We start from the raw sequence: 144179 nt of genomic DNA on the forward strand, positions 1-144179 counted from the left end.
AGTGGGCTGCAAGACTAAAAGCTCTCTCAGCATTTCCAAAACTTCCAGGATCAAAATATCCTCAGCCCTGCCAGCAGGTTCCAGTTTACTACAATCTTTTTTTTTTTTTTGGAAGGAGGAGGTTTATTAGGCCAGTCAGGGAGACACAAATGCAAAATCAATCCAGTCTATTTGCTGAATAAAGAAGATGTATCAAAGTTTTGTCTTCCTGTTCTTAATGAGATATTTCTTCTCTTTGCTGCTTGGAAGAACAAGAGGAGATCCTGTCTTACCAATAGCAGATCCTCTGAGGGCATGGCTCTTTGGGAGCTTACTGTGGGGCCGATGCAATCATCTTCGCGCGAAGCGCAGCACCTGCTTTCTTAACTCACGCATGGTGCCCACAAGGGGGGGTGCCATGCAATACCGTATGTAAATTAGAGGGGTCGCGCTAGGAAGGAGGCCATTTTCATTACTGGCAGATGGCCGGTTATGAAAACCGAGGTCGAGTTTACCGACGTCGGTCTTCATAACTCTGCGGTCTGCCGAGTTATGTTATTTTTTTTTTACTTTAAAAAAGAAGTACAGAAAAGCAGTTTTTTCTGCTTTTCTGTACTTCTTTTCAATGCACTCAGCTATTAACGCCTGCTCCAGGCAGGCGTTAATATCTGAGTGATAAATGTGCGTCTGAGATGCACATTTATCTTTTTGCATTTGGAGTGAATGAGTAATAGCAAGTTAAACAGTGCGCTCAGCTGAGCATACTGTATTGCATTGGCCCCAATCTGACTGAGTTTGGGGAATGCCATGGAACTGCTTTCACTGCCCTATCTCCTCCTTCATTCTCCGGGGCTGAACACCCTCGCTACTCTGGCTGCGGGAGCAGGCTTAAGGCTCATACCTTTCCAAGCACATAGCCACTGAGCCACCAGGCTCCCAGCCAGAACAATATTATACCAAAAACGACTCTAAATGTCAAGAAACAAATCAAATAAATGTGAGTGACTTCTGTAAATATTTACAATAGAAGACTCAGGGAGCAACTTGAAGCCATAACAAACAAAAAACAGGTAAAAGTTACAGACTCTTTGCTTTATTTTTAGCTCTTTTTTTTCCTGAGTCAAGCGCTTCCGGACTCACTCTGTCTCTCTGAATATATATTATATCCTGAACTAGTCTACCTAGAGCAACCACTATTTCAGGAGAGGTATATGGATATATAGCCTCCATCCCAGGCAGCTCTTGGGCACACAGGGAGGGCCACGGACCACACAAGACCCCATGACTTTCCAAGGTTCCCGCACAGGCTGGAAGAGACCGCCTTTTAAAGGCCCTTAATGTTTCTCTCTCTTTGGGGCTCTTTTGCACAACAGTCTAATCCAGGACTCCCTAAACTGTTAGCCAATGTGACCCCATTTTAGCACTTAAAAGTTCACATGATCCCAGAGTATGATGAAAACAAATGAGCAAGGGTGTGGTCTCTTCCTGCACTGCAGGTTATCTCCTCTCTCAACATCCACTCTCTCCCGTTGATCCTTTCTCTCTTGATCTCCTCTTCAAATGATCTCCTCTTACATCCTCCAGCTTCTCTCAACTCCCCAACCCTTTCACTCTCTCTCAACCCTTCAGCCCTGCTGTTTGCTGATCCTCTTACATTCAATCCCTTCTTATAACCCAAACTGATCCTCTGGCATGCCATCCCCCAATCTCTTGCTGTCATCCCCATCTCTTCTCTCACCTCTGTCTCCCCTCTTATCCTTCTCTCACTTCCCTCAGTCAATCTTCTCTCATTCCCTTTCTCTCACCTCTCTTCAGCTGATCTTACCCGCCAAGCTCTCCTGCATCTGACTCCTCCCTTAAAACAGCCCTTTCTCCAAATATCCCTTTGGCCAAGGTCAACAGCAACATTTTCCTTTGGACCCCAAGACAAAGGTAGATGGTAACTGGTGGGACTAGAGGGCAAGCTGATAACAGGGGTAACATTTCTTTTTTGGCTAGGTTCAGAGGTGGGTGAGGAGAAAGGAACAATGACAATCTCCAACAGGCTAGGCTCACAAATCCCTTCCCTTCCTTTCCCCTGTGGCTGACCCAAGCCTCCCTACATTATCTTCCACTACTAATGCTGGTGGCACTTGAAGAGTGCTGCCAATTGAGGATCTTGTGACCCTCTCCTGAAAGTTTTGTGACCACATTTGGGGGACCCGACCAACAGATTGGGAAGCCATGATCTAGTCCAGGGGCAGGCAGCTCCAGTCCTGGAGTGCCACACACAGGTCTCATTTTCAACATATCCACCACGGACATGCATGAGGTATATTTGCATGCAGATATATCTCATGCATATTCATTGTGGATGTCCTGAAAACTGGACCTGTTTGTGGTACTCCAGGATTGGAGCTGCCTGCCCCTGGTCTAATCACATACAAAATCATTCTTCACTCAAAGCAGCTGTTCACAATAAAATTTTTTTATTGAACTGATGGTGAAAATACTGTCCAAATAAACAATCAGGTACACTATGGACTAGTGCATCACAGCAACAAAGTCCAAAAACACTTCAAAGTAACACAGCTTCTTCTCACACAAGTCAGCTCTTTGGACAGGCCTTCCTCGTATCTTTTCGGTATTGCAGATCTTCTCAATTCTTTTCTTTAGGGAAGCATCTGGCTGATTTGTCTGGTCAATCAACACTCTGTGGTCTTTCCCAGCCAGATCATTCTCCCTTAGGACTCCCTGAGACCCTCATCCAGCAGACTCTGTGGAATTCTTTTCTTTAAGTGTCTCCTCACACTCTGAAAATGTCTTCCTCCTGCTTCTCTTCTCCTTCTCTGTGGAGGGATAAAGCCCAAATGTCATCCAGAAGGGCACCTGCTCCACTCAGCCCTGTGCAGTGTTGCCAACTCCTACGTGAAGAAAGTCACTAGATTCACTGTAAAAAAGTTTTCAGACTGGGTAAAAAGTAGCTATAAACATGTTGTTGCGCAGTGGCATCAGCCTAAGACCAGTGAAGAATGAGGGGTGGCTCACACTCACACTCTTGCTTTCTCAGAAACTGATACACACATATTCACATTCTCTCAGTTACACACACTTTCTGAGGCACACTCACACATACTCTCATACTCTCTCAAACACTCAGACATAAACACACACTTTCTCTCTTTTTCCACACAGACTCTCCCATACACGTTTCTATGCTGCACGTGTTCACTTAGCGAGGGTCTCCTCCTCTGACTAACTAACGAAGAACACTACAGCAAAATGATGTAGAGTGCTACACTTCCTGCCAGTCCTTACCATCCTACAGAGCCACCAAGACGCTTCCTCTCCCTTCTTCCGGACACTCTCCATTTGCTCTGTCCATGCCTGGCCCACCGCACTGCCTTTCTCCAAGATGAGCCTTGGCAGCTCATGCAAAGGCCTTGCTAAGAGCAGCACAGAAAAAAATAAATTACAGATGATAAAACATAGCTTTTTCCTAGTCTTCTGCTGCTGTCAGTCTGTCATAAGGTGATAATAAAGTTGTACCTCCTGCTTGTTTTTTTGCTGGCTGTGGTTTGCTACTTCTCCTTCAAGCAGATAGCGCTTGGATTCTCCAGGGGTGAGGGGAGAAACTGAACCAGCAAAGCCTGTTCTGAGGAATTAAAGGAGACAGAGCAGATCTCATTCTCTTGCACTTTCCTGCTCCTATCTAACCAGAAGAGGTCTCACTCTCTTGCATATTCCTAGGGCACTCTAGCCAGAGGAAGCCTCACTCTCTTGCACTTGTTTTGCTTCCAGGTATGTTTTATAAATTGGGCACCCAATGAAAATTTTAGAGATGTGAGAAAGTTGCTAGATTTGTAGTTAAATTGTCCATATATATATAACTAGATTAGCTCCCTATCTCATTCACAATTCTACAATTTTCATTTGGTTCAAAAAGTCACCAAATCTGGCCACAAAATTGCTAAATTGGCAACACTGGCCCTATGCCCAGGCTGGTTTATGACTTCTCTGTGCCCCATGGGCACAGGAGTTGTGTTAACACTCAAACCCCTCCCAGTGTGGAGTGGTACACCTACAATACACTGACCTCTCACATAGGTCAGGGTCTTGATAGAGACCTAAAACTCGCACTGCTAGCAAGCTGGCCTGATGAGACCACTGATGCCATAACACTTTTACTAATAATAGAAAGAAAAGGTCACATTCTATTCATGGTTTTAAAATGTGGCAAGTACCCTCATACCAGGGCTAGTGCACATTTCCGCCCACCGGCGTCTTTTACTTTTATGTACTACCGCCAATTTGGCTGCCCAATTAAATTGCAATCATGGGGTAACCACCTTTTTGTTTAAACCATGATACACTGCCGCATTTATTAGCAGTTTATTTCATTTCTCATTTTGTTTTCATTTCCCATTTTTGTCTTTACAAAAAAAAATTTTTTAAAAAAGGTTTTAAATATTTTCTTCTTTTTATATATTTTTTATAATAACTTATTTGCTTTTTCAACCACAATTTTGGTCTCAGAAACTCTTTTACTCTCTATCATTTCTCATTTTCAAATTGGAAAGTGCTAAGAAAAATTTTTATCTCGCACTTATCTTATTCATTTTCATGAGAGTCAGAGTTCCAGTGTTCCGCCTGCTCGTAAGAGCCGAAGTATAAAGTGCTCCACAAAAAGCCCGACACCGCTGGTGTTTCGAGATTTCTTCTTCGTCAGGGGCTTGACAACTGAATGGACAGGCGTTTCCTGAATTAGATTCACTTTTACTGTCAATAAGGGAGCACAACTGGATACCCCATCGTAGATATAAAAAGCCAGGCACCAGAATAATGCTGTCCCATAATGGATCTAACCAGAAATGGGGAAAAAAGTTTTTTTCCCCACGCCAAAACTGAAATACTCCTATGATTTTCTGTGCCACTTGATTCCTGTTTATTCCATTTTATTTTGTTCTTTGTAGGATTCCATGAAGCCTCGCTTACGGACGTGTGCCTGCCTCCTTCCACCACACAAGCTCAATTGAAGGGCTGCACGCCGTCTTCAGGCATTCCCTCGTGGTGCTTACACACAAATCACCTGCTCTTCCTCCTTTGAAACAATGCAGCTGTGAGTTGGTCCGTGCCGGTCCTGGGCAGGAAGAGATCCCCCCCAGCTCAGGCGCTGAAGGCGCGCGCTGGCTTCGTCGTTTGTCAGTTCGGCTGCTGCACCTGCAAGCTCCGCGGAGCCAGTCGGACTTGTTGTGGGGGAGCGAGCTGATTGGCCGAGCCCACGAGCTCCCTCGCCTCCTTGAAAGCTCGGCGTGCGGCGCCGGTATGAAGTCTGGAGTAGCAGCGGCCCGGAGGCCTGTCAGCAGCTCACAGCTCCGGCTGGGGGTGTGCAACTAAAGTTGGGCTCTAATATCGCTCTGAGATTTCCCTGCCTTCTCCAGCAGCTGCTACTGCGCCCGCAAGTCGGAGTGAGTAATTCTGGCTTTTTTTTTTTTTTTTTTGAAAACTTGGCAAATTGATGACATGAGGCTCGCGTAGGGAAACTGGTAATTAGAAAGGAACGTAGCAGCCGCTGATTAAAGCTGGGGATGGGGGGGAAGTCAACGACCAGCTGTCAAGATCTGCCCGGGAGTAGGCTGCTTCGTGTTCGTGCACTCTGTGTCAGAAGAAACGCTGTGTGTGGTGTATGAGGGCAGGGCGCGCTGCTGTGCTTTTCGCCGCTTTGTTGAACCTTCCTATTTCGAACCCCAAGAAAGCGTACGAATGGGCTTTGTCCGGGACAAAAGATTGCCACAGTAACTGCAGTGGAGAATGCCCTGTTTGAGAACGTATGAACCCTAGACTACTCTAAACTGTAGAGAGCTAGCTTAATGTTTATTTTCAGTCCCTGTCGCCGTAATATCACATTCTGTTCCTTGGTGACAAACGTGTGCATGCATAAAGTAGAGTTGGAGCATAGTTGATACATTTTTTTACAACCGATAGATAAGATATATCTTTATTTCATTAGGAAGTATGCTGGAGTTTGTTAAGAGTTGTGGCACGCTGGTGGCTTCTTTATTCCTGCTTTTTTTTTTTTTTTTTTTTTTTTTTTCAAGCAGGGGATTAAAAGCAAAGGAGAGAAAAAACGTGGCTTCAGTTTTCTTTGCTCTCTAATCAGAAGGTGTTGTTCAGTGGAGCCTTTGTGTTTCACATAGTTAAAGATGTAAAATGACATGATCGGAAATGTCCAAATAGTAAAACTACCTTTCTACCACTGCAAAGACAACCCTGGGTAAAGAGCCCACTCGCACACTTCTCCAGTCAGTTGTTTGTCAATAGAAACAAGTATGGGGGGGGGGGGGGGGGGTGTGGGTGTGTAGTGTACACGCACTCACACGCGCCATCCGAAAACAGGTATACGTCTATCCTATAAAGACATTCTGAGGATGTTACACTTATGGATTTTAATAACTTTTTTTGTGACCTGTGACCCTATTTAGCTGTATTATGGGTACAGGTATCATATATAGCCAATTACCTGTTCTGTTTTATTTTTTTTCATTTACCTGTACTCTTCTGGATCCTTTAAAAAGAGTTGGCACTCTCTGTCTTGCAGATGCAAAACTTGGGGTCTCTCATGTTATTTTTTTGCTGCAGGAATTATAGAAAGATTATTTGCACCACTTTAACTTCTGTTCCTTCCCCAAGAGGTTAATTCTAGCTCAGCCTGTAACCTTACACTATAACAGCACTTGCCATGCTTTTTTTGTAATGTAATATATGCTTCACAAATAAAGTGTGAGAGCAAGAACTATAGAAAGAGCTTATACCCACTAATTGGAGAGAAGGGAGCATTGTTCTCTATCCTGCATCGCAGCACATTCAGTAAACACAGGTAATGCTTTTAGTGGATTTATGGGTCAATAAGAGAAAACAAAAAAATCAAAAGGTGTTTTTTCAACCCTGCTAAGACTTTTATGTGATTCCTTTCTGTACAGTCACTTTATTTTTGGTGGCGCTTTGAAATACAACTACAAATAACAAATGAGGTTTTCTTTACAGATTTATGTTTGGCTTTGTCTAATTTGCAGTTAAGGACATTTTACTGTATAATATAGTTATAATCTTAAAATCTCCTCCTCCCCTTTATGAGGAAACCAAAACTCATTTTCCACTTGAAAGCAGAAAGAAAGTATTAATCCCTGTAGCTCTCCTGCACTATGTATGAGGTTTATGGGTACAGATGCATATTTCACCATCTCTTTCTAGACTACAGTCTGCTGCTATTCAGTACATTTGTGAGGCTATATGTGTTGCAGTGTTAATACATGCCGCATCAGGCATGACGTCCAGTTCAAGAGCATCCAGTTCTGTCTTAAGTTAATCATGATAAACTATCTTTGGTAATAAGCAGTAAGTTTGGTGTTTATATGACACAATACAATCATAGGTCACTTATACTTTAAGGGAGTAATTTTCAAAATAAATTGTATATAAAGTCTGGGGGATGTGATTGTAAAAAAAAAAAAAAAAGTGAGCATGGGTAACTTTTTTGTTTTGCACTGGTTCAGTGCACACCCTGTGAACATTTGGACACTGTTTATGTGCAAAAAACCACTTTGAAAGTTTGGGCAAAAATCTGCAGGTAAAGTCTATGCAAGCTTTTGGAAAAATACTGTCTACAAATTACAAAAAGATGAGAATACGCCAGATTCCCCCCCCCCCCCTTCGCCTGGTAAGGTCATCCAATATTATATTGTTGATCCTCATTTTCATCTCCACATAAAATATATAATTCCTTTCATTAGGGTAGCACACTCGTATATTAGCTCAAGTGTGGCCAATTCTGTTTTTTGAGTGCCACAAACTTGGTTTTTGGGAAATTCATCTTGAATATGCAAAAGAGATTTGCATGCACTGCCTCCATTGTATGCAAATATCTCACGCATGTTCATTGTGGATATCTTGAAAAGCAGATCTGTTTGTGGCTGAGGTCTGGAATTGGCCAGCTCTGCATAAAAGGATTATAACCTGTGATAACTCCCAGGAGAATTAATGAAACACAAAGCATTATGGTAAGTAATAAAAGTGCTGTTTTTTGTTTTTTTTTTTTTTTGTTACAAATGAAATATATAACAGCTTGAGATACAGTTGAGTGTAGTATTTCTCCCCCCCCCCCCCCCCCCATGTTGTATTACCACTCTGCATTCAGCTTGGGCTAAAGGATACTAGCAGGGCAAGTGTTCAGTTATATGGCACTCTTTTTAAGCTGTAGTTCTATAAATTATCCAGGTTGCACACAAATGAACACCCAGAATTGCTGTAGTTCTAGAATGATGTCTGTGTTTATAAGTTCTGCCTGTGCTTGTCTCTTGAATAGAGCTTGGGGCTTTATATATCACTGTCTTCATTATAAACTTGCCTTAGGTACAATACATCTGTTCCCATTAGATTGTGTAGAACTAGTTATCAAATTTAAGTTAGTAGGAGAGAGATTTTAATAAGCATTTGGGGGAATTTAAGAATACCACTGTTCAAGCAAGCTAAAGTCCATGGATTTTAGGGTTGAGATATGTTAAATCATTTGAGCAGCATTCAAAATTTTAAATTGGATGTGTCTTATTTTAGCAAATGAGTGAATTTGCAGTCTTGAGTCAATCATCATATTTGGGGGTTGGTAAGGACTTTTTCACTGTTGCAGAATTGGCTACAGATGGACAATGTCTTTTCCCCCTAGCCAGTCAGGATATCCTTCTGAATTTGTTTGAGAAATATTTGCATACACAGGAGGTAGAAATCTCATGTATATTTATTAGGGATATCCTGAAAACCGGAGTGGCCCATAGGACCTATCTGAGCACCTTTTCCCTAGATTCGCATGTGCAGAAAGCTGCAGTGTTCGGCAATCCAAGAGAAGGTTGGAGTGAAGCACTTCTGGTCTTCTTTCAGTTGTAACTAACTCGATGAATAGCATTTCTAGGAATGTAAAATTGAGGATGTTGTACTTATTTCCTTCATGGTTGTATTTTAAGAGGCATGAACCAGTTCAACTGTGCGAATCGTGATGGTTCCCCAGTCCACTTGCAGGGGGAGAAAGTTACAGAATAACTACTTCAACCAAGCGAACATAGTTTGCCAGAAAGAGCCCTGTGTGTGTATGGGAGGAAGGAATTATTGCTATTGTAAATTCAAATCTATTGTGTTAGGAGTTTTGGAATTCTAAAAAAAAAAAAAAAAAAAAAAGTCAACTGCCACCAATTTGAACAGTTAAGTTACTGAAACAAAACATTTTTGTCTTTCTGCTGTTTGCCATATTACTATCTGGCCCACACTGCTAAGGATATATCCCAGCTGCCAGCTACACTGGTCACCTGCGAGATTCCTCGTTATCTAAAATCATTTTTGTTTTATCTTCTTCTTTTGTGCTCCACCATCTTGGATTGAAGATGTTCTTTTAATATGACGTTGCTTGGCTGAGTGATGATCCCTCATCACACACACCTTTCACATCTCTAATCACAAGGCTCTCTAATAACCTAAAAAGCCAGCAATACTAACATGGCTGTTACCCATACATCCAGCCTTCATAGTTACCTACGAAGCCTGCAAGTCAGACTTGGCTATATAGTGATTAGTGCACTTGTTCCAGTCAGATTTTTTCGTGACTTGAGTTGAACATAGCTGGTTTTATTTTGCTTAGTAAAGCTGACATTTATTGTCAAGCAAATACCTTATTGTTTAATAGTATTATGTCACGCAAGATCGGTGAGGTAAGTGATTCTATCAGCTTGAAGTTGAGAAGGTAACACTTACAATAAAAGGCATATCGCACAAAACAACTCATGGAGCAACTAGAATGTTCACATTTGTGCGTATTTTATACAGTTTGCATATTTGCTTTTTAAATTGCTACAGATAAAAACTTGTACCAAGATATGATATAGGAAGCATATTAAGCCAATCAGTTTGATTGGATACTTTGAGATCCATATTCAAAAGCTTTTAACCAGATAACTTTGAAGATTTGGGTACATAGCCAGCTAAATTTTAGCTGGCTAAAAAGTTAGGACTGTAGAATTAAGCTGGCTAAGTTAGGAGCATTCGGGAGCATAACTTAGAATTGAATTAGCTGGCTATCAGGTCGATACAGTAACGTGCAGTTAAAGATTGCCCGTCTGTAACGTGCTGGGAGCGCACAATACAGACGAGTAAGGCGATTCAGCGATACAGTCTCCAGTTTCATGCGTCCCTAGCGCTTCCTAAAACAGACGCATAACCCTTTCCGCACCCAGCAAGTAAATGAACGAAAAAGCTGTATAATGAAGGAATTAGCTATTCCCCTCCGATACTGTAACGGGCGCTGATACTATCTCCTCAGTAACCCGCTGTTTTGCCGCGGCCTTAACGTGTTAGTTTACCGCCTCCCCCTAGTAGGAGTTAGTGTAGTGTAGTGTAAAAAACATTGCTTACCCGCCCTGGTCCCGTCCGGTCTCCGGTCCAGCCCGTCCGGTCTCCGGTGTAGCCCCAGTCCGGACCCCTCCTCCCGAAGCAACAAAAAACGAAAAAGTAGCAAGGCTCGGGCCTGCTACGGCAGACCCTTCTCCCTTCCTCCCGATTTCGCACGGCCATTCATCCAGGCAGAGGGAACCGGTGGCGAAAACGGCCCACGGTTCCCTCTGCCTGGATGAATGCACGGCCACCGGCAGTGAAGGAATGGCCGTGCGATTTCAGCGCTGAAGGCAGTCACATGCCGTGACGTCACGTCACGGCATGTGACTGCCTTCAGCGCTGAAATCGCACGGCCATTCATCCAGGCAGAGGGAACCGGTGGCGAAAACGGCCCACGGTTCCCTCTGCCTGGATGAATGCACGACCACCCGGCTCCCTCCGCCTGAATTAATGCGCGCCTGTGAGACCCGGCCGGTCTCACAGGCGCGCATTAATTAATTAATGTCATTTCAAATGTCATTTGAAATGACAGGTACCAGCGCACCCAGGTTACTGTATAGGCGCTGTATTAAGCGCCTATACAGTAAAATGGGTTACGCGGGCATAACCCTTCCCTAACGCTTTAAAGCCGCGGCATGCATTTGCATGCAATTAGAAGAGAGTATCGGGGACTAAGTGAAGAGAACTGTGCATGCGGGGAGGAAGGGTGCGCCTGACACTGCCGCACTGTTTCTACCGCGGCCTTACTGTATCAACCTGTATGTTATCTGGCTAACTCTGATATTCAAAGTTAATTGGACAACTTAGCCAACTAACAGGGTCATTCATCAAAATGCGTTATGCCGATAACGCCGTAATGCATGCAATAGTTGTGGTGGCACGAATGCAAATTTTTCAGAGGGGTTTGGGCAGGATTAGTGAAAATGAGGGGTATTATCACACTGTGCAATAGTGTAACCCCCGCTATCGCATGTTTTTAACGCTGGCAATAACTACACCTATTTTTCTGGCGTTACAGCAGTTTCAGGAATATTGCACAGCTTAACGCAATTAGCGATAAAAGATTGCAAATTGCATTTCAGCTATTTCTGAGCCGGGAGAGTGGAGTGGCGTATAGAGAGAGAGAGACCTCTGGGGAGGTCTTCACGGTAGTCAACTATTTATATCACTATAGGAGGTCCAGCTTAATACCTTGGTGAGGTGGTGGTTTAGAGTTTGGGGGCCAGTTTTGTGTGCAGTATGAGACATACACCTCAGTGAAGGTTTAACATCATTTGGAGTGAGGAAAGCCTCACAAAAATGAGATTTCTCCAATGTTCTCTTACCTTTCAAGCTAGGCCTTATAAAGAGTCTCTTTCTCTCGGCAGTGCGTGGTGCAGTAATTCTAAAATTATCACATGCCCCTTTTTCTTATCATGGGTGTTATCCATGCAAAATTATAGCATTTTGATGAATCTAGGGGTAAGTTTGGTCAGATGAAAGAGCTGTTGTAAAGTAAGCTGGATAAAGTTAGCTGGCTAGCTTTAATATAGCTGGAAATATTCACTAGTGCAGCTGCACTATTGAATACGCTTGTTAGCTGGATAAATTTCTTTGGTATCTGGACAATTCTCCCATGTGGAGTCAACTTAGTAGCAGTTTATGGAATTCTCCAGGAACTTATCTAAACCTTTTTTTAAACCCAGCTACACTAACTGCCCTAACATCCTCTGGCAATGAATTCCAGAAACTAATTGTGCATTGAGTGAGAGAATTTTCTCTTATTTGTTTTAAATGTGCTACTTACTAACTTCATGAAGTGCACCCTGGTTCTTCTATTATCTGAAAGAGTAAATAACTGATTCACACTTAACCGTTCTAGTCCTCTCATGATTTTATAGACCTTTATTTATTTATTTGAAGCTTTTTTTATACCGACTTTCATGATACAAATCAAATCGGTTTACAGGGAACAAAGGTCTTAACAATAACATTAACAATCCACAATAAACATTAACTGGAAGGAGAAGAAAAAGTTACAATAAAACAAGGGAATGCAACTGGGAACTAGGAAAGCAGGGGGAATTAGATAACTATACCACTTATATAATTGTATTTAATCTCGGGGAGGTCTACATTAAGTCTGAGTCATGGCTATGCTACAGCTGTGAAAGAATAGACTCAAGGGAAAGCTTGACTGAACAACCAAGTTTTGAGTTTTTTTTTTTTTTTTTTTTGAAAGTCAGAAGACAGGATTCCTGTCGTAGGTCCGGGGGGATAGAATTCCAGATAGAAGGACCAGCTGTTGAAAGTGCTCGTTCTCTGATAGATGATCGGTGCACAGCTTTAATTGGTGGGGCGTGTAAGGATCCCTTATAAGCTTCCCTAATAGGTCTGGCTGAGATGTGTAGTTTGAGTGGAAATTGCAGGTCAAGAGGGACCTGCTGGTGAATGCTTTTGTGAATAATAGTGAGTGATTTGTGACGGATTCTAAAATTCACTGGGAGCCAATGCAGGTCCTTGAGTATGGGCGTGATGTGATCTCTCCTTTTAGTGTTCGTCAGGATTCTTGCCGCCACATTTTGGAGCATCTGGAGGGGTTTTATGGTAGATGCTGGGAGACCTAGGAGAATCGAATTACAGTAATCTACCTTGGAAAACAAAATAGCCTGTAGGACAGTTCTGAAGTCGTGATGGTATAGCAGAGGCTTGAGTCTTTTGAGCACCTGTAGTTTGTAGAAGCAATCCTTGGTGGTAAGGTTTATGAATTTCTTGAAGCTCAGATGTCTATCGATTATGACTCCCAGGTCTCTAGCTTGGATGATGTATTAGGATGCGGCTGCTGTTGATGGTCACTGTCTTCTGGTGTGATGAGAAGGAGTTCTGTCTTGGCTGTGTTTAGTACCAAGTTAAGACTTGTGAGGTGAAGTTTGATCAAATGCAGATAGGAGTCCCATTGTTTAAGTGATTTTGCCAAAGAATCCACTATGGGGATCAAAATTTGTACATCATCTGCATATATATAAAATTTCAGTTTTAGCGTCGTGAGTAGTTGGCAAAGAAGGAGGAGGTAGATATTGAACAGGGTAGGGGATAGGGAGGAGCCTTGGGGGACTCCAAGTGGGGAATTGGTGCATGGTGATTCCTTGCTATTTATTTTAACTTTATATCCTCTGTTGCTGAGGAATGAGTCAAATCACTTGAGTACTGATCCTGTGATTCCTATGTCTGCTAGTCGGTTTACTAAAATGGTGTGGTTTATTGTATCGAATGCTGCAGAGATATCAAGGAGCGCTAACAGGAAGGAATGTCCTTTATCAAGGCCCATACTAATGTGGTCTGTCATATCACCCCTCAGCCATCTATCATATGGCTGAGGGGTGATATGATAGATATGACAAGATGGCTGTGATATGTACAAAGATTTTGAGTTCAAACGTTTCTCGTACTTATATTGTATTTATACTGTATCTATAATATATTTTAATATTACTATGTTAAATTGGCATTCTGTTCTATTGTTCCATCTAAAGCCCCTTTCTCTATTTTGGGCATTTCATCGTTTTATGTAAACCGGAGTGATTTGTAGTTCTTACAAGAACTTCGGTATATAAAAATTAAAAATAAATAAATCATATCACCCCTCAGCCATCTTGTCTTCAAGCTGAACCACCCTAACCTTTTTAGCCTTTCCTCATAGGGAAGCCATTCCATCGCCCTAATCACTTTGGTCACCCTTCTCTGTACCTTCTCCAGTGCACTATCTCTTTTTTTGAGATGCAGCAATCAGAATTGTACATAGTATTCAAAGTGTGATCTCACCATGGAGTGATACAGAAGTATTATGACATTCTCTTATTCACCATGCCCTGCCTAATTCCTAACGTTCTGTTTACTTTTTGGTCCGCCGCAGCACACTGTACCGATGTCAAAGTATTATCCACTATAACACCTAGTTCTTTTTCCTGGATGGTAACTCCTAATATCGAATTGAACATCATGGAAGTACAGCATGGGCTATTTTTCCCCATATGCACCACCTTTCACTTGTCCACGTTAAATTTCATCTGCCGTTTGGACACCCAATCATCCAGACTGGCAAGATCCTCCTGCAATTTATTACAATCTACATGTGATTTAACTGCTCTGAATAATTTTGTGCCATCTGCAAATTTGATCACCTTGTGCATCATATCCCTTTTGTAGATCATTTATAAATATTTTTGAAAAACACTGGTGCAAGTATAGATCCCTGAGCCACTCCACTGTTTACCTCTCTCCATTGAGAAAACTGATCATTTAATTTTTACTCTCTGTGTCCTGTCTTTTAACCAGTTTGTAATCCACAAAAGGACATCCCCCCCCCCCTCCTATCCCCTGCCTTTTTAGTTTTCTTAGAAGCCTCTCATGAAGGACTTTGCTAAATGCCTTCTGAAAATCCAAATACATTACATCTACCAGTTCAGCTCTATCTACATGTTTATTAACCTCTTCATAAAAATGTAGGATACTTGTGAGGCAAGACTTCCTTTGGGTAAATCCATGCTGGCTGTGTCCCATTAAACCAGGTCTGCCTATATTTTCTATGATTTACTACTTTAGAATAATTTCCACTATTTTTCCTGGCACTGAAGTCGGGCTCACCAGTCTATAGTTTTCTAGATCACCCCAGAGCCCTTTTTTGTTATATTAGTCACCTTCCAATCTTCAGCTACAATGGATGATTTTAACTAATAGAAAAAAATGAAATTTCAGATAATTCTGGAGTGTATACTATCCAGTCCATGTGACTTACTCCTCTTCAGTTTGTCAATGTGGCCTACTACATCTTCCAGGCTCATTGCAATTTGGTTCAGTTCATCCGAATCTCCACCCTTAAACTCTCTGGAACTGGTATCCTCCCAACATTCTCATTTGCAAACACAGAAGCAAATAATTCATTTAGTTTTTCCATGATGGCTTTCTCTTCCCTTAGTGCATCTTTAACCCTTCGATCACCTAATGGTCCAACTGACTCCTTCGCAGGTTTCCTGTTTTTGATATATTTAAAACATTTTTTTTTTTTTTTTTGCTTCTACAGCCATCTTTATTTCAAATTTTCTCTTAGCCTGTCTTATCAGTGTTTTTTGTTTAACTTGACAATCCTTATGTGTGGGGTCCCCCCCCCCCCCCTATTTTCTTCAGATGGATCCTTCTTCCAATTTTTTTGAAGGACCTTTTGGCTAAAATAGACTCTTCTTTACCTCTCCTTTTAACCATGCTGGTGATCATTTGGCCTTTCTTCCACCTTTTACCAGTCCAGATTATTCCACAATTTTGTTTAAACAATATTCATGCCTGCTATACACTCTTAAACTTTGCAGCTACTCCTTTCAGTACTTTTATTTCTAATAATCTTCCTCATTTTTTCAGTTTCCCTTTTGACAGTTAAGTGTTTAGAATTGTCTGTTTACATATTGTCCTATTCCACTCAGTTCAAATTTGATCATGTTATGATCACTATTGCCATGTGGCCCCACCTCCATTACCTTTCTCACCAAATCCTGCATTCTACTAAAACTTAGATCTAAAATAGTTCCCTGTCTCATCTATTCCTGAACAAATTACTCCATGAAGAAGTGATTTATTCCATCTAGGAATTTTACTTCTCTAGCATGTCCTCATGTTGCTTTTACCTAGTCTATATTGGGGTAATTGAAATTTAATGTAATTGTGTCAATTTGTCTACTGCTCAACGACTAAATATAACTTCTAATAATCATGTATCAAATAATTTATGATCTTTAGTAGCAATATTAATATTCTTATGCTTCTAATATTTTATCACAAACTTCATGACAATGTAGGAGGACCTATCCGATTCACATGCCTCTCCTGACAGCAGACATGCTATAATTGATGAATTTACATGAAGTGAATCCATTCAATTTCCTTGTTTAGTCCATGTGGAGTCACTGACTGAAGCTGACATATCCATTTTTGTTCACATTGTCTTAGACGCTTCACTCGGTCTCCCCCTCTCTAATGTGAACGTCAACTTCCAGCACTGTCCACCTGATGTCATTAAAATCATGATTAAGATCCTTGAAATGGGTAACAAGTGGTTTTTCTATCCTGCCGGTCTTCAGGCAACATTTGTGTTCCGTGAGTCTGACACGTATTTGACGTTTAGTCATGCCCATATATACTAATGGGCACGGGCAGAATGTTGTGCATACCACAAAGGAAGTGTGACAGGAGAATATTCGGCATCGTGATCAATTGGCCTGATGTCGTTTTAATAGTAGTTTGAGCTGATTTTAGTGGATAGCACATACATCTCATGCACAGCTTCATGATCTCTGATAAATCACTGGGGGATTATGACTGCTTGAATGAACAACATGACCTTTAATGTTCCGACCTCTGGTGAATGCAATTCTGATTGGCTCCTTGAATAAGGAGTGGATCTCCTGGAGAACTTCCCAATGTTTCCGTATAGCTCTGCTAAGGGGAGATACTAGACTGTGTCTAAGGTCTGGGGGTTTGATTCCTCAACCACTGATTTTTTTTTCAAAACCAAATAATCTCTATTTGCATATAACACTCTATGGTATGCTGTTTTTACACAATGAACAGGGTATCCCCGCTGTAGGAACCGATCGGCCATATGTCTGGCTTGGGTCTTAAAGTCAGTACGATCCGTACATAATCTCCTCAATAGAATTGTACGTGCACATTAGAGAAGGGGAGAACGAGTGAAGCATCTAAGACATTGTGAACAAAAATGGATATATCAGCTTCAGTCAGTGACTCCACATGGACTAAACAAGGAAATTGAGTGGATTCACTTCATGTAAATTCATCAATCATAGCATGTCAGCTGTCAGGTGAGGCATGTGAATCATATGTAAATTCAGACTCATTTTCAACTTGCCAAAAGACGCCGATAGAACAAAATGGTGGCGAGGTGTGGTAAGCATCACTGTCCCGTGTTTCTTCCATCATTTCCCAGGATGTGCATTTATCATTATGTGTAGCTATTGCATGAATAACTTAAACAGTTTTTGACTTTTAGTAATAAAGATGAGATGGATCTTTATTAAAATACAAAATTGATGCATTTTGGAAGACTTTCTGTTAAGGAGCATCTGGAGATTTACCACAACAGTGTGCTGGGAGTCATATCAAGAAGTTCCCGAGGCAGCGGCTCGGGAAACATGGACACGTCGGACTTTCAGACTCTAGACTCTGAAGCACGGTAGTGCAAGTTAAGGGAAGTACTCAATTCCATAATTTTACAAAATAGCTATAAAAAAAAGAAAAATTGAAAAACAAGCACAAGTTGTATACTTGTCAACTGATGGTGTGTATGAAGGTCCTACATTGTCATGAAGTTTATGGTAAAAAGTTATTAGACGCATAAGAATATTAATATTGCTACTAAAGATCATAAAATCTTTGATACAATGTGATTGTTAGAAAGTAATTGAAATCTCCCATTAATACTGCACTGCCAGATTGGTTAGCTTCCCAAATCTCTTAGCATTTCATCTGTCTGATCTTTTTGGTCAGGTAGATAGGCGTATACTGCCATCACTATATTGTGATCCAACACACATGGGATTTCTACCCATAAAGATTCTAGTGTGCATTGTGTCTCTTGCAGGATCTTTATCCTGTTGGACTTTGTGCCATCCTGAATATAAAGCACTCCCCACCAAGTTGATCCTCCCTATCATTGTGATATAATTTGTACCCTGGTATGGCACTATCCCATTCCGCAATGTCTGAGATGCCAATTAAGTCTGTCTCTCATCATTCACTGCTATACACTCTAACTTTCACATCTTACTTCTAAGACTTCTGGCATTAGCATACAGACTTTTTAAAGTGTCTGTTTGTATTAACAACCTGCTTTTCAGTTGATAGGGATAATTTGGAATTCTTTAGCTCAGCTGATTCTTTTCTTATAGGCACATGAACTACTTTTTGCTTGGAACCTCTCTGTTGGGATGCCTTAACTCTCCTGTTTCATTAGAATCCTTGGAAGATACTCCCTCCAAACCATGCACTGCTGAGTGACTGTTGGCTTTACCCCCCTTGATCTAGTTTTAACAGCTGCTCTGTCTTCCCCCAAAAGGTTGCCTAGATATTTTGAAAATGAAGGACTTGGTATTGGCTGTATGTCCCTGTAAAATTGTGAGGGAGGGATACCCTTTCGTTGTTATGGTTGAGGCAAGACCCATTGTAATAGCTACCTGGCGTGGAGCATCACTGAAACAATTCAGGGTTAGTATCTGCATTTCTTCTTGGTTTTATAAGCAGCAAGGACAAAAACTAAGGCAATGTGTATCCTGGGAATGCATGTCCCCAGCTGACACCAAAGGGACCTTTTCCACCAGAAAATGAAATATGAATGAATGTTTAGGCAGTGGTGCCCCGGCTGAAAAACACAGCTTGTAATATTTTACTGGGAAAAGGCTATTGAAAACTGTGAGGAGTACTAAAACCACTATTAAATAAATATATATAATAAAAATACGGGCTAAATGTATACAAAATAAAGTGCTTGAGAAACACACCAAAAAATCCCAACCAAAGGGGGGGAAGCACTAATGATAAATATATATATATATATATATATATTACAGCATACACTGAGAATTGCATAACTTACCCAAAAAGAAACTGACAGGTATGACCACCTTTAGGCACTGCCAAATCATTGCTTGGTAGTGTTAGTATACGAGTTCCTGTCAGTTTCTACTCATACGTTTTGGGTAACTTACGCAGTTCTCAGTGAATATAATACCTTAAAAATGTTTACAATCTTGATTATCATGTTGTGTATATGTGTTGTAATATGTGTTCATGTGCACTTGAGTTTAGTCGACTGAACACTTTGGTATGTATGTTTAATTAGCTTTGTGTTTTGTCTGGTCAAGGCACTTCCACACATTGCTGTCACATTTGTGCCATTCTTTGAATAGCAACAGTGTATTTCTTTGTATTCACGTGAGTTAATTGCTCTTACCAATACATTGTATTTATTGAATTGAGCAAGGACCATTACTGACATAAATATTAAGTGCATTTCAGTGAGTAGAAATTTTTGTGTTCAGTCAGACTGTTAATGTGTTTTTAATCTTATTTGCACAAGTTTTTCTCATAATAATTACAGTATGTTATCTAAACTTTGTTTTTTTCTAAATTATGTATTACTAAAATGTTTTCAATATCTTTTTGCATATTTTATCATTAGTGCTCCCCCCCCCCCCCTTGGTTGGGGTTTTTTGGTGTGTTTGTGTGTGGCTATACAAAAAAATACTAATTCCTCTTAACTTACACACATACTTATTAAATGCTCTAACAAATAATCATAAATATTCAGATAAAAAAAACACACACAAAGTGGTTGTAAAATGGTAAATTATAAGTCCATTTATAACCAAATAAAAGACGTGATGCATGATGTCAGCCAGGAGTGGAATATCCTCAGTTTCTCAATCTCAATAGGAAAATTGCATATTTAAATTATGCCCGAATGATGACTCATTCAAAGCACTGAGTTTTCACCATTTCTTCTGTCCCCCGACAAAATGGCCTTGATGTTTCGCCAGTGAGCAGCTTCATCAGGGGGAGAATGATAGTTTATATATAAAAAAATTTTTTTTAGCACATATTCTAATAATAATTATTACATAAACAAATCATGGAAAAATATACAAGAGTTATAGTGCATCACCACTCACTTCTAAAAAGATTAAACAGTCTTTGTGTAGCCTGTGCTTGAAAGAACTTTATCAAAGAACGTTTTACATATAAAACAAATACAAAACACTTAAACTACATGAAATCAAAATATAAAAAATGAGAAACATATTAGAATTAAATGTCCACGAAAACAGAGAATCCATGCAGAGCTTACCCAAGCCTTTCCTGTACCTGACAATTACAGGAGAAACAAAAATGGTGGCATGACACCTCCACTGCACAGTGAACATAAGAAATTGCCATGCTGGGTCAGACCAAGGGTCCATCAAGCCCAGCATCCTGTTTCCAAAAGAGGCCAAACCAGGCCACAAGACCCTGGCAATTACCCAAACACTAAGAAGATCCCATGCTACTGATGCAATTAATAGCAGTGGCTGGCTATTCCCTAAGTAAACTTGATAAATAACCGTTAATGGACTTCTCCTCCAAGAACTTATCCAAACCTTTTTTGAACCCAGCTACACTAACTGCACTAAGCACATCCCCTGGCAACAAATTCCAGAGCTTAACCATGCGTTGAGTGAAAAATAATTTTCTCTGATTAGTCTTAAATGTACTACTTACTAAATTCATGGAATGCCCCCTAGTCCTTCTATTATTCGAAAGTGTAAATAACCGATTCACATCTACTTGTTCAAGACCTCTCATGATCTTAAAGACCTCCATCATATCTCCCCTCAGCCGTCTCTTCTCCAAGCTGAACAGGCCTAACCTCTTCAGCCTTTCCTCATAGGGGAGCTGTTCCATCCCCTTTATCATTTTGGTTGCCCTTCTCTGTACCTTCTCCATCGCAACTATATCTTTTTTGAGATGCGGCGACCAGAATTGTACACAGTATTCAAGGTGCGGTCTCACCATGGAGCAATACAGAGGCATTATGACATTTTCCGTTCTATTAACCATTCCCTTCCTAATAATTCCTAACATTCTATTTGCTTTTTTGACTGCTGTAGCACACTGAGCCGACGATTTTAAAGTATTATCCACTATGATGCCTAGATCTTTTTCCTGGGTGGTAGCTCCTAATATGGAACCTAATATCATGTAACTACAGCAAGGGTTATTTTTCCCTATATGCAACACCTTGCACTTGTCCACAATAAATTTCATCTGCCATTTGGATGCCCAATCTTCCAGCCTTGCAAGGTCCTCCTGTAATGTATCACAATCTGCTTGTGATTTAACTACTCTGAATAATTTTGTATCATCCGCAAATTTGATAACCTCACTTGTCGTCCTTTCCAGATCATTTATATATATATATATATATATATATATATATATATATATATATATTGAAAAGCACCGGTCCAAGTACAGATCCCTGAGGCACTCCACTGTTTACCCTTTTCCACTGAGAAAATTGACCATTTAATCCTACTCTCTGTTTCCTGTCTTTTAACCAGTTTGTAATCCACGAAAGGACATCGCCTCCTATCCCATGACTTTTTAGTTTTCATAGAAGCCTCTCATGAGGGACTTCTGAAAATCCAAATACACTACATCTACCGGTTCACTTTTATCCACATGTTTATTAACCCCTTCAAAAAAATGAAGCAGATTTGTTAGGCAAGACTTCCCTTGGGTAAATCCATGTTGACTGTGTACCATTAATCATGTCTTTCTATATGTTACTACGATTTTGATCTTGAGAATAGTTTCCACTATTTTTCCCGGCACTGAAGTCAGGCTCACTGGTCTATAGTTACCCGGATCGCCCCTGGAGCCTTTGTTAAATATTGGGGTTACATTGGCCACCCTCCAGGTACAATGGATGATTTTAATGATAGGTTACAAATTTTAACTAATAGATCAGAAATTTAATTTCCTCTTGGGAAAATAGAATAAGCCAAGCTGCTATAGAGCCCCACACAGAAATATTTGTAAAGCTATACTAAAAATGTTACAAAACAGCTGCTGAACAGAATAATATCCAACAATTAAAAACTCATAAAAATTATTAAAACATGTCCAAATATCAATAAAATATTTCAAAACAGACATCACATAATACCCAATAATTAAAATGGCAGTCCATCAAGAAAAATAAATTAAAAAAGCTACCTTTACTTACCCTCTCCAGCAACTCTCCTACTCCTTTCTCTTCCAGGCCAGTATCACTCACCAGAAGCAGCAAGGGCTGCTGAAGCTCTGTCTTTACAGTCCTCTTCCTTAGCGCCCACAATCAATCAATCTCTCTCTCTCTCGCGCTTTCTCTCACACAATTAGACCTCCATGACCAGTCTCTGTTTCTCTTACCTCCCTGACCAGTCTCTCTCTCAATTACACTCATGCTCTCAATTACACACAAATGCTCTCGCACCCATGCGCATAAGCTCTCACCCAGGCTCTCTCTCACTCACTCACCAAAAACATCTTCTTCCTTCACTGCAGGGATGGGCTCCAGTTCCGCTGTGGCTTTACTCTGGCGGGCCTTCTTATTTCGCCACCACGGGGATGGGCTCCCGTGGTGGCCACGGTCGGGTTTCCTCTTAGCTGCCACAGGGATGGGCTCCTGTGGCAGCCTTGCTTCGTCAGGGTTCAACACTGCCATTCCTCCCACCCCACCCCTGGGCTATGCGATGCCTACCTCACCGGCCAATCAAAGGCTTCCTCCCATCTTCCTACTCCCACTGGCAGGGAGGAGGCTTCCGATTGGGCAGTGGGGGTAGGACAAAAGGAGGCGTCCAACTGGACCACGGGGCTGGTAAAAGGGAGAAGGAAAGTACAACGGGGCAGTGGGAGACCGGGAGACATGACACACCTTCCAGATGAAAAATACATTATCTATAAATCGAACCCACAGCAAAATGTTTGACCAAAAAAGATGAACAATATATAAAAGTTTCTTCAAAAAGAGACCTAAATATTAGAGATGTGAACCGGAATCGGTTCGGATTCCGGTTCCGATTCACAAGTGAGTTTTTTTTCAATCTGGCCTGATCACAGTTTTGTTTATCGGCTGCACCCCAGCCGATAAACAAAAAACCCACCTGACCCTTTAAAAGTAACACCCCCCCCCCAAAAAAAAAACAAAAAACTTTTTACAGGTACTTGGTGGTCCAGTGGGGGTCCCGGGAGCGATCTCCCTCTCCGGACCATCCTCCCGGGAGGATCTCCCTCTCCGGACCATCCTCCCGGGAGGATCTCCCTCTCCGGACCATCCTCCCATTTTAATTAGTGGCAGCCATCGGCTGCCACTAATTAAAATGGCGCCGATGGCCCTTTGCCCTTACCATGTGGCCGGATCCTGTCACATGGTAGGAGCACTGGATGGCCAGCGCCATCTTGTGCTCCTACCATGTGACAGGGGCTGACCAATGGCACCGATAGCCCCTGTGACATAGTAAGGGCAAAGGCTATGGGCGCCATTTTGAATACTGGCAGCAGATGGTCCAAGTGCAGGAGGTTGCTCCCGGACCCCCGCTGGACTTTTGGCAAGTCTTGTGGGGGTCAGGAGGGTCCCCCAAGACTTGCCAAAAGCCCTGGTGGTCCAGCAGGGGTCTGGGAGCGATCTCCTGCACTCGGGATAGCCTTTGCCCTTACTATGTCACAGGGGCTACCGGTGCCATTGGTCAGCCCCTGTCACATGGTAGGAGCACAAGATGGCGTCGGCCATCCAGTGCTCCTACCATGTGACAGGATCCGGCCAATGGCACGGATACCCTGTCACATGGTAAGGGCAAAGGGCCATCGGCGCCATTTTGATTAGTGGCAGCCGACGGCCTGGAAGCGGGAGGATGGCCCGGAGCGGGAGATCACGGAAGATCACTCCCGGGACTCCCAGTGGACCACCAGGTACCTTTAAAATGTTTTTGGGGAGGGTGGGGGGAAGCTAAGGGTTTACTTTTAAAGGGTCGGGGGTGGGTTTAGGGGTTATTTTTGTGTGCCGTTTTTCCCGCCCCCACGATCAATATCGTGGGGTTTTCCTATCATTTTGGGGGAGCTCCCTATTTCTGATTTTGAAAATATCGACGATATTTTCAATCGTCCGAAGCCCAATTCACATCCCTAATAAATATAGGCTAAAGAAGGTTCCATAGTGACACCCATCACAGTGCCTTTTATCTGCTGGTAGAATCGATTTGTCAAAACAGAAAAAATTCTCTTTCAAAGCAATAGATGCAAGATCAATAACAAAGTCCACAAACCCAGTTGAAAAATTATGTGAATTAAAGTACTTTAAGAATATTTTCCAATGATTGATCCTGTGGAATATTCATGTATAATGAAGCTATGTCAGCTGTAACTAGCAAACACGGGTTAGGTCCAAGGTATCAATGATTTGAATGAAATGAATGGAGTCTCTAATATAAGAATGAACTGATGAAACTGTGGGACATAAAAAGAAGTCAATATATTGTGATACAGGTTCCAGAAGCGAGCCTGTCCCAGAAAAAATCGGTTTGCCTGCTGGTGATATCAATGATTTGTGTATTTTAGGGTGCAAATAAAAAAAAAAAAAACCAGGTAGACGAGGAAAAGATTCAAAAAGAAAATTTGTATTCGAGGTAGTGGAACTTTTCGACAAAATCAGGTCAGAATGTGCACTATATTAGCATTTTTCATTTTGAGATCATTCTTGGTGAACGTACGTGCTTTGAAATACTAGCGACTTGAAAGGCAAGGTGAGAGCTGTTTTAATTCACTAGACAAGCACTTTCTTTCAGAATTCTGTAACTTTCTAGTGCTGCTGAGTAACATCAGGAAGTCTGAAAACATATTCAGGAGGCAATTTCAGTGCAGAATGGTGACGTACCTAAGGTGTGTGGGTGTGACAGTTGTAGTTTGGGCTTTCTGCATTCACTTTTTTTTTCTCTGCACAATCAAAGTGTTCAAATATAGCCCAGCAGTAAGAGTAAACTTTAAACAGGAAGTTCTGGGACACTAGATCCTGTTTTGTAATAGAACCCATTGATTTTGTTAGCTCACTTGAAACTTTAATGTGTCACACCTCGATTCTGAGCCAACTAAACCATATAATATGTTCATCAAGTGCTGAAAGTATAAAATATTCTGGAAACCTTTCCAGAGCTGCGTGGGGTGTGTGGTTTTTTTTTTTTTAAAAATCTTCGCCTGTGTGGCCTTTCTGCACATCTGTGCTTCCAGGCCAGTCAGAACACGCTTGCGAATGCAGCATTTGTATGATCTTTTTGGTTTTACCAGTTTTGGCATTCTAGATGTTTTACATGGCATTAAATATGTTTTCACTAATTTTTATGTCATTATTTTCCATAGGTATTTGTTTCTTGAAAGTTTCTGTGACAAGTGTCTTCTATCTCTGAGGGAACATTTTTGGGGTCAGTTTTCAATAAGGAGTCTAACTGGCCATGCACCCACAGTCTCTTCTGCCTAGTATAAACCAACCAGATATTCAAATATAAAGGAGCTGCACAGGGGTCAGTTTTTATCGTGTTAGGCTACATCCTGGACGCAGCTGGACAAACTCTGGAATTTAAAAATCTCACTGTTCTGATTTGCTTTTGATAAAGCTGGATAAGTTGTGGTTTGGGTTTTTTTTTTTTTTGTTTGATTTTGTTTTGTTTAGCCAGATTAAAATCTGGCTAAAAACCGTAACCAGGAATGTTAGGTGCAGATCTGGGGTGTTTCTAGGTGGAGTGCCATTATCCTGCTAATGCTGATTTTCACCATTATATGGATCAGTGGTTCTCAACAGGTGTGTTGGGGCACACTAGTGTGTTACGAGGTCCTGGCAGGTGTGTCGCAGAGCTAGCAGAAGGCTGCCCTTTCCTCACCAGTCTGGGCAGGAGTTGGCTGACTTCTCCCCTTTTGGGTATGACAGGAAGCTGCTCTTGCTTCCTTCTCTTCCTGGCCCAGTGGGAGGTTGTTCCCTCTTTCACCCAGATCAGAGCAAGTTATCACAACTCCTGTTCATATGGGCCCAGCAGGACATCAACTTTATCTTCCTCTGTCTGGCCTGGCAGTGAGACTGCTGATGCTGTCTTTACCCCATGGGACCTGGATATGAAAGCAGGAGCATGAGGGAGAGAGGTGCGTGCTGTATACATCCAAGGTGCTGCCTCCTCATCTTCTTTCTCTCTTCAATGCTTCTTGCTCTCTTCTGCTGCTGGTAAAGAGGGAGGGAGGCTTTTTATTGGAATGAAGGCTTTTGCTGGCTGGAAGCCAGAAGGAGGGGGAAATGTGCTGTGCAGGAAGGCCTTGGGAGATAGGGAGGAAGGAATGAGGGAAAGCAGTTTGGGGTTCCTGAGTAGGGAGAGGTGGAGGCAGGAGGGAATAGGGGCTGCTGGGCAGAGAGGAGAAATGGAAGTGGAGGTAGAGATGGAGGTATGGGGGCTGCTAGGTTGGAGGGGAGGTCAGGGGATACTGAGCAGGAAGGAGTGTTACGCTTGTCGGCTTCAGCAATGCACAGCCGGCTTTCCTTACCCACTGGGGGCCTGGAGCCCTCTCTCGCAGCGGCAGGAAGACGCCACCGTGATTCCTCAGGGGCGAACGGAACGCCACCAGCCCTCCAAGGCCGACTGTGGCATAGGTGTGCATGCGCGCGCCCCACATCGGGCCTTAAAGGAACCGTGGTGGGAAAGGATCCCACGGTTCCTTGCTGATGTCCTCCAGCAGGGACTATTTGAACTCAGTCCCTGCTCTCCAGCCTTGCCTCCGCAACAGGTCTCCTGAAGCTGCTGGCCACGTTGAGTCTGCTCCTCATTCCTCACCTCCTGGACTGTCTCTTGGCCTCGACCCTTGGACTGTTTGCTGGATTCCGCTGTTCGCCGCCTGTCTCAACCACGGACTGTTCCCTTGATTCACCTGTTTGCTGCCTGTTTCAACCCTTGGATTATTTGCTTGATTCTTCCGCTAGCTGCCTCCCTCGACCCTGGACTGATATCTGGATCCGTCTGTCTGCTGCTGACCGCTAACCTGGTCTGGTAATGAGATCCGCCTCCCAATGACGAGAGCCTGGGAAGTCTTCTCTCAGGTAGGACCTTACTCTTCTTGGCTCCAGGGTCCACTATCGTAATAAGGGATGGGAAGGAAGAAGTGTTCAGATGTAAGGTGGGTAGGGAAGGGCAAGGAGACTTGAGGAGGGGAGAGAGGGATCACGGGGAAGAGGATGTGTCAGGAAGTTAGACAGGGATATGAGCATGTGAAGGGATGATTGAGTAGTTGGGAGAAGTGAGGGCTGATGGCTGCATGGAGGGGAATGATTGGGTAAAAGGGCCATACTATGTCAGTTTTGAGGATATGCATTTTTGCTCTCTTTGAACTTTGCTTAGAGTAGGAGGAAAACTATTTTTTTCTAGTCTTGAGTTTTGCACTGAGTGCAGGAGGTCTTGGGGGGGGGGGGGGGGGTTCCATTCCATTCCAGGTTTTGTTTCCACATTTGTAATTTGCGATCTTTTATTCTATATTTGCTGAGCGCAGGTCTGTCTTCTGTGTGTATGTGACTGAGACGAGGTACTTTTACTAGAGGTTTCTATCAGCCTTATTTGTTGTACTTTCTCAAAATGATATTGCACTGGTGGTGAACTGCTGCTTTTGCATGGGTAGGGCTATTGCTGTTTCATTTCTTGGAGTTAGTGCTGCTGTGGTACGGGAGGTTTGATTAGATGTGCACAGAGCGGGGTTATTTTCCCCCTAGGTTTAGTATTATTTTACAGTGCACTTTGTAGCAGAGGGAGTTGGTGATGCTGTTACTGAGATGACACCATGATCAGAATATCTCTTTTTCGTGTGGTGAGTTGTACAGGGACATGTTTTTAGTTCTGCTGTGCACACATTGGGGCGGATTTTAAAACAATACGCGCGCCGGTATTTTTGTTCGCGCCGGTGGCACGAACAAAAGTACACCAGATTTTATAAGATACGCGCATAGCCGCGCGTATCTTATAAAATCTGGGGTCGGCGCGCGCAAGGGGGTGCACATTTGTGCAACCTGCGCGCGCTGAGCCCAGCGCGGCCTGCCTGTTCCTTCCGAGGCCGCTCCGATTTCGGAGCTGCCTTGGAGGGAACTTTTCTTTGCCCACCCCCCCTTACCTTTGTCTGCAAAGTTACGCCTGCTGAAAGCCCCGCTCCATCCTCCGGTCCCGGGGGCGTGGTCCGGAGGCCTCGACCATGCCCCCGGGCCTGCGCCATGCCCCCAGGCCCGCCCCCGAAATGCCGCGTCGTTTCGGGAACGCCCCCGGACACGCCCCCTCCCTCCATGTTTCAAAATCCCCGGGACTTACGCGCGCCGGCGGCCTATGCAAAATAGGCGTGCCGGCACATGAGGGCCCTGTGTAAATCCTGCCGGATTTACGCGCGCAAGGGTTTTAAAATCCGCCCCATTGTTAGGAAGCGGAGAATTCCTGTGGATGCAGAACATATGTTTATATTTACTCCTATAATGGTCATGTGTTCAGTGTATCACGCATGTAAGCAACATCTCTCAGGTGTGTCCTGTTGGAAATAAGGTTGAGAACCACTGATCTGGATAACATAGGTAGATAACTTTAGGACTGCTCTCCAGTTGTCCTAAAGTTAATCAGCTAAGTTTATGTGGTTAACTTTTGATATGGCTAGGTATACTCAGTGGTTTAGCTGCACAACTGAATATCCCAGCAAAGTTAACCAGTTCTATCTGGCTAACTTTGCTTACAAGCCAGCTGATGAAAATATAAGCCAAAATTTGTATTAGAAGTACAAGCTAACATGCAGATAAAATTTTGGGCATATTTTAGTCATATCAGATGAACGTGAAAGTCTATATATGTCTGGAATTTTTATTTATTTTTTAAATGTCCATACTTAGACTCAATGTATACACACTGTTTTCAAACATGCGTGCAAAATGCTGCCCTTCTCTTAATTTCAACTAAAACTGTATGCGTTCTTTTGGGAATCTCAAAATCCATTTGTAAGGAAATAGCCATTGTACACCACAACTTCCCCCCCCCCCCCCCCCCCCCATAAATCCTCACTCTAAGCTTTTTGACAATTTACCTTTTTGAGTACATCCAGGCAGAGAGTTATAAGCTTTCAATGCATCTGTTTTTTCTTTGCTTTAGGGAGTGGGGTTTCTTTTCCTTCTTATTGCTTTGTACTGTCTTCAGCTTCTTACATCCCACTTTCTTCTTTCTAGAACTCAGTGTTTTGTAGTGACAAACCTTAGTAGGAGAAACAGCTTCCTGTGCAATGTGCTTCAGATAAGACTTTCATGTCTGGCTTCGTTTCGGGGGCCTCCCCCCTCCCCCGCAGGAATTTCATTTTTCCCACGGTTCGGGGGTTTTTTTTTTTTTTCAGGGGGCCTGATTTTCGGCTTAGTGTGTGCTAACTCAAAAATGAATTTTTTCTGAAATTTCGGAAAAAATTAAATTGTTTTTTGGTTCTCCCAAACCATTCCGAACTAGGCAATTTCGTTGACATTGCCTAATTCGGGAAAAATGATTGCACAAGCCTTATCCCATGCATAGGTTTTATTATAATGGATTCCTCAGCCCATGCTGGACCCATGATCAGAAGCTACATCCAAGAATCAAACTTGTCTACCACAGGTCAGTGAATGGTATTGCCACTGGGACAGCCCCAGAGATGCTTTAAAAATATGTATTGCTCATAGTATCTTCAGTATAAAGCAGCTTTTTCATTACTCTGTGTGGAAAAATCTATATGAGGTTCACCATCTCACTTCATAAGACCGGCAAAAATCTATGCATATATATATAAACAGCACCCAGATAACTCTTGCTGGTTTTGTTCCTTCAGTTGTCTGTGATCGTTTCCCTATCATCTTCATGGCTCCTCTGGCACTGGATGATGAAATACACATTGCATTTGTGGGTTACACACAGCTTCAGAGTTAACAGATTTTTCAGTAATGCTTTAAGTTCCAGCTATAATTTGGCCCTCGCTGGCATGCAAAGAGGAGGCTCGCTTTGAGGGCCCTCTCCTGTCTCTGCTTCATCATCTCCAGCCTCTGTCTCTCTCTTTTTAGCCCAGTCTCATTAACTATTTGTCCCAGTTGTATCTGCTCCATGCGCTCTTCACTACCTGTGGACTCCTCCTCTACCCTCTGCTCTTTCCATGCCTGGACTGCTTCATCCTCTGACCTGTTCCCTCAGTTGCTCACCATGAACAGACCTCTCCAGCTCCCTCCCTATATAAGTGCACGACGAGGCGGATATCTACTCAGCATGGGCATCCGGTGTGATGAGTTGCCCTGGCTCCCCCACCAGAGGCTCAGGAGGGAGAAAAGAAGGAAGTGCTACTTGCAACCCATGTGCCGCACAAAGCAGGGCCCAGAACGCTCCTTATTGATGCTCATGTGGCTAGGAAGGAGAGGCATACGTGGTGACAAATGCTGGTTGTCTCTAGCTACTGCATGCAAGGTGCTGATAGCAGAGCCTGTGCACTGGTCTGGACTTGAGCAGCAGGTAGTGGTGGTGGACTGGACTGTCTTTTTTTTTTTTTTTTCTTTTCTGTAGCACACCTAAATATGGCTGTTGGCATGCTGGCTGGGGAAACTATTTACTTAATTTAATTTATATTCTGCCTTTCAGGAACTTTTGGTATTTTCCAGAGGGCTCACAATCTAGGAGCCCCATTTACTAAGGCTTTTCTCCCATTCCGGGGGAGGGGGGTGGAAGGGGAAGGCTTAGTAAAGTTCTGTACCTGGGCAAGTCACTTTACCCTCCATTGCCTCAAGGTCACAAAGAGCCAGCATTGGGATTTGGAACCCTGGCTTCTCTGGTTCACAGCCCATTGCTCTGATCACTAGATGGCTACTCCACCACTGATTTAGGTTAGTGAAAGTTTGATACAAGATAGTCTGAAAGTCATGGAGGGGAGGTTGAAAACTGCATCCTTTACAGATTTTGTACTTCCAGTTTGGAAATTGATCCTGTTGCAAAATGTCCAACAAACGATACTGCATAAGAGTATCCCACTATTTATTTTAAGTCTTTTTTTTTTTTTTTAATTTCATCCCTGCTTAAAGCACATTAGTTCTAATTCATGAGAACTAAACACATTTTTCTCTATGCAGCACATTCTGAAAGCAATTGGTGTTAGCTACAGTCCAGCAATCAATTCAGTCCAAGAAGCACTCCTCTTCTGGGAACAGAGAGATGGTAAAGACGAGATGCATATTCACCTTTTTTAATCTGTCACAAATTTAGAAACTCGGAAGAAAAGTATAGTATATTTCACTGTTTTACCATCCTGTCTCTGTGTCCAAGACTTATATATTGTCAAACTGAATATTTGGCATAAGCAAAAACTTTAAGCTGCTTAATTTACATAAATGAATTGTACCGCCTTCATTCTAAACTTGGCTTTTGCAGAAAAGCTTTTGCATTATTTGCTTTTACTTGATTTTTTAGTCAGAAAATTGCATGCAATGCAGCAAGTAAACATTAAATAAAAAAAAAAAAAGTACGGTATTATATATCTCTCCATGGATTAAAAACTGCTTGAAGCGATGTACAGTATTTATTACAGTGAGTCCATTATTTACTTTTATCTCAGTCACTTTGTTTTACTTCTCAGGATCATAAAACTTTCTTTATGTGACAACATTGCTTTCAGGCAGGATGGTGGCTATAGTTTGTGGCCTATTCACTGTCAGTTTTTCCAAACAGTTGTAGGTGATCTAACCAGCTAATAACTCAAGATGTGCAGATAGATATAGGTTTGCTGGAGAAAAGAAGTATTCTCAGTGCTGTGATGTTCGAGGATGGGAAGGCCAGGGAGATCAGAGATCACAGAGGTGTGGCATGTGAGGAGTATTGACGACTCCACAGAGAAAATTGGTAGCAATGTTTGTCCAGGGACTGAATATGAGAAGCAAATGAAGACAAATCCTTGACATATTTCTCAAAAGGGTGAATTGGGAGAGAAAGTGATTGATTTGGTAATCATTTTAAAACTTGCTGCCTAATAAATTTTTTTTGCTTTTTAAAAAAAAAAAATTATACATCTGTAATATTTGTTTTTCTCTGAAGTTTTTTAAATGATTTAACTGAAAACAATCTGCAATGCAATAATTTCAGCTCAAGTTAAGAAAAGGAGAGAGCAAATTCCCCCCCCTCCCCCAAATTGCAAGCTGTTACATCAGTTTGCTTCATGATATGGTCTTTGGGTTTTGTTTCTATTTTCTAGAAGGATTCTTGCTTTATACATCTAGTTTTGATGTGTTATAAAAATTGAATAATAATAACTATACAAAAAAAATTCTTTGTCGTTAGCATTTTTGATTCATTGTTTAATGGATAAATCCCATCCTGTTCAAAAAAAAAATTGCCTTTTCAGATTTGCCATAATGCTTATAACTAACCTGCACTGCCTTGCGGAGCACCGAAAAGTCGTCTTGGGTCAGAATATCAGGTGTAGCTTACAGTACACAAACTAGGCCTTGATTCAGATATCTAGTTTTACAAATGTGTGTACCTGCAAAACAGATGCTGTGCAATTCATTTGCTTTTCCATGCATACTGTATGCTGAAATAGCCTGTGAAGGGGACAGTAGATTTCTTTATAACTTTCCAATTTGATTTGAAGATGCTTGTTCAGATTGTATAGTACTTAATGGCAGTTGATCCCTAACTTTGAAATTCTCTTAATTTTTTATTTTGTTTTAAGTTTTTGTTTTGTTTTAAAGAGGCTGGCTTTATAGATAATTGAGCTACTCCAGAACATTTTTTTTAACACAATCAAAATGTAAGAAAATTTAAAAATGATGTATTATGAAAAGAGACCTTTTATCTCACAGCAATAGATGATGATAAAGTCCATGCTAGGGCTTTCTCTGGTAGTGCTTCTGTCATCTAGAATGCACTTTCACATGATTTTTCTTGGAGAAGGAAGCTTCTTACATGCCATAAAATATATATAAATAACCTGACAGCCCTGCTATTGGTTTTTGTGTGTCCTCTCTTTTTTTTTTTTTCCTGATTTAATACACTTTGGGGCGGATTTTAAGAGCCCTGCTCGCCGGTGCGCCTATTTTACATAGGCCTACCGGCGCGCGCAGAGCTCCGGGACTCGCGTAAGTCCGGGGGTTTTCCGAGGGGGGCGTGTCGGGGGGCGGGCCCCATCCGTGCGGCGTTTTCGGGGCGGGATGTAGCGTTTTGGGGGGCGGGTCCGGGGGGTGTGGTTACGGCCCGGGGTGGCCTGGGGGCGTGGCCGCGCCCTCCGGACCTGCCCCCAGGTTGCGTCCCGGCGCGCGGGGATTTACGTCTCCCTCCGGGAGGCGTAAATCCCCCGACAAAGGTAAGGGGGGGGGTTTAGACAGGGCCGGGGGGGTGGGATAGGTAGCGGAAGGTGAGGGGAGGGCAAAAGAAAGTTCCCTCCGAGGCCGCTCCGAAATCGAAGCTGCCTCGGAGGAACGGAGGTAGGCTGCGCGGCTCAGCGCGCGCCGGCTATACGGAATCGGTAGCCTTGCGCGCGCTGATCCAGGATTTTAGTGGATACGCGCGGCTACGCGCGTATCTACTAAAATCCAGCGTACTTTTGTTGGCGCTTGATGCGCCAACAAAAGTACGCCAAATCGCGCGTTTTGAAAATCTACCCGTTTTTCTTTAAGGTGAATTTTAAAAGCCTGATGGTGCATTAATTAGGGGATACCAAGCAGATTTTAAAAGCCACCAAGATAAGCGTGTATCTCCTGAAGCGCACGCATCTCTGAAGTTTTCAAAAAGGGGTGGGATGTGGGCATTTCAGGACGTGAACTAGAGATGTGTGCGTAAATACTTACATGATCTGGTGCATGCTGAGGCCCCCTGCTATGGATCAACCTTTTTTTTTTATTTATTTTTTTTTTTAAGGGAGATCTGAGGGGTTTTAAGGGTCGGGGCTAACTGGGACAAGTGAAAGCTATTAAACTAGGGGATTTGGGGGACCTATCTTAACTGGGTGAACTGGGGTTGAACTGGGAATAATGGCACATGCCCCTTTTAAAATCCTCTGATTTACATGGTGGAAGCGGCATTTGTGTGCACATGTATGCGCCCACTTAAAATTTGGTGCATGTGCGTGCGGCAAGGATATTTTAGAACTTGCATGCATGTTATTTTTTTATAAAATGGCCACATCCCTGGGCGTAGGTTGATGTATGTGTGCATATGCGCCGGTTTGAAAGTTGTCTCTCTGTATATTGAATTTTAATTGGGTATTTTCTATATGTGGATTTTTTTTTTTTTTTAATATCTGCTTAGATCTCTTGGATTGGTGAGATGTACTTTTTTATTTTTCAAAAAAATAAACAGGACGTGTTAGAATTACTAGGTGGCTGCAGGTTATTGGATAGACTACATCAGTCTTGATTTCCCACCCCCCCCCATCCCGAGTTTTCAAACCTTCCCCATCATCACAGTGACGGTCTTAATCTAGGGGCTATGGAGTGCAGTGCTCTCAGGACTCTGGCATGTGTGCACTCTGAGGCTGGCCACTAGTATCTCCTAGTGAGCCGGTTGATGAAGTGTATTTAGATTTTCAGAAGGTGTTTAACAAAGTACCCCATGAGAGACTCCTGAGAAAATTAAAAAGTTGCAGGATAGACAATGTCCTATTGTGAATTGGAAACTGGTTAAAGAAGCATAAATGGTCCGTTTTATCAGTGGAGTGCCTCAAGGATCTGTAATAGAACTGTTTGTTTTTTTTTGTTTTGCTTTTTAAAAAATATATTTATAAATGATTTGGAAGAGGGGACCAGTGAATGAAGTCATTAAAGGGCAGATTTTCAAATAGGTACGCAAGTAAGATACGCGGTACCCCCCCCCCCCCCCCCCGAAAACCTGCCCCAACCTCTCCCTGCGCGCGCCGAGCCTCGGGCAGGCGTAACTTTTCCAACAAAGGTAGGAGGGTTTTAGATAGGGCTGGCGGGGGTGGGTCAGGGAGGGGAAGGTACGGGGGGGGGGGGGGGTGGAGGGAACTGAGGCAGGCTGCGCGGCTCGGCACATGCAAGCTGCCGAATTTGCGCAGCCTTGCGCGCGCCGACCCCGGATTTTAAAAGATACGCACGTATCTATTAAAATCCGGCGTACTTTTGTTTGTGCCGGTTGTGCGAAGAAAAGTACGCGCGGGCGTAGTTTTTTTTTTAAAATTCTACCCCTAAATTTGCAGATATTACAAAACTATTCAGAGTTGTTAAATCATAAGTGGATTGTGAAAAACTGCAGAAGGATCTTTCCAGACTGGGCATTTAAATGGGAGATGAAATTTAATATGGACAAGTGGAAAGTGATATACATGGTGGGGGTGGGGGGGGAGAGAGGGAAAGTTACCCGCACTGTAGTTACACAATGTTAAGTTCTATATTAGGAGTTACTATGCAGGAATAGGACCTGGTCATCATAGTGGTCAATACTTTGAAATCCTCTGTTCAGTGTGGGGCGGTGATCAAAATTGTAAACAATTATTAGGAAAGGAATGAAGAATAAAAAAGCAATGTCATAATGCACCTGTACTTTTCCATGGTGAATCTGCACTTAGGAATACTGTGTGCCGTTCTGGTCGCCATATCTCATGAAAGATATGGTTGCATTGGAAAAGATATAGTGAAGGTTGACCAAAATAACGTGGATGTAACAGCTCTCCTACGAGGTTACAGCTGTTCAGCTTGGTGAAGAGACATCTGAGGGGGGGATATAATAGGAGTCTATCAAATGGAGAGGAGGAGGAGGAGTAGCATAGTGGTTAGGGAAACCAGGGTTCAAATCACACTACCGCTGCTTGTGACCTTTTTGGGTAAGTCACTTTACCCTCCGTTGCCTCAGATAAACTTAGATTGTAAGCCCTCTGGTATTACATACAGTACCTGAATGTAATTCGCTTTGAAGTACCAAAAAGCAGAAAATACATTTAAATTCATTTCTGAAAAAGAATGGATAAATGTAAATCAGTTATTTACTCTTTCAGAAATTAGAAAGAGTAGGACATTTCATAATTTTAATATGTAGCACATTCAAAACTAGAGAAAATTCTTTCATTCAACGTACAATTAAGCTCTGGAATTAATTACTGGAGGATGTGGTTAGGGCAGTTAGTGTAGCTGGGTTTAAAAAAGGTTTAGACAAATTCCTGGAGAAGTCAATAAACTGTTATTAACCAAGTAGACTTAAGAAATAGCCACTACTTATCTTTGTGTGATAGCAGCATGGGATCTATTTACTGTTTTTGATCTTGCTAGGTACTTGTGACTTAGATTGGCCACTGTTGGAAACAGGATATCAGGCTTGATGGACCCTCTGTCTTATGCAGTATGGCACATACTTATAGTGTGATGACTTTGGTGGAGTAAAGAGAGGGAAGATATGAAAGCTACCACCTGATATTTAAACTGCAAGTTCACCATTTATAAGTGTAGGCCCCCCAAATGGGGTGCACAAAGTGAGAGTGCTAGTCTCTTAAATGGGTTTAGTAAAAAATGAATCAAGCAGATTGTGTCAAGAATCTTGTCCCGTTCCCCCCCCCCACCCCCCTCCAACCACAAATTCTCATATCATTAGATAAAATGAGGACTCGCTTCTCTGCATATACAAACCAACAACTTTATTTTCTGGGGCTACCAGCAGTCAAAATTTACAAAACTATTTTAAAGACAATGGGGCCGATGCAATAATGCACAGAAAGCGGATGCTGAACAGTCAGCGCCCGCTTTCTTAATGCGCCTCCAGACGCCTTGCAATATTTAAATTAGGGGTCATGTTAACAAGGAGGCACTAGGGACGCTTGCGCACCCCTAGTGCCTCCTTGCTAACCAGAACCCGATCAGCCTCTGCCATCTACCGGTTAGGAAAACTGACGCCAAGTTTGTTGGCGTCTGTTTCCTAAACGCCGCACAGCCAGGAAGCAAAAGCTTGTTAGTTGAGCGTCTGTTTCCTGCACCTAACTGCCGGTGAGGTTTTTTTTTTTTTTTTGGGGTTATTTTAAAGTTTATTTAGTTTTGTTTTTCCTCCTACTTAATATCTGCTCCAGGCAGGCGTTAATTTCTGATCGCTAAATGTGTGTCCTAGATGCACTTTTTTTTTTTTTTTTTTGCTTCGGGAGGGAATACCTAATAGCCTCATTCACATGCATTTGCATGTGATGAGCGCTATTATATTCACTCCGCGTTGGACACAGGTTGTAGAGGCGCTAATCCCCTTATTGTATAAGGGGGTTAAATATGTGTATAAGTAGCATGTACTTGAGTATATGCTATTTTATATACATTGCAAGCAAACATGCATTTTCTGTTTAGTATATACATTTTACCAGTTGGGGGGGGGGAGGCAGACTAGGGACGATCCAGGGTAGGATTCAAAAGTATGCATGGTAAACGCTATTTTGTAAGAGAAAGAAGTATACTGTATACTTCTGGACATACCTGACAGATGGTTCTCACATGCGTGACACACTGAACACATGACCATCATAGGGCTAAATGTAAAAGCACAGTTTGCATCCACAGGAACCCCCCTGACCCACAATTATGGATGTAAAGTAGAATTATGACATTCTCCGTACAACTCACCTTACAAAAAGTATATTCTGGTTCTAGTGTCATCTCAGTAGCAGCAACACAAATTCCAACTACCAGGCTCAATAGCCCTACTTATGAAAAGACAGCAATTTATCACTAGTGCATGTCCTCTTGAGAAAATATAAATAAGACTGATACAGTAAAATACCTCACCTTGATCACATACACAGAACCGACCTAACATACTCCCAGGACCTGCAGTAATGCACATAAACTAATCCGCACACAGTTACACTTGTATTATGGAATGCACTCAAACAGTAACAACCCTACCTATGAAAAGGCAACACTACAAATATTAAATCGGGCCCTAAACATCAATACACCTCCTATTAGGAAAACAGTACTAGCCAAGCAGCTATAGATCCCAACACAGAAATAATTGTATAACTATACTAATAAGTGGAATAAATATTTCACAACTGTGAACAGAATAATATCCAACAGTTAAAAACTCATAAAAAAATTCTCCAAACACCAATAAAAGATTTCAAAACAGCAGACACATCACATAATATTCAGTAATTATTTTTCTTGATTGATTGCCATTTTAAACTTAAAAAGCCACCTTTACTAACCCTATCCAGCAGCTCTCCTACTCCTCTTCCATGCAGGCCAATAGCACACACCAGAAGCAGCAGTAGTGGCTGAAGCTCTGTATTCATGGTCCTCTTCCTTAGTATCCACAACCATTCTCTCTGTCTCTCACACACATACCAGTTTCTGGCTTTCTCACACTAATCATTTCCCGACCGGACAGACACACACACACACACACACACACACTCCAGTCATCTCCCTGACCAGTCACTTTCATTGACTCTCCTATATACACACATCACCTCCCTAACCAGTTTCTCTCAATCACAGACTTTACATAGCTGATCTCAATCAAATGCTCTCTCTCACACACAGGCTGGCTGTCGGTGTCTCTCTCATTTTCTGCCCCCCCCCCCCCCCCCCCCGAGCACAAATGGTAGCTGCAGCAGCCTCCTCCTCTAGCTCCTGCAGGCCAAGAAAGAAGAATCCCATTGGCCAAGGGAGGCTAATTCTGCTGTCTCCTGTGCCGTTTTCTGGATGCTTCTGATTTTGCTTCAGGCCCATACTACTGCTCGGGGTCGCCGATACTGTTTTCGTGCAGCATGGCTCTTTCTTCATCCTGTGCACCCCACTGCACATCACTTCCTGTTCCGGGCCAGAGTGGGGGCAGGTGCAAGAAGAAGAAAAGGCCCAGCTGTAGTTGCCAGCCACAAACACTGCTGCCGTTCCCATCCAGGCTTGAACGTGCTGTTAGCCCTGGCGGCAACAGCAGCAGTGAAAGCCTGCTTCTCGCTCGGTGAAGGAAGAGGGGGGGAAGAGCAGCGGGAGACCGATAGCATGCGACACACTGGTTGAGAAGTGCTGCTGTATATTACTGAACTTATACACATGAACACTTGCTGTCTTACGCAAGTGAAATTGCATTTGTCTGTCTGCAGTTTTTGGGTGGGAGGTCTTGGTGATACCTGGAGAGTTCAGGGTGAAGTATTAGAGAGTCTAGAGAAAACTGGAGACAGAGGTGCCGGTGAATTGATTTCAAATACATATGCGGCTAAGTATGTTAAATGGAAAATCTCAAAAACACTCGCACCAGAATGTAATGAATGACCTGTGACAATACAAGGGCTCATAAGAAAATAACCCTTTCGGACTTATCCCTTTGCAATTTTAAACAAAAATCCTCAGAAGTATGTGTAAATTACAGAAGTATCAAAGCTGATAAAAGCCAAAGTAAGCCACATTTTGCTTCAGCTCCTACAGGGCAAAGTATTTCGTTTCTTAGACCATTTGTGGAAATGCATTTGATTTTCCAAAACTTCTGCAGCTGTGTTAAGTTCCACGTGGCTGAACTTAAGCCTTCTTAGTGTCCCCTGTGAATCACTGTATGCTGGTGTGGGCAGTCACAAGATTTTCCCTTTCTCGCTTGATTAAGTGCAGGTTCTGAGTTGGCATTTTATATGGTGGGATTAATATGTATCTTTTACATCAGGAATATGTGCATATAAAAACAAAATAAGTAGAAAAAGTGTTTTTTTGCATTGGAAATATTCACACATACTGAAACATGCATGCATACTTTCAGAGCAGAACTACGTGGTATTTTTATAAACTGTATGATATATTATCAACAAATTACAGAAGCATCTCTCCTCTCTTAATAATCCCAAACTACCAAAAGAGAGGGAAATAGAATATAATTCTATTTCTCAAAGATCATATACAAATGAGAGACAATATCATCAACAGATACTCTAAGATATTGTAATCTACTGTCTCTCACCCACAATGGGCTGCAGGCAGTCGTCAGCCTTAAAGAACAAATTTTCATTTAATCATTTACTGTTTCTCATTGTAGATATCTCAAAATTTTTTATTTTATTTAAAGTGCTGAAAAAGTTATTATTAATGCATCTCTTGTACCAAAAAATTGTGCAACAAAGCTAAAGTGCAAATAGATTCATAAAAAATTATACTTAGCCCACTACTGTTTTTTTTATCTCCCAACATGGCACATGTTTCAACTGCAAAAACAGCCTTCTTCAGGGGACATCATTATTTGAAAATCTGGGCACAAATATTCATAGTTCCCGGACAATCTTTACAGTCTCTTATAAGATCAAAACCATGGTGTCTCATCTATATACCTCTGTCTGCCTCTGCTCCTCCAGATCTGCCACTCCAGCCTCCAGAGATCGGACTCATTCTCTGAGAGACAGGAGCTCTTTGCATTGCATGAACATGTACAATTTCTCACCGGCGGGTAAAAAATCATACATATGACGCTCGATGCAAAATACTGGGAAGCCCCCCTCTTGCTGCTGGTCTGCTGCCTTCATCTCAAATTTGTTCAGTTCCTACTTAAGTTTTAGGTTGCTATGGGAGTAGGAATGTATCTAACTTTAACTGTATTGGTGAATTCACTATATGTCTAGTAGTGGCCTACAGGGGAATGATCAAACTCTCAATAAGGGATTTTTTTTTTTTTTTTTGTGAAAGTGGCACCTGCCTATAAAGTAAAGGATGAGCTAAGGGTGGGTAGGCGAGTGGTGGGAGGGTTGGGAAATACAGTCTAACTTCAGTTAGTCAGCCAGAGTGACTCACTGCTCTCTTGATTAACAAATGTTGGTACCAAATCACAGTACCTTAACACCTTTCCAAGGTGAGTGCTGAACTTTTCAACCTTTTTACTTGGGTATACACTGCTCTTAGCTTATTTCTAGCTTCTGGCTACCTTTTTTTTTTGTAATATACAAACACTCTAACTTCTGCTTATTAGCTGCCTTTCAGACTATTAAAAGTACAAACACACTAAATAATATTCCCAAATAGTTGACTTCATCCCAATACTTTTTAAAAAAGAAAATTTCCCAAGCGAAAACTTACTGATTCCTTTCCGCCGGCAGCAAGGTGATCCTCTCCTCTCAGTGCTCCCACTTGCAGCAAAGAGTGAAGCTCATCAAACCGGGTGTGAATCTTACCCAGTCTATCATCCAGTGCAGTGAGTATTACAGCAGCAGTCTCCTGAGTCTTTTTTTTTTTTTTTTTTTGAAACCATGTTTTATTGGGTTTTCGTAAAATAAGAGATACAATAACAGTGAAAACACGGAAGGTAAACAATGTACAATTCCGATGGTACAAAATCCAAGATAACGAATGACAACACAACAAGGTACAGACTTATGATGAAATCATCAATACTGTCCCATTAAAGTAAACAGCTATGGTAGGGTTACCATCATATAACAGACTAAATCATATCGAACAAGTCCCTCCTTGTAGTCCTTGTTCTCCTGAGTCTTTAATGGGACTCCACAGGCAAGGGTGGACTGCTAGCGCTTTCCGCCATTTTGCCTTCTGGTGCCTTAGGCTGTTTTTTTTCGAGACATTTTGGAGGTCATCAGATGGCAAGCAAGCCCCACAAGACTGCTTACTGGAAAGAGCTTTCAAGTACACACAATGGGCTAGATTTTGAAAGCCCTACGTGAGTAAATCCTTCCAGATTTACGCGTGCAGGGCACTCTCGCCCAAGTCCCAGGGCTTCGTAAAAGGGGGGCGGGAGGGGGCTTGTCGGGGGGGGGGGGGGGGGGGGTGGGGGGCATGGTGATGGTTCGGGGGCCGGCTGGGAGGCACTGCGGCCTGTGCCGGGGGATTCCGAGGCGGCACAGGCAAGTTACGCCTGCTTCAAGCAGGCGTAACTTGCACAACAAAAGGTAGGGGTGGGGGGACGCGGAAGGAAAGTTCCCGCAGAGGCCGCTCCGAAATCGGAGCGGCCTCGGAGTGAACGGAGGCAGGCTATGCGGCTCGGCGCGCACAGGCTGCCGATTTTTGCGCAGCCCTGCGCGCGCCGACCCCGGATTTTATAAGATATGCGTGGCTATGCGCTTATCTTATAAAATCCGGTGTACTTTTGTTCACGCGCGCGCGTATGTTTTTAAAATCTACCTCAGAGTCTGGCAAAAATATTGCTCAAAAGTGCTCTCAAATAACCGATGGAAAAGGATGTGGGGAGTGGGGCGTGGGGCCCCGGAGCAGTGGGAGAACACGACCTCTCACCACATCACGTGTCCTTTTTTTTTTTTTTTTTAATACTTCTATAATGTACAACCTTTGCTGCCCTTAGGCATAGAAAAGTCTGGCTAGAAAGGTGAATCCAAAATATGTAGAAGAATCAGCATTCATACAAAATCGCTGCTAGCTGCACACCATTTACTTCAGAAGGCACTGATACAGCTTGCCAGTCGTATTACAAAATAACACAGTAAATGACAGTAGATAAAGACCAAAAGGCCCATCCAGCCTGCCCAGCAGTGAATTTATGCATACTTACCCAAAATAGATCAAATTCCCACATGGTACCAAACCCTCAATCTCATTGTCTCCCCTTTAGCGTTGCAACTGATAGGGATGAGCAGGTTTCCCAGTTCATCTAATACGAACAGTGCAGCCATGTCGCTGTTGCCCTGGGCTGCAACCACCACTTAGCAAAGGTAGTGCACGTCCCTCATTACCATTTTTTTTTTTTTTTGCCACCAAGTATCATCTGTGTTTTTTATCCCATACTTTCTTGAAGTCTGCCACTATCCTTATCATCACCTTCTCTGGGAGGGCATTACAAGCATCCACCACCCTCTCCATGAAAAAATACCTCCTGATGACATTCCTGAATCTGTTTCCTTGGAGCTCTTCTATTGTGACCCTAGTCTACAGCTTCCTCTCCACTGAAAACATGACCTCCTGTGCATTACTACCTTATTTAGGTATTTAAATGTCTGTATCATATCCCTGCTGTCTTCTCGAGTGAACATTATTTTTTTTTTTTAATTTTTATTCTATCTGCACAATACAGTAACACATGAAGTATAATTGAACAGTGTTATGTACATAACATAATATAATGGGCATCAAAAGTTCCTTCAGTGTCACTTCATAGGGTGCAATAGAGCAGAGCTTACTTTAGGGACCCACTGCTGACAGATACGATAAGAAATTTTTGATTATTATCCAGACTAAAGTCAGTGGCGTTCTGCGTGATATGCTAGTGCTGCCTAAAGGCACAGAGCTGGACAATACAGCTTCTTGATCCCTGGATTTTGTAGTGATCCCTGTCTAGTGATTTGAGAGAGAGAGCTATAGCTGAATAAAGATGTTAAAGCTTCTACAGAAGATCAGTAGAGCCACTGGCTCTAATCCAAAAGGTTGCCGACTTGTTAATCTTGGATGAGGCTTCCCCTTATAAGGACTCTGAAACAACTCAGTTGCCACCTAACGTCATGCTATCAGGAGCTCCTTATCTAATCTTATGGGTTTTTTTGTTTAGTGTTCGTTTTTTTTTTTTTTTTTTTATTAAACATATCCATAAGCTTGCTGGGATTTACATTCTGCAGTTTATATTGACAGAAGCTTATCGTTCAATGCCAGTGGCAGCCATAGTGCTTGTGCAGGACCTGGGGCAGATGGGAAGTGGGGTCCTCTGACCCAGTTGTCCTTTCTCACATGTTCCCTGGGCAGGATGCCACCAGGCCTGTAGTACTTCTGGGCATAGAGGGGAGGAAAGACTGGTCCCAGTGGAGATCATGGGTTTCCCTGTGCATTTCTCCCCACCCTCATTGCCTTTTTGGCTTAGAGGCGGATCAGTATCCCAACACCCCCAGTACTTCAAGATTTTCTGCTGGCTGGGCTGTTGACCATGCTGCTCCTAAAGTATAATGTTGAGAATTAGCGTGGTGAAGGTGGGGATAGCACAAGCGAAGGAGCTTTGGGGGAGGGGATTCCACAAAAACATACTACACAAGGCCCACTTTAAAGTGAATTCATGGTTGCAAAGATGTTTATAGTGCTATTGGGCCTCACTACTTTTCTAGTACTGTAGCTGCAGTTGTGCTCCCAGATTCAGCCAATGCTGGGCTAGCTTTGGTCCTAGGCATGATGGGCATTGGGCAACATCTGGTCACCTTGCCCAAAGACTGCTACTGATAAACACTACATTGCATAGCAAGTGTTGTTCAAAGAATAAGGATCAGTTGTTTGTCTGAGGCGTTTGTAGCAGTGACCAGGAGAATGGCATGGGTAACCTGAAGTTGTTCTGTGGCCTGATAGTAGAGGAATGAGTGGTAAAGGTACAGTGTAAGTACCAGAGTAGGCAATCTCAAAAACCACAAACAGGTTCTTAAGAGCTTTAAAAAAACAAAACAAAAATACAAACACAGGAAATCAAAATAGGTAAAGGGAGAAAAATTAATGTACATACCATGGGTGACAAACTCTGGCCCTCAAGAGCCACAAACAGGCCTGATTTTCAGGACATCCACAATGAATATACATAAGATGGATTTGTATACGGTATCTCATGTACTCTGAGACTACGTCCCCTTGCAAGGCCTAGCCAACCCTATCCTTGAGTCCCAGTCACCTTCCCAAGGCCATAATAGCTTGGTATTTCCTCTCGAACATTTCCGGTGAAGGAATTATCATGATTTTGGCTGCTCGGTAGCTTCCCTGCCAGCAGGGGCTCTCACTGGGCCACACTCTGCCCTGATCTAGATGCCGCCTTGAAGGCTGCATAATGCAGTAAGACCAGCCCATAAGAACCTCCTTCACAGATTCCTCAGGACCTAATCATCGAGACACCTCGGCAACTTGATTTGGCTGGCCAGCCTAGCCTTGCCTTGTTTCCATGGGGCCTTTAGCAAGCTGCCTTGCCTTGTTGCCATGGTGGCCTGTTTAAGCCTTCTTGTCTTGTTCTGTTTTTTTCCTGTGTTCCTTGCTGTCTTTTGTTTGGTTCCCAGTGGCCTTCCCTGTCAGGCCACTGGAAGACATTGCTAAAGCAAGGAACAATCTAGCCTGTCTGAATCCTGCCTTTCTCCCCTGTTATAGTTTTAGCCTCCTATTCTTCCCAGACTTGTCTTTTCAGCTAGCTTTGATTCCCTGGCCTGCTTTTGCCTTGCCTTCCCATCCTTGGACTGATCTTCATTGCTGATTTGACTGTCTCTGGACCTTGCTTCTGTTTGACCCTTGCCTGACTGCTGCCAGCCCTGACCCTAGTCCACTATTCACCATGCCAGAGAAGTCCTGCGGGCCTATCCCAAGGGAGAGGTGGCTGGACAGGCAGAAGATTCTGCTCTGCTTTCCTGTGTAGAGCCTTATCACTTCTGCTAGTACCCATATCCAGCCTGCCTGACCATGACAGAGATAAAGCCCACTGGCTATAAAGATGGCTATTTTCATAGGCTTTTGACAATTTAACAACTGCAAGATGAGCTTTTAACATAGAGCAATTTTAGCTCTGTCAGTGATGAATGTTTTGTTTGTGTCTTTGTGGTATGCAGATGGTTCTTGATGTTTTATTGTTGCACATTATATATGTTATATAAACCGCTTGGATAATTTCTTTTTACAAGCAGTGTATAAAGCCAAATAAAATAAACTATGGAGAAATGGGTACCACACACTCCAGCTCCTAGAATCCTAATGTACTCGTCCTCTCAAAACTCCTACTGCATTGCATGGGTGCAGGACTTTTATTTAGACTGAAGACTCTCTGACTGCGGAATGGCATGCTTGTTTACCACCCTTACTTAATCTGACCTCACAAAACATGGACAGGGTCTCTTGAGACTACTGATTAACTAACTTACCAGCCCACCAGATCTTTTGAGATCATATTAAGGGCAGACTCTACTAGTAAGAAATCAATAAAAAGCAATGCCTGTGTGCACTATTATTTATTTATTTTTATATACAGGCATTCGATTTGACATATCACATCGGTTTACAGAGAAATAAATGGTACTGGAAACCTCAATGTTTCCTATTGTTTTTTGTTTTTTTTTTTTACAGAAAAACATAGAATTAACTTAGGTGAACTTAGTATGTTAACAAGAAATGAAAAGGTGTAAGCGGGAACTTAACTGGGATTAATAAGGAATAAGGTCATTTGTCATAAGTATCATAGGGGTTCAGAAGGGTGTAATCATAGATTTTCTATGGGTAAACAATATGTTGTTTCTCTCAGTGTCTGAGATTGGGCGATTTTGGTTGGAGTCATGTTATTGCTGCAAAGGCTTTTTGAAAGAGCAACGTTTTTTGGTTTTTCTTTAATGTTTGGGTCGTTGGTTCTGTTCTTTAGCTCTGTTGGAAGCTTGTTCCATAGGATGGGTCCTGCCAGAGATAGTGCACGTTCCCTTACTGAAATCCAGTGTGCCACTTTCGGAGAGGGGATTGAAAGAAGTCCAGTGTTTGTGGAGCGGAGGTTCCTTTGGGGGATGCGAAAGTGTATGGGAGCATTCAGCCAGTCAGACTTGTCATTGTGGAGAATTTTGTGTCTAAGGGTTAAGGCTTTGTATTGAATTCTATATGGAATGGGCAGCCAGTGTAGTTAAGGATGGGTGTGATGTGATCCGATCTTTTGCTGTTTGTAAGAGCTCTGGCAGCAGCGTTCTGTAATAGCTGAATTGGTCAGGGTTGTTGCCGGGAGTCCCAGTAGTAGGGTATTGCAGTAGTCTAGCTTTGAGAAAAGTAGTGCCTGGAGTACTGTTCGATAGTCTTGGGAGTATAGAAGCGGTTTGAGTTTTCTTAGGACCTGGAGTTTGTAGTATCCATCTCTTATCATGGTATTAATGTGTTTTTTTTTAAGGTTTAGTTCGCTATCTAGGACGATGCCTAGATCTTACTGTAGAGACTATTTGATTTTTTGATTGGCATGATTTGAGGTCAGGGTAGGGTAATAGGTGAGTTTGGATATGTACAAGATTTTGGTTTTCTTAAGCTCAGTAGAGCTGACAAAAATGCTGGACTATGTTTGAAGATATATTTTCTCCCAATATTTTGTCAAGTTACAGAATGTCAGAGAGACAATGATTGAAAATAATATTATTATTTAATAATTATTCCATTCCAAATAGCAACACTGTGCTGAGAAACACGTGCATTCACCCTACGATAAACCCCCTCCTTCCTAAATTAGTCCTCCACCAAAGCTTGAGTACATTGAATGGCACCAATTGTAACAGGTGTCAGACTGCAATTCCTAGTCATGGCCTGCCTTACAACCTGTCACATAGCAAAATAAGAGAGGAAAATAATTATAATTAGAACACCTTTTTAAACTACAAAACAAACATTTAAGAAGAGAAGAATTTAACAACTAATAGGGTCATGTATCAAATTTTTTATGGCATTAACGCATGCAATAATCTTACTATCACACAGCACGAATACAAATTTTTGGAAGGGTCGGGATTAGGGAGAGGTATGGGCAGGATTAATGAAAAGGAGGGGCAGTATCGCACTGTGCGGTAGCATAACGCATGCTATCACATGGTTTTAATGCTGGAAATAACGAAACCTTTTTTCCTGGCATTAAGCTGTACGATATGCCCAAAACGGCCGTAATGCAATTCGCAATAAATTTTGCAAATTGCATTTTGGCCATTTCTGGGCTTGGGAGGGAAAGTGGAGAGAGAGAGAGAGAGAGCCTCTGGGGAAGCCTTCTCAGTATTCATCTATTTATATTACTATAGGAGGGCTAGCTAATAACTTGAGGTGAGGTGTCTATGGTGGTTTAGGGGCCAGTTTTACATACAGAGAGAGAGACGTATGACCAGCACAGTACACCTCTGTGAAGCTTTGAAGTCATTTGGAGTGAGGAAAGTCTCACTAGAAATTTCATCTTTGTGAGACTTTCCTCATTACATGACTTCAGATCTTCACTGAGGTGTACTGTGCTGTTCCTACATCTCACTCAGCATGTAAAACTGGCCTCTAAACCACCACAGACACCTCACCTCGAGCTATTACCTGGCTTTCCTGTAGAGATATAAATAGTTGACTACTATGAGGGCCTTATAAAATCTCTCCCTCTCTCATATAGCATGTTGATGAATCTAGGGGTAAGACAGAAGGGAATTGAATTATAAGAGGAAAGACCCAAGATAGTGTCTGCAGCATTTCTCTGCACTTGGAGCTGCCTTCCAACTACATAATTTTAGCCTTACTTTTAGAAAGCTCCTAGGCGCCTACCTTTTGTGGCTATGGTTAAGTAGAAAGCCTGCGAGGTTGTCAGTTGGACCATTAGATGATTGAGGGGTTAAAGAGGCTCTTAAGGAAGATAATGTAATTGCAGAAAGACTAAATTAATTCTTTGCTTCTGTGCTCATTAATGAGGATGTTGGGGAGATACCGGTTTTGGAGATGTTATTTTTCAAAAGTGATGATTCAGATGAACTGAACCAAATCACTGTGAACCTGGAAGATTTAGTAGGTCAGACTGACAAACAAAAGTGTAGTAAATCACCTGGACCAGATGGTATGCACCCCAAGGCTCTGAAGGAACTCAAATTTGAGATCTATTAGTTAGGTTACAAATGTTATCATTCATTGGCCACCCTTCTGTCTTCAGGTACAGTGAAACCCCAATATTTTAAAAAGGGCTCCAGAGGTGATCTGAGAAACAATAGACCGGTGAGCCTGATGTCAGTGCCTGGAAAAATAGTAGAAACTAGTCTAAAGATCAAAATCACAGAGGGAACACAGCCAGCCTCTTTTTTTTTTTTTTTGGAAGGGGTTTATAAAGGTGAACTGATAGATGTACTGTATTTCAATTTTCAGAAGGCATTTTGATAAAGTTCCTCATGAGAGGCTTCTAAGAAAACTAAAAAGTCATGGGATAGGAGGTGATGTTTTTTCATGGATTACAAACTGGTTAAAAGACAGGAAATAGAATAGGATTAAATGGTCAATTTTCTCAGTGGAAGAATGTAAACAGTGGAGTGCTTCGGGTATCTGTACTTGGACCTGCGCTTTTCAATATTTATAAATTATCTGGAAAGGAATATGATGAGTGAGGTAATCAAATTTGCAGATATAGAATTATTCAGAGTAGTTAAATCGCATGTGGATTGTGATAGATTGCAGGAGGTCCTTGTGAGACTGGAAGATCAGATATCCAAATGGCAGATGAAATTTAATGTGGACAATTGCAATGTGATGCATATAGGGAAAAATAACCCATGTTGAAGTTACACAATATTAGGTTCCATATTAGGAGCTACCACCCAGGAAAAAGATCTAGGTATCATAGTGGATAATATATTGAAATAGTTAGCTCAGTGTGCTGCGGCAGTCAGAAAAGCAAACAGAATGTTAGGAATTATTAGGAAGGGAATGGTTAATAAAATGGATAATGTCATAATGCCTTGGTGAGACTGCACCTTGAGTACTGTGTACAATTCTGGTTGCCGCATCTCAAAAAAGATATAGTTGCACTGGAGAAGGTACAGAGAAGGGCAACCAAAAGGATAAAAGGGATGGAAAGGCTAAAGAGGTCAGGGCCATTCAGCTTGGAGAAGAGATGGCTGGGGGGGATATGATAGAAGTCTAGAGAATCATAAGAGGTCTACAATGGGTAAATGTGAATTGATTATTCTTTCAGATAATTGAAGAACTAGGGGTCACTGTATGAAGTTAGCAAGTAGCACATTTTAAAACAAATGTGAGAATTCTTTCACTCAGCACACAATTAAGCTTTGGAATTATGTTGCCAGCGGATGTGGTTAGGGCAGATCTGGTTAAGTAGCAGTGAACCCGAACCCAAAAATACCTTGAACCCTTTAGGCCCAAATCACCAGGCCGCCAACCTTGAAAATAAGTGCTAAGAAATACCTAAGCAATCTGCTGCCACCTCCCCTGAAACTCATTAAATAAAAAAAAAATTACTGTAGTGGCCCCCTCCCCCCCCATCCCTGGCAGTGTGTGTGTGTGTGTGTGACTTTTTTTTTTCATTTTTGGTTTTAAAGCAATAAACTCTCCTTCTTCCCTCCCCACCTCACTTCTCCCACCTGTACCTCTTCTCCTGCCCAAAACCTTCATTAAAACCTCAGCTGGGAGTGAGGTATTGTCTTATCTGCTCCTGGCACTTCTAGTATTGCTCTGAAAACTAGTCTGTATTCTCAGGTAAAGTCTGTTTCTATTTTTTTAGATGTACAAAAAATATATATATATTTTTTTTTTAATAAAGTAAAATCCTACTTTTTTGTTTGGAACACATTTGGCCTGTGTACTTTAAAAAAAAAATATATAATATATATGTATTTTTTTTTTTTAAAGAGTAATTTACCTTTAGGACTTTGCGGGTTATAAATATCTCCATCTCAGAATAGGTATCCTAAACCTGCAACTAGTAGACAAGGGTTCAGCAGGGATTAGAAATGTGACCCCCTTGTAAAGTGTGTATGGAAAGTTTTCTTTATAATAAAAACTTTAAATCGGTGGTGGATAGGAGTGTAGTAGTCTTTCTGGTATTTACCACTCAGTATTAATATTTGGTTATGGACAGATATTGATAGATACTTTTTCCTGCTCTGTCACACAAGATCACTGAAGTATTGGGTCCCTGCAGGAGCAAATGGAAAATATTGACAGTCATGCATGATGGATCCCTGATAAGAATAAAACAGAGCAAAGAAAGATACCTCCACAGTGAGGATAACAAGATAGAAAGTCTTTGTTTACAAGGTATTATACTCTACAAACAAACAAATATTGTAGTAAATGAGCTTTTTTTTATCTCATAGGCCTTCGTCTTCAGATATCTAAACCTACAAAAGCTCCAAATACAAATTGTTGCACGTCAGTTCAGCTATTGAAAGTAATCTGTCATTTTTTTATATGCAATATAGATTTCAAGACAGCTTGAAAAAGATGAAGCACATAAAATAAATAGGAATACACATTTAATCAAGGAATGATATTGTGACCCCTCCCCAGTGTGCTGATTTAGCACAGGTGAGACCATAAAGTTATTTATACTCTCCGGGGCAGGGACCCTGACTAGCTCCTGTACCTCCTTTACTTCCCATGGTGTGGATTCGCTAGACTGGGGGAAGAAAGGAGGCCTCTCAGGTCCGGATGTGACAGGGGGGTGGCTTTCGTACATGTTTCCCCTGGGGAGGATGCTGGTCTCTGTTGTGAGTGCAGAAATAAATACTCTGCAGCCACTTGGTGTCCAAACAAATGGCTTTACTGTTAAGCACTGATGGTGAATGTCATAAAACTCAAACTGCAGCACCGGCAGAAATCTCTCTAGTTCCTTTACAGCCTCTTTCCTCTGTCTGTCTGTGCAGGACTCACTTTTATATCAGGGACTGCACTTCTTGGCTTAAGGTGAAGTGGAGCTCCCAGAGGGTAGGGTCTCTAGGATGCTCAAAATCCCCTTCCAGGCTGATAAAAATAGCAAAGTCTATGACACAGAGTAATCCTTTCTCTCCCCAGGGCAGTGAACACCAGATAGGTGTCCCCAGTGATGTTTTCCTTTTCTCAGTTAGCAGATCTTCAGGATCTCCTTGATCTTACACAGTATCTTTAGTTCTCTCTCTCTCTCTCGTTCTCTCTCTCTCTCTGTCTCTCTCCCTGAAAGATGTTTAGAAAAACACATAGGGGTACATTTTAAAAGGTGCGCAACACGGCGAGAACAAATCTACTCCCGATTTTATAACATGCGTGCGCTGCCGTGCGCATGTTATAAAATACAGGGTCGGCGCGCGCAAGGCTGGGCAAAATCGGCAGCCTGCGTGCGCCGAGCCGCGCAGCCATCCTCCGGAACGGAGGAACCTCCAAGGCCGCTCCGAAATTGGAGTGGCCTCAGAGGGTACTTTATTTCCGGCCCAGCCCTAACTAATTCCCCCCCTACCTTTATTTTACAAGTTACGCCTGCCCGAGGCAAGCGTAACTTGCGCACGCCGGCCGGCTGCCTGCACGCCATGTTCCGGGGCTGGTCTGGAGGCCGCGGCCATGCCCCCAGAATGCCCCTGGGCCGGAATGCCCCCCCCAATGATGCACCAGCTGCGACTCACCCCTGGCATAACCCCCCAGGAAAGCCCCGGGACTTACTCGCATCCCGGGGCTTGCGCTCGCCGCCGAGCCTATGCAAGATATCTTATAGTCTTATTTTTTTGTAAAGATTAAAATTTTGATAATCCTCTTTGTAAGGATATTTGTTGTAATTTGACTAGCCCCTGTGTTCTTGCCATTGGACTAGTATCATAGCAGTTTTCAAAAGCCATTTACTCTGGCAAAGTGCACATGTGTGAGGAAATCCTATGGACAACTCAATGGCATATATTGTAGCAATTTTCAAAAGCCCATTTACTAGACTAAAACTATTTTTTACCTAAGTAAATGCTCTCTAAAATCAGGCACTTAGGTGACAAACAATGCCTGGATTAACATGCTTAAATGCATGTATTAATATTAACACTTTTAATATATCTGTCCCTTTTTTGCTGATAAATATCAGAATAGTTTTCTCCTCCCTGTTCTAGATGGTGATATTGGATAAATTGCTTATTGGGAAAGGAATAATGAGGGTCCTGTGTGCTGTAATGAAACTGATACTGTATTACAGGATTCTGCTTTATTTATTTAAAAGATTTATTATCCACTGATAGCCTCCACCCTGAGCCGTGGCTAACCTAAACTAACATACATAAAATTGGTTTTGGCAACTTTGCTGACATGTGCAGGGCATCGAAACTACATATTTTAAAAACAGGACATAGTTATTTGACAAGTTTGGCCAGTAAAGTTTGGCTGTAACTTTTTCTAAATCCCACATCAGAGTGAATCGAGCCCTTAATGAAACGATGGGAGTATTTTGTGATATTCTCAGAATTTACGTGGAAAAATGCAGTGCAGTCTCTAGCACTGCATTGCTGTTCATGAAGTCTTTCTTCAGCTTTTTTTTTTTTTTTTTAACCTCTTTATGTATGTATAATTATCATAATGTGCAAAAGGAGACATTGGATATACAGGTGGCTGTAAGTCTACGTTTGGAGCTGCTTGACTTGTATTTTCAGTCTGTATGCACTATAACCATCCCAAGATAATTGTCGATAGATCTGTCAGATCCCTGGAGATCTTGTAACTAGCCAGGGTTGTGATGTTCAGACACAGCTCTTAAATGTATTATTCATTTCTGTCCTGCTGGATGAAGCTCATTAAAGGGGAAATATTTTAATAACACGGGTTTGTCCAAATTTCTGACCTCTCTGTATATTTGTTTAAATGTATTAATTAGCTCTCTTGAGGCTCTAGGCAATGTACAGTACAGTCCAGCATATTTCTTGCCATTTCAAACATGTTTCCCTTTCTTTTGTGTTCTTTGCAGTGTTTGCTGCAGATTCTTTGCATTGTACAGGCCTTATTCAAAGCATTTAGCTGTCACATATTAGCTATTGCTATGAGCTAGTGATGTCATGTTAGTAGAATAAGCACGTAATCCATGTAATCTGTTGCTTGTTATCTGGGGACAGCCACTCTGCTTTTGTTTCTAATTTTGTGGCATACACATGCCTTGTCATATCTTGACATTCTTATCCATACAGCTGCACAGAAGGCATTTCATATTGTTTAACAGAATGGAGATAAAGAAATTGATATATATTTTGAAATGAGCTATAAACTTATGCAATCATTTAAAAAAAAAAAAAAAAAAAAGGGTTCCCACGGCTCATGGCTTTTGTCACAACACTTTTGCAAAGCCAACCATCAGCCTACGTAATTCATCTTGTAATATTTTCTTTGTAACAAGCAGTGTCTCCCTTTTTCATTCATCAGTGAATGTTCTTATTCCCAGAAAAATCTATACAGATAAATTTTGTTGCTTGCCTTTGTACTGGAAAACATCTCTCAATGTACAGTATTAATGTAACCCAGTGCTTCCTAACGTTATCCTAGAGGTACAACTAGCCAGTCAGGCTTTCAGGCTATCTGCAGTGAATATGCATGAAAGATTTGCATAACACTGAAAACCAGGCCTGTTTGAGGTTCTTAAGGACCAGAGTTAGCCACCCCTGCTGTACAATAAATGTCCAAGTTGGCCAATCTGGAGGGAAAAGAGTGGAAATCAATGTATATTAATAAATACATGACAATATTTTCTTTGACTTATTTATTTTATTTAGGTGTTTTTTTTATATACCGTCGTTCCAGAATATGATCACAATGGTTTACAAAATCAGTGTTCGTATTCTTGGATGACAATCACATTCTGTACCAGCATTCATAATTTAGGTGTACATCACAGCAGTTTTATGTTCTTGTTCATATTCATACATATTCTTGGTCAACATGGCAGGTTTATAGATTTCATATTCGTGCATTTTAAAAGTCTGCATTACAGCAAATGCGAATTCTAATTATACTACCTATACACTTTAAATAATTCATTACTTATTGCTCACTTCGCTGCCATTGTCTCTTGCACTGACTTTGAGGTTAACATTATATTGGTATTTTATGTTAAATCATAAGCTTTTCTAAAGAGCCATGTCTTCAGTTCATGTATTAATATTATAATAGCTTTCCAACTGAATTAGGTCACTTAATAGTGAATGGGTCTTCACCAGAGGCACCCATATTCTTATCCTGAATGATAAAGGTGTTGCACAGCATGAGCAGTCTGTGGCTGGCCTGAGGACAGAATCTCAGTCTGGACTCCAGTTTTCTCCCTTGCACAATTTTATTCTTCACATAAACAGAATTCAAACTGCTTACCTTGTAGTAAGTCAGAGAAATACTTTCAGTAGGTCATTTATATTTAAGGAGCTGCCTTCTCCTCTTCCCAGAGGCCTGTTTTGCTCTCTTCTGAGCCTATGCTTCATTCTTGCTTAGCGGAGACGCCCTATACTCAGAATGCCCTGCGTTAAGATGGACCGGGCCCATCCCAGTAAGATGTTCTGAAGGTTTCTATAGGGCACTCTGTCACAAAAGGTCTAAGAAAATAAACTTTTTTTTTCCCTTTAATTTTGACAAACATGTAGCAGGAAAGTTAGCAAGTTACTTGTCTCTAATATCTAAGGCTTATTGATGTATTTTTAACAATTTTTTTATGGGTAGTCTGAGGTGCTTTAGAAGATTTGAAAAATCTTTAGTCTCCTGACCATAAAACAAAAAAGCCTTTCTATTTTTGTAAAACTGGATTTTATTTATATTCCACTTTTTGTCACTTCAAAGTAGATTACATCTCCCCATCTAAATCCATAGCAAATAAAACAAAACTAAGAGTTGTTGTGGAAACTACCTTCTCTAATGGTGTTTCCAGTAAGGCTGATATCTGATACCTCTGTCCCCCACCCTTACACAGATGCGCCCATGGGGTTCCCATCCCCCATGGGCGGAAGAAACAAATCGGAGTGGAGCTGAAGATTGTGGCTTGCAGGCACAGTATGTGCTGAGTATGCCATTGCACCGGGATGGAGGGAGAAGCAGCGTGTAATATTTACCACTCCTATCAAAGCCTTGAGCAATCTGAAGTACCGGGAGATGTATGAGGGGTTCCAGGATGTGGTCTGGCGATGTCACCATTAATCCCACTGTCTCCTGCCTGGTCATGACCACTAAGGTATGCTGCAGAAGCACATGTGCTGTTTAGAAAGTTTCTGATTGGCTGAACCATAGCTTTTAAAACCTCCAAAATGCTGCCGCCTGGATCCAAACCAACACACACACACAAACGTGACCACATCGCCCCTGTACTCCAACACCTTCACTGGCTTCCAGTCACGGCAAGGATAACTTAGCATACTCTCACTCTAGTCCGCAAAGCCCTCCACAACCAAAATATGCATTGGTTTAATGAATACCTTACATTTCACAACGCCATCAGACCTACAAGACAGCAACACTGAATATCCCCTCGCCCAAAGACACTAAACTCAGCTCCACTAAAGCTCGGGCACTCTCATTAGCTGCCCCCGCCCTCTAGAACAAACTATTCCCCCCCCCCCTCACTACAACAAGAAGCGTGCCCTAAAAAATTCAAACAAGACCTGAAAACTTGCCTATTCAAACAATCATGCACTGAACAACACACCACCCCCACATGACACCCTCCCCTCCGTCCTCCGTCTTTTCTGTCAAAAGTGCCTCTGTTGTAAAAAGTGACATATTGTAAAGTGTGTAAATAATGACTGTTTAAGCCTTATATTTTACATTCTTTGACTTTCTTTCTGTAACTTGTTGAAAATTATGCCTTCCTTTTCTCCAACAGTTCATTGTTTCACTGTAAAGCGCTTGTTGCTGAATTATGTTTTTTGTGAACGATGAGATGTTCCCAACGTTCATCGGTATATAAAAACTTCAAAATTAAAATAAATAAATAAATACGAGCTAGGTTTGCAGTACACCTTGAAGATGGACAATTCTTAGCACTGCCAAAGCGATTGTCCTGTTTTGTTGGATAAAACAGTTTATTCATATTTTTTATCTGCAGATACCATTCTAAGAATATTGACCTTGTCTGGTTCCTTTTCACATGTCTGTGAATGATTTTAGTGTGAGTCTGAAGAGGAAGAGGCAGGGAGATGGACATGGTATTGGAGCCCTGTTTTTATTTTCAGTGGAAGTGATGACAGACTTTACTCCAGGTTTTTATCCATTACCTGCTATTAATCAAGTTGACTTAGAAAATAGCCACAGCTATTACTAGCATCAGTAGCATGGGATAGTTTTAGTTTATGGGTACTAGCCAGGTACTTGTAGCCTGGATTGGCTACTGCTGGAAACAGGATGCTGGGCTTGATGGACCCTTGGTCTGACCCAGTATGGCAATTTCACTGTGAACCAGGAAGATGTAGTAGGCCAGATTTGACAAACTAGAGTAGCAAATCACCTGGACCGGATGGTATACATCCTAGGGTACTAAAGGAACTAAAAAATGAAATTTCTGATCTATTAGTTAAAATTTGTAACCTATCATTAAAATCATCCATTGTACCTGAAGACTGGAGGGTGGCCAATATAACCACAATATTTAAAAAGGGCTCCAGGGGTGATCTGAGTAACTATAAACCAGTGAGCCTGACTTCAGTGCTGGGAAAAATAGTGGAAAATATTCTAAAGATCAAAATTGTAAAGCATATAGAAAGACATATGGTTTAATGGAACCCAGTCAACATGGGTTTACCCAAGGGAAGTCTTGCCTAACATATCTGCTTCATTTTTTTGAAGGGGTTAATAAACATGTGGATAAAGGTGAACCGGTAGATGTGTAGTGTATTTGGATTTTCAGAAGGCGTTTGACAAAGTCCCTCTTGAGAGGCTTCTAAGAAAACTAAAAAGTCATGGGATAGGAGACTGTGTCCTTTCATGGATTACAAACTGTTTAAAAGACAGGAAACAGAGAGTACGATTAAATGGTCAATTTTCTCAGTGGAGGACCGGTGCTTTTCCTAATATGAAACCTACATCGTGTAACTACAGCAAGGGTTATTTTTCCTTATGAGCAACACCTTGCACTTGTCCACATTAAATTTCATCTGCCATTTGGATGCCCAATCTTCCAGTCTTGCAAGGTCCTCCTGTAATGTATCACAATTCACTTGTGATTTAACTACTCTGAATAATTTTGTATCGTCCTCAAATTTCATCTGTCATTTGGATGATCTGGAAAGGAATACGACGAGTGAGGTTATCAAATTTGCGGATGATACAAAATTATTTAGAGTAGTTAAATCACAAGCGGATTGTGATACATTACAGGAGGACCTTGCAAGACTGGAAGATTGGGAATTTTAATCTTAATTTTAACAGATGAAATTTAATGTGGACAAGTGCAAGGTGGTGTTCATAGGGAAAAATAACCTTTGCTGTAGTTACACGATGTTAGGTTCCATATTAGGAACTAACACCCAGGAAAAAGATCTAGGCATCATAGTGGATAATACTTTAAAATCATTGGCTCAGTGTGCTGCAGCAGTCAAAAAAGCAAACAATGTTAGGAATTATTAGGAAGGAAATGATTAATAAAACAGAAAATGTCATAATGCCTCTGTATCACTCCATGGTGAGACCACACCTTGAATACTGTGTACAATTCTGGTCGCCGCATCTCAAAAAAGATATAGTTGCGATGGAGAAGGTACAGAGAAGGGCAACCAAAATGATAAAGGGGATGGAACAGCTCCCCTATGAGGAAAGGCTGAAGAGGTTAGGGCTGTTCAGCCTGGAGAAGAGACGGCAGATGGGGGATAGGATACAGGTCTTTAACATCATGAGAGGTCTTGAACAAGTAGATGGTGAATTGGTTATTTACACTTTCGGATAATAGAAGGACTAGGGGGCATTCCATGAAGTTAGCAAGTAGCACATTTAAGACTAAACGGAGAACATTCTTTTTCACTCAATGAACAATTAAGTTCTGGAATTTGTTGCCAGAGGATGTGGTTAGTGCAGTTAGTGTAGCTGGGTTCAGAAAAGGTTTGGATAAGTTCTTGGAGGAGAAGTCCATTAACTGCTATTAATCAAGTTTACTTAGGGAATAGCCACTGCTATTAATTGCATCAGTAGCATGGGATCTTCTTTGTGTTTGGGTAATTGCCAGGTTCTTGTGGCCTGGTTTGGCCTCTGTTGGAAACAGGATGCTGGGCTTGATGGACCCTTGGTCCATCTGGTCTGATCCAGCATGGCAATTTCTTATGTTCTTACCCCTTCCCGATCTAATCCACACCAATCTCAGGTTGACTGGAAATCAAAAGATTTATTGATTTTTGTGAACTTTTTATAGTTTAACTATTCAATGTTCTATTTGTCTGCTGTTTTGAAATATTTTTTCTTCTTGATATGTTTTTACTATTATTGATGTTTTATATTTCTTAATTTTGTTATTTTATGAAGCATAGTGGTAATTTTGTATATTCATTGTTGCACTGCCTACAGAGTCAGGTTTTTTTGTAGTTTCCAATTTTTTTTTTTTTTGCATGTTCGTTTAATCTTGAAGGTTCTTTTCTGTATTTGGAAAGGGTCTGTCTGTGACAGAGGGGAGGTATTCTGGTAGCATGTAGTTGCTTGGCTTGTTCTGTTTTCCTAATAGGAGATGTATTAGTGCAATATTTTCATAGATAGGGTTGTTACTGTTTTGAGTGCTGGCAATTAGTGCTGTTTCAGTATTGGAGCTTTACTATTTATTTATTTATTTTATTTAAATTCTTTTAATATACCGATGCTCAAGACCAGGTCTTATCGTACCGGTGTACAATAAACTAGGGGGAACCAGTTAACAGAGAAAGCAAAAGTTACATTATAACAGGGAACGTGGAACTAGGCTGTTAGAGAAAAGAAAGGTTAAACAAATTCTAACTGGAGAGAAGGGCAAAAAGCAGGAGAGGGTGCTTACAGGATAAGAATTATGTACAAATTTACATAGTGTATATGAATTAAGCAAGTTATAAGATAGTGCAATTAGTCGAACAACAGTTCCTTTGAGTTGCGGAAATGGACGCATCCGTGGGGTATGAGACTGTGTGGGTGACCCTGAGGCTTTTTCAGGGGTATGCTTGGGTGAACAGCCAAGTTTTTTTAATTTTTTTCTGAACGTGATATGGCAATGTTCCTGGCGGAGATCTGGCGGGAGGGAGTTCCAGTGATGCGGACCAGCAATTGATAGTGCTCGTTTTTCAATAGAGATGTGAAAAACGGATTTTTTTGGGGGAACCTGGAGGGAATCTCTATATGCAGATCTGGTGGGTCTTGCAGAGGAGTGTGGTTTGAGGGGTATGGTAAGTTGGAGCGAGGATTCTTGAAATAAGGTTTTGTGGATAATAGTAAGTGTCTTGAAGAGAATTCTGTAGCGAATGGGTAGCCAGTGAAGAATTTTTAGAACCGGGGTGATGTGGTCCATGCGGCGGGATTACTATATATTGTAATTGTAATTGAAATTGCTTATTCATGGCTTTCTGAGGGCCAAGCTCAATCCTAAGACACAGAAAAATAGGCTTAATGCTATATAGGTCCCCACTGTTGGGAGGTGGAGCTGACTAGGAGATGGAGGCCAACTGGAGTTTCGCCAATACCAGCCCTCGTTCACCACAGGTTGAGCCCTTGGTGCCAGGGCCAGCTGGACTTAGGCGGGCCTCTTTGTGACTACTCCCAGTAGTATTGGTGCAAGGGTTGCTGGGAGCCAAGGACAGATGTAGGTCCACCTAAGGCCAGAACCCGCAGGAGACTGAGCGACTGCGTCTCCCCGCAGGACACACGGGGAGACCCGCCAGGAACTGGGGAGGTCCGTGGAGGAGCCAGGTACAGCTGAGGTGCACGGGAGGCAAGCAACAATACTGTTGCGTGCCTACCGCGGATGGGGCACGCAACAGTATTAGATATTTTTACTTCAAGACAGTATTTTGAATGTCTTTTTTTTGTTTTTCTCTTCCCCTCCCCCCCCCCTCCCCCTCCCCATGTAACATCTCTCGTAAATGCATAATTTTTAATTGTTAGGAGAGGGCCATAAGTAGGAGGGTGCAATGCTGTAAGGTTCACCTAAGACGTTGCCCTGGGCTGGAGCCACATGTAGACAGTGTACATGAGAGGGGAGAGCATTCCAGTGCCCAGAGTCACACACAAGCAGGAAGGAAAACAAGACAGCAAGAGACTGGGAGCTGGGAGGGAGGTCAGTGATGTATTCCCTAAAATGTTGAGCATAACAGTCTAACTGTGTTCCCTGTCCCCTGACACAGGGAAAAACACATCTGCCTCCCATGGTACAGGGAGCAGCCTATAGAGTCCAAGTCAGCCCAGATTTATATCATAGACACACCACCTGAAAAATCTCACTCTTTGGCCCACTCATTGGGGCAGTAAATGTCTCTCAGTGGGACAGTCCACCCTTGGCGTCTCTGGCTTATCCCATGCTACTTTTATTTCCATTACTGTTCTTGTTTTCAACACTTCTGCCAGGAGGGCATTCCATGCATCCATCGACCTTTGTGAAGAAACCTTACGGTTTAAGGATGACTTTCACTACTGCAATGTTTTGAGTTCATTCTGGGAGAGCACCAGATTTCTTCACTAGTACAATGTCATGATGACTTCTGAAGTAAAGTGAAAAAAGAGAAGGCAGACTTAACAGTGGGTAGACATTTAAAGTCAATCAAGAAATGTGAAGTCTGTCATTTAAAATGTGAGCTGGAGTTTTTGGGAGGGTAATTTTTCAAAGCGATTTCTGTGGGTAAAAAGTGTCTGACTTGTACAAATTGGCTGAAGATTGCCCTCCCTCTGTGCTGCTAGAAGTCTGCATGTTGTTCCACAATGCAGGTACTCTTAGCTACATTGTGCGACAGAGTTCCCGGGGATGCGTTTAAGCAAGAGGAGGAAATGTATGCACTTAAATTACATGTTTAAATCTACACGAATACCTTTTAAAGCAGAATTCTAGCCACAAAAGGCAGGTACAAGTGTAAGTATGCATATTGTATCTGTGCAGTTTTGAAAGAGAAAATATACAAATTCCTTGCCTTTTGAAAATTGGTGCAAACAAAACTGCCCTTAGATATAGGAACTGTGCTGTCTTCTAGGGAAACATGCTGAAAAGCAGGGAATTTGAAGAGCTTCTGAAGGCCTTTGCATATAAAGTAGAAACATGTTTAATGGTTTTAGTTGCATGAAGAGCCGTCCCTCAGTTTCTTCGCACCACACATGCAGACTTTTCAAAAATATTTTATTTGACTTTCTTTACTTAATACAATTTAAATTGAAGATGATACTGAGATGGGAACCAACTTTCAGGGGGGTGACTAAGCTTGATGCATGCTGCAGGGCTGCATAGAATTGGTTAGAGGAAAACTAAGATTCAGTCTAGCAAAAGTTAGTTATCGTGGGTGAGTAGGCAGCCGAGGCTGCTTGCTGGACTCCCTTGAATTTCTGGCACTGATTTAAGGGCCTAAAGAAATTGTTTGGAATTTAGGATTAAGTTGGACAGACAGTTAACAAAGCAGGTCCACATTTCTTGAGTACCGTAATACAATATATGAAAGTATTTTGTGTTACTCAAGTAAGTCTGGTAAATGAAGTCGTCCCCCCCCCCCCCCCCCCCTCTTATTCTTTGGAGCAGACTGTATGCTATGCTTCTTTGCCTTTTTCATATAAATTTCAGTACCTTACCATTTAAAGTAGAAAAAGCATAAAGAATTTTAATGGGCAACATTTTCTATAAAAATAGCACTCTGAGCAAGATGTTCATATTAATTGAGGCTATCCTACCAAGCCATGAGATGGAGTGTGGGGATCACCTTGCCAAATCTTGGTTTTCTTCAGTAGGAGATCAAAAGTTAAGGTAATGCACATTTTTTCCAAGTTACCAGAAATATGAATTCTCATATATTACAATTGCTCTGTTTGTCCATTGAAAGGGGGTAAGTCTGCGTTGTTTGACATCATTCTGAATGTTTGTTCCGATATTTCTGTTTCAGATTTGTTTATATCCTGTTTGTTTACTTAAAGTTACTAATAGATGGTAGGGAGAAAGGACATTTAGGTCTCATGCAAATTAAAACATCATCCACAAACATGGTTTTGTGCTCCGGCCTTCTAAAGAGTAAAAATCTTTTATAGCTCTGTTGGCTCTAATTTTAGCAGCTAAGGGCTCCAGCGCCCATGCAAAAAGAAGCAGGGAGAGTAGGCAGCCTTGTCTAATGCCCCTTTCTAAGAGAGAAGATTTGGAGGCACACCCGTTAACCCCCACGTGCTTCTGGTTTAAAATACAAGCTTTTGCCCCCGGATATAAAATAATCACCAAACACAAATGTAGGTAAAACTTAAATAGATGAAGCCATTCAACACTGTCAAAGGCCTTCTTCACGTTTAGAGTCATAAGGATTGTGTAAGCAGACGTTTCCTTTCCCAGATTAATTAAATTGAGTCCTCATGTTACTCCCTCCCTGCCTGTTAGATATATAACCTGCTTGGTCAGGATGAATTACCAAAGGCTATTTGCCAGGATGTTTGCAAAAATCCTTTCATTGTTTAATAAAGAAATTGGCCTGTAAGAAGAACAAAGTTATCACGGATGTGTAAAGGGATTTATAAAAGTTGGCAAATCTTCTTTTTATTTTTTAGAGACTATTTCTGCATTAGTCTTCAAGGGATTTCACCTGCTACTGAACCTCTACTGTCTTTAACCTATATGCCAAAAGTTTGTCATCCTTATTACCAGAAGTGCAATACCTCTGTTTTATATGCAGTAAGCTATAGATTGCTCTCTTCTGTAAGTGATGCTGTAATTGTTCCCTAATTTGTTTGTCTAGCTCTACTTAATCTCGATGGCTTATTTTTGTTTAAGGCCTCCATCTCAACTTTTTTCTCTAAATTCAGTTTCTTTAGCCAGGGCCAATTTTTTTGCGGGAACATTTTAAGGGAGATACACGTACACCAAATAAAGGTCTTCATGGTATCCCAAATAATTTGGTTAGACATTCCTAGAGATTCATTAACATTAAAGAATCCCACCAGCTCCTACTGGATAGTACCAGCTATCTGAAAATATAAAGAAGAGTCCAGTGTCCATTTTTGTAGATCACATAAAGACAAATATAGATAAAATGTAATCCCTATGGGGACATGATCAGATCAAGATACACTACCTATGGTAGCTTTAAGAGTTTGGGAATCCTTCAGTATATCTCACAATGGTACCAATGTAATAAAACTCATGCTAAAAGCAGAGTTAGATTTTAGAGAGGGTTTTATTTTACATGCTTGTTGAAAAATGTGGTTCCCGTGGAATGCAGGAAGCTAATGACATGCAAATGAACCAGGAGTATAAAAAAAAAAGACATACAAAAAAAAGTGCAGTCTGCACCCAAAAACTGCTCCCAAATGAAGCTCTCTCCTGAGTGGGGCCACACCCGCTGGGCTAGAAGTCCTCCCTCCCTCCCTAGCATAGCCAATCCCCCCCCTCACCTTTAAAAGAAGTTAAGCGGTGGACCAAGCAGGGTGGGTTGGTCAGTCATGGTTGCATAGATCCTCAATCTCCCACACCCTTTCCTCACTCACCTAAAAAACTAAATAAGAGAAAAACCTCAAAAATTGGGCCCTGCAGATCTCTTATATCTGGAATCCCCTCCTAGTCCCACTGGGAATCTCCGTTGTTGAAGAGCATATCTCCTCCGGCAGGGCTGTCAGCCGATTTTGTTCCTCCACTGTTAGTTGTCAGTGAAAAGATGAATCCCCTTTCAGAATTTTGAAAGGACAGCTTTCTGAAAAGGGATTGGTCATCTGGTCCCTCCACTGTCAGGTGGATGTGAGGGGACCAATCAGCAGACAGTGAAAACTGAATACATTTTTAATATTAAGGGAACACTTTATATTTACTCCTTTACTGTCTGCTGATTGGTCCCTTAATGTCCAACTGACAGGACTAATCCCCTTTGAGAAGGTTGTCCTTTAGAATATGTGTGTATGTGTATATATAAAACACTAATAAGAATTTATTTGAAATTGAATATATGCATTGAATATTGACATGAAATATACAAAAAAAATACAAGGAATCAAATAACTCAAAATAGTGACACAATATGCCCAAGAATATGATATTAAAAAACTGTAAAAATGTTCTTTATACTCCAGTAGACTTGTATACAGCCATAGAGTGATTCAAATGTTGATAGAAGCTGAAAACAGTGGTTGAATGTGAAAGCCCTGAACAAAGAAACCCCGACAAAGGCCTTATGTTTCGCTCAGGTAGGCTTCCTCAGGGGGGTATATGTACCATCAGGCAGAACAAATATTAATCTAAAACAAAAGTATTCAAACACTTTTTTGTATAAATAATATAACACCATGATATATAATAGAATAAAAGGCTAAATCACAGACCATGTACTGTGTCTAAGAAGAAGCCCTCTGTGATAGACACAGATAATGCAAATTAGTAAAGAGAGGGTGCTAGGATTAAAGGTCTTATCTGCTTGGAGTTCAGGTGAATCAGATGGGGTAAATGCTGATCATGATCAAGTTCAGATTGATATATGGATGTTTGCATTTTGAGGAATTATCAGAGGGGGGATAGATGTCTCTTACAACTGTACTGTGTTGTATAGGTGTTGTACAGGTTTTGAGTGGCTATAGCCAGATACAAACTGCTAGGGGTGTGCATTCGTTTCCAACGCATTGGTAATCCACAACATATAGGGCCATATTCGTTGTATTCGTGGGGAAGTGAAACGTATCGTGATTCCCCACGAATACAACAAATCTTCACCAAATTATTCGGCCGTCTAAAGGAGCAAATTTAAACAAACTCCCCACCCTCCTGACCCCCACAAGACTTGCCAAAAGTCCCTGGTGGTCCAGCGGGGGTCCGGAAGCGACCTCCTGCACTCGGCCGTCGGCTGCCAGTAATCAAAATGGCGCCGATAGCCTTTGCCCTCACTATGTCATAGGGGCTACGGGTGCCATTGGTCGGCCCCTGTGACATAGCGCAGATAGCCTTTTCCCTCACTATTTTGATTACTGGCAGCTGATGGCCGAGTGCAGGAGGTTGCTCCCAGACCCTCGCTGGACCACCAGGGACTTTTGGCAAGTCTTGGGGGACCCTCCTGACCCCCACAAAACTCCCCCCCTATGCTTTTCAACATCTGATGTTTATTCAAAAATACTTACTGTAAGGGATTCAAAGATAAGTCTGCAGTAAAACAGGAGACTAATTCACTTCTCATCTCTCTCCTTAATGTGGATCATACCTGTTCCCTCAGAGGAAAAAGTTTCCTTCTTTTTAATTATTCTCAGACAAACATGGACTTCACTGATTTCCCCAGCTTAGAGATTTCCTTATTCTGAAGTCTGGTTTATTGCATGGCAATCAGAAGGGGCTTTTAGTAGTAGTAATCATTTTTATAACATTACTGTACTAACACAGCGCTGTACAATGGTAATAAGTTCTCAGGTATAAGTCTATGGCCCAAAGAGCTTAAAGTCTAGTTTGGGTACCTGTGGCAAAGGAGGATACAGTAACTTACCCAGGGTCATAAGGAGGTGTCAGTGGGAGAAGCAGGATTATAACTCTTGCTTACCTGATCCTCAGCCCATTGCTCTAACCACTAGGGGGCCGATGCAAAAAAAAAAAAAAAAAGTCGGCGCCCGCTTTCTTAACACATGCATGGCGCCCGCAAGGGGAGCGCCAATCTATATTATAATTTGGGGGTCACTGTTACCAGCAGCCTGCTGGTTATCGGTCTTCTTAATATGGCCTTCTGAGGGTTGTTTTTTTTTTTTTAAACTTTTAAAAGAAGTACAGAAAAGCAGTTTTTTCTGCTTTTCTGTACTTCTTTTCAATGCGCTCAGCTATTAACGCCTGCCGAGACACGCATTTATCTTTTTGCATTTGGAGTGAATGAGTAATAGCCTCATTCACATGCATTTGCATGTGATGAGCGCATTCCATTCACTCCATGTCGGACGCGCGTTAAATAGGCGCTAATCCCCTTATTGCATTAGGGGGTGGATTAGCGCGTATTTAACCCGCAACCGACTGCGTGTTATACAGTGCGCTCAGCCAGTAGTGTTTTGGTAGTGGAATACCATGGAATTATGAGGCTCATGTAACTGCTGTTTCTGGTGATACAGGATATGTTTTGGTTCTTAATGTAGCTAGAAACACAGGATGTAGAAAACAAAACTATGTATGTAAGGTTAGAAGTAAGGTAGCTTGAGCGGCAATTTCATTTTGAGAATTACCGAGGAAAGCAGCCTTATGCAGACTATCTGCCAATGTTAGAGTATCCAAACCTCCCTTTTCGAAATAATGTCATGCCTATCAAATGTCATAACACACATTTTATATCCCAGGCATTTCGGCTTTCAAAATCTTGAGAACTTCCATCGTGTGCTTCTTAAAATGTTCCTGAGGATTAAAAATCATGTCTGTGGAAAATTGAGCAAAACTCAGATTCCTTATCCCCAATAAATTCTTGTTGTATAATAGTAAAATGCTGGATCATAGATTGATGAAGCTGTAAGCATAGGGGTAGATTTTAATAAAAAGCGCGTTCGCGTACTTTTGTTGGCGCATCAGTCGCAAACAAAAGTACGCTGGATTTTAGTAGATACACGCGTAGCCGCTAAAATCCAGGATCGGCGCGCGCAAGGCTGCCGATTTTGGGCAGCCGGCGCGCACCGAGCCGCGCAGCCTGCCTCCATTCCCTCCGAGGCCGCTCCGAAATCGGAGCGGCCTCGGAGGGAACTCTCTTTCGCCCTCCCCTCACCTTCCCTTCCCTTCCTCTACCTAACCCACCCCCCCGGCCCTATCTAAAACCCCCACCCTACCTTTGTCCGCGGATTTACGCCTCCCGGACCGCCCCGGGCCGAAACCACGCCCCGAAACGCCGCGTCCCGCCCCCAAAATGCTGCGTCGGTTGGCCCCGCCCCCGACAAAAAACCCCGGGACTTACGCGGGTCCCGGGGCTCTGCGTGCGCCGGCAGGCCTATGGAAAATAGGCGCGCCGGCGAGCAGGGCTTTTAAAATCCGCCCTATAGGGAATTGTTGATCATAGTGGAATGGGAGATAGAATGGAAGTTGTGCTAACAAAAGTTAGGTTAGGGTTAGTTTCAGTATGCCATCTAGCTGAATGGAAAGAACCAGTTTGTTTGGAGTCATATTACAGAGTAAGCCCTGCTAAAGATGTCCTGCTTACAAAAACTAAAAATCTGCAAAGTTCTGCAAATAGCCCTACTCAGAGTTCTGGCAGTTGAAGTCTCTAAAGTAGGTTTCTGGATTGAGGTAGACAGGGATGTTGATAAATGGGGCAGTTGGTGGTTTTAAAAACATTAACTATTGTGACTTCGTCAGTGCATGCTGCAATCCAGAAAAGTTTACTGTCATATGGCAAACGAGCCATTATTTTGGATTTGACAAGTTTTGGCAAAAGTGGCAGTACTGAAGTGTGGGTTGTGATATGCAGCTTGAAACTAAGTATACACAATTCTTGTCATTGCTTGAGCATTTCTCGAAGAAAAATCGCTGCTGCTGAGTGCCACTGAATAAGATGCTGGATAACTTTACATTTCTCATAACTTGAGTAAAAGTCCTGACATTGAGCAGGAAAAGATAGAAACAGTTTCGTTTTGAACAGATTGGGTTGTTTTGATTGTCATGATTGTGTTCATATTGGTTGAGGACACTTTTTAGTACTTAAGTCATTAAAGACATTGTAGGGATTACTGTGTGAAAGTGGCCCTCATTGATATTGCCTTCCTTTCAGCAACTCTAGAAGTTTAGAAATGGAAGGCCAACATAGACTTTTGTTGGGAGATCTTTCAGAAGCTTTAAAATGGTCTGAAAGATGTGTAACTTGCTCTTCTGAGCAATTGCAGATTTTGTAACTAGCAGTGTGTACTAGCAACCTATACACTTAAAAAAAAAATACAGTGGTTCTTAAAAATGTTCTTTAAATAGTGTTTTTCCTTTTGTGGTCAAATAATCCAAATCTTCTGCAACATGGCGAGGAGTACCCGGTTTAGGAGGAAAGCATTCCTCTTTTATTAAATCTGCTGATGTCAGTGTTATTTTTCCCTCAAGTTTTCTTGTAAATGTTTTTTGTTTCTTATAAAAGGGATAAATGTACTTTCACTCTTTTCAACTGGAAATTTTCCTCTAAGACAAAGTTGTAGCTTTAATTTTGTCTTTTTTTTTTTTTTTTTTTGTTTTGTTTTTGAGCCATTTTGACCTTGGGCTATAAGGAGAACTTACGCAGTTTGTTGGCTTGATTGCATTGTGACGTCAATCATGTTTCCATATTGTGTGTTGTCTTTTTTTTTTTTTTTTGCTTCCCCTTTTTTTTTCATTTGTTGGCTTATCACATTCTATGTTTAGGATGGCTTTCTTTGTTTCTTTTTCTTTGATGTTGTAACTGGAATATGTTTTCTTTTGGTTATCAAGGTGTTCATTTAATTTGAAATGCAGATTTCAAAAGAGTGCATGGAGATGGGAGTTAGGAATTTTATTTTCATTTGCCATGCCTGAGCAGTGGAGCTCATCAGCATTGGAAAAACGTGAGACCAGCATTCAATGTTCTTTTATTCAAAAAATCTTACTGTAAGGGAGTCAAAGATAAGGCTGCAGTAAAACAGCAGAGTAATTCACTGCTGATCTCTGTCCTTAATGTGTTTCCTCTGAGGAAGCAGGTATGAAAAAATTTCCCTATCTTTAATTATTCTCAGACAAACATGGACTTCACTGATTTCCCCATCTTAGAGATTTCCTTATTCTGAAGTCTGGTTTATTGCATGGCAATCAGAAGGGGCTTTTAGTAGTTGTAATCATTTTTATTACATTACTGGACAAACACAGCGCTGTACAATGGTAATAAGTTCTCAGGTTTAAGTCTATGGCCCAAAGAGCTTAAAGTCTAATTGGGTACCTGTGGCAAAGGAGGCTACAGTAACTTACCCAGGGTCATAAGGAGTGTCAGTGGGAGAAGCAGGATTCTAACTCTTGCTTACCTGATCCTCAGCTCACTGATTGCTCTAACCACTAGGCCAGTAGTGTTTTGGTAGTGGAATACCATGGAATTGTGAGGTTCATGTAACTGCTGTTTCTGGTGATACAGGATATGTTTTAGTTCTTATGGTAGCTAGAAACACAGGATCTAGAAAACAAGACTATGTATGTAATCTCATCATATCATGGAGTCACAGTATTACTAAGCTATTTTTGTTGTAGGTGCAAATTTGGGAGAAAAATGAATAAACAGGATCCTGATGGCAGATCCTACTTAATAAATGCACCCTTGGGTGCTAATGGGACAAGTGTTTACTCTTTCTTCTGGCATTGGTTTAATACCTGTAATTGAGATCCCAAGCTTCTCAGGGGTGATGGTGGTCTTGATCCAGTGCATCTACTGTACTCACTACAGAGAAGGTTTTAGCATTGTGCCTGAACCTGGACGTGAATTATACCCTGACAAAGAAAATGGGAACGGCGTCTAGGAAGTAGGGCAAAAATGAAGATGGACAAAGCATACACCAAACAATCCAACAGCAAAAAATACATATGGGACAATTCAATTAAACATGTATCAATCCAAATTTAATAGGGCCGACCAAGTTCCAAAATATCAAAACACCAAAACTGAAGGTCTCCAACATGGACCATATTTCACATAAACTGCATCAGGAAAGACTAAAACCAAAGTCTGGAAACATTTCTTCATAGAGAGGCTGGTGAATATCTGGAATGCCCTTCCGGAAGAGGTAGTGAAAACAAAAACAGTAAACAAATTCAAAAAGGCATGGGATAAACATTGTGGATCCCTTAAAGCTAGAGTTGGAAATTAAGAAAACTGTGCATGGGGGTAACCAGCTTGGAGCAGCAGCTACATCCCTAACAGAAGGCATGAGGATTATTACCCTTAACCATTTAGCTTACATGATTTTGATGCAACTGCAGCATCACACTCTGCTTTGACAACCGGAAGGAACTGGATTCAGATGACAACCACCACTGGGCCCTGACTTTTTTAAAGTCCAGGGTACTGATATGCACACAGGGAAAAAGCACAGGAATGTTTCTAGGCCCAAGACCAAATGCATCATGTTCAAGCAGCAGCATTAAATGAATTATCAAGAAGGTTGCTCGCCCTGTAAAAATGTTGCTAGAGGTAATTTTGTTATTGGTTTGACAGTTGCTTGATTTTGATTTTTAATATTACAGCCCTTAACATAAGGGGCAGCAGTTACTACCCTTAACAGAAACATGGGGGTAACCTGCCTGGAGTGGCAGTTGCTATCATAAGAAGCTTGCTGGGCAGACTGGCTGGGCCGTTTGGTCTTTTCCTGCTGTCATTGCTATGTTAATGTGTGTGGGTCTTTTTTTTTTTTTTTTTTGCAGTAATATATAGTACCTAATGGTCAGGTTCTTGTGGCCTGGTTTTGGCCTCTGTTGGAAACAGGATGCTGGGCTTGATGGACCCTTGGTCTGACCCAGCATGGCAATTTCTTATGTTCTTATCTGTTGAAATTTAGTCTTTCAACAATGTTAAGACAGTTGGCCCACAGCCTGTGAAAAGCCAGCCAGATGAGTGCAAAGATTTTCAGGGGTAAAAAGTGGTCCAAAAGAATCACGTGAGTGAAGCCAGCCAGTAGCTGACACAGAATACCTAACCATAGAAATCAAACTTCCTTGCCAGAGAATAATGGATTCTAATGATATCAAGCAGTGGCAGCTCATAATGGCTAAAGAAAGAGAGCCTGCAGCAAGCAGGTTTTGCACAATGAAACAGCACTGCAAGTTAGAATACAAAAGATATATCTTTCTGAACATAAAATACTGAAATGGTCACAAATCTAGGAATATGTTGATAAAGAGAGAAACATTTTCAAAGACTAACCATCATATAGGTTCTCAGCACATGAAAGATGCCAAAAAGAATCGCATGAAAACAACTGGCCAAGTTTGTCAATGTGTGCAGAAACTTTTGACAGCTAAAACGACATGGAGACTGATTAAAAAAAAAAAAGAAATACTTCAAAAACAGTAGTGCTGAAAACAAAATCGTATGATAAGACCCAATGAGGCTAAACCAGTTTTTCCAAAGAAGCCCTAAATAACCAGATCATCACACAAAAGCCTGGATTTATCAAAATGCACTAAATATCGCATGTGATAGGAAAAGGGGCGTGTTTTATGGTAATAGGCGGTTTATCGCAAAGTGCGCTTCACAGAGATATTACCGCAAACTGCGATAACTTTTTCGCACTTTGCAGTGTCAGAATTGTTGTATTTCCTACCTACAACAACTGGGGGGGGGGGGGAAGAGAGAGGGACTGAGAGAGACTGACTAGCTATAAAGCCCTCATACTAGGTAGGTATTTATACCGCTATATAAGGCCCACCTAGCTACTCGAGGTGAGGTTTAGGTATTAGTGTAGGGGTTAGGGGCCACTTTGGCATTCAGAGTGCAACATATGAACAGAACAGTGCACTCTTGTGAAGATTTGGTGACCTTCGGAGTGAGGAAACTCACCCAAAGATGAGATTTGTGCAGTGTTCTCTCAACCTAGCTTGATGTTACCCAGATAGAGAGTCCATCAAGTTAGGTTGAGAGAACACTGCACAAATCTCATCTTTGGGTGAATTTCCTCACTCCGAAGGTCACCAAATCTTCACAAGAGTGCACTGTTCTGTTCGAACGTCGCACTCTGAATGTCAGTGGCCCCTAACCTCTACACTAATACCTAGGGCCTTATAGCTAGGTTCTTTTGCACTCTCTCGTGCTCTCTCCCTTCTGTGGTGCTAGGTTCTCTCTCACCTAGCAGCTTAAAATACTGAAAACGCTATTTGCGGTAACATCGCAAAGTGCGATAAAGCCATATTGCACGACTTAACGCAAATGAAAAAGGTGTAGTTAAAATCCGCATTAAAGCTGTGTGATGGCCCACTTGGCCAGAATCCCGCCCCAAACTCCTCCTCCCCTTTTCCTAATTTGCATCGCACCATGCGATAAAGGTGTTTTCGCATGCGTTATAAACAATGGGTAAGAAGAAACACCAATTGTCCAAAAGAAATGAAAACCAAAGTACATTAGATTTTTCTGACAATAATAAAAGTAATAGGCAGTTAGGAGACTGATTTGAGGGAAAACAGAGAAAACTGTCCACTTAGTATCATGATTGAAACCTGAGGGATGTAGATCTCTGTAAAGAGTAAATCCAACATTGTTCCCTTTGAAGGCGATAACTAGAAAATTCATCCCCACATGAGAATGGTTTGCACCGATCTATGATGAAAAACCACAGGTCTGACACCTAATGGAAAGCTGAGACCCAATGCTCCACTAGTGGGGCCTTGACATAAGCTTGCCTAATACAAAGTTTGAAAATATGCATCTTTCGCATACATGAGGTTTCCTAACGTAGAGCAAAGGGTAGTGATGTAAGATTATGTAAACACTAGACAAAGAACATTCTGAATAAAAACAATTCCATGATGTAACAGGATGTATAAAGCAAGAAATCCACAAAGCTAGATTACATGCTATACATGGTGCAGAAAGAGAGTGTCCTGAAAAAGCAATAAGTTGTGAGAGATTCTGATCATGTTCAAACCAGGAGTTTCTGAAAAAAAGATAACCAATGATGTCTGACGATAATACAGACAGTTTTACTGAAAGGTTGAAAAGGAAGTAGCACATGTCATTAAATCGCAGGCATGGGGAACCAAGGGTTGAAACAAGAGATCCTTGTTAATATAGAGAACTTGTTAAAAGCAGTCTTAATCACTGATATAGCTAAACTCCTCTGATAACAACTAATAAACTTCTGATGAGCTTGTAACAAAAAATCTAAACATGAATAGCAAAACCTGCAGAGTTAAAAAAAAAAAAAAAAAAAAAAAAAAAAAAAATTGCCCAAAGAAAGTTGCAGAAAAAGCACAGATGGTGACTATCATAGGTCAATAATGTGTGTTTTATCTGTGAGTTTAAGAAAAAGTCACAAAATGGTCATATTGAAGGGAGATAGAAATGTCCAAAAATGAAATACATGAGGTATGGATGCAAGGTGAAAAATGATTTTTAGGATCACACAAGTTTAGCCAATCCAGAAAAACAAAGAATTAAACATCAGTGTCTGTTCAGATTTTTTTTAAAAAGTAATCTATATAGCGATACCATGATAAAAGCCAAGAGTACATTTTGTTTTGGTACCATGTGATCACACCCCTGAATTGCAAAGATTGATTTCTGATCTAATACAACAAGGCTTTGATAATCATTTTATTATTCATTGAGAAGCCAATTTTCTATTGAAATCTCATCCTCTGCCCTTTTTTTTTTTTTTTTTTCCAAGCCTTTGGTCCCCCTGGCTCCTTCCTATATTGGGATTCTGGACACTTTATTTCCTTATTAGATCAGATTATTTTAGCTGTGTCCCCATTCTCATTGAGGCCCTGTACTCCAATATCCCACAATTGGAAGCAGTGAAGATGGTCAAGTCAGCTTTGGTCGCCGTGTGTCTAGGGTTCCTTTGTATTTTTTGATAGCATTCACTTAGCTCACACATTACTTTTTTGTTTTGTTTCAATAGTCAGATTAATAAGTAGATTAAGGGAATGTTGATTGGGGGAGGGGAGTGCCATTATGGCTCCTGACATCACCTGCCTGTGTCTCTGCTTTTGAATCTCAATATTTGTACCCTTTTCCTATTTTGGTGGTCTTCATTTTATCATGGAATCACTATAGTTTGTTTGATTTGGATGGGTATTGATGTTTAATTCTTTGGATTTCTGTAATGGTTAAACTCATGTGATCCTAATGATAATTTTTCACCTTGCATTTTTAGATATTTTATCTCTCTTCAAGAGTGCCATTTCGTGACTTTTGATTTTTGTAAACCCATGGCTAAAAACACATTATTGACATAGGATAAACACCATTCACACTTTCTATACAACAATATTCCTTTTGGTCAATGTTTTAGACTCTGCAGGCTTTGTTCTTGGATTTTTTGGAATCTCGTAAGATGTTTAATTTTTCAGCAGAGGGGCTACCATTATCAGGTGATTAAGACCATTTTACATGAGCTCTCTAATAGGGATCTCTTGTTTCAAACTTTTGGTTCTCCCTGCCTGCTGTTCAATGATCTGCATTCTTCCTTTTTCATCTTTCAGTAAAACTGTCTCTAATGTTGATGACATTGATCATGATTATCACCACTTGGTATTTTCAGGAACTCACCTGTTGACATTCCACCATGAATTAGTTGCAATAACGAGAGACTCAGCAACTCTACAGCAACTCAGGAATCATTTCCCCATTACTACAGAGAACTAAAAACCCCAGAAAAATGTGGTCAGTGGGCTCAGGTAGGATAAGACCTGTGACCCCAAAATACTCATTCTTCTTAAGAATACAGCCCACATGTTCCACCCCCCCCCCACCACCTACACACAGGAACCTAAGAACAAATGGATTACAGTGGGATCTGGTAGTGTAAGACCTGTGATACAGAGAGACACCCTCCCTCAAGTGACACAAGTACGAAATGCATTCTCTGTATTAAATAATGAAGAAGCTCTAGCAATGGAGACTGAAGTGGCATCTGAAAAGAAAGAAGATACCCAATGCATGCAGAAATGCCATAATAAAATCAATAACCATAAGAAAAAGCTCATTGTCCTGGGTGACTCAATAATCAGAGGCACTTACATGGGAAGTCTCTTCAAGGGAAACACTATAGTTAAAAGATTTCTAGGATCATCTGCCAGTAGAAATGCTATTCAAATAGTCAGTGCAATCGAAGAAAGCAAAGACTCTGAAGTTGATATTATCATCCATCTGGGAATGACCTTACTAGAAACAGCATCCAAGTGGTACAGAGAGATTTCCATTCTCTGGCGAAGCAGATTAGACACATGGTGAAGACTATTGCCTTTTCAGAAGGGTTACCTGTTCATGGAAAGGGGAAAGAGGCTAAACCACATAAAAAAAAGTATAACAAACTTTACTACTTATCTTTGTTCTTGGGGAGTTAGAAAATGAGAGCCCCCACCTGGCTACTCTAGTCGGGGGGGGGGGGGCAAAAAAATTAACTTTCCTAAATTGGGATGCCTTCTAACTTTCTTATCTTTGTCCTTGGGGGCTTCAAAATCTGAGACCCCCACCGGCCTGGCTGTTCTGTCTATTTAAACCCCTGTTAAGAACAGTAAAAGGAGTAACGCTAGCGGAGCAAGATAAACTCTGACTGACCACACAAGAGAGAAAGTAAACGGGCTAATTGCTTCATGATAATGGTAAGCCATTTAATTAGTCATAAGAACATAAGAAAATGCCATACTGGGTCAGACCAAGGGTCCATCAAGCCCAGCATCCTGTTTCCAACAGTGGCCAATCCAGGCCATAAGAACCTGGCAAGTACCCAAAAACTAAGTCTATTCCATGTTACCATTGCTAATGGCAGTGGCTATTCTCTAAGGGGTAGATTTTCAGACGAGCGCGAATAGCCTACTTTTGTTTGCGCTCCAGGCGCAAACAAAAGTACGCTGGATTTTAGTAGATACGCGCGTAGTCGCGCGTATCGGCTAAAATCCTGGATCGGCGCGCGCAAGGCTATCGATTTCGTATAGCCTGCGCGCGCCGAGCCGCGCAGCCTACCCCCGTTCCCTCCTAGGCCGCTCCGAAATCGGAGCGGCCTAGAAGGGAACTTTCCTTTGCCCTCCCCTCACCTTCCCCTCCCTTCCCCTACCTAACCCACCCGCCCGGCCCTGTCTAAACCCCCATCCTACCTTTGTCGGGGGATTTACGCCTCCCGGAGGGAGGCGTAAATCCCCGCGCGCGAGCGGGACTCCTGCGCGCCGGGCCGCGACCTGGGGGCGGGTACGGAGGGCGCGGCCACGCCCCGGACCGCCCCGGGCCGTAGCCACGCCCCCGTACCCGCCCCCAAAACGCTGCCGACACGCCCCCGCAACGCCGCACGCTCCGGCCCCGCCCCCGACACGCCTCCCGACACGCCCACTCCGAAACCCCGGGACTTACACGAGTCCCGGGGTTCTGCGCGCGCCGGTGAGCCTATGTAAAATAGGCTCACCGGCGCGCAGGGCCCTGCTCGCGTAAATCCGCCCGGTTTTGGGCGGATTTACGCGAGCAGGGCTCTGAAAATCCGCCCCATAGTGAACTTAATAGCAGGTAATGGACTTCAGACCCTATACCCCTTGAATTTTAATTATGATATTGAATAATCTAGTTTTTTCTGTTTTCCCTCATACAAGTCTAACTGCCTATTTCTGACATGAATAATAAAAGTGCAAAAATATAGTGTACTCTAGCTTTTGTTTGGTGGTTTGATGTTTGTTCTAACCCTTTGTTTTATAACTTTCTCTAATCATCTGGTTATTTTGACTTTTTTGGAAAAGTTGGCTTAGCCTCAAATTGGTTCTCATCACATATATATAATTTATTTTTTTTTTAATTCTTTTTTTAGCTCCGCTCTTTTTTACTTACTCTGTTCTTTTGCTGGCCTTCATTCATTAGAGGCGGTTTTAGCTGTCAAATGCTCTGCACACATTGACAAGCTTAGCAGGTTTTTTTACACGTAATACTTTTTGGCACCATTTCTCTTGTTCATGTGCGGAGAACATACCTGGCTGTTAAATGTTTTCTAAGACTCTCTCTTTTTTTTTTTTTTCCAATGTATTTCTAGGTTTGTCACCATTTGTGTATTTTATGTTCGATATCTTTTGTATGGCAACTTACTGTATTGTTTCATTGTGGAAAACCTATTTGGCACCAGATTTATTTTTTTTCTTTAGTGACTTGTGGGCTGCCCACTGTTAGATGATATTCAAATCTCCCCATTCTTATCATTCTCTGGCTAGGAAGAATGTTATTACCATGGATATGTATGATGCTGTGTTTACTACTGGCTGACTTCAATCATGTGATTCTTTTAGCACCGTTTTTACCCCTTTAAATCTGTGCTTTTATCTTGCTGGCCTATGGGCTTTGAGCCAACTCTGTCTTGAGGAGATTTACAGTCTTTCAACAATGTTAATATATTGGTAAGTTTGTTTTCATAATGATTTAAGTTGAAGCTTGTATTGGTTGTTGGCTGCCCATATTTTATCTTGTCATTTGATACTATTTATTTTTGCAAATGCTAGTCCCTCCCGATAAAGACTGTGCAAAACTCACAGCCCATATCGGAGACCTACAGTTTTGGTGTTTTGATATTTTGGAGCTTGGTTGGCCCTATTAAATTTTGGATTTATGCATGTTTAATTGGACAGTCCCTTGTGTATTTTTGCACACCTTTATTTTTGCTCTAGGAAATAACAAATACCACAATGCATTCACAGTACTATACTGTATTTTTGGAGTCAAATAACTTGAATGAACAGAATATAATTTACTATTGTCTGAGGCAAATAGGATTTATCATAGTCTTTTATCTAATAAAATAAGAATCATTAAGATACACTTAGTAGCTGGTGCTATATATTCTTTATCTCAGACTATAGTCAAATATGACAATATGCAATAATGAGTGATATTTTCAAGGGTCTCTAAAATGAAATGATAAATGATATGGCCAATGAAACTGGTCTAGTTCTGTCATTGCTCTTCCAAAATTTAAAACTACTTGATTTAAACAATCTGTACTACTATTCTCTCATTGCAGAATTTGATCAAACTTATTCTTGCACATCTAGATTGGAAGTCTATTTACAAGGAAAAGGCCCTAATAATGGAGAGAGGGCTCAGTACGCAGGAGAATGATTTTTTTTTTATCTGCACAGCTGGGGAAAACTTAGATTTACAATTTTGAAATATCTGTAAAAGATGCTGTATTTTGCTTATTTCTATCACTTGTTTGTTTGACCCCACTCTCTTTAGATTTATCAAATTTTTAAGTCCAGAACTACACCCCTGGATATCAATCCAGAACTACACCCCTGGATATCAGTCCAGAACTACACCCCTGGATATCAATCGGTTATCAGATAGTAGAAGGACTAGGGGACACTCCATGAAGTTAGCATGGGGCACATTTAAAACTAATCGGAGAAAGTTCTTTTTTACTCAACGCACAATTAAACTCTGGAATTTGTTGCCAGAGAATGTGGTTCATGCAGTTAGTATAGCTGTGTTTAAAAAAGGATTGGATAAGTTCTTGGAGGAGAAGTCCATTACCTGCTATTAAGTTCACTTAGAGAATAGCCACTGCCATTAGCAATGGTTACATGGAATAGACTTAGTTTTTGGGTACTTGCCAGGTTCTTATGGCCTGGATTGGCCACTGTTGGAAACAGGATGCTTGGCTTGATGGACCCTTGGTCTGACCCAGTATGGCATTTTCTTATGTTCTTATGTTCTTAATCATGAATGCATGATTGGAGCAAGATTTTTCCCAAAATACATAAAGAACACACTAGTTAAACCAATATTAAAGAAACAGGTCTTTGATATTTCAATCCCCGATCGCTAATAACATCTTGTGTGTTCACCTGTCTTTTTTTTGATCAAAATAGTGGAGAAAATGGTTCATTTGCAGCTATTGGATTTCCTGGAAGAAAATATCTAGTATCCTATACAATCTGGGTTCCATCAAGATTATAAAACCAAATTGGTGCTTTTGGCATGGGTGGATGATGTGTGAAGGCAAATAGGGAAAGGATATTTTCCTGGTGCTTCTAGACCTATCCTATCGACATGGTAAAATCCATGAGGGAGTTTTTTCAGCAATTACAGATTGTGGGTAGTAAGATGTAAGATTGGTTGTGCAAGCCCTAGTTATTTCAATAATAGATTATTTTAATGTAGCTTTCCTTGAACTTCCAAAAAAAAGTTATTTTGGTTGCAGCTTATTCATAATATGGCAACTAGAGTGAGTGGGGGCTTGAAATGAGCCTTCATGTTACACCAGTACTTTTGGGAGTTTCATGGGCTCCTAATTCAATATTGTATTCAGTAGAGGCTAATGGTGTTGGTTTTTAGACTCTCTATAATCAAGCACTGCATGATCTTCTAAGAAAAGTGCTCCACTTTTCCTAACTTGAGCTCTTTGTGATCCCAACTATTAAAAAAAGGTCAAGCTGAAGAGACACTGATCTAGAATATTTTTGATGGTAACTCCAAAAATGTGGAATTCTTTGCCACTAGAGTTGAGATCTACTGAGGATCTTCTGTGTTTTCAAAAGCTCTTGCAAACTTCCTTCATTAAGAGATCAAAAGATCGTGAAAGGATGTTGTAAGGTAGATTTTCTTTAAGTGAATATTTTTGAGTGTTAGGTGTGTTTTATGAATTTGATTGTTTTATTTGTGTTTTTATTTTGTCCATTTTAAATTGTAACTTTAAATTTATTGTAAATTGCTTTGAGACTTGTTGGAAGGTGATAAACTTGACAATAATAAAGGACATGCCCTTTAGTAGTTCAGATCCTTTCTGACAGGAAGAACCCATTGTTAGCTAGAATAGGAGTCTATTAGCAAGCAACATGACTAGTATGATCTGCCGCAGGGATCTCTGCTATCCCTGGAACTGTTTAATATTTATCTAGCTGCTCCTGTTTGAATTGCTTGAGAGTTTTGGTATCATCTGCCATGTATATACAGGTAGAATAAAAACTGCAAATATATGATGAATTCTTGTGTACTAAATTTCAAAGCATCATCATCATATTTATGCAACAGGAATAGCGAAATGAATAGTTTGTGTTTTATTTTTTGTATTTTTTGCCGGAGTTAACCTCATATAGAAATGGCGGGCTATGTTCGATTCAAAATGCCCTGACAGCCATATAGTATTTGTGCGGTCTCATCGATACCATTTAGATACCAAACCGTCACTAATATAATCATAGATTACTCCAGTTTCCGTTTTTTATAGTTTTAACTTATTTTCACCTATTGTAAGGCAGTAATATTAAGGTAGCACTTATCATTTATAAGCGGTGCAGCGAAACTTATCTGGCTGGCTGAAGACGGCCCGACACGGCTCGTGTTTCTGACAGCTTCTTCAGGGGCCCAACATATGCCAGTTTTTTTTCCAAATCTGCCCAGAAACAATTGTGCTACCCGGCTGCAATGTTACACGGTGACAGCTCTCCGGCTGCAATGTTACACGGTGAGAGCTGTCACTGTGTCACATTGCAGCCGGGTAGCACAATTGTTTCTGGGCAGATTTGGAAAAAAAACTGGCATATGTTGGGCCCCTGAAGAAGCTGTCAGAAACACGAGCCGTGTCGGGCCGTCTTCAGCCAGCCAGATAAGTTTCGCTGCACCGCTTATAAATAAGTGCTACCTTAATATTACTGCCTTACAATAGGTGAAAATAAGTTAAAACTATAAAAAACGGAAACTGGAGTAACCTATGATGATATTAGTGACGGTTTGGTATCTAAATGGTATCGATGAGACCGCACAAATACTATATGGCTGTCAGGGCATTTTGAAACGAACATAGCCCGCCATTTCTATATGAGGTTAACTCCGGCAAAAAATACAAAAAATAAAACACAAACTATTCATTTCGCTATTCCTGTTGCATAAATATGATGATGATGCTTTGAAATTATGTATATACAGGTGACAACCAACTGTTTCTTCCAATGGAGGAATAGTACATATACCCCTGCAGTGACATTAGCCTGCATAAGAACATAAGAACATAAGAAAATGCCATACTGGGTCAGACCAAGGGTCCATCAAGCCCAGCATCCTGTTTCCAACAGTGGCCAATCCAGGCCATAAGAACCTGGCAAGTACCCAAAAACTAAGTCTATTCCATGTAACCATTGCTAATGGCAGTGGCTATTCTCTAAGGCAAGTACCCAAAAACTGTCTATTCCATGTTACCGTTGCTAGTAATAGCGGTGGTTATTATCTAAGTCAACTTAATTAATAGCAGGTAATGGACTTCTCGTCCAAGAACTTATCCAATCCTTTTTTAAACACAGCTATACTAACTGCACTAACCTCTGGCAACAAATTCCAGAGTTTAATTGTGCATTGAGTGAAAAAGAACTTTCTCAGATTAGTTTTAAATGTGCCACATGCTAACTTCATGGAGTGCCCCCTAGTCTTTCTGTTATCCGAAAGAGTAAAAAAACAATTCACATCTACCCATTCTAGACCTCTCATGATTTTAAACACCTCTATCATATCCCCCCTCAGTCGTCTCTTCTCCAAGCTGAAAAGTCCTAACCTCTTTAGTCTTTCCTCTTAGGGGAGCTGTTCCATTCCCTTTATCATTTTGATAGCCCTTCTCTGTACCTTCTCCATTGCAATTATATCTTTTTTGAGATGCGGCGACAGGAATTGTACACAATATTCAAGGTGCGGTCTCACCATGGAGCGATACAGAGGCATTATGACATTTTCCGTTTTATTCACCATTCCCTTTCTAATAATTCCCAACATTCTGTTTGCTTTTTTGACTGCCGCAGCACACTGAACCGATGATTTCAATGTGTTATCCACTATGACGCTTAGATCTCTTTCTTGGGTAGTAGCACCCAATATGGAACCTAACATTGTGTAACTATAGCATGGGTTATTTTTCCCTATATGCATCACCTTGCACTTGTCCACATTAAATTTCATCTGCCATTTAGATGCCCAATTTTCCAGCCTCACAAGGTCTTCCTGCAATTTATCACAATCTGCTTGTGATTTAACTACTCTGAACAATTTTGTATCATCTGCAAATTTGATTACCTCACTCGACGTATTTCTTTCCAGATCATTTATAAATATATTGAAAAGTAAGGGTCCCCGTACAGATCCCTGAGGCACTCCACTGCCCACTCCCTTCCACTGAGAAAATTGTCCATTTAATCCTACTCTCTGTTTCCTGTCTTTTAGCCAGTTTGTAATCCACGAAAGGACATCGCCACCTATCCCATGACTTTTTACTTTTCCTAGAAGCCTCTCATGAGGAAGTTTGTCAAATGCCTTCTGAAAATCAAAGTACACTACATTTACCGGTTCACCTTTATCCACATGTTTATTAACTCCTTCAAAAAAGTGAAGCAGATTTGTGAGGCAAGACTTGCCTTGGGTAAAGCCATGCTGACTTTGTTCCATTAAACCATGTCTTTCTATATGTTCTGTGATTTTGATGTTTAGAACACTTTCCACTATTTTTCCTGTCACTGAAGTCAGGCTAACCGGTCTGTACTTTCCCGGATCTCCCCTGGAGCCCTTTTTAAATATGGGGTTCACATTAGCTATCCTCCAGTCTTCAGGTACAATGGATGATTTTAATGATAGGTTACAAATTTTTACTAATAGGTCTGAAATTTCATTTTTAGTTCCTTCAGAACTCTGTGGTGTATACCATCCAGTCCAGGTGATTTACTACTCTTCAGTTTATCAATCAGGTCTACCACATCTTCTAGGTTCACCGTGATTTAGTTCAGTCCATCTGAATCATTACCCATGAAAACCTTCTCCAGTACGGGTGCCTCCCCAACATCCTCTTCAGTAAACACCGCAGAAAAAAATCATTTAATCTTTCCATGATGGCCTTATCTTCTCTAAGTGCCCCTTTAACCCCTCAATCATCTAACGGTCCAACTGACTCCCTTACAGGCTTTCTGCTTTGGATATATTTTAAAAAGTTTTTACTGTGAGTTTTTGCCTCTGTGGCCAACTTCTTTTCAAATTCTCTCTTAGCTTGTCTTATCAATGTCTTACATTTAACTTGCCAACGTTTATGCATTTTCCTATTTTCCTCTGTTGGATCCTTCTTCCAATTTTTGAATGAAGATCTTTTGGCTAAAATAGCTTCTTTCACCTCCCCTTTTAACCATGCCGGTAATCGTTTTGCCTGCTTTCCACCTTTCTTAATGTGTGGAACACATCTGGATTGTGCTTCTAGGATGATATTTTTTTAACAATGACCACTCCTCTTGCACACTTTTTTTTCTTTTGTAGCTGCTCCTTTCGGTTTTTTTGTAACTATTTTTCTCATTTTATCAAAGTTTCCCTTTTGAAAGTTTTTAGCACGAGAGCCGTGTATTTGCTTACTGTCCCCCTTCCAGTCGTTATTACATATTTGATCATATTATGATAACTATTGCCAAGCGGCCCCACCACAGTTACCTCTCTCACCAAATCCTGTGCTCCACTGAGAATTAGATCTAAAATTGCTCCCTCTCTCGTCGGTACCTGAACCAATTGCTCCATAAAGCTATCATTTATTCCATCCAGGAACTTTATCTCTGTAGTGTGTCCCGATGATACATTTACCCAGTCAATATTGGGGTAATTGAAGTCTCCCATTATTACCGCACTACCAATTTGGTTAGCTTCCCTAATTTTTCTTAGCATTTCACTGTCAGTCTCACCATCTTGACCAGGTGGACGGTAGTATACTCCTATCACTATAGTCTTCCCCGACACGTAAGGGATTTCTACCCATAAAGATTCAATTGTGCATTTAGTGTCATGCAGGATGTTTATCCTGTTGGACTCTATGCCATCCTGGACATAAAGCGCCACACCGCCTCCCGGGTGCTCCTCTCTGTCATTGTGATATAATTTGTACCCCGTTATAGCACTGGCCCATTGGTTGTCCTCCTTCCACCATGTCTCTGAGATGCCAATTAAGTCTATGTCATCATTCACTGCTATACATTCTAATTCTCCCATCTTACTTCTTAGACTTCTGGCATTAGCATACAAACATTTCAAAGTTTGTTTTTTGTTTGTATTTTCATTCTGCTTTTTAATTGATAGGGATAAGTTAGAATTTTTTAGCTCAGGTGAGCGTTTAGTTACAGGCACTTGGACTACTTTTCTTATTATTAGAACCTCACTGTCTGGATGACTAATTCTAATGCATCATTAGTATCCTTTGAAGATAGCTCTCTCCGAACCATGCACTGCTGAGCGAGTGTCGGCTTTCCCCTTTGTTCTAGTTTAAAAAGGAGATAGAGCAGCTTTTAAAGGTTAGCACCAGCAGTCTGCTTCCACCCTGGTTAAGGTGGAGCCCATCCCTTCGGAAGAGACTCTCCCTTCCCCAAAAGGTTCCCCAGTTCCTAACAAAACTGAATTCCTCTTCCTTGCAACATCGTATCATCCCGCATTGAGACTCCGGAGCTCTGCCTGCCTCTGGTGACCTGCGCGTGGAACAGGGAGCATTTCAGAGAATGCTACCCTGGAGGTTCTGGATTTAAGTTTTCTACCTAAGAGCCTAAATTTGGCTTATAGAACCTCCCTCCCACATTTTTCTACGTCGTTGGTGCCCACATGTAGCACGGCAGCCGGCTCCTCCCCAGCACTGACTAAAATCCTATTTAGGTGAAGCGTGAGGTCTGCCACCTTCGCACCAGGTAGGCATGTTACCAGGTGATCCTCATGCCCACCAGCCACCCAGCTGTCTACATTCCTATTAATCGAATCACCTACTATGACGGCCGACCTAACCCTTCCCTCCTGGGCAGTAGGCCTTGGGGAGATATCCTCGGTTCGAAAGGATAGTGCATCACCTGGAGAGCAGGTCCTTGCTACAGGATCCTTTCCTGTTACACCAGGTTGATGCTCTCCAATCATGAGACCTTCTTCCTCCAAGGCAGCACCAGGGCTGCCAACCTGAAGTTGGGACTTGGCTACTATGTCCCTGAAGGTCTCATCTATATACCTCTCTGTCTGCCTCAGCTCCTCCAGGTCTGCCACTCTAGCCTCCAGAGATCGGACTCGTTCTCTGAGAGCCAGGAGCTCTTTGCATCGCATGCACATGTACAACTTCTCACTGGTGGGTAAAATTCATACATGTGACACTCGATGCAAAAGACTGGGAAGCCCCCCTCTTGCTGCTGGGCTGCTGCTTTCATCTCAATTTTAATCAGTACCTAGTTAAGTTTTAGGTTGCTATGGGAGTAGGAATGTGTCTAACGTCCTTTAAATGTATTAGTGAATTCACTATATGTCTGGTAGTGGCCTAAAGGGGTCTGATCAAATTCTCAATAAAGTTTTTGTTGTTGTTGTTGTGGTTTTTTTTTTTTTAAATGAAAGTGGACCTGCCTATAAATTAAAAGATGAACTAGGTGGACAGGCATCTCCTTACTGCGGATTGCTTCATTTTGAAAAAAGAGAATTAAGGATATTACATTCGCCACAGTTGAGAATTCCTCAGGTGATTTCCGTGGTCCCTCAGATGAGTGCCTTGGTCTGGTAGCTGGTTTTTCAGCTGGCGTGGACTTAGCTGCTTAAGCGGCTGAAAGGCAGCAGGTGCAGAAGCCAATCGCAGCGGCGAGGGCATATTCCCTCCCCCCCCCCCCCCCACACACACACAGACAGAGACCATCTCTGTACTCAGCCAGTTAAGGCTGAGCTCAGGTAAATTTATATAATTTCAAAGGTTAGCCTCTGGATCCAGTGGCAAGAGAACCTTTATGTTTTCCAAAGGTAAATGCATTTGTGTGTGCAGTCTACAAGTGGACCACTATTCCCGTGAAAGGAGGAGCACCCTTGAAGGACGCTCATGATAAAGATTGAGACTATTCTTAAGCAAGCATTTGGTGCAGTGGCAACGACCTTGCAGATTCTCTTGTTGTTCCCTAGTGGCTTGATCTTGTTTGCTTCTCTCTCTGAAAGTTGATGTCTCTGGGGTGAACCACAGGGCAGTTATAGAGCCAGCTGCTGCTTTTTTAGCAGATGCAAGTTCAGGCTGTGATTTGGTTCTCTGTTGATCCAGGATAGTGGCTCTCATAGTATCAGCCAGGTGTCAGTTATGGCTAAGAAATTGGTCAGCTGATATGATCTCCAAGGCTAACTTTACTAAATTGCCCTTTAATGGTTTGCTGCTGTTTGGGAGTGAGCTGGAAAAACTGGCCAGTAAGTGAGGCAAATCTCCGGTTCCTCATTTGCCAGAGGATAAGAAACAGATGCCACGCCCTTAACATGAGAGGTCGTACTTAGAGGATCCAGGCGTTTTCATCCCTATAGAGTAGCAACCCTTCGGAGAAATCAGCCATTTGGTAGGTCTGTCCTTTCGTCTCAAACAGCCAAGGGGGCACGGGTTCGGGTAGTGGAGCTTCCTGACTCTCTCCCAATGAAGTTTTGTTGACCCACCCCTGGGAACAGGCGATAGGGGGACACCTTTCTCTCTTTCATCAGAGATGGGTCGAGATCACATCAGATCAATGGGTTCTGGAAGTGATATGAGAAGGATATGTGCTGGAGTTTCTTAGTGTTCCTTGGAACGTGTTCATGGGGTCCTGCCACGCACCACAAAAGAAGCAGGTAGTGGAAACTACACTGACAAGGCTCCTCACTCTGAAGGTTGTGGTTCTAGTGCCCATGTCTCAAGAAAATATGGGTAGATATTGCATTTATTTCATTGTGCCCAAGTAGGTGGTCTCCTTTTGTCCCATCCTGGATTTCAAAGGTGTCAAGTCATCTGTAGGTGACCCCTTTTTTGCATGGTAACATTGCACTAAGTAATGGCTGTCAGTCAGGGAAATTTCAGACCTCTTTGTATCTTTCCAAGACGTACCTTCATATTCTGATCCACCTAGAGCTCCAACACTTTCTGCAATTCACAGTTCTGGGATGCTATTATCAGTTTTGGGCCATGCCCTTTGGTCTGGCCATGCCCCAAGGACCTTTTCAAAGGTAATGATGGTAGTGACGGTAGAATTGAGAAAAGATGGGATCCTCGTACATCCATATTTGGATGACTGACTGATTCAAACTAAATTGCTGGAAGAGAGCTGCAGAGTGACTCACAAGGTGATCTTCATGTTACAGGAGTTCGGCTGGATGGTGACCCTGGCCAAGAGCAGTCTTCAGCCTGCTCAGTCATTGGAACACCTCTGGGTTCAGTTCGACACGAAGCAGGGCTAGATTTTCCTGCCACAAGCGCATATTCAGAAGTTGATGACACAGCCCCGACTGTAATTGAACACTCTGCACCCAATAGTATGATCCTATCTGCAAGTAGTTGGCTTAATGGCAGTGACCCTGGAAGTGGTCCAGTGGAGAAGGGCCGCTCATTTTGGAATTTTTGCAGGATGGCTTGAATAAAGGTTTGGCCCTTAATTCCTTAAAGGAAAAAGTAGTGGCTCATGCCTGTTTCAGGGGCCAGGTGAATGGTGGTTCCTTGTCTGCTCATCCTGATGTGGCCCATTTCCTGAAAGGAGTGAAACATTTTTTTCCTCCCTTGCCATTTCCACTACCCTTAGGGAGTCTAAATTTGGTCTTGGATTTCTTAGTGGGCCCTACATTTAGACCGATGTGTAACCTGTCCTTGTGGTTACTGACCTTCAAAATGGTGTTTTGTTGCGGCAATTTCTTCTGCTCAGAAAGTTTCCAAACTGCAGGCCTGGTCTTGCCAGGATCCCTTCCTCCGGGTGACTCCAGGGGTGATACAACTGTGTACTGTTCTTTCCTTTTTACTGAAGGTGGTCACTGAATTTCACTTTAATCAGTCCATCTCCCTTCCATCTCTGGACAAGAGAGAGAGTTGTAGGGGTGTATTTTCTGTTGTGACCCTTGGATGTCAAGAGACATATCATTCGGTAACACCGTTAGATTAAGGAGGTAGTCATGGCAGCATACATTGCTGGCAAGCTGATACCTAGTCAGGTTAGTGCTCATTCCACTAGGGCTCAGGCAATGTCATAGGCGGAAGTTAGGTTGCTGTCTCCCATTGACATTTGCTGAAAGGCGATATGGTCTTCCTTACACACTTTTCCAGGTTTTATCATCTTTATGTGTATGTGTAGGCCCGGGAGGACGCAGCCTTTGCACTTGTGGTTTTGACAGGACCACAGGCAGCCTCCTACCCTATTCAGGAGTAGCTTGGGTCCACTTGTTCTGGATTCATCCGACTGGATGCTGAGAAATTACTACTTACCGTACCTGATAATTTCCTTTTCTTTAGGACGGTTGGATGAATCCGGCTTGCCTCCCTTGGCTGTCGAATGATGTACTATGGTCCTCTTGTATGACTATGTATTACAGGGATTACTGGTAAGTGTTAGTCCAGTCCCTAGACTAGTGTTAATACACTTCTTGTCTGAGCTCAGTGCTTCCTGTTGGCTGAGTATTGCAATGGTTATCTGTTAATCGTTTTTTGCTAGTCTGTCCCAGTTTGCTTTTGAAGAAAATAACGGCAGGCTGATGTCACTGCAGGAGTATATGACATCAGTTTGCTCAGTCTTCATCTGCTGGAAGATGTACATAACCTACTTGTTCTGGATTCATCTGACTTCTAAAGAAAAGGAATTTATCAGGTAAGTAGTAATTTTTCATTTCACATATGATGCTATGTGTTAGACTTTACAGACTAAAGTCACAGGGTATACAGATAAAGGTTAAAAATCGTACCAAAAAGACTCTCCAAACAGGTTCGAGAGCGTGTGACTAGAAACAGCAAATAGAAGAACTAAGATTGAGCAGCCAATCAGAATTCAGGCAGAAGTGTACAGACCAATCAGTTTGTAGCCATAATATTATGCAGTAAAGCTATTTTCCATTTCTAGACCACTTTGAGCCTGTTTCTACCATCTTTTTGAGATGATCTCCAGAACTGAACACAGTACTCCAGGTGAGGTCTCAGTAATAACCTGTATATGGGCATTATTGCCTCCTTTTTCCTGCTAGTTATGCCTCTCTCTGAGGAGCCCAGCATATATCTGAACAGTCACTATCTTTTCACATTACTTCACTACCTTCAGACGACATCTCAGTATTACTTGACCCGCTTACTCAACAATCGATGAACTATATTCATGGTCATATAATTTAATATTCAGATTTGTAGCATAGTGTAGCAGCAAATGCACAAATGGCCCACATTATCATATACCAGTCTTGACCAACTTTCTTTCAAGAATGCTTATGTTATTACTTTTTTCCCTGTTTCCTTTAACTTAAGAATATAAGAAATTGCCATGCTGGGTTAGACCAAGGGTCCATCAAGCCCAGCATCCTGTTTCCAACAGAGGCCAAACCAGGCCTCAAGAACCTGGCAAGAACCCAAACACTAAGAAGATCCCATGCTACTGATGCAATTAATAGCAGTGGCTATTCCCTAAGTAAACTTGATTAATAGCAGTTAATGGACTTTTCCTCCAAGAACTTATCCAAACCTTTTTTGAACCCAGCTACACTATCTGCACTAACCACATCCTCTGGCACAAATTCCAGAGCTTAGTTGTGCATTGAGTGAAAAAGAATTTTCTCAGATTAGTCATAAATGTGCTACTTGCTAACTTTATGGAATGCCCCTAGTCCTTCTATTATCCAAAAGTGTAAATAACCAGTTAACCTCTATTTGTTCAAGACCTCTCATGATCTTAAAGACCTCTATCATATCCCTCCTCAGCTGACTGTTCTCCAAGCTGAACAGCCCTAACCTCTTCAGCCTTTCCTTATAGGGGAGCTGTTCCATCCCCTTTATCATTTTGGTTGCCCTTCTCTGTACCTTCTCCATTGCAACTATATCTTTTTTGAGATGTGGCGACCAGAATTGTACACAGTATTCAAGGTGCAGTCTCACCATGGAGCGATACAGAGGCATTATGACATTTTCTGCTCTATTAACCATTCCTTTTACTAAGCATGATTGTTTTTTTTTTTTTTAAGTATGAAGTAATTGTTTAGTTTCTTTTTGTTAGGAATGAAAATATTCATTATCTATCCTTTTAAAATTTGACCTATACAACCACACAGAACAAATATTCTTCTGATTTGTGAACTGTGGAAATGTTGCAATTATGCATGATCAGAGAAGGAACAAAGGGCAGAAATCCATTTTGTTTTCCTAATCTGGAAAGCAAAAGGAAGTATGATGAAATGAGAAAAGGATAGAGATCTATCCTTTGGAGAAGTCTGGGAAATGTAGTCCATTGTAATGAATGGCCTAATATTAATCAATAGGCCTTAATAAAGATTTTTTCAAAGGCAAAGAATGGGACTTTACACTGTACACACGTCTGTACCTAGCAAATGAGAAAATGTAAATGCCATGTGAAAGTGTCCCTGAAAATCCTCCTTAACCAATGCTAGACCAGGCATCTAGCCTGTTCAGCCTTAAAAGCTAGAGGCACGAGTAGCTTGGTGGATGGATCCCAGAGAGCAGGAATAAGTCTGGGCCCTGTTGGGAACAGACAGGCCCCAGGTCTCTAGGAGAAAGCTGCTGTAAGAAGGTGAGGGTAAAGAATGACTATGAATACTGAAAGTTAAATGCTGAGTGTGAATGGGGCTGAAGGTAATCTAATTTATTTTTGTAAATTTTATATAAGAAAAGTCAGATTCAGCTTGTCTCAGTCCTCTCTGGAAAGTAACAGACTTCTTGTGCTTGTCTCACAGGCCCCTAATCTCAAGGAGGCCTAAATTTAAACAAGAAGAAAATATTTACGGTACTTCCTGAAAAATGTACCGTATTAACAGTAGAATCTTCACTTATGCCATATACTCCACAGATTTGAAAAATGGAGGTATTTGATAAGCAGTACAGTCTTTTTAAAGGTCTGAAGAATATTCTCAGAATCTGCTAAATAAAGTGCAATGGAAAGCCCAGCTTTATCTTTTTAAATTAAGACTAATGACAACATATTTGAGATTTTACTTGGGATTTTCAGAGTACTGAGTTTGAATTTTGGGTTTACAGCATTAGACCATACATCAATATCGAATGATTTTTAAAAGCATTAGGAACCTAAATGTTCTGTAAAGGCTAAAATGGACTTTGTCAATATATATTTGGATTGTTTTTGTTTAAATACATGCTGAGAGAGAGACAGCCAGAGACCAAATTGATTGCTGCTTCCTTCTCAGGAAATGGCTTCTGGTAGATAAAAGTACAATTTTTTTGGCCAACTAGTGTTGGCAGGTCTGAAGAAATATTCTATTAAATCCATTTCTTCATTCACAAGGTAAGTTAGAAAATAATCAGAGAATGCCAAGGGTAGATCTGCAAGAGTAGTTCACAGTGGAATTATGTAAATCTTTGGGACTTTTAAATAATGAATACTGCCTCCAAAGGCTGCAAAAATGGCAACAAAATGGAGTGAAATACTATGATTGTACTGTTGAGAAACCCCAGACTTTGTAAACTGACAGTTTTTTGGAGTTTTTCCTACAATTTATGTGAAAAGTAGCTCGTAAATCCTAGAATCTCTTAAACTGGCCCTGCAGATCGCATCTATTTCTTAACATCAGAGGGTTTTGGGAGCATGTCTCCTACAAACACAAAATCAGTTGTTCTCTTCTATATATTTGAATATGTTGTGTGGTTTTATTATTATTATTTTTTTTTATCATGCATGTTCAGGCTATTAATATTCCAGGCAACACATCTTAAGTGATTGGGACATCACCTAGCTCATGTTTTCTTTTTTTCATATATTCCAAATAATTCCATGGTAATATATTTGCCATTGGGGTTCAACCAAGCCATAGGTGGACTAGGGGTGACATACCATGTACTTTGCCTCCACAAAATGATTTCTTGTCTGTGTCCAGTGGAAGCAGTTATCTGGGAAGATGGAGGATGTAATGGAAGGGTGTAGCCACAGACAGACCTGAAATACCAGAAGTGGAGTCGGGAATGAAACACAGCTCCAGGGGCCAGGAACCAATCAAGGTTATCAGAAGCCAGTCAAGAGAAGCAGTTGAACTAATAATGCCTGTCTGTTCCATCTGACCTTTTATCCTTTTCCCTGTTAGGGCTCTATCCTCTTTTATTCTAATCAGTGCTTCCTGGGGGAATGCTCTAGAAATTTTTCAGAAATGCCATATATATTGTGGAGTATTTGCTTCCCTAGTGGCCTGTGGCTATAATTCTTGAACTTCCTCTGCTGCTGAGGCACTGTGGCTCAAGTCACAGGGATTCCTGACACCATCCAAGACATACATCTCTATCCTTGTCCTCTCCTGCTTGACGTTTATGCCCCTTTTCATGGTTAATTAGTTTGCTTTTATGCTCAGAGTTACTTTTGTAAAGCCTGTTTAGTTGTTTTTATTTCTCCTTGTTTCATTGTAAAGCTCGGTTGCTGCTTTATGTTTTAGGTAAACCGGGGTGATGTTCCCAACGTTTCTCGGTATATAAAAATGTTTAAATAAATACATAAAGGTTATAGAAACATAGAAATCTAACAGCAAAAAAAGACTCTACTGCCTATCTAGTCTGCCTATCCATATCAACAACTCACCTCTACTATCCCTACCACTCCCTCAGCGATTCCCTTTGCTATAATTCATGCTTACTTGAATTCAGATACTTTCTTTCTCTCCACTTTATCCTTTAGAAAGTTGTTCCATGTATGTACTACACTCCTGGTAAAGAACTATTTCCTTAGGGGTAGATTTTCTAAGGGCTACGCGCATAAGATACATGTGTAACCCCCGAAAACCTACCCCTACATGCACCAAGCCTATTTTGCATAGGCTCGGTGGTGCGCGCAAGCCCCGGGACGCGCGTATGTCCTGGGGCTTTCGAAAATGGGCATGGCGGTGGTCCGGGGCGGGGCCAGGAATGTTCCCAAGTCCTCCGACACATCGGCTGTGCTGGAGGCTCGTGGGCTGGCAGCCCGCCGGCGTGCACAAGTAACGCCTGGAGGCAAGCGTAACTCCATCGAATAAGGTGGGGGTGGGATTTAGGTAGAGCCGGGGGGGTGGGTTAGATAGGGGAAGGGGGGGGGGGGATAAAAAAAAAGTTCCCTCCAAGGCCGCTCCGATTTCGGAGCGGCCTTGGAGGGAACGGGGAAAACCATCGGGGCTCCCCTTGGGCTCAGCGTGCACAAGTGTGCACCCCCTTGTGCGCGCCGACCCCGGATTTTAATACATGCGCACGGCAGCGCGCGTATGTTATAAAATCGGGCATAGATTTGTTCGCGCCAGGTTGCGCAAACAAATCTACGCCCGTGTGTAGATTGTAAAATCTGCCCCTTAGCGTGGGCCCCCCCTTAGGTAGTACAGGGAAAAAATCCTGCAGATGGAGGAAGAAGGTGTGGGTAAGGAGAAGAATGGGGGTGTGGGTTTTTGTTCAGTAGCTTTGAGGAAATGTAATCCTGTACCCACTAAATCCACCCAGGCTTCCAGCCACCCATATACCCTACTCTTGAAATGGTGTGTCCTGCTGCACCCCAACACACAGTGTAAGTACTTGGAACTTTTACTTTTGCTATGCAAGTAAAATAATAAATGCAGTAAAGAAAAAGATGAAATATTGGTAGGTAATTAACAAAAGACATTTGATATTAGCAAAGTTAAGGAACAGTAAGGCAGTGATTTCTCCAGAACTAAGAAATGCAAGTCAACAGTGGCCATAAACAATTGATAATACAGGCTGTCTAGAAGTGCCTGCTTAGGCCACACCCAGTAAGAGAACCATATAATTAATCCAAGACCTTATGAGTAACTTCCATTTTGGAACCCCAAAAATGATTCTCCCCTTTTTCGCAACAATCCTCAGTTCAAAAGCTTTGTATGCACTAAAAGAATTATATATAATGCTGGGGCCTGTCTGTAGATGAAAAGACATTTGCAATAAACACAGCAAATGGTTGCTGCTGTAAGTTGATTAGTGTTGAACTTCCAGGGCAAAACTCCAGTATTATATTTGCTCGGCTAGTGGAGACAGACTGTATTCCCTGCCATATAGCAGGTCTTTTGGTACCAAGAGTGACTTCTAATTATTTGGAAACACCCAGCAATGTTTATATGACAGCCCAAACAAAATGATAATTTAGCAGTTATTAGTGCTGAATATATGCTGCAATAAAAAGGCAGAGAAGGAACAAAGAAACTATTTCCTTATAGCTATAGTCACTTAGCTTAGCTCTGTCCAGTGAGGTGATGAACAAACACCCAACTCCTGTATCCACAGCTCAGAAGATCTCCCTATGACTGTGCATACTGTCTCCGGGTTGCTGGAGGGGAGAGAGAGAGAGAATCCGCTGCAGCTTCTCTCCGGTTCCCACCACAGCTCTCTGCCACACTCTGTTAAACTGCTTTTCTAATGCTGTCCTCTTTCCTTTTCCTCCTTCTCTCACTCTAGTCTCTGCAACCTGGTATCTCTCTTGCTCCCAGCACTCCATCCAGCTCTCTCAGGATTGCTGTCAACCATTCTCAATTACACCCAGCCAGGGAGATAGAAACATTGTGCCTTTTCTTCCTTATTTGGTGTAGCTCCCATCAGCCACTGTACTTCCTGATCTCCTGTGCTAGTTCTGCTATGTCGTCATGAGGGAAGGAAGGTTTCTCTTTCCTAGTGATTTAACCCTGTAACTGCTGGTTTCTGCAGCAGCACAAGTACTCTGGGTTTAACATCAAACAGCTTTTTTTTTCTAATATATCTGCTCACAGCAGATAAAGGAAACTGTCCAACAGATTCCGTGCTGCAGTCTGGCATGCAGTTGTTACCAGTCCAGCTTTTATCTAATGGTTAACTGTATAGTCTCAGCATGAGGTAAGCTCTTAGGGGGCAAGGACCCAACCACATTAGGCATTCCTGAGTCTATGCCTTTCACTCTCATTTGAGAGCCTTCTTTCTGTTGAAAGAAGCCCGCCTCCAGTGCATTGATACTTTGAAGGTATTGGTATGTTTCTATCATATCTCCTCCTCTATCCCACCTTTCCTCTACAGTATGCATGTTTAGATCTTAAATCTGTCCCCATAAACTTTATAATGAAGACCACTGAACATTTTATTAGCCACCCTCTGTACTGACTCTCTCTGGTTTATATCATTTTGAAGGTGCAGTCTCCAGAATTGTACACAGTGTTCCAAATGAGGTATCACCAGGGACTTATACAGGGGCAATAAACCACCAAGATGTAGAGTGCAGATGATTTGAAGTACTGGGAATCAAAGGGAATAGGGTTTCCAGGAGTGTGACAGATAATATTCTAGTAATAACATTTCTTGTTTCACAGACTTTGCTAAATCTGCCACAACATCAGAGAGAACCCTTCTCCCTGGCTTTCCTTTCCCCTAAGAGATGTATGGGCATATGTGTGTCAACATTTCTTCCCCTCACCCACTCCCTTTCCCTTTTTCATTCCTTCCCCTCAGTCACTCCCATTCTCTTTCCTTCCCTCTTCCACTCTCCTCTCATTCCTACCCCTCTTTTCCTTTCCCTTTAAACCTGTACCCTCCTTCATCCCGCTCTCAACCTACTCCTCCCCTCCCTTAGTAACCCCTCTGGTAGAGTCTGTCCTACATTGGGAAGGGTTCTGGGCATCTTCTCCCACTGGCGGGGCCTAGCCTCCTTGCAGCATCATTCATTAGGTGGGTTCTAGCACCTCATCTCCCACTGAGGGGACATGGCCTTCCTGCCAGCAGCATCCTTCACTAGGTCAAGTCCTGGGACGACTTCATCATGCTAGCCTCTCTGCCACCATGGATTAAAAAAATTAAAACAATTCCTCCATGGGCCAAATCCAGATGTGCAAATCAAAAGCCTGGTAGAATGAACAATCAATCTCAGCGGGCTGGGTCTAGCTCACCAATGGTAATTTGGGTGCCCCTGTACTGCTGAGAGCTCGCACTTAGTTTTCCTTCTAATCTACTTTGGCAATGTTATTTACACTATGTGTGTCTGTGTGCGCTATATTTGCTGGAAAATGCACAAAATTTTTTATATAGAGTAAGAAGGTAGGTGTAGGGCAAAAGGAAATGGCAGGGCCAGAGCCCGCTTCACTTTTTCTTTTTCTCCTAGTTCCAGTCTTTTTTCTCAATCTTTGTATAACTTTCAGAGCCTCTCTTTTCTCATTCAGAGACAAAAAGAGCTCAGAATGGTGCTGCCTGCCTCTCCTGAGCTAACCTTCAGTTTGAAAAGAAAATAGGAAGTCTGTGTCTGTCTATGCAGATGCCAGCTAGTTTAGGTTGATTTAAAATGTTTACTTGATTTTGGTTTGGCCTGCATCCTGCCTTGTTCCTTCACCCTTCCTGCCCTGGCTTCAGTCATTCTAAGGCCGTATGACAGTAGTTGCTAAGCATGCTACCTGCCTTGAGAGAGAGAGAGAATCAGTTTGACGGTGAATTTTTCGTATAGCTCTAAAATTCTCCAGCTGATCAGATTTGTTTTTTAATTTAATGTTCTCTACTTTCTTAGAATACAATTTTTGCCCTGTTTTTATTAGTAACTTTGTAATGACTGCAGAAAAAGACCACATGGTTCATCCAGTCTGCCCAGCAAGTTTCCTATGGTAGTAACTGCCGCTCCGTACAGTTAGGGGGTGTGTATTAAAAAAAAAAGTGTTTTCTTTTCATGCTTTGTTTAATTTTGTGTTAGTTTTGTTTAGAATTTTCATTTAAAACGTTTTTTTTTTTTTAGTGTGCACTAACTTAATGTGCACTATTTGATTAAGCGCAAGCTATTTGAGTTACTGCACTTTAACTTCATTTAGTGTGGACTATTCCATTTTAGTTCATGCTGTTTTGAATTAGTGTGCACTAAAAGCAAAACAAAAAAAACCCAAAAAAAAACCCATGAAATTTTGTGGATGTTTTTGTCTTAGTCTATATCCTTTCAGGTATTTTGTTAAAATGTCTGATATTTGTCTGTCGTTTCAAATTAATGCACATCCCTTGTTTTTATTTTCCCTTTAGTTAGCTGTTTTAAACAGCTACAAGTTATAATTTAACTATTTTTTTTCTCCATTAGCTGCTGTTATAGGTTGGTTGTTTAAATTTCTTTACCTATTGTTTTTTCTTTTTAAATAGTTGTTATAGCTTGGTTGTTGACTCTGATTTTAGAATAAGAAATGTAGGAACTACTCTGACATCTAGAGGGACTCTTACTTGAAAAATCTTCTCTTTGGAAACTAAGGATGGATTTACACTCCTGCCTGGCATTATTGATAGTGGAGGAGCCATTGAACCAAACATGCTAGAAAAGTCTGTATTATATCATAAGCCTTTTACTTGCCTTTCTTAAGCCACTAGGCTTTATAAGAAATCTTAATCAAACATCAAAACAGTATACTTATTCTGCTAGGAGACTGTCATCAGAGGTACTAACTTGGGGACTTACTTTGAGCGATACACGATATATAACTATTGTTATACACCTTCCTGCATCGTCAACTGGCAGAAATGCAAACAGATTGTCACTACAATTAAAGAAGACAGTAAGGACTGTAAAATCAATGTTCACCTATCTGGGGACCAATGCCCTTACTGTTACAGTCGTGGACCCTTGGGCCGGCTGAGACTGTAGATGGTAACCTGTGGGAACCCACAGGAAGCGTCACAGCCGGGAGGCGGCACTGAAGATACTCCAGAGAAGACTTCACCACTGGAAGTCCGTGGTTCCCCCCCAGGAGGAGCCCCTAAGATCCCGGACCTCTTGGACTTAGGCGAGATCCTATGCGACCAAGGATCCGGGTAGCGGCCGACGAGATGGACGACGAGGCCGGCTGAGCCCAGGAGGCTGGAAGGATCTTCACCCTCGGAAGCCCGCGGCTCCCCCGGGAGGAGCCCGTGAGAGCCCGAGCGCTGGGACTTAGGAGAATCCTCTGGGCCAGCAAGTACCGGATACCTGAGGTGATGGAAGAGGCTGAAGTCGGATTCCAAGGACGAAGCCAGGTCAGAAGCCGGAAGTCAGAAGACAAACCAAAGCCAGGGGCGGAAGCTGAAGACGTAGTCAGGAAACGGAGCCAGGTCAGAAGCCAGAAGTCAGCAGAGATGAACCAGGATCAAACGCAGCAACTAGTAACTCAGGGGAACTGAGCGAACCTCGTTGCAAGGCAAGGTTCTAGGCCAGCTGCAGGGTTTAAATAACCCTGCAGCCTCTGACGTCATCCAGAGGGTCGAGCTTCATTTTCCCGCACTGGCCTCTTTAAATCAGGAGCCCCTGCGCGCACCTCCCAGCGACGGGAGGACGACAGTGTCTCCCTCACAGGGAGAACACCGCGGCAGGAGCCAGACCAGGCCGTGATGGCCGGGGAATCCCTCCAGCATTCCGGACTGGCCCCGGGGTGAGTGCAGGAACCAGGGCACAGCCCGGGGCCATAACACTTGCTAGTAACATACAAGTACAGAAAGATTTCAAGATTCTGGGATCCAACGTGGGTGTATAGTGAAGACCATTATCTTTTCAGAAATGTTACCTGTTCAGGGAAAGCCATTTAAACAACATTAGTATGTGGCCCAAAGGTTTGGTGTAAAGAAGAAGGTTTTAGATAGATATATCAGGGACTGGAGCTATATATGGAACAGTAAAAAACTATATAGTAAAGATGACCTACATATTTCTGTGGCAGGAAAAAAGATCCTGTGTGAGCAGTTCAGATCATATGTCATCAGGCAAGTCAACCTCTCCCTTTCCCCCGCTGGGTCCGTGTCCGACCACGCGGCCTACCGCGCCGTTCTGACGCCGCCCCGACCGGCAACAAGGCCCGCCTCCTACCACCTACCTCCAGCCAATCGGGAAGGGCCCAGAGGGACTTTAAAATCCCTGCAGCTCCGGCGCCGTGCGTCGGCGCCGGAGCTGCAGGGATTTTAAAGACCCTCTGGGCCCTTCCCGATTGGCTGGAGGTAGGTGGTAGGAGGCGGGCCTTGTTGCCGGTCGGGGCGGCGTCAGAACGGCGCGGTAGGCCGCGTGGTCGGACACGGACCCAGCGGGGGGAAGGGAGAGGTTGACCTGCCTTACCCCGATGGGTCTGTGGCGCCGATCACGCAGGCCCTCCCTCGGTCCGGATGCCACCTGTGGTGAGGAGAATCGCCGTCGCTGGAGGTGTTCGCCTGGTTCACCTCCTTCAAGCCTCCCATCTACCTCCCTTCACCTACCTGACGACTCCCTCCCCTAATCCTGCCTGTTTTCCGAGGTCCACACAGATCCACGCCGTCAGCATTTTCCCTTCGAGGTCAGGAGCCGCGCACCCGTCACTCCTGAGACGAGAATCCGCCCTAAGAGGACCACGCTCACAAAAGGCAGGCCATAGACCGCCCGCAAATCTCTGCCCTCCTCCAGATAAATCCTCCAACACACTGTAATATCAAGTGTATCATACGTAAGTGTGTCTGTTTCACATGACTTTCTCTGTTAAATTGCATTACAGTGTCTGCATCTCCTGACTTACTCTGTTCAATTGCATTACTCTGTTCAATTGCATTACGGTGTCTGCATCTCATAACTTATTCTGTTTAATCTGCATTTACTGTGTCTGCATCTCATAATTTGTCTTTCTCCCCAATACACCTCTACTAGCCCTCCACCCAACAATGCCTCCACATGCTTACCTCTGTCCCCCCAATTATCTATTCAAACACCCCTCAAAACTATCCCTCCCCCCCTACAGCCCCCACAACGCTCAAAAAAGGCATCTGACCCCCATCCCCATATCTCCCACCTCGCAAGCCCTCACCCTCTCCCTCATTTCTCTTCTACTCATTAACGCCCAATCCCTGAAACAAAAAACACACCTTCTCCATGATATTTTAACTGACTCCAAACCACAAATCTTTGCAGTAACTGAAACCTGGTTTAAACCCTGTGACACCCCTCTCATTAACCAACTGCCTTCTGAAACCTATGACATTTTCTCTATCCCCCGCAAAAAGAAAAGAGGAGGAGGCCTACTCCTCATAGCTAAGAAAGAATTCAAGCTCACCTCACAAACCTGCAATATTCCCAATCAATACGAAGTAGGCCTTTTCAAATCACAATCCCTACAAATCTGCCTTATCTATACCCCTCCTGGTCTACTAGAAAAAGACCCCTCCCCCCTCATCGAATTCCTCACCATCTCCCTCTCTCCCGACATCCCCACGATACTCCTTGGCAATTTTAACCTTCATGTCTATTCCATACCACAATCCCCGCCATGCGAAGCCTTCATCTCATCCTTAGACGCAATGGGTTTCACACAACTTATTCATTCTCCAACCCACAAAGCCGGTCATACCCTTGACCTTATTTTCACTAACTCACTCATAAACGTCATCCACTCCCCCACATGCCTCCCTGTCCCCTGGTCTGACCACTCCATCATCAATACAACCCTCTCTCTACAAACCCCATCCCCCTCCTCTCCTTCTCAGCCTAAATCCTTCCAATTTCGTAAAACCTGCCCCCTAGACACCCTTGCAACGGCTTGCTCCAACATCCCAAACCACATTAACTTAGAGACAGCAGATAGTGCTATATCCTCCTGGGCAGAAACTACCCGCAAAATTGCTAACAACTTATGTCCAATCATTCAAAAAACAATTACACAAACCAAATCATCCAAAAAACCCTGGTACACTCAAAACCCAAAAAATCCAGCTTAGAGCAGCTGAAAAACACTGGCGCAAACACCCCACTCCTGCCACAAAAACCATCTATTACCAACTCATGCATGCATATAGAAACGCCATTCAAACAACAAAAAAAGAATACTATGCCAAGAAAATTCACCACCTACAATTCAATCCAAAGGCACTATTTACCTTAGTCTCAAATCTTACCAAATCCAACGTGTCTTCACCCCAAGTGCCCTCCACACAGACCCGATGCAATGAAATTGCCATTTTCTTTAAGAACAAAATATCCAACATCACTGCCAAGTTTACCCCTAATACCAAAAATTCCCCCAATACCAACAGCATAACCCCCTCCACCCCACATACACCCACCAATCCTCTCTTCTTTTGAACTCTCCTGAACTCTAGAAATAGAAAACATCTTAAAAAAGATGAGACCTTCCTCCCATCCCTCGGAAACTATCCCCACTAAACTTCTACTCGCTATCCCTAAAACTATAGCCACCTCACTCTCCAAAATCGTGAACTGTTCTCTTGAACACGGCCTGGTCCCTAACTCCCTGAAACAAGCTGTGGTCAAGCCCATTCTAAAAAAACCCTCCCTTGATCCCTCCAATCTATCTAACCTCCGTCCTATCTCCAATCTCCCTTTCCTTTCCAAAGTCATTGAGAAACTAGTAAACTCCCGCCTCTCTGACCACCTAGAACAATCCAACATACTCCCACCAACACAATATGGTTTCCGAAAACACCTCAGTACGGAATCCCTACTCCTCTCCCTTATAGATACCATCATCAAAGGATTGGATGCTGGTAACTCCTATCTCATTGCCATGCTAGATATTTCCGCCGCTTTCGATACCTTAAATCATAACATCCTCATCAACACTCTCATCAGTATAGGAATCTCAGGTACTGCTCTTTCTTGGATAAAGTCCTTCCTCCAAAACCGTACTTACACAGTCCTCACCGACAATTTTACATCCCCCCCTGTTAATCTCGACTGTGGCGTTCCCCAAGGATCCTCCCTCTCTTCCACTCTATTTAACATTTATATGCTCCCCCTTACAAACCTCCTCTCCAACCTTGGTATTACACACTTCATCTATGCGGATGATGTGCAAATCCTCATCCCCTTCACAAACTCCGTGCTCACCGCTCTCCAAAACTGGAACACTATTCTCACCTCCATAAACCAGCTCCTCACTGACATGCACCTAGCCCTCAATCCTCAAAAAACTGAACTCCTCCTCATCTCCTCTAGACATGCGTCAATACCCATTCCCTCCACTCTCCATTCCTCCAACTTTCTCTCTGACACAAGAAACTTGGGTGTTATACTTGATAACCAACTAACCTTCAAACCATATATCAAATCTATCCTTAGCAGCTGCTATTTCAAATTACAAACCCTCAAAAAACTCAAACCCCCAAAAAACTCAAACCCCTTCTCTATTTCTCTGATTTCCGAACAGTACTCCAATCTATAATTTTTTCAAAAATTGATTACTGTAACGCTCTCCTACTTGGACTCCCTGCTACCCACATCAAACCTTTACAACTCCTTCAAAACGCTACTGCACGCATCCTCACGAATGTTAAAAGAAAGACCACATCACTCCCACCCTCATTGATCTCCATTGGCTCCCCATTCACTCACGAATCATCTACAAGACCCTTACCCTCATCCACAAAAGTATTACTAACGAATATTACAACTGGCTAAACCCACCTTTCCTCCCTCGTACCTCCACAAGACCCACCCATTCCTCTCTCCGTGGAACTCTTATTCCTCCTTCCATAAAATCCACGAGACTCATCTCCACCACCAATAGAGCCCTTTCCCTCGCAGGCCCCTCCCTTTGGAATTCTATGCCTCTTGACCTACGCACCGAAACCTCCACACCCACCTTCAAAAAGAAACTCAAAACCTGGCTCTTCCTCCAAGCATACCCCCAATCATCATCATCACCTACTAACACTCTAACCCTACCATCATCTCTTACCAACACCCCCCAATCAGGACCTACACCCAACACCTACCGCCTCTAACCCCTCTAAGGAATTACAAATGTCTCACTTAACCTTTTGCATATAAAGAATGTTACTTTGTACAACCTCACATATAACCTCACTTCAACGACTGTTGTTTTCGCGCTTATTCAATTTTGTATATAACCAGTGTACATACCAATTGTTCCTCCAATCCCTGTATATAGCTTATCCTTATGTGTCTCTGTTTCACCCTCCCCCTGCCCCCTCCCTTGTCTCGACTACTCACTATCCCTCCCTCCCCAAGTTATTCAGTTACTTGCTCTGTTACTGTGTTTATGTTGCATACTGTTTTTTGTAAAGGCATTGCCTTTATATCTATTGGTTGTAAGTTACTTGTAAACCGGCACGATGTGCAAACGGTTGTCGGTATATAAAATCACTTAAGTAAATAAATAAATAAATGTTTGCACTAGACAGAGGAAATGGACAGAGATGTTTGTTGGGGATTTTAACCTAATAATACCTCAAAAATATAGTTCCCCTCTTCTTGAACAGACATCAAACAAAATACAGGGAAAATGCAAATCCTTATGGGTAGACATTTTGAATGTCCAGTATCTTTAAGGGTAACTCCCAAAAGGGAGTACTTCAGTGTTAAAATATACCGTTTTTTGCTTTAAATTTTTAAGTGAGTTTTAGTACTTGTGTTTGTGCAGCATTCTGTGTTCTGTATTTTTTGTGATAATATATTTTATCTTATTTACAAACACTCCTTAATAACCACAATCCTTAAGAGAAGCTTTGGAAGGTAATTATTACACACAAAATAAATGAAGCCGCCCATACTCGAGCAGCTACTATCGTGAGCTGAACTGCTTTTCACCACATTGGTAATGAATACCTTAACCGTGTTGTAACCAATTTCTTAGGTCCTGTGAAGCCGCCCGACACTGCCAGTGTTAGGGCAATAATTGCCTGCTTCAGGGGCCGGAGAGGCTGATGTTAGTAGGAAAATAAGTTTTAAATTGTAATGATGTATCTTCAACTTTTGCCTGTATTATATTGCATTTCTGTCAACTTGTAAAATTTCAGTAACAAATTAATTTCTTACAAAAGATCTCTAACATTTGCTGTTCTATTCAGTTTCCAAACTCTAATACTATTAATGCATTCATCCTTCCAATGTATCCTCCTTCTTACCTGTTTTTGATCAAGGTCTTTGTTTTCTTTCTTGACTCGTCTCTCCTTTTGATACTACTCCCTAGGAACAGGCGTCAAAATGGGGTGGGCTGCAAGAGCCATGACACCACCAACTTTAGGCTGCAAGCTATTTTTTAAAAAGCCTTAGGCTACATGGACTCTACCCTGGCCCCCTCCTGCTACCTGAACAAAAGGCAAGTGCTCTGATCCTCCCTCTTCTATGCAGCTTGCTTGCATATCTGCCTTGAGCAAGCCACCAGACCAGTCCTCTTTCTTCAGCATCAGCTGCATTGCCACTGGTTTGTGGTGACCACTGGTGGCCTTTCTAGATTGTGCTGACCATTAATGGGCTCTCTGGGGGGTGCTGAGATTGTTAGTAGGTTTCTAGGGGTTGAGGTGATACTCAACAAGTTCCTGAGGAAAGTTTTTGGATATGGCCTTCATTTGCTATCTCTGCTACTGTTTCAGTGATCTGGAGAAGGCCCAGCATGCATGGTTTTCTGAAAAACTGGAAGGCTGCAGAGAGGTCAAGTGCATCTAGCAGGCAGTTGAGACTGACCATCCTGAGCTGACAGATCAAGAGCCATCCTGAGCTGGTGTACAAGGATCGACAGGCATAAAGTGCTCTCAACTGCTTCTCAGGGCAGGCGGCTAGCTGGACCATGTAGTATCATTACAAACTAGCCACTGCATTCCAGGTGAAGTGGTGGCTGGCAGGCAGTATAGAGCACACTCTGCTGGTATTGGAGCAAGTGGGCTTCCTTTGCGAGTATGATTGCCATAACCTTATTGCAGAGGTCAATGCTGTGGCTCCTCTGGAGCTGAGAAGAGCTTTGGAGCCTCAAGTGAAGATGAGAAAACTTGCCAGAGAATTCAAAGAAACAATTACAACAGATTCACTTAGATGGTGGTGGTAGTAGTGCTGGTCTTATTTCTAGTAGTAAGTCTGAAGTAGTAAGCTTTGATGTCAGCAGACCAACTGTGATGGAACAGCCCTTTCCTCTGTAGGAAGAAAGAGGTTCAGAGAGGACAGAAGTGAGCTGTCAACCTCCAAGAGAAAATTCCAGGCCAGCAGAGGAAAAATAACTTCACCTAGGAGATAGTGAAGGACAATTAGCCCAAAAAGGGAGGCAGAAAAAAAGTGAGTACATCCTCCTAGGTTGGACAGGGCAGATTGGCATGTCCATTGGGAAGCTAGGGGTGAAATCTGCGGAGAGGGTGGGATTACACATCACCTGATCAGACTAGAGTGGCAGGCAAAATGGGACAGGAACAAGAAGGGGAAGAGGAAATGAAATTTCTCCTTGCAGGGACAGAGCTAGGGCAGTAACGTGAGCCAGAACAGGTTGAGGAATCTGAAGAAGAAACTGAGGAGTCCCCATGAGGATGAAAGTGGTGTCCACCAGCTAAAGGTTAGGCAGACTATAGCCTAACAGGTCGTAGATGTCATTGTTTGTTTGGTTTGAGAGACACTGGCTGGGTTCTTGTTTTCTTTGCCATAAAACATTCATACTTATCCAAAGAAAGAGACCAAACTTTGTTTGCCAACTCCCTCTTTTTGAAAGACACCAGACACCCCATTAGGGGCTGTCAAACCAGTGCTACAAAGAGTTTCTACTTTTGCATTGGTGCAGAATTGGGCACTGGGAAAACTAGATTGCCTTCATTAAATTACTTGGGCACCATGAACTTCCATTGCTACAGAGAATTTTCTATTTTTACAGTGGCTTAGCACTTAGTGGAGTTACTTTTGAAGAGGAACTGAATGACTTTCATGAGGAATTTTTTTTTAATTCTCTTTGAATTGTGAATCGCCAAGATTACAGAATGGCTTAGTTGGAGAAAAGAGTGAACTTGTATGCTTATTTATTCATCAAAACTGAAGAGCCACAAAGTTGCTCAAATAAGTACTCAAGTATAAAAGTCTTGGTTCAAGTACTTTAAGATATAAAGAGCAGAGTGTTTTTATTTAATTTGTTTATTTTACTTGGAACTTTTTTCCCTATGCCTTAAATATTTCTAATAGCTAAAGGGGAACTATCTGTTTTGAGACCAATTCAGTCTTCTCTCGCCTGTTAACACACTGAGTCAGACTTATCCTGCTACACCTACATACTCTATTACTCTGCAAACTTAGAAATCTGATCTTCCATATCTTTATGGGGACAATTTTTAAATACCCGGCATGCTTGTAAGGTATGTGGGCAATCTTAGCATTCTTACTTATTGCAAATTTTCAAAGAGAATATGATATTTTCTCTGAAAATTAGCATAAAATAATGTGCAAAATGTCCCTACATCCTTTATAGTTCTTTGTGCAGGCTTCTGAGAGAAACAAAATAGCATGCATATTTGTAAAACAAAAAAAAATCCTCCCACAACCTAAACAAGCCTGACACCTCAGTTAATAATGCAGTTTTTGTCACTTTTTTTCCTTTGCCACTGTCTGGTTTCTAGCATCAAGGTTTTATTGGCTGATCTGGGAATTATTACCCTCTATTTTATGCAAATATGTGTAAGAGAGTGACATTAACTAAAATCTAAAGTTAGACATTGGCAATGGGACCCAGGGAGGCAGAGCTCAGGGGGTGCAGCTTGGTTTGCTCCCCTCCCCCACACCAAAAAAGATGTTCCCCTCTCCCTAGCGATGTGCAGAGATGCTTATTTTTTCAATTCATTAATTTTGTTTTGTGAGTTGCCAGAATTCGTTTTGTATTCTTCATTTGAAATATTCCAAGATTTGTTTATCCATTTTCAATTAAAGTCTATGAAGGAAGCAATGCAACCTATTTTGGGCTCCAAAAATTGGGGTTTTCTTATCTATTCTAATGAAACCTGTGAATAGACATCATCAGAAAGTTTTTGGTGCCTTGGAGAGCCTATGTAAAAGTGGTACACGCAGCCCAAGGCACTGTAAAAGGGCAAAATGGTCTCAGCAGTGGCAGGAGCTCTCCAAGTCGACATGATAAAGCATCAGCAAGAGTGTGGAGTACATTCCAAGGCACAGAAATTTTATTTATTTGTTGGGCTTTTATATACCATTGTTTAGACTAGCCATCACAACGGTTTACAAACATTTCAAACATACAAGTTCCAGTATTTGTAGAGTTCACTACAAAGAAACTAGTTTCAGTCATCACGTCTACGCTTCTCCATTGTCCCTGCAACAGTGTACTGGCTCTTGTTCTCAGATTACCTTCCAATGCCAATATTTTCTCTGCATCTTAATATGATATAATTGCTCTCTTCTTTCCACATAAAGATTTTGGTTTTCTACTTGTCAACTACTTTAAGTAGGGCAGGGAACACAAAAAACATAGCTGCACCTAAACTTTAATAGCCATTCATTGGTGCTTCAAGTTCCCTTTTCTTTCTGACCATCTGTCACAATTAAGGAAAATATTGAAAAAGTGTATTGTTCACAAACAAATTTTTGTTTGGCTTTCTTGGATATAATCTTTTTGAATATAGTGCCAACAGTACAGTAAAACTACTTTCGTTCTGATTGTTTGCAAAGGATCCTTTCTATTTCTAATGAATGTTTGGATGCTTATTGGCTATAAATCTGCTGGAGTAGGTCTGTCACAAAAGAGGCCCCATCCTTGTCTGGACTCAGGGCACCGAGGCATTCCCCACCGGTATCTGTGCCAGGATCTGGAACTTCACCGTCATTGGTGAAACCTCCGGCTATGCCTTCCGAGCCTCCACCCCCAATAGCCGTGCCCCCCATACCAGCTTCTTGGGTGGAATTGGACAGGATTGTCCAAGAGGCGGTGCTTCAGGCTTTATGATCATTCCAGTCTCCACCGACACCGGCACCAGTCCCCATGCTGATGCCTGATCCCATGTCGATGATGCTAGCCCCTCTTCTAGATAGATTGGACTCGTTAATCTGTGCTCTTTCTGCGGTTCCAGCCATGCCATCAGCCCCCACGAAGCCACTGATGCTGATACCTTTATCCTCAGATGAGGAACCGGATTGGCCGATGCCCGAACCAACACCAGGACTATCGGGTGTCGTACCATCGCTCCGGCCTTCGAAAACACAGATACCATCGATGCCCTCACCATCTTCGGTGCCTCCATTGATGCCACCTCGACTTCCATCGGTGCCCCCTTGAATTCCATCAGTGCCACCTCTAGATCCGGCTGGATTTCCACCTCCACACCATCCTCAAGGTCCTGGAGGTGCCGGTGACCACCCTTATGATCCATGGGGAGTTGATTCTTCTGACACTGATGGTTCAGATGATCTTCCTTCACAACCTTCACCTCCAGATGAACGTCAACGTTCCCCACCTGAAGACTTGACTTTTGCAAATTTCATTAAGGAAATGTCCGAGACAATTCCCTTTGATTTGCAAACAGAAGAGGATGTCAGGCATAAAATGCTTGAAATACTACAATTTGTTGATGCACCTAAGGAGGTAATGGCAGTTCCTGTTCATGAAGTACTACTGGACCTTTTAAACCGTAACTGGGAGCATCCTGGTTCAGTTCCTCCTGTGAATAGGAAAGGTGATGCTATCTATTTGGTACAATCAGCCCCAGGTTTCCAAAAATCTCAACTACCTCACCAGTCAGTAGTTGTGGAGTCGGCCCAAAAAAAGTCTAAAAAGGTCAGACCTCATTCACCAGCACCTCCAGGTAAGGAACAGAAATCCTTAGACGCCTTCGGAAGAAGGGTCTTCCATGGCTCAATGCTCATTGCTCGCATTGCAGCATACCAGCTATATGTGATTCAGTACTCCAGGAATCTCTGGAAGAGAGTACAAGAATATTCTGAATCTTTACCTGATGAATACCAGGAAGGACTTAACAACATTCTCCTCAAGGGTTTAGATCCTGGTAAGCATGAGATAAGAACAGTCTATGATATCTTTGACATTGCCTCCAGGGTTTCTGCAGCAGGCATCAGTGCGCAACGTTGGGCATGGCTTAAATCCTCTGACTTGCGACAAGAGGTTCAGGATCGTCTTGCAGACCTGCCATGTACTGGTGACAACTTATTTGGTACCAAAATCAAGAAACAGTTGCACAGTTAAAACCACCATGATACCTTACATCAGCTGTCTGCTCTTCCTTCAGATTATCCTTCCATTACAAAGCGACCTTTCAGATGAGATCCTCGACTGTTTCAATATAAAACCAGAAGGTATTATCCATCGCAATCTCATCCTCGACAGTCTAAACCTCCCCAAAGAGGACAAACTTGTCAGACTAGAACACCAAAAACCCAACCTGCCCCACAAACAGGGTCAGCTTCTGGTTTTTGACTCTCCTCTAGAGAACAACAGCCAAATCTTTTCCTTTCTATGCCATTCCAGTGGGGAGGCCACTTGTTCCTTTTCTCCACTCTCTGGCATACCATAACGACAGATCAGTGGGTACTCTCTGTAATAAACCAAGGGTACCATCTAAACTTTCTCACTGTACCGCTGAACGGCTTATCCCCTCCTCTCACAAATCCAGTCACTGGCATCCCTGAATGCCCTAGGCTTCAAGCAAATAATCTCTAACCCAACACACAAGCTAGGCCACACCCTTGACCGCATCTTCACCAACCCTCTGATCCAATCTGACCCTCCCACCTGCGCGCCCATCCCCTGGTCCGACCACTACCGCATTGAAACCACCTGCTCCTTAAAAAATACACCTACTCCCACACTCACCAAGAAAACCATTCACTTCCGCAGACCATGCAAAACAGACGACCTCATCGCAGCCCTCTCCTGCGAGTTTCCAAGCTAGACCTTACTGATGCCGAATCTGCCCTCTCCTCATGGTCTCAGCTTACCAACACCATCGCCAATAACATCTGCCCCACACAATCTCGAGCAATCAACCCCGCAAACATTAAAAAGAAACCTTGGTATACTGCTGAGCTAAAAACTATGAAATGCAATCTCGGAAAACTAGAAAAAATTGACACAAAGAACAAACCCCTGCACTATCTAAATTTCGATCCCACCTCCACTCCTACCAAGTTGCCATCAACAAGACCAAAAGGGACTTTTACACCCAAGAAATCCACCAATTCCAATTCAATCCCCGTGCCTTCTTTGATTTTGTTTCTACCTTAACTAAAACTACCCCTCCCCCGACACCGAAAACAAAGCCAAATGTAAAGAACTTGCCCTATACTTTAAAGACAAGATAAATACAATTATGGCATGCTTTCTTCCTACCCCTACAACCTTCAACACTCATCCAATAAATACTACCATCTCTACGCCATTGCCCAATTCCTCCCCATTAAATTCCTCCTCTCTATCCCTAACATTATCTCAAAACCCATATCCATCATCATTAACTGCTCCATATCATCTGGCACTGTTCCAAATCAACTTAAACAAGCCATTATAAAACCCATCCTAAAGAAACCATTCCTCGACCCAGCGAACCCAGCCAACTATCGCCCCATCTCCAACCTCCCCTTTATCTAAAAAATCCTAGAAAAAACCATCAATCAGCAACTAATTGACTACCTAAATGAGCACCGCATCCTTCTCCCCTCAAAATATGGATTCTGCAGGCACCACAGCACTGAAACCCTCCTCATCTCCCTTTCCGACCAAATCCTTAAAGCGCTTGACAAAGGCCAATCATATATACTGGCTCTCCTTGACATATCCGCCGCATTTGACACTGTGAACCATAATATCCTAACAAAACGCCTCAGAGAAATCGGCATATCCGGCTCCGCCCTCCACTGGTTCCAATCATACCTAACCAACAGGCAATACAGTGTAAAAATTGGACACTGTGAATCTAAACCAATTAATCTGGCACAAGGTGTTCCCCAAGGTTCCTCTTTGTCCTCCACCCTCTTCAACATATAGCTTCTCCCCCCCTCTGCCATCTCCTATCCAAACTCGGTCTTCCGCACTTTATATATGCGGAAAACGTCCAGATCCTCATACCTATAACAGACACCTTACCCAACGCCATGAAGACCTGGGATTCGGCCCTCACTACCATCCGCACCCTGCTCTCAGACAACTACCTTTCACTCAACACCTCAAACAGAGCTCCTAATCATCTTGCCCCCTCACATCCACCTCAACTTACCCCCACACAGCACACCACTCCCCCCCAATACTTTCTGCCAAAATGTCCATAGCCTCTCAGTCATCCTAGACAACCATTTCAACCTAAAAAAATTCATCAACGCCACCCTAAAAGATGGCTTCTTCAAACTCCACATGCTAAAAAAACTTAAACCCCTCCTACATCTAAATAACTTTCGCACAATTCTCCAAGCCACTATCCTATCCAAAATCGACTATTGTAATGCCATCCTCCTAGGCCTTCCAAAAAATGCCCTCCAACTCCTGCAGATGCTACAGAATGCAGCTGCTCGCATTCTCACCAACGCCCACCGACACGACCACATCACCCCTGTCCTCAAACACCTACACTGGCTGCCAATCACATCCCGGATAACATACAAGTCCCTAACTATCATCCACAAATCTCTATACTACCCAGACATGCACTGGTTCAACGATTACCTCCACTTTCGCACCACAGACAGACCCACTAGATCCCAATATCTGGCAACACTGCACACACCCTCTCCCAAGCTCACAAAACTTACCACCACCAGTGAACGTGCCCTCTCCATAGCAGAACCTGCTCTTTGGAACAATATGCCCCCCAGCCTTCGCCAGGAGATATGTCCCAAGAAATTCAAACAGAACCTTAAGACCTGGCTCTTTAAACAGGCCTTCACCTGAACAAATTCCCTGAGTTGTATGTAAAGCCTGTTGCTGCATTGGGTTATCTGCATACCGAGGTGATGTTCCCAACGTGCCGCGGTATATAAAAAATTTATAAATAAATACATTTTCGCCAGTGGGGCCATCCGCAAGTAGACCTATTTGCATCAATACACAACCGCAAAGTAAAGACTTTCTACTCTCTGCACAGCAGCCATGAAGCTCCCCCATGAGATGCCTTCGCCCACTTGTGGTCAATGGGTCTCCTCTATGCTTACCCTCCACTTCCACTCATCAGCAAGACTCTCGTGAAGTTATGGCAGGACAAGGGGACAATGATTCTCATAGCCCCTCACTGGCCGCATCAGGTATGGTTTCCCATCCTTCGCAACCTATCAGTTCAATGTCCCATTCGCCTGGGCACAGACCCAATGCTAATAACCCAGAACAATGGTGTACTGTGTCATCCCAACCTCCAATCACTGTCCCTGACAGCTTGGATGTTGAAAGCTTGACTTTGCAAGCTTTAAACCTATCCGACAATGTTTCACAAGTCCTCGTAGCTTCACGAAAGCCTTCTACCAGAGGATCGTGTCGTGCAAAATGGAAAAGATTTTCCTCTTGGTGCGAGACAAAGTAAAAGACCCTTTTTCCTGTTCCCTAGAAACATTCCTGGACTACCTTTGGCATCTTTCGGAATCTGGATTTCAGGCTTCCTCTATTTAAGAACACATTAGTTCCAACGCAGCTTAAAACAAAGGTATTGACAACACCACAGTATCAACACAACCACTCGTGGCTCGCTTCATGAGGGGTTTACTACACCTTAAACCTCTACCCTACATCCTCCAGTTCCTACATGGGACCTTAATGTTCTAGCACAACTTATGAAGCTTCCCTTTGAGCCTTTGCATTCCTGCGAGCTTCGCCATCTCACTTGGAAGGTGATCTTTCTCATAGCTATTACATCCACTCGCAGGGTCAGTGCCTTACATGCATTAGTCATGACCGTGTAGTGCTTCATACTCATCCTAAATTCCTGCCAAAGGTTGTCTCTGAATTTCATTTAAATCAATGTATAACTCTTCCAATCTTTTTTCTCAGACCTCACTCACAACGAGGTGAGCGAGCTCTCCACTCCTTGGACTGCATATGTGCTCTTGCTTTTTATTTAGATCGTACTGCAACCCACAGGACATCCACCCAATTATTTGTCTCTTTCGATAAAGCCAAATTGGGTACTCTGGTAGGGAAACAGACCATTTCCACCTGCTTAGCAGATTGCATTTCCTTTTGCTATCACCAAACAGGTCTTCCTCTTCAAGACCGTGTTAAAGCACACTCTGTAAGAGCAATGGCAACGTCAGTTGCTCACCTCCATTCCGTTCCTCTTGTGGACTTCTGTAGGGCTGCCACATGGAGCTATCTCCATACCTTTGCAGCTCATTACTGCCTTGACAAAGCTGGTAGACAGGATTCCATCTTCGGCCCATCGGCCCTCTGTAATCTGTTTCCCATCTAATATCCCAACTCCTTTCTACGACCCAGGAAGATGATCAAGCTGCCCAATTCACCAAAACTATTCAGTTGTTGTGCCTGTTGCACGTCGTTAAGTATTTTGCTATGACATTTGGGCATCCTGTAGCTTTCTAATCACCCACATGTGAGGACTACCATCCTGCGTGTCCTTTGAGAAAGCAGAGTTGCTTACCTGTAACAGGTGTTCTCACAGGACAGCAGGATGTTAATCCTCATGGAACCCGCCTGCCACCCCGCGGAGTTGGGTCCATTACATTTTCTTATTTTATTTTTCGCTCTATCTTTACTACAAACGAGACTGAAGGGGGGGACCCCTTCTGGATGCAGGGTTGGTATCATGCTGGGCATGCTCAGTGGTGCCAGTCAAAGTTCTAGAAACTTTGACAAAAGTGTTCTGTGATTGGGCTCCATCCTGATGATGTCACCCACATGTGAGGACCAACATCCTGCTGTCCTGTAAGAACACCTGTTACAGGTAAGCAACTCTGTTTTAGTTTTCATGTATAATATAATGCACATGAGGTGAATTTTCAAAACATTATTTGTGTAAAAAAATAGGATATATACATGTACGTAGCCTCTGTTTGTGTAATCCATATTTTATAGAAGTCCAAAAATACACATTATTTTCACTTTTGCAAGCACATATACACACGGTAAAAAGGCACGGTCTAGGGCCATTCCAGGGTAGGCCCAACACTTACATGCATAAGTTTCTATTTTAAGTCACAAAATACTTTTGCCAACTTTATGTATTTTTATACCTGCTAAGTACCTCACGTAAGTGATACTAAATGTGTTTATTGTGTAGTACTGGTGTTGGGTGGCCTGAGTGAACTGAGAGGAGTTCAGGCTGAAGAATCAGAAAGGTCTCGATCTGGAGCAGGACTGGATAAAAGGGTTCATTTTATTTAGGTCCCCATGTTTAAATTTGGCCGACTTGGGTGCTTAAATCAGGACTTAGGAAAGTCCCACGTGTGTAAAATATATGTACATATTTTTAAAATAGGTAGGAAAAGTACACATTCAATACATAGGTATATACATGGTTTGAGTGCATTGCATGTATTCAAGCATAAGCCTTCTCATGCTTTTTTGTTGTGGGATAGAGATGCTTATTATATAAAACATGCATATATCATATGCACGGGTTATAAAATACTTCATAGAACTGTTTGCGGCCATATATATTTTTATGTGCCGCCACAAGCATTTGTTTGAAAGTTTATTTTCTTCCTAGAGATTTTGGTGGCATCTGTTGGGGAACATGCTGATTGTGCTGTTGCTTCTGGCTGCAAGGCGATGCTATATGCCATCAAACCTGGGTACTTTGCAAAGGTATATTTTCTTCAAAGCATGTGCAAATGTATTTGGATACATTTGGACCCACTGTCCACCCACCAGCTATATACAAATTACTTGCTTAATTTATTTTTGGATACATTTTCAAAAGCTTAGCTGGGGGTGTAAATACATACACTGCAAATAAATTAGCTGTGTAGTGTTTTCAGTAATTTTAAAATATGCGTATGGGGCTGTTACAAAAAGGCTGAGATCCTAAATTAAGTGCCCATTTTCTTTTGAATTTAGGAGCTAAATTTCAGCAAGATTAAGCTCAAGCTTCTAGAGTTAGGCACCTAATTTGACTCTTTGGAAAATTTACTAGGGCTGAGTGCCTAAAGTGGTGGCTATGGGGGGCGGAGTTAGGGTGGGGAAACAAAGGAGCTTAGCACTGATTTTCGGAACTAGGCACCTAATCTAGACACATGAATAGCAGGTTTAAATTTAGGAGCCTAACTTCTTAGGATTCTAAATTTGTTTGAATTTTCAACTGAAAACTTAGGGTCCTAAGTTCGGATGAAAATAGATACCTAGCTTAGGCACCTAATTTAGAGGCCTAAATTTAGGTACTCAGCTTTTTATGGATTTTGGCTCCTAAGCTTTCAGCTTAGTATTCTCATAACTTCAGGCTCTATAAAATGTAGACTACTAAATAAAGGCCTATTCATTTGCCTAGATTTAGGCTCCTAAGTTAGGTGCCTAGTTCTGAAATTCTCTACCTCTGTAGCCACCCACTTTTAGGGCCCTAAATTTAGAACTCAGCCCTGGTAAATTTTCAAAAGGGTCAATTTTTGGGCCTAACTCCAAAAGCTAGACGTCTAAACTCTTTGAAAATTGGCCCCATAGAGCCTGATATTCAGCATCATGAAGCATGGATAACTTGTCCAAGATATTCAGCAGAGTGCTGCATATTAGATGCTTTGCTGAACATAGCCAGATAAATTTCTAGTTTGCTGGATAAACTTGATCTGACTAGCTTTAGGACTCCTCTCTGGTATGACTAGATTTGGCTGGATAAGTTATCTGGCTAACTGAACTTCACCCCAGACTGCCTCTAAGTTAACTGGATGAGTTTATCTGGCCAATTACTTATCCAGATAACTTCAAGATGGTTAAAGGGCAGGAAATTTGCTCGCTCCTGGTCAGGTATCGAATTCCTCATATTTTTTTTTTTTTTTTTTTATGAAATGCATCTATGGCCTATCCCTCAATTTCTCTGTCTTATCGTACCATTTATGCAACTATTCGTATTCTATTCAGGAGCCATCCCTAAATAGTGGTGAGGAGGCCACAAGCAGGGCAGTGCTCTTGCATACTCTTGGGATGCAGCTTGGGGAGAATGTGGTGTGCATGGTTTGTCAGCTATGTCCCAAGCTCAGCTGGATAAATCGCTTGACCCCCCATAATTTCATTAACAATATAACTTTGCATATATGAAAAAGGAGCATTTTAGAGGCATGGTTATAAATTAGATGCATAATAGAAAATTTCAAAATGTTATATATTCAAACTACATATTGTTTTATGCTGGTAAGTTTGCATTGTGTGTTCACAGGCATTTACTTGTGAATGTATTAAGCTGACTTCGGGGGGAAAAATGGATGAACTTCATTTACATGTTTAGCACAGGAGAGGCCACTTCTGGTTCTCAGGATCCACACAAATGGGCCTGATTTTCAGATAACAATGAATATGCATATGAGAGATTTGCATGCGCTACCTTCATTGTATGTACCATATATACTCGTATATAAGTCGATTGGTATTTTTTGGGTCCCAAAATCAAGATTTATCTGTCGCCCGTGGATAAGTTGAGGGTAAAACCTTTGGGTCTTATGAAATGCTGAAATCACACTAAGGAACAAACCGATAACTTAAGAAAATGGCTGTTAGGTCACGAGGACAGCTTGGGAAGCCCTTGCCATAAGCATGCCATCATTGGTTACGGGATACTGAGCTGACAGACCTATGGTCTGGCCCAGTTTGGCCGTTCTTATGACCAACAATTGAGCAACTACAATGTGAAATAATGACTTAACTCCCCCCCCCCCCCCCCCAAAAAAAAAATATATTATTGTTCTCCACGTTCATGTTGTAAATCTGACACAAACCGTTCAAAATGATTCATGCACGTCTGTGTTCCTCCTATCCTCTTTTACAGCTCATTTAGGAGGGAGACTACAAAAAAAAGCAGTAGAAACCATAGCTTCTCAAAAGAGAAGACCTCAAAATAGCTTGTATTTAGTCAATGGAATAAACCTCCTTAAGTATTAAATTTAAAAACACAAAAGCAGAACAGCAAAAGATGTTAGCATTTGGGGGTAGAGAAGGTACTTTCTGTTTATTTCATTCTTTTTGTCTGTTTTAGTGAGAGTTAAGATGGCACAAATGAAAGAAATGTCATCACTTCCCTGTCATTTAAAAAAAACAAACAAAAAAAAAAAAACAAACAACTCGCCATAGCATGTCCCTAGTGAATGTGAACCACGGTGTCTGAAGGAAGGATGTGCCCAATGCCACTGGCAGAACACTTTCCCCAACTGACTTGGAAGTGAGGTGTAGGGGGGAAGGAGATGGAGGAGTCGCACACTACCTGCTAGTGGAGCTGGTTTCATTGACTGCAAGGCGGCAATGAAAAAAAGCGTAACGACCTGGAGCTTGCAAGAAGTACAGGGAAGGCAAGGGGGACGTGTCTTTCTGGTCCATGAATCACTTTGGGGGTAATTTCAAGAATGGTTGGTTGAATAAGGGCAAAAGCTGTAGGGGTACGTCTTACTGACAAACTCTGCACTAATTTCAAAGTGAACGCATGCACGTTCACATGCCTGAACATTCATTTTGACAATTACCCAAGGAAGAAAAAAAGTTCCTCCAATACGTTTCCACCTACATTTCCTGCCAAAGCCCCCCAAGACGTACACCTCGTCGCTGGTCGTCCAACGGGGGCTTGATATCCTGCTTCCGGGCCATCAGCTACCAGTAAATTTCTCCCCCCTCCCCAAGACTCACACCTTGTTGCTGGTGGTCCAGCAGGGGGGCTCTTTGCCCTTACCATGTGACGGGACTACCGGTGCCATTGGCGGGTCCCTGTCACACGGGGACTTTCGGGGGGGGGGGGGGGGGAGATTGCACAGGGAGAGCAGCCATGGAGGGAGGGTTTTAATGGCAGCAGACTGCCCGGGATTGGGAGATTGCTCCCGGGCCCCCCGCTGGACCACAATGGACTATTGTGTTTTGGGGGGCTATCCACAAAAACCGTAATACGCATATATAAGTTGAGCCAGCCTTTTTTTTTTCTGGCATAAATTTCTCAACTTACACGAGTATATACAGTAAATATCTCATGCATTGATGATATCAGGAAAACTAGGCCTAAGTATGGCTCTTCAGAACTGAAGTTGGCCACCCATGGTTTAGCTTATGCTTGAAAATCAGAGGGATTTTTGGAGCATGTTTGAAAGCTCATATGTACATATGTTTCTGGAGTCTGGCAGCTAAGATTCAATGCTAAAAATTCGGGGTCGTGTATTTGGGCTGCTAAAACCCAAGGGAACAGTACAGTAAAGGGGTGATATTCTTCTATTCACAAATTAAGAGTAGGATTTGAGGGTGATCATATCTAATAATCTTAAGGTGCCCAACCAAGTGGAGAAGGTGATGGCAAAGGCCAGAAGGATGCTTGGGTACATAGGGAACAGAATGGTCAGCAGAAAGGTGATATTGTCCCTGGTGAGACTTCATTTGGAATACTGTGTACCGTTCTGGAAATGCCCCTTTAAAAGGATAGAAACTGGATGGACCCAGTCCCCAGAATGCATACTAAAATTGTCCATGACCTTTGTTGTCAAGTGTTTAGGACAGACTTAGATCTAAATATGTATACCCTAGAGAAAAGGCTGAATAGGGGAGATACAAAAACATGTAAATACCTTCAAGGTATCCATGCACAGGAGGCAGGCCTCATTCAGTGGAAAGGAGATTCTGGAATCTGGGCTTATGAGGGTGAAAGGGGGGTAGACTCGAGAGTAATTTGAGGAAATATTTCTTTACAGAAAGGGTGGATCCATGGGACAGCCTCCTAGTAGAGGTGATGTAGATGAGGACTATATCTTAATTTAAGAAAGCGTGGGACAAGTACTGGGAATCTATAGAGTGGCTGGGATTGTAAACAGCATGGGCCATAATGTCTTTTTCTGCCATAATGTTTCTATGTAAATCCATAGTTGCATGCAGTTCAGCCCTTTGTGCCCAAATGGAGGATTTTTTAGCACAATTTTATAATCTTCCAAAAGTTATTTCACTTTTTTTGTATTTATCAAATGCAGAACTGTGGCGTTGGATGCAGAACTGTATACCCTTGAAAATGTATCCCAGTATATAACAAACAAACAGTACTGATATTGGCAAATCAAAGAGAAAAAGCAGAACCAGAACAAACAGGGAAAGAGAAAAGTACTTTCTTTATGCAATATACCTGAGTTTATCCCAAAACAGTATGACTGTGTGTGAAATATGACGCAAATCAGATTTTGGAAGGTGCCCTTATAAAATCTATTACTTGTTTTAAAATAATACATAATACAATGAGTAATGTTTATTGATTTGCCTCTGGTAACATAGAGCTCGCAGCCATGCTTTGTAAGCATATGTGTAAAGCCACACCTTTAATTCCTGACATGTCTCTGCATCTTCCTATACTCTACTGCATCATTGCTAAAGAAAGCTGACAAATCCTTTAATTAGGGATCTGCTTTAATTTCTCTTCTCCAAATAGGGATAACTGTATGCCAAATGTAATCCCTTTAATTATCCTCTATTTGCCTTCATAGTTCAAACCGTTTAACTAACAGCCACAGCTAGAAAACATGGCATGCAGGCAAATTTTGAAAATATTTACATACTGAAAAATTGTTCCCATGTCTTAGTTTTGAGCTTTCTTGCTTTTAAGCTCCTTCCTTAATTTGTTCAAGTAACCCCCAAAGGAAACTCTTAGAGAAACAAACACAAGAGTTTCCTTTGGGGTCTTGCTAAATAATGTGGATGGGTCAACAAGCCAGAAGATAGATCCAAATGAAGAAAATAGGAAAGAATATAAGCACTGTCAAGTTAGATGTAAAACATTAATAAGGCAGGCCAAAGGGCAATTTTAAAAGTTTGCCAGAGGAACAAATTAAAAACTCTTCCAAATATATTCAAAACAAGAAGCCTGGGATGAGGTCAGTTGGACTGCTAGATGACCTAGGGATGAAAGGGAAGACCAAATTTATAGCAAAAAAAACCTAAATTAAATCTTTGCTTTGGTCTTTACTGAGGAGGGTATCTGGGAGATGCTTACCCTGGCCTAGGCTGAGGCTCAGGCATCAGGACCTGGCATCAGGGTTGAACCGCAGTGTTGGGCATGGGCTGGGGCTCTGGCTGAGGCTGCTTCCCAGGCATCAGGACCTTGCCTCTGGCTGGGCCCAGGCATCGGGCCCAGGTCTCCAAGCCTAGGCCTTGCATAGGGTCTAGGCAGAGGTCACAGCAATCTACCACGGCCTTGGCCTATGCAAGGCCGAGGCTTCAGTTTAGGCCCAGGCATTGGGACCAGGCTTCAAGGCCTGGTCCCAACCCCTAGACCCAGGCCAAAGCCTTGGTTTTGCATAGATTTCGGCGGCAGTAGGTTGCTGCGACCTTATCCTAGGCCCTATGCAAGGCCCTGGCCCAAGCCGGGGCCTAGGCTGTATCTGAGGATCTCTCCCAGGACTGGATAAGTGGGGGCCAGGGAGGATCCTGGCCTTAGCATTTTTACGGGTAGGGAGGGATGGGTATGGGGCATGGGAGGGCTGTGGATGCTGCACTACTTCTTCTTCTTCTTCATTTTATTTATTTATTTATTTATTTATTTATTTATTATTATTTTTTAACTAAAGAAACACAATAAACATTACATAAAATGAAAGTTGTGGGGAAACCTCTCATGAAAAATGAAACTAAAAACTATTTTTTGCCCTTTCCACATCTAGATTTCAGTAAAGCTTTTGAACGTTTCCGTGTAGGAGAGACAAATTGAACGCCCTTGGTATGGGATCTAGAGTAAATGACTAGGTTAGATACTGGTTGAGTGGAAGGTGACAAAAGGTAGTGGTAAATAATTATTTCTAAGGGGGGGGGGGGCGGGGTTAGTAGTGGTGTGCCTCAGGGATCTGTCCTTGGACTGGTTCTTTTCAACGTTTTCATGAGTGACACAGCAGAAAGTTGTTTTTTTTTTTTTTTTTTTTTTGTTGGGAAATGTTTGTCTTTTTGATGATGATACCAAAACTTGCAACAGAGTGGACAGCCAGGAAGATATGGAAAACAGGAGGGATCTAACAAAGCTTGAGGAATGGTCTAGCATCTGGCAGCTAAGGTTTAAAAAAAATGCAGAATAATGCTTTTAGGATGCAAAAACACAAGGGAGCGGTACCGTAATGGAAGTGAACTACTAAGCACAAAACAAGAGTGGGATCTCTGTGGGTGATTGGCCACATTAAGATCATCAGATATAAACAGGTGAATAAAGCTATGGCAAAAGCCAGAAATATGCTTGACTGTCTAAGAAGAGGAATGATCAGTAGAAGGGAAGTGATATAGTCTGGGGACCTATACAGGGGCAATATCAACCTGGTTAGCATCCTGAACTTTTATGGCCCCAAGCCCAACGTGGTATCATGTTTTGTTTTTTTTCTGCAGCAATTTTCTCACATGGTTCCCATTTTCCTGTGTTGGGGTTGCATCCTGTGGCCTAGAGGAAGGGAACCCATTACCCACCAGGTTTAAAGGCCAAGCTTCTAGGACTTCTTGTGTTGCCCATTGATATCACTGCTATTCTAAAATAAAATGATGCTCAGTTGTCTTGGTGTATGCCTGTGCAATAGGTCCTGATCCTTGATCCTGTGCCATTGTGGTTCCTGATAATGTTCTTTGGTGGTGGTCCAGTCTTGTCTCACTGCTGTCTTGGTGTTGCAGCCTTGCTTGTTTATTGTCCATTCTGGCTGAGCCCCTTCCCACTTGGTAGCTGCTGCCTATTGGAGCCTAAGCAGTGCTGTGTGCTGGTTAGGCTGATTCAAAGTAATAATGGGTCCACATACCCTGAGTTGTAATAATCCCTGGTGAGACCTCATTTGGAATTCTCTATACAATTCTGGAGACTGCATTTTCAAAAGGATATAAACAGTAGGGGTAAGAAGGAGGGGGGATATTTTGTTTCTCATTTTGTTTTGGGGGGCTTTATTCCCCCGAATTTCATTTTGGGTAATGTTTGTTTCATTAGTTAAAACTAAATAAACATTGAACCCCCCCCCCCCAAAAAAAAAAAAAAAAAAAAAAAAAAAAGGGAAAAGATACTGGACTTCTCAGGACCTCTTGAACCACTCACACATTCCAACCACCTGAAAAAATGTCAGGGCCAGGATCCTCCTGGCCCCCACTTACCCAGGCCAAGGTATATCCCTTCTCCAAGTACAAACAGGATGGTAGTCCTCACACATGGGTGACATCAGATGGAGTCCTGCATGGAAAACTTTGACTGGCACACTGAGCATGCCCAGTATGCCATTAACTACACGTCCATGTGTGGTCCCTCTCAGTCTCTTCCTTTCCGCAAAGTTTTCACCTCACGATCATGGAGCTCGGGCTTATTTCTATCACCTGCCTTGCGTAGGATCCCTTGCGGTTCTTGGGTTTTTCCACTCTCCTTCGATCTGGTACATGCTTCGGGTTTTCGCAGTCGATCGCCAATGGTATTGTCGTCCGGTGGCCGCTGGCCATCAACCGCACGTCACACTTTTTATGATGGCATCATCTGGCTTTCACTGGTGCCCCCGCACTAAGTCCATCAAGGACTCCCACGAGGTCTGTGTCCTCTGCCTAAGGGCATCCCACGATGTCTGTGGTTGTAATTTTTGTGCCCAGATGATCTCCAAGGGCCATCGGGCATGCTTGGACAAAATTGAAAAGTGGTTCAGCCTCAAGTGTTTGGATCTGTCATATGCATCAGGGACCACCACCCTGCTCGAGAAGGAGGCCCCAGTTCTGAGGTGGGAGCAGGGACTGAGCGCAGTATTTGTTATCCCGTTCCAGATCGTGTTCTTGTCAGTCTCCCTCTGTTCCGCGTAGGGTCAGAGGTGACCATCTGGACAAGTCGAGGAAGCATCGGCATTGGTCATCTTCTTCCAAGCCGGACTGCGAGCAGGCATCGACCGCATCTGTGGCTCCTCTGAAGCATTCCAGAGCAGAGGAACCAATTTTCCTCCTATCCTTCCAAGGCCTCGCGGCGGCCTATATAGACACCAGTGGAGGCTCTGTGTCTTCCAGTGCTCCGGGAGACAATCTGATTCCACCACTTCCTCTTCAAGCCGTTTTTGTCCTCAGCTGTTTTTGAGGAAGAATTGGAGAGGGATGTGTGGTTGGGGTTGGCCAGGCCTTGCAGGACATTGAGCTTCTGGTTCCACTGGGACCTCCACCGTCGCAGGAGCTGGCTCCACTGGTGCTTGTGCCTTTATTGGAGCTGCTGGATATGCTGCTCGGCATCTTTCTAATGCAGCCGGCACCGATGTCCCAAACCCCTTCATGGCCAAAGGCAGCATTGATGTCGCTGTCACCGGTTCCCATTCCGGTGAGTGGTACCTATGAGGAAGGCCCATCGGGCTCGGTGGTGCCTCGTTTGCGCACAGTGCTCTTCCGGAGCCATCTGGATTGGTGCAGTCAGTTTATACCATGGAGGCTTTTACCGTCTCCATTCCTCTGTGGTTCCGATGAGGCCTGCGCTAAGGGTACAGTTGGGTGCTAGGCCCCCCCGTGTCTCCGGCCAGATACAGCGAGGAAGGGGCCCCTTGTGATCCCTGGGAAGGTGAGGTGTCCTTGTCCTCCACAGAGGAATTGGAGGATTTGCCAGAGTCCCCTCCACTGGAGGAGGGTCGGAAATTCCCCTCTGGAGGATCTTTGCTTCGCGGGGTTCGTTAAGGACATGACAGAGACAGTGTCCTTCCAGTTCTTAATGGAACAGGACTCTAGACACAAGATGCTAGAGATCTTACAATCCCTGGGTGCCCCAAAGGAGGTGGTGGCAGTTCCAGTCCAACCTCTTCAAGGACCTTGGTAGCCTGCTTCTTGGAGCACCCTACCTCCATGCCTCTGGTGAACTGCAAGACTGACGCAGTTTATCTGTTCTACGCTACCACTGGTGTCGAGCGCCGGAAGCTCTCTCACCAGTCAGTGGTGATAGTCAGCTTTGAAGAAGGCAAAGAAGCTTCACACTCATGCCTCAGACCCTCCGGGATGGGAGCATAGAGCTCTGGATACTCTTGGGTACCAGCCTTTGCAACTGCATTGACCTAGAGCTTCATACTTAAGCTGGCATCTAAATATGACCCGTAATTATTTCACCTGTATCAATATAGGGATTTCAGAGATTTCAAAGATGTTTGTATAGGCTTTTTAACAGTCAAATCTCTCCAAAATCATAGTTTTGGCAATATTAAGAGGAAATCTATTATGTGAGAGCCATGCTTTAATGGTGGAAAGACAGTTGCAGAAAATCACAGATAGAAGTCCAACATAATGGGGGGGGGAACACCGTATGCCATGAGTATAAAGATGATAGTATACACCAAGGGGGTGAAAGCATGCAACGCAGAGGGGACAGATAGATATTAAAAATGGTCACAGAGCAGATGCTTGAGGCACCCCAGTCTCAATTTTTTGACATGAAGAGGTAACAATGTTATGGGAACTTATTGCTGCCAATGTGATAAAGAAGAGGAAAATGAAGCTAAAACCTTACCAGAGACTCCAGAGGCCACAAGACTGAGGAGAATGTTGGGGCTTACACTGTCAAAAGCCGCTGAGAAGTCTAAAAGAACAAACGTGAATCTTTGACCAGCATCAAAACCCCAGTGAATGATGCCAGTAGTAGAGATTAGGAGCATTTCAGTATTCAGCAATTTTCTAAAGCCAAACTGATATGCATCAAGAATGAAAAATTATTCCATGAAATTGTTCACTTGTTTTTAGACTGAATCAATTTTGAAAAAGAGAGTAGTAAAGAAATTGGCTGGTAATTTTGTAAAGCATTAAGGATCCAATGAGGGTCTTTTTTTAAAATAATGAGGCACACTTCAGAAACTCTGGTAAGTGCCCCTCAGTCAAAGAAAAATTGATTAGCTTGGTGACGGCAATAGTGATTTCTCCTCTTATGACCTTGAGAGTTGCAGTTGGGCAGGGGTTTAGGGGACAAGATGTATAGAACAAATTACTTGGTGACGAACTGAAACTCTTCCCATCTGTATTTATAACAAGAAATTTCAATGGGTAAAGGGAAAACAAAAAAACTAGAAGAAATGCATCTAACTTTATTTTCAAAGTATAGTGCAAATTTCTCACAGTTTCCAGTACTCAGTAGGTCTGAGAATCTGATAGATCATGAGACTTAATCCATGATCTGAAACAATTCACGTGGGTGGCTTGATTTAATCTTTTAACTAAAAGAATTCTTGATCTGTGGACTCTTCCTGCTATGGCGAGATTGGCTCAACCTATGAGGAAGCCCTGATAGGTTCCCACTGACAGCTGGCGGAGCTATACAGGGAAGAGAGACAAGGAGCGTCACCTATACCAAGCTCTTTCCCCTTGGGTTTCAAGGGCCGGCAGGTCTTAGGTGAGATACTGTGTGGATATAGTGTAGGCATCAGTCCAGGACCAGGCTAGGGTCAAAGCAGTCAGCAGGCAGGAATGGTCAATGTCCAGGCAAGGGTCAGAGGCAAGCAGAAAGTAAGAATATAAAGTCCAGGCAAGGGTTGAATCCAGGAGTCCATTCGAGGAACGGCAAGGAGACAAGACAAGTGGAGCTGAGGAGGTAAGGCAAGGCTGGGCTGGAGAGACGAGGCATGGCCTGGAACACAGGAACCAGGAATGAAGCAGCAACACTACACAGCCAGTATAGGAGACCCATCACTGGAGCACAGTCTGTGGGACCCTTATTTATTAAGGGCTGAATGACGTTAACAAGGGGTACTGCAGAGTTTTTCCCACTGCTGGCCCTTTAAAGGAAGGAGTTATGCATGTGCACAAAACCTATGGACGTATGGGGCATGAGCAGGCTGGAGGTGTGAGAGGCTGTACTTGGCGGCACTGGGAAGTTGGTGGCATCCTGAGCTGTGCCAGGTGGCATTGGGATGAATACTGAGGCTTGTGTTGCCTTCCCACAAGCCTCTTCCTAACAGTTCTCCTTTTAAATTATTGATGGCAGAATTGTATTGCTCCAAAAATGACCTTTAGTTTTCCTGGTCTATCAAAGATTGAAGTTTGCCATTTCATGCTAATTTATGTAAGTGGTATTTCATCTTGTGCAACAAGAAAGTATATTATGGGGTACTGTTACCATAATGTTTAGGGATCCATCTGACTGGAGCTAATTATTCAGCTGTTTCCTCAAGGATTGTATTCCAGCCAGAAACAGGTGTGGTAACAGCTGAAAAATTAAATCTGGGAACAGTTAATTTCAAATGGCTCTTACCAGATTGCACTTGGTTGGCCAAATCTGTGAGCATTACAGAATAATGACTTCAAAGTATGTACTTGCCTACATAACATCCACCTTTTAATCTGGCTACTCTGCAGGGCTGATGTAGCATGAATATGAGATTTTCCATACTGGGTCAGACCAAAGGGCCATCAAGCTCAGTATCCTGTTTTCAACAGGCCACAAGTTCCTGGCAGGATCCCAAGGGGTAGATAAGATTTCATTCTGCTTATGCCAGGAATAAGAAGTGGATTTCTGCAACTCAACCTTAATCGTTTATGGACTTTTCTTCTAGGAGGATGCAACTTTCACCTCATCCTCCAGCAATGAATTCCAGAGTTTAGAATGGGTAAATGTGAGTCTGTTATTTACTCTTTCAGACAATAGAAGGACTAGGAGGCACTCCATGACGTTAGCATGTAGCACATTTAAAACTAATCGGAGAAAATTCTTTTTTACTCAGCGCACAATTAAACTCTGGAATTTGTTGCCAGAGGATGTGGTTAGTGCAGTTAGTGTAGCTGGGTTTAAAAAAGGTTTGGATAAGTTCTTGGATGAGAAGTCTATTACCTGCTATTAATCAAGTTGACTTAGAAAATAGCCACTGCTATTACTAGCATCAGTAGTGTGGGATAGACTTAGTTTTTGGGTAATTGCCAGGTACTTGTAGCCTGGATTGGCCAATGTTGGAAACAGGATGCTGGGCTTGATGGGCCTTTGGTCTGACCCAGTATGGCAATTTTTTATATTCTTATGTTCTTATTGAGTAAAAAAAAAAAAGGTCTCCAAGTTTTTTCTTAAATGTATCACCTAGTAACTTCATTGAATGTTCCCTAGTCTTTGTACTTTTTGAAAGACTAAACAACCAATTTGCATTTATCCGTTCCACTCCACTCATTTTATAGATCTCTTATATCTCACAAAAGTCTCTTCTCCAAACCAAAAAGCCCTAACCTCTTTAGCCTTTCTTTATAGGGAAATTGTTCCATCCCCTGAAGTTCTCAAGTGAAAGAATCCTGACAATCCAAGATACCTATCTGCCAATCCAACATATCTATCACAAGAGGAATGAGTCCTTTGACATTATTCACCAGGTACATATAAGGGATGTGCTTTCATTTGAAATAGCAGACAATGTCAATGACATCCTCTGTCGTTTCATTACATTTTTTAAAAACTAAACAATAAATACAATTTATTTTCTATCATCTTTAATGTGCACTCTTTCAAATATTGTGGGCCATTTTCCCAACATCCCAAACATGGGGGTTTCTGGAGACCCCCTGTTCCACACCCCATCGCTCCTGGCGTCAACTGAAATTCCCCCAGAAAAGGTGTTAGTTGAGAACTTGTCACAGGTCCCTCCTTCAACCCCTCCCCTTTGTTAAATAGCCTCTCAGGAGCCAGCAACTCCCATCTCCCACCCTTGCCCAACCTCCTGACCTCCCCCTGTTCTGGTGGTGTAGTGGGGATCTGGAATGACCCCTATGCTCTAGACTTGGTGGATGCCATTTTCCAAAATGGCTCAGATTCTTTTCTTTTCCCTTTGTGCACAATTTTCTGAAACAAGGAAAAATCCCTGAATAATGCAGAAATTGTCCCCCCCAAATGAAACAAAACAAAATGCCATGAAACGTTTTTAGCTTGCACCCCTACTACATATTGAGGGAGTGAAGAGTTTTTCATGTTCCAGTAGCTTCTTTCAGTAGCAACTACTGGTCAGACTGCAATTTGAGCATAAATGATTGCCTGCAAGGCTGAAGGGAATTTAGGTATGAGAAGACTTGATTTATACTCCTGATGGAGAATTTACTGTTTGAAGGGATTTTGGGATTTGGATGCACACTAAGGGTTAGATTTTCAAACCTACGCGCAACACGTGCACGCAATATGAAATCGGGGGTCGGCACACGCAAGGGGGTGCACACTAGTGCATCTTGCATACGCTGACGCCCGCGGCTTTCCCCCGTTCCCTCCTAGTTTCTTTCCCCCTTTATCTAACCTTCCCACCCCTTTATCTAACTCCCCCCCCCCCCCCCGACCTCTATCTTTACTTTTGCGCCTGCCTCTGGGCAGGCGTAAGTTGCGTGCGCCGGCAGCCTGCTGGCTCGCGATCCTCAGACACAGTGGCAAATGGCCGCTGTGCCGGAGGCCGCTGGCCCTGCCCCACCCCCGGACCGCCCCTTTTGTAAAGCCCCGGGACTTAGACGCGTCCCAGGGCTTTACGCACGTCGCCGGGCCTTTATAAAATAGGCCCAGCGACGTGCGTAAATCCACTGGATTTACGCGTGTAGAGCTTTTAAAATCCAGCCCTAAGATAAGTGAAACATTATTCATTATGAAGACAAATTTGAATTGCAAAAATAAAAAAAAATAAAAATCTTTATTTGGTATCAGACCAATGATTAAAGGTAAAGCAAAGAAATTATCAAACTTGTAGTGCTTATTATGATGGTCCATTTATGATATGGGACCGTATTTAAGCATTGAGTTTGTGGTGGGAATTTAGTTATGTTATAGTGATTAGTTCTAAGAAAACCATAAACAAACTGCGCAGTATAGTTGAATCTCTATAGTGTTATTTACAGTGATCTGAAAGCTGTGTTGACTTGTAAATCCACAGGCAATGCATGACTTCTGTTTTGGCCTCTCTAAATCCCCCTGACAGAAAAGTAACACAGTTAGTCAAATCTATATTTAATGAAAACTTGCTCATCTGATAAATGCAAAAGCATGTCCTGAACCTTTAAACTCCTCTGCTGCTTCCTGACACATTTCAGAACTCCCCTATGAAAACTCACTGTAGGAATGTACAATTTACTAAACAAAGTAGAAAGTGTGCTTGTATTTACCCTGTTAAATACAAGCACACTTGGTGATGTATGCTCATTTTATGTTTTGAAAATGCAATGTACATGTGCTTCTCAAACATGGGCATGGACTTGGCCATCAAATGGATATATTCAGATTCTTTTTACATTTTGAAAAATTATGAATTGCATTGAAGAACATGGATTATCCCTTATTATACATATATACAAGTGGACTACACCTTTGAAAATTACCTACAGGATGTAGGTTTTTTTTTTAATTTACAAAGGTCTGCAAATTATTTCTTGCAGGAAATTTTTTTTTTTTTTATAAGTTCAAAATTTGGATGAAGTAGTCTTAAAAGATTGAAAGGATAGTAGAATACTCAATTTTCTTTTCTGGCAGCAGGGTATATACCTACAATGTGCAGCTACCTATTTATCATTTCCATGATTTTGCCAGATATTCATGCCCCATGATATTACTGTTTGACTTATCTAGAATTCAGGTTAAATAATGCCCCTTACCAGTCAGAGGACTTCATCGAATCAAAAGAAACATGTCACCTTGAAATGCTCAAGTTTCAAAGAATTTCCCTGCTTTTCATGCTTTATATATTCTATATATTGTGAAATCATTTTTAAAAAAAGTACCTATTTAGAGGCCTGTTGTACACCAAGCCCTATAAAAGTTAAATATCTACAGAAGCCCTGATTGATAACTCCGGTTGAATAAGGATATGTTGAAAGGACATCTTTTACAGAAATTTGTTTCCGGTGTGGATTTCCAGGGGAACATGGAGAGCTTAATGAGGGGGAAAAAAAAAGCTCAGGCAGAGTGTGAATGTTGCAATTTTTCTGGAAGGTTGGTTTGCTTACATTGGCAAGAATCCTAGGTACAGGCAGCTAATGCTAGTGTTGAAAATCTCTGGGAAGAAAGATGCTGTTGCTGAAAACAAAGGCTGACCAATCCTCCAGCCCCATCTTCTGCATTCTGCTTGTAGTAACGAGTTACTGTATGCTTTATTCTTCCTCAGTCTGCCATGCACTGGGTCTTTACCTCGTCTGAGGGTCACATTTTATTAGTCTGGCATGTTAACATGGGTCTTTGTATTAGGAGCTGATCTGCAATGCAAATTCCTTCTCCCTTCTCTGTACCAGGTGACTGTGTTCCTGTTCTACTCTATTTTAGTAGCCAAATCTGTCATGCGTGCAACCAGAAATACAGGATTAATTGTAGAACTGAAAATTGTGTTTGGCAGATGGGTATGTAGGATATTCTGTAGGCTTATTCACCAAGTACTCAATATTATATAATAAAAGTTCAAGGCTTATGCATCTGAGTGGTATAAAATACTTAAGGAGTGTGGTTAATTTAACTGGCAGCCGGATGCTGTTCCTGTTAGTTTATCATTGCTGGAATACATTGCATATGAGAGACTGGCAAACTATGAAGGACTGCCATTACACATGGGCTCAATATCCTTACATAATAGATCTTTGCATCTGAGTCAATTCTTTCTCCTAGGACAAGCGGGATGGTAGTCCTCACAGATGGGTGACATCATCAGATGGAGCCCGGCACAGAAAAGATTTGTCAAAGTTTCTAGAACTTTGACTGGCACACTGAGATGCGGGGTCCCCCTTCAGTCTCTCTCTTCCCCCCCGCGAAGTAGTTAAATCGTGGTTCTGGAGCTCTGTTCTTCTTCTTTTTTTTTTTTCTCAATAAGTGTTCCCGGTCATTTTTTTGACTCTTTCCTGTGCTGGGTCTCTCTTCTCTGGTCAGTGCCATCCAGCGGCGTTGTAGGTGCTGTTTTCCCCTGTTGTGGTTGATTCTCAACATGTCACTCCTCTGTGGCCATCGGCCATCGACCACTTGCAGGCTGTTTTTCATGGTGTTGGTCCCGGTTTTCGACTGTGCTCTGTTTTTGGACTGTCTGGTTTTCGACTATGACCATTACTGATCTGCATGAGGTTTCTATCCTCTGCCTGGGCATGTTGCATGATGTCCACAGGTGCCATCTGTGTGACCAGATGACCCCCAAGGGCCGTCGTACCCAGCTGGATAAGGTGGAAAAGCTTTTCGGATCCAAAATGTCTGATCCATCCACTCTGGCGTCTGGGGCGTCTACTCCTAGAAGCTGAGAGGAACCGTTGGATAGACCATCCCTTTCCAATCCCCCAGCGGGCCTCTCTCGCGAGAGGGGCCGGAGATAGGCTCTTAGATGTTGTTGCATTCCAAGATGTCGGGATCTTCAGCTTCCTCGGCACCGGGGAAAGATGGGGCTGAGCACTGCCGCAAACGCAGTCACCGGTCACCATCGATACAGAGCCCCGGAACTGATGCCGCATCAGTGGTTGCCATGCCACCATCGAAGCGACCCTGTGGGGAGGAGGCAACATCTTCTGTCAGACCCGGGAGTCCTAGGCATTCCCCCACTGATATTGGTTCTGGGCACTGAGCCTCCTTGGGGCTCTGAGGGGCTCCGGAGACTCCTCTTCTTCTTCCTCCTCCATCAGTCCTAACTTCACCGGACTTCTAGGAGGAGCTGGACCACAGGGTTCAGTTGGTGGTGCTCCAAGCCCTGCAGGGTATTGAAGTGCCCCCCGGCACTGGTCCCTATACCGGTGCCGAAGCCTGTGCCATCTCTTTTGGCACCTCTACTAGAGCATCTGGACATTCTACTAGGTGTCCTACCAATGCAACCGGTGCCTGGGAGACCATTGGTTCCCCAGCAGCCACCGATGCCCTCCTCTGGAGCGATTTCCATTATTGGGTCCTCAGAGGAGGAACATTTGCTGCAGCCACTGGTGCCTTTGAGTTCGCTTGTACTGCAATCAGAGTTCCCTGATCCCGTTCTGGGGCCATCAGTGCCTTTGCTGCCCTCGAGGCCATCTGTGACCCCAGTGCCCTCGATGCCCTTGGTGCCCCAGGCCGATGAGCTTGGACAGGGCCTATCCTGCTTGGCCTAGGAGAAAGCAGAGTTGCTTACCTGAAACAGGTGTTCTCCTAGGACAGCAGGATGTTAGTCCTCAGGAAACCCTCCTGCCCACCCCATGGCGTTGGATTCTCCTGCATTTTGTTTTATTTTTTCGCATATATATATTTCTCACAGGACAAGCAGGATGGTTGTCCTCACAAATGGGTGACATCGAGGATGGAGCCCACCACGGAAAACTTCTGTCAAAGTTTAAACAGAACTTTGACTGGCCCCTACTGGGCATGCCCAGCAAGGCACTGACCCTGCAGCCAGCAGGGGTCTCCCTTCAGTCTTCTTTTTTCCGCGCAGCAGTTGCCACGCGGTGAAAGGAGCTCTCTAACCACGTTCCTGACAGGAATTTGGAAATTAATTTCCTAAGAAAATTTGCCCCTCAGGGGTCTCCCTTCGACAAATTTTTAGTCATCTTACGGAACCCGGTAAGTTTTTTGCCTTTTTCCATCGACTACCGTCGATTTTGGCCCTTGAGGCCTGTTGGCACTTACCGATCCCCAGCCTAAATTTTGGCTTCAGGCCATGGCAACGGGGTTCCGCCGTTGTCCGGATTGTACCCGGACTATGTCCATCACAGACCCCCACAGGGTTTGTGTGATTGTGTTTGGGTAGTGAGCATGATGTCCTGACTTGCACCAAATGTGCCTTAATGACACCCAAGGGTCGCAAAGCCAGGATGGAGAAGATGGGGCTCCTCTTCCATGCACCCACCCCAACGCCATCGATAGCATCGACGTCATCGGAACCGGCACCGTCGAAGTTGTACCATCATCGTCAACCCTCCGGTGACCGTCCGCCATCGATCGCTTCTCGGCCGTCGACTCCCGTCCCTTCCCCGGATGGGCGAGGGGATCGGAAGGAAAAGCACCGCTATCGACGGCACAAATCTCGGCCTGTCGAGGATCCACAGCCATCGACCTCTGCTCAAGCCGAGCCACCGACAAAGAAGCCGCGAACAGACCGGACACCCTCCATGTCTCGTTCGCAGGCATCGAGGAAACCCTCACCCTCCCGGGGTGCGGGGGCCGTGATCCCACCGGTTACGGTGGTCCCTCCGGCCCTGCCTCAGCCTCCCTCTCCCGTCGAGCCGGGTATGGTTACCCCTGGTCTCCGGGCAGAACTGGACCGGCTGGTCCAGGAGGCCATCGAAGAAAGCGATGAAGAAATTGCAAACCTCCATCGGCACCGTCTCCGGCACCGGTTCCAGTGCCGCCCCCGGCACCGACACCGGCACCGGCTTCGCCACCGAGGAGGGAACCGACCACCGAGCCGTTGATACAAGCGCTAGCACCGCTACTGAGCCGTATGGAGGCGCTCATGACGGCCCTTCCATCGGTGATGATTCCAGTTGCCATCGACAACACCACCGTCTCCGACTGGATTTTCATCGGCAGGAGAAGAAACACCGTTCCGGATTCCCCCTTCCGGGGTGGTTCCATCGGTGCCTTTTGGTATATCTCCACCGATATATCCTTCGGTTCCATCCATTCCACGCCAGGCACCGATTCCATCGACAGCACCGAAGCCATCGATGCCATTTCTGGTTCCACCTACGGCACCGATTCCACCTCGGTTTCCATCGATGCCTTTAGAGCCTCAGCCAGGTCCATCAGGGTTACAAACCCCACTTGATCCCTACGATACCTGGGGTGATGATGATGATACATCTTCTGACACGGATTTGCCTTCGCCTCCATCTCCTACAGAGAGTAGAAAAAAGATCTCCTCCTGAGGATCTATCTTTCATTAATTTTGTGAAGGAGATGTCAGAAGTTGTACCTTTTCAACTACAATCTGAAGCTGATGACAGACACCAGATGATGGAACTCCTTCAATTTCTGGATGCTCCAAAAATCATCGCTTCCATCCCTATACACCAGGTGTTTTTGGATCTGCTCAAGAAAAACTGGGAATCTCCTTCATCAGTGTCCCCAGTTAACAAAAAAGCTGACTCCACCTACCTTGTCCAGTCAGCACCAGGTTTCCAAAAACCTCAACTGGATCATCGCTCTGTTGTGGTTGAGTCCGCGCAGAAGAAGGCCAAGCGTCTTAAGCCACACTCTTCTACCCCGCCCTACCAGGGACAACAAGTTCCTAGATAGTGTTGGACGGAAAGTCTATCATGGAGCTATGTTGATTTCACGCATAGCTTCATATCAACTTTATATGACTCAGTACAACAGAGCCATCCTTAAGCAGATGCAAGACTATGCTGACACGTTTACCAGACCAATACCAACCGCAGCTTCAAGCCCTTCTTCACAAGGGATTTGAGGCAGGGAAGCACGAGATTAGGACTGCCTACGACATATTCGATGCTTCCACAAAAGTTTCAGCCACAGCCATCTCAGCCAGACGTTGGGCTTGGTTAAAATCATCCAACCTTCGCCCAGAGGTTCAGGATCGTCTTGCTGATTTACCCTGCTTAGGCGATAATTTGTTTGGAGAGCAAATTCAGCAGATTGTGGCGGAGTTAAAAGACCACCATGAGACGTTGAAACAACTCTCATCTGTCCCACCTGAGCTGACCTCCAAGCAACCGCAAAAGAAAGACTCTAAGAAGTCATTCTTTCGACCACGCCGTTATTACCCTCCATCGGCCAGGCCCTCGTCCAGCTCGATCCTCTACTAGGCCTCAGCCGCGTCAGCCTAGGAAACAAAGGCCTACTGTAGCCCCTCCTCCTGGGCCTGCGGCTGGCCTTTGACTCCCCTGTAGGGAACACATGCCAAACCCCTCTTCCGGACATCCCTGTAGGAGGTCGACTGTACCATTTTCTACAACCATGGTTGCAGATCACCTCAGATCAGTGGGTGCTAACAATTATCGCACAGGGTTACCACCTCAACTTCATAACTCTTCCGGCAGACTCCCCGCCTCTTCAAGCGTGGAGTCTATCCACCCATTTGGCTCAATTACAACAGGAAGTATCTCTTCTTCTGCAATCAAATGCTATAGAACCCGTTCCTCCCTCTCAACGAGGCAAGGGATTCTATTCCAGATACTTCCTAATACCAAAGAAATCGGGGGGACTACGTCCCATTTTGGACCTTCGAGCCCTCAACAAATACCTTCAAAAAGAGAAGTTCAAAATGGTAACCCTAGGCGCGCTGCTCCCTCTGCTACAAAGAGGGGATTGGCTGTGCTCTCTCGACCTCAAGGACGCTTATACCCACATTGCGATCACACAATCCCATCGCAAATATCTGCGGTTTCTAGTTGGCCACGACCATTATCAATACCGTGTCCTCCCTTTCGGTCTAGTTTCTGCCCCACGAGTCTTTACCAAATGTCTCGTAGTGGTAGCAGCATTCCTCAGGAAGGAAGGTGTCCACGTCTACCCATACCTGGACGATTGGCTAATCAGGGCCTCCACCCAACAGATAGCTCAATCCTCCCTAAAATTGACAATTCAAACACTCCTTTGCTTAGGGTTTCTCGTCAATTACGAGAAATCTTGCTTAGTCCCGTCTCAAACCTTATCCTTCATTGGAGCAGACTTGGACACCTTGCAGGCAAAGGCTTACCTTCCTCTTCAGAGGGTCCACACCCTAATATCCCTGGCTCGCCAGCTCCAGTCTCAGAACACTGCCACGGCTCGCCAGTTCCTCATTCTCCTAGGACACATGGCATCCTCGGTTCAAGTCACTCCCATGACCCGACTAGCCATGAGAGTAACACAATGGACTCTACGACACCAATGGATTCAAGCTTTTCAGCCTCTGTCCTCCATAGTCACAGTCACACAAGCGCTGTGCCTATCCTTAACCTGGTGGACGACTCAGGTCAACCTCCTTCAGGGCTTACCCTTTCTTCCACCGGATCCGCAAGTAATCCTAACCACCGACGCTTCTCACATCGGTTGGGGAGCCCATGTGGACGACTTTCAAACCCAAGGGTTATGGTCCAACGAGGAGAGCCGAACACCAGATCAATTTCCTGGAACTTCGCGCAATCCGCTATGCACTCCGAACTTTCAAAGATCATCTATTCCATCAGATAATCTTAATCCAGACGGACAACCAAGTGGCCATGTGGTACATAAACAAGCAGGGAGGCACAGGCTCCTTCCTTCTGTGTCAGGAAGCTGCGCAGATCTGGGCGGAAGCCCTCTCCCACTCCATGTACCTCAGGGCCACTTACCTGCCGGGAGTAGACAATGTATTGGCAGACCAGCTGAGCCGTGTCTTCCAACCGCACGAGTGGTCACTCGATCCTCTGGTAGCGACCTCTCTGTTTCACAAGTGGGGTTCTCCCCGCATAGACCTCTTTGCGTCCCCTCAGAACCACAAAGTGGACGATTACTGCTCTCTCATTCGGAGCCAGCACTCTCGGCCGAGGGATGCATTCTCCCTCAAGTGGACAACCGGTCTGCTCTATGCATTCCCTCCACTTCCTCTTGTGTCAAAGACTCTCGTGAAGCTACGCCAGGACGGGGGAACCATGATCCTGATAGCACCTTACTGGCCACGCCAAGTATGGTTTCCAATACTCCAGGATCTCTCCATCCGCAGGCACATTCCTCTGGGAAAGGACCCGCATCTGCTCACTCAAAACGACGGATGCCTCCTCCATCCCAACCTCCAAGCCTTGTCCCTGACGGCATGGATGTTGAAAGGTTAGTCCTTCAGCCTTTCAACCTTTCAGATTCCGTTTCTCGGGTCCTGATAGCTTCACGAAAGCCTTCCACAAGAAAGTCTTACTCATACAAATGGAAAAGGTACACATCATGGTGCACTTCTCAGTCCCTTGATCCCCTTTCCTGTCCAATCTCCAAATTCTTGGACTATTTATGGCATCTCTCTGAATCAGGTCTTAAAACCTCTTCTATCAGAATGCATGTCAGTGCGGTAGCCGCCTTCCATAAAGGTGTACAGGGTGTCCCTATTTCAGTACAACCCCTAGTAACCCGTTTTCTTAAAGGCTTGCTCCATCTGAAGCCACCCTTACGTCCTCCGGCCCCATCTTCGGACCTTAACCTGGTTCTTGGTCGTCTAATGAAACCTCCTTTCGAACCTCTGCACTCCTGTGAGTTAAAGTATCTCACATGGAAAGTGTTATTCCTTTTGGCTATCACTTCAGCTCGCAGGGTTAGTGAATTGCAGGCCCTAGTTACCTATCCGCCTTACACTAAGCTCCTGCAAGACCGGGCGGTACTCCGCACTCACCCTAAATTTTTACCTAAGGTAGTTTCTGAGTTTCATATTAATCAATCCATCATACTACCTATCTTTTTTCCCAGGCCCCACTCCAACTCCGGGGAACAGACTCTGCATACCCTAGACTGCAAACGAGCTCTAGCTTTTTATCTAGACCGTACAGTTGCTCACAGGAAGAGCACTCAATTATTTGTCTCTTTTCATCCTAACAAGTTAGGACATCCTGTGGGTAAGCAGGCTCTTTCCTCCTGGTTGGTGGACTGCATTTCTTTTTGCTATCAGCAAGCTGGCATTCCCTTTCAAGACCGTGTGAAAGCACACTCTGTGAGGGCCATGGCGACGTCAGTGGCACACCTTCGATCGGTGCCGCTTCCTGACATCTGCAGGGCTGCAACCTGGAGTTCTCTCCATACCTTTGCAGCCCACTATTGTTTGGACAAAGCTGGAAGACAGGACTCCATCTTCGGCCAATCTGTCTTGCGTAACCTTTTTCCAACGTGATGTACCAACACCCTTCCACCTTCCCGGTAGGGTGCGGATGCCCTTTACCAAATTCCACCCCAGTTGTAGTGCCTGTTGCACGTCGTTGGGTGCATTTGGTGCAAGTCAGGACATCCTCAGCTCGGTACTCACCCATTTGTGAGGACAACCATCCTGCTTGTCCTGTGAGAAAGCAAATGTTGCTTACCTGATGTAACAGGTGTTCTCACAGGACAGCAGGATGTTAGTCCTCACGAAACCCGCCCGCCACCCCCGCGGGTGTTGGGTTTGTTTTGTTTTTACTTTCTAGGCACTGCCTGTAGCTTTGAAAATCAGACTGAAGGGAGACCCCTGCTGGCTGCAGGGTCAGTGCCTTGCTGGGCATGCCCAGTAGGGGCCAGTCAAAGTTCTGTTTAAACTTTATATATATATATATATATAACCTGTAATATATATATATATATATATATATATATATATATTTTACAGGTTAGGAAAAACAAACCCAGCAGAAGATGGACAAAATAGGCAAATAAAAATACAATACAATAAGCAAAGTCATGCAGTTTTGAGTATTCTGATTATATCTTTTGAACTTCTCTGGATTGTTTTTAGTAGGGAGTGTATGTAGCATGGTATGTATTGTATGAATGGTGTGAATGTTGGTGATTTTTTATTAAGAGTTTAATGGCTTAGGCACCTTTGCCATAGAGGCCTAGGTAGTCCACCGTGGCTTCTGCAGGACCCTCCCCCACTCCATGGCTGTGGCCTTTGGTACAGACTTTAAACACTGCCTCATTTAGACACCACCTCATGAATGGCCCATCTCAAGGTGTTCAAGAAAAAGTTCTGGGCCGTGTCCGATAAGTGTACCCTGTCCCTGTGGAACAGGTCTTTACATTCAGTGCAAAACCAATCGTGCCTAATGTGGCGACGACAGCAATGCTTGGTGAATTTGCCTATCTGCTTGTTCAGCATATGCATCCTCTGCCTTCGCTGCCATGAGTGCTGAAATAGTCAATGGGGGGGATAATCTCAGGCCACACAACTCTCGTGCAGAGCGTTGGGGATGAAATGAATGCAAGGTCATTCCTAATGTCTATTAGGAGCTTGTCGGGAATGCCCTCTAGATTGTTGCCCCAAGTGAATGACAAGCACCGTGGGGGCTTGGAGTAGAGGATCTGGCCAACAGGTGCTGCAGAAGGGCAATGAGTTGGTCCCAATGCATTCCTCTTCTGCCCAACCATCGGGCCATTAATTCATGGGGCACAAAACCCAGATGCGTGTCCAGAGTACCCCTTCTTGCGTAATGCTGTGCCTAGAACACAAACGACTGTCCTGCATACCATATAATCTGATGTCACTGGCGAATCCCTAAAATAGAAACTGTGAGAACTCTCAACTATAGCAGCACTATGACTAACCCAAACTGCCCATCGCTGCCATAAACTATTTGCTAGACCACGAAATGGCCTAAGGAGCCATTTGCCTGCCTGATATAAGACAGATAGGCAGGGTAATGCCACCTGTCTATACACTGAATGGTGTAGCCGAAAATACCAGACTCTGCAGCACCAATCAAGAAGGAGTGCATTCTGAACTGCTCTGCCTGCAGCCCAGCTGCACTCGGGGCCCACTTCAAAATGGTGCTGAATCAAAATTTTCTCAGCAATAGTAAGTTCATGTGTACTAAGGGCAGCAAAGTGCACATTATTCATAACCAGGCATGTGAGCAATTCCTGGACCACAGCCAAGACTAGTGACATACTCTGTCCCTCCTGGTTTCTCTCTCTGGACCTCTTAATTCTGGGTAGCAGCCTGCCATCATGGACATTGGTAGTGTGATGACGTGCACTGTCATGCTTGCTGGTGTGATCAGATCACTCACTTGGAGTGTGGTAAAGAAGGCAACTCTGAAGACACTGTGGAGCAGGGCTAGCTTAGAAGAGCTGGACACCACAAATGGCAAAAGGTGCCACAGCGCCAGCAAATGCTCATGCAAAATTGGCCTGCGACCATCCAGGATGTGGGGCTTCTCCATGGCCCTACCCACTAGAATCTGACTCGCTGTAAATTCTTTGACTGGTTTGGGCAAGCCCTGAACTTTGACGACAAAGGCATAACCCACTATGCCCCTGGATGCTCCCCCCTGCCAGGCTCACACTATGTATTGAACTATTAAGTGGGGAGAAGCGGGGCCCTACTGTGGGTCCACAGCATCTAGGAGTTCCATGACTGCCTTGTATCCTCACACATAGACTCGCCAGGTAAACGGTGTGATGAATTGGCGCAGCAGGTCAAGTACATCCTGATCCCAGTGGTCCAAAGGTGTGCAGGCACTGGTGTCCCCGACTTCTCTGCATTTGGGACCAATCTCCTTAAGTCTTCCATCTTGCAACAAGAAACAATCGGCTATCTCATTGCACGACCCAGGGATGGGTCTTGCTTACACTGCCAAGTTCAGCCATAAGCAGTTTAGGACCAGCACTCTCAGCAAAACAGACACTGGCACATATTTGGCAAGCTGGTGGTTGATAATCTGTACAGTGGAGAAGTTGTCACATCCTATCACCCTTTTGTTGACCCAGCACTCACCCCAGATATGCACAGATGCCTCAACCAGGAAGGTGATATTGGATGTGATCCTCGACCACCTCCAGTCCTCCGACAATATTTTCATGCACCAGGACCCCTGGCAAAACAGGTCAAACCCCACTCCACCCCGAGGGCATCTGAATATAGCTGTAATTCTGAGCTGGAAATGGGAGATGGTAAGCACATCACAGTGCCATTGAAGTTGGCAAGGAATTGCTCCCACACAGACAAATCTTTGCACATCTTGTGTGTAACCCTTTTCTGATGGTACACATTGACACCAAACTAAGCCTGCACAAAAACATCTGTCCCATGGGAATTACTCTTCATGTAAAAGCCAAACTCACAACGATAGACTGCACAAATGCTAGGGTCAACTTGCGGGCCTGGCATTTGCTGCAAATCTGTGCATTCAGCTTCTGGAGCTTGTTGGCAGGGAGACTAGACACCATTTGGATGGAATCCACCTCTATGCCAAGAAATGTTAGCACCGAGGTTGCTAGCGGGAAGCCAAGATTATCTGTCAGACTTTGAAAGCTCCTTAACAATTCCCAGCACAAGTCAGTTCTCAAGGGCCCACAAATTGAAATTCGTTCAGATAGTGGACCACGCTTCTCAAATGGACTTGTGTATCAAGATAGCTTCCAGTGCAGGAAGGTACTGAATGCCCTAAAATAGGCTCAGGAGATAGAGCAACCCATGGGCATACACTTATCAAAGTAATAAGCACCATCAAAGGAAAAGCCCAGCAATGGAAAACTGTCCAGGTGCACAGGGAGGAGCTGAAAAGTCAATTTGTCAGCTTTTTTGCCATGAGGGCCCCTTCTCCACAGTCCCTGAGATGGTCATTTGATAGAGCACTAGACATTTACTGCACTGAGCATGAGGTCATTGACAACCGGGTAAGAGGTTGTGTTTTAACCTATATTTGCCTGGCTCCTTCTTAGGAACTACGCAAGGGGTGATAAAACCATCGTGGAAGAGGGGGGCTGCAGGAATGGGTATACTATCCTTTCTAAGTTCAGCTCAGCCACCAACTTTTCCCCTATCACAGCAGTAAACTAAATCGCAGAAGGCACATTCTTGCACAGAGCAGAGGCAAGAGAGGTCCCTGTGCAACATGGCAAAAACCATCCCTGAAGCCCTCCCTTCAATTAGAGGCAGCCCGCTGGTCTGGGTAATCCTTAAGGCCCTCTCCAGTAGGGGACCAGTGGACTGGGGTTGGGGGCTGTCTCAAAAGCTTTACTTCCTCTTTCCTCCAGGGCCTTTCTTGAGGCATTTCGTGGTATCTGGGTTATTAGCAGCACAGATGCTGCAAATGTGTTTATATTTGCAATCCTGCACTGAATATGCCTTCATGATGGCCTGCCATGAATGTCCATAACCCTAGGCATTGCCTTAGCCTTGAAAGCACCGACTACTCATCGCAGTCATGTAAGTGAGCCATAACTATACGTCGTGGGAGCCCCAGGATATACTCGTAGTGTCAGCCATTATTTCTCTGAACCACTGGTCTTAGTTGAGCCAGGCAAATCCCTCTTATGTCAAATGCACACTGAGAGACATATCCAAGTAAGACCACGTCAAGTGCTGATGGATCGGCCCTGCCCACTATAGACACTAATTGAGTGAAAGAAAATACCCAGTTTTTTAATTCCTCGCTACTCTTTTGGCACCAGCTGGTGTCTGGTGCCATCTGTGCTCCTTTGGTGAAATCTCCCCTTTCCCGTGTATCCCCATCAAGCTAAATATAGCTATGTACTGACTGCATGTAATGTGGTGCCAGAGGGAATACAGGATACCTTTCCACAACTGCTTAGTAGTGTTTAAAGCAGGTAGCAGCACTCCCTGTGCCCTCCACCATCAAGAAATCCTGAGAAACCGACAAAGCAGAGGAGGAACTTCGACTGCCAGAAGATTCAGAGCAGTACACTTGCGTTTGCACCCTGCATCCTTAACACTTTCATAAATACCCTTGACACGTCCAACAACAGTATTATCAGCATAAGACTTGCCCTTTGTCGCCACTGACAGTAGGCCGGTAGATTCGGAACTAGAGGCATGTCCAGAGTCAGGGGTGTCCCCAGGTCTGCTGCCACTACCCATGCTAGGTTAGGGAATGCCTCACTGCATGTGTGGGAGCAACAGGACCCAGCAGAAGCTGCAGGCTGGAATGGAGCTGTGTCCACAGCTTCTGTGTGACAGACCTTGCCCCTGATACTGGAGGAGTCCCAAATTGCCATCCTGCGCAGGAAGGCCAGGGTAGAAATAAGGGCAGTTGGTGTATGCCCAAGCCTGCCAACTGGGAGACAGTGCCTCAGTTGGCCTCCAAACTGAGGCCTGGCCAGATGGCATTGGTAAGGATGAGCCAGGTCTGGGCTGCACCACACTGTCACTCACTTGGAGATAGCACCCATGTGGCTGCCTGGAGAGCTGGCCACAGGATGAGAGGGGTGCAATCGGCACCGAGGAGTTCGACTCCCTGCTAGGCCCAGGTCCCATTTCCCTTGCTGTGCTGACTGCATCCAGGTGCATCTCAAAAGATATCCCTGCTGCCGGGGCACAGGATCTATCCCTACCTCTTTCTCAGCAGCTCCTGAGCCCGCCCCGCCCCTTCCCTCAGCAGGCAGTGCTGCGATCACTGCCCCCTCCCCCAGGACTAATGGGCTGGGGCCACTGATTTGTGGCCACAGGGTATCACTGTCCTGTCTCTCAACTCCACATTGGCAGCAGGTGCACTGGGGAAAATCCACTACTAAGTGGTTTCCTGGTTTCAAAAAAAAAATTTGTTTTGTTTTGAGGGGGAGGGCTCAACAGCAAACTTTGCTTCCTCCCTTTCTTTTCTTTCTTTTTGAGGTTTAGCTGCCAATTATATTCAATCAACTGAGGTTCTGAAGCAGCCTCAATGGGGGAGGGGGAGTACTTACCAAATGGATGAATGGCGGAGCAGGAGCAAAAGAGATGGCTCATAGGCAGCCTCCCCTGGTTAGCCTCCCTATGCTACAGTCTTTCCCCCTCACAGCTATCCCCCCACCCATTTGAATTGCCCAATGGGTAATCTGGTTATGTTCTGCACTGCCCCTGCCCCTGCTATGGGCCTACTCTTTTGGTGCTGGGGCGATGACATGTGGCAACACAGATTTCATACGCATGCACAGTGGTTGATGTCAGCAGGGGTGCCACTAGAACAGAAAGCATCACCATGTGCCCAGAACACCCACTGGGGTCACCTGGTGAGTGCCAACCATGCCTCCCCAAGCTCTGGTCGTAGCGCCATGTTAATGGTGATGTCCATGCATTGTCCCAGTGCCTTTTACTTAATAGAAATGTTGTTTTTTTGTTAATGAGCCAGAGGTTATCCATCAAGAGTCAATTAACAAGCATATAAGAGGGCCAACAGAGAATTACTGTTGTAAACTACTCTGCGGTCAGCAGGCAAGAGACAAATATGTGTCATCACTTATTCTAATAGATCCAATATGGTCCAAATTATTGTTTTGAAGCACTGGTGTGTCCTTGGGCTGCATGATGCATTCTGGCAGAAGCCAATATTTGCATGTACTTGGGGAAAGAATCTACGGGATAGACTATTATTTACAACTCCTCACCCTATGAACACAGGGACCCAAGTAATTTTAGACAGTTTGAATGCACTCATTGTGTGGTTTGTGTCAGTGTGCTGAACACTGGGGCTTTTCAACATCCTTTTTACCCATTATTTATAATCTGTGGGGGCATTATGATTGTGAGACTGCCCAGGTAGTCTATATGCTATTTTATGCCTGTGTCAAAAATATACATTGGGCAAACAAAACTTCCAATTAAAATGCGTTTAATCCAAACCAAGAGGTGTATTAGGACAAGTAAAATGGATTCCCCATTGGATAGGCACTGGATGGGAATGAACCATACAGTGGAAGAAGTTTTTTGTTATCCAGCAGCTATTTTTTTCGAGAGGAGGAAATGTGAGATTACAGCTTTGGCACAGCGAACTGTTTATTTACACATGGCAGACTGACACCCACTGGTCTAAATCTTAACATTCAAAAGGGAGGCATTCCTATAATTTTTTGATTCAAGGGGATTTGAAACTGTTCTAGTATTCTTTTTGACAAGTCCTCGCCAACACCTTGTGTAATAATGCACCAACGTAAGAGATGTCATGAGAGAGAAACCTCTTTGAGATAGGGAGCATAGCAGCTCTATTAA

At 43.0% G+C, this 144179-nt stretch overlaps 1 protein-coding gene across 1 annotated transcript; it reads right to left on the reverse strand.

The window, feature by feature from the left end:
• Positions 1-2432: 2432 nt before the first annotated feature.
• LOC115100739 lies at positions 2433-108013 on the reverse strand. Its single transcript, XM_029619552.1, has 5 exons — positions 107531-108013; positions 4954-5351; positions 3508-3613; positions 3277-3404; positions 2433-2882 (listed from the first exon to the last, which is right to left on the reverse strand). The coding sequence occupies exons 1-5, from the start codon at positions 108011-108013 to the stop codon at positions 2765-2767; spliced, it is 1233 nt and encodes a 410-aa protein (XP_029475412.1). The 3' UTR covers positions 2433-2764.
• Positions 108014-144179: the final 36166 nt, after the last annotated feature.

Source organism: Rhinatrema bivittatum, chromosome 1 (genome assembly GCF_901001135.1).
Source record: "Rhinatrema bivittatum chromosome 1, aRhiBiv1.1, whole genome shotgun sequence".
Lineage (NCBI taxonomy): Eukaryota > Metazoa > Chordata > Amphibia > Gymnophiona > Rhinatrematidae > Rhinatrema > Rhinatrema bivittatum.

What these genes read in the sequence shown, in the direction of transcription:
- LOC115100739 (XM_029619552.1), bottom strand. Translation starts at nt 108,013, where the DNA reads ATGGATCATAAGGGTGGTCACCGGCACCTCCAGGACCTTGAGGATGGT. An exon ending in AAGGAGGCAGGCACACGTCC is followed by an intron (nt 3,614 to 4,953) that starts GTAAGCGAGGCT and finishes TTAATTCCTCAG; the next exon opens with AACAGGCTTTGCTGGTTCAG. An exon ending in AGCAAAAAAACAAGCAGGAG is followed by an intron (nt 3,405 to 3,507) that starts GTACAACTTTAT and finishes TGCTGCTCTTAG; the next exon opens with CAAGGCCTTTGCATGAGCTG.